Here is a 119,484-nt window from a genome sequence, read left to right on the forward strand (position 1 = left end):
TAATTAGCAAAAATAATAATCGTTTTCAGAATTAATAAGCACTCATTCTGTGATGGAAAATCGTTTCGAGAAACACCTGTAGATAGTGCTTTTACAGAAAACGTATTTTCAACCCAGGCTCATTCTGAAAACGTTACCCATTTTTGGAGAGCGCCAAATATGTTCCAGGAGGTACGTTTTTTGCAGTTTTTGTTCTCAAGTAAATTCACCAGAGGCCGCTGTCAACTGACTGACTAATTGATTGACTGAGGGATCGACTGACCGACCCTCCTCCTTCCCTAAACCCAAACCATTAGTGTTTTAAAATGCACCGATTGACCAGCGATCACCCACTTCCCTTGACCAAACCGACAATGTTTAAGAAAAAACCTAGAAAGAGAAAAGCTCACTGACTTTACCACATTTTGAGATTTTACCACATTCTCACCCTGTTATTAACTTGTTTATTTAATTTTTTGGCTTTTGTTTTTTTCTTACCCGCTTTCTGGAACCGTTCCTCGCCGGACTCAAACCCTGTTGTCACGGTCAACTCTTTTCTGCAACTGAAGTCCCCCAACGTAGGCTAAGCTAACTGCTAGCTAACTGGACAAACTGGTAACAACGGGAATCTTGTAAGAATGAAAAGGAAAGGCATCAACACTGCCCTTTAGCGTTTGCTTTAAAGACGAAATGCAGCCATATGTTACTACATAATTCATGATCTTCAGAAACGTATGTAAGGCAACATTTTCAAAATGAACCTATGTTTCTACATTTACCAAAAAGCTGAAAACTAGGCATCTTTAACTACATACATTATCTTAAATATAAAGAATTTAGTTCTATTGATTTAATTAAAAAACAGGTAAATTGTATACTAAACTAAATATACAAAAACTAAATAAAAATGTTTTTGCAATACAAGAACTAAACTAAAACTAACAAAACGAATTAAAAACTACCTAAAAATACAGGTGAGTTGAAATTAGAGCAAGCTTCAAAATAGTATTAAAATAGAAAACAATTTAAAAATGCAAAACTTTAATAACTCTTTTTTTGTGTGTGTGAAAAGTGCACTGTAATAAATTCCCAGAATTTCACAACATGTTTCTGTAATTTTTCACAGTAAATTACATTAGTGTCACTTTACAGGATTTAAGTGTTACATTTTACGTATTCAGAATTTTGTTGTAAAATTAAGGCTGGCATCATGATTACAGCAAATTACCATAAAAATTGCTATTTGTTTTGCACGTTATACTATTAATATTTTCTTTAACATAGAAATGAATGCACATTAACTTTTATGCTTGTACAGGCACTTTTTTGATATTTAAAAATATTTACAGAAATATTGTTATTATGAAGTACCTCACAATAATTTACTGTAAATTTACATACTGTATCTTACTGTAAAGTAATGCAATTATTAGCCAGTAATTTACTGTAAATTTAAGGTCAAATATTCTACAGGGTGGGCCATTTATATGGAGACACCTTAATAAACTTACTAGGAATTTCATAAGAAAGAACAATGGTGTGCTTGGCTTTAACGTAACTTTATTCTTTCATGAGTTTAATCACGAGTTAATTTACAAGGCTTCTCACATATACTAATGTGCCACAAACAGGATGTTATTATCACCAACCATTCCCATTTTATTAAGATGTATCCATATAAATGGCCCACCCTGTACAGCGTGAAGGGTGAGTAAATAATGACAGAATTTGGCTGAACTGTCTCTTTAGAAATCAGAAAGAGCTTTATTGCCAGGTATGTTCACACATACGAGGAATTTGTTTTCGTGACAGAGCTTCTACAGTGCAACAGGATAACAGAGACAGGACAAAAAACAGATAATAAATATATATTTTTTAAATTAATGTTTAATAGTAAGAACCGATATTAAACCACATTTTCATATATTTATACACATTTTCCTTATTTAAGTTCCCAGAAGAGCACAACAAGAGACATTCTTGACATATTTCTGGACATGAATCAGGGCGACACCTGTTTCTCCGTGGTGATATTAGCCGTGTGAAAAGTTCAAATGTGTTTTTAATAAATCCATTACGCACTGCTGCAACAATACAATCAACTGCTGCTTTAGACAGAGATAACACAAGGGTTAATCTTCTGTGTTTGTCATATACCCCCCTCCTCCTTCATACCCCTGTTTACCCTCCCCTTGTTCACACAGTTAATGTTTAATTTTCCTTGTGACGATGCCTATAAACGGATTGATCGAGCTGGCTCTCCTCTGCAGTGCTCAAACCATCAGTGCTCCAGCAACAAACACCTGAGGGACCCAGGACACAGACATGGGGTGCTCCAAAGCAAGTTTGGTTCTGCGCTGGCTGTTGCTTCACAGAAACTACATTATTATCTTCAGTGTTCCTCTGCTCATTTTGCCCCTGCCGTTGGTGCTCCCGACTCCAGTAAGTAGAGAGGGATTATTTAATTTAAATGTGAAGCAAACTCTTTGAATGTCTGATATAAAGTCTTTCTGTGTTGTTTGGATGGTCTGAAAATGTACTCTCAAATCTTAACATTTTAAAGAAAAATGATAAAAGATGGATGATAACTGAAGTGTGGAAGGCTGAAGTGTGTATTTACTCAGCTTGCAGAGGTCACCATCATGTCACAAATAATGAAAAGGAAGCCCTGTGGCTCACAGTTAGACAGAGCTGACAGATCTTCAGCTGGAAAAATAATCCAGGAATATTTTCTGTTTTAAGCAACCACTAGTTAGGAATACTTTGATATTTTGATCACTAAACTCATATTGAGGGACTTTATTAAGCAAAGCAATCCATCATACTCTTATTGAAATGTTTTGGTTTATTTTTTACAGACTGGAAGGGTTTGGAAAGTTAACTGTAAATAGTACTGTAAAGTACAATAAACTATACTATAAAGAATACTGTATCTTTTTTGACAGAAAAATGTTGAGGCTCTAAATAATCAGCATTATTAAGTCATTATAATAACTTAAGTAATATTTCAAGATGAACTCCTCTATATTGAATTATAATATTCAAATTCTGTCATCATTTACTCACGCTTGACTTGTTCTGAATCGGTTGAGTTTCTTCTTTTAAACACAAATTTTTCCTACTATGCAGGTCCATGGTAACAGGTTTCTTGCATTCTTCAAAATATCTTCTTTTGTGTTCAACAGAATAAAACAAAAAACAAAAAAAACTGTTTTGAAACAAGTTGACATTTCAGTTTTGGGTGAACTGTCCCTTTAATGGACTCATTATCCAGAAAATATGCTTCAACACGAGTCACAGATGGGATATAAACTTTTATAAGCTTTTTAATAAACCTTTTTATAATCTGACAATTATCGTTAGGCTCTATAACATTTTACATTTTGCTCCATAATGAAAACAAAACTTTGATGATAATAAAACAGCATTTAAATATCATCTTATTAAAACATATTTAACACTTTATTTTGATGGTCAATTTGAGTATTAGTATTTTAGTGACAGTATTAGACTGTCTGCTTAATATCTGCTGACACTGCTTCATCAACAAACATTTAACTGATTATAAAAAACTTTGCAAGTACATGTCAGCTTACACTGACCTTAACCCTAACCCCAACCTAACAATCTAATGAGAATTAGTTTGCATCTACATGTCATATAACAAACGGACCATCAAAATAAAGTGTGACCAAACATATTACTTTGACTTCCAGAGTGATGAATATATTTATGTTATATATTATATAACATTTTAGACACAAAAATCTGGACTACACATAAATTAGGTCTTGTAGATGTAATGATATTTACATTACTTCAGAAAATATTTTCAATGAATTATACTCTAAATCTTACTTTTTTGGCCATAAAAATATTGACAATTGTTACCAAACCACATATTTAAGCTTGCTTATGAGAAGTCTCTAAAAGTCCAATAAACCTTTCAGTTTCAATTAAACTGGTTTTACTAAGTCTTTACAGGGTTAAACGCATTACACAGCCTTTTCTAGTGATAAAACCCCTCCATAAAATAAAAACATCCATAAAAGTAAATGCACTCAAAATTGTTTATAGTCGTTGATGGTCAAGGGTTACTTTTATCAGCATTTTTTCAAGTGATAGATGAAGATCTGCAAGAGATACATCGGTGACACCTTCACCAGATGCAAGAATCGATTTCATTTACACACAATAATCCTACAGCAATGTGTCCTACTGCTACTATAGTTCTTTTGAAACTGACGACCGCTCTGTTTTTCAGGAGGCAAGATGTGGTTTTGCCATCATTCTGATGGCTCTGTTCTGGTGTACGGAGTGTATGCCGCTGGCCATCACTGCCCTGCTGCCCGTTGTCCTCTTCCCTATGATGGGCATCATGGAGTCTGGAAAGGTACAGTTCATCTCTGAGTCTACACCGTAAAACTTGCACTCCACTACACTCCACTGTACACTGTACACAGGAAGCAATTGTGTGGATGCTGGGTTCTACACAATTGCTTCATGTTGTCCCAACACAAATTGATTAAATTAACTTGTTTTTTTTGTTTTTTTTTACAAATTTAAATGGATTGAACATAAAACAAACAAGTTGTTCCAAAAAAACCTCAAGAATTGTGTTGATTCAACTCATTTTAAAGAAGTAGTTTGAACAAGTAGCAAAAAGGATTTTTTCAAGAGTTCACACTTAGCTCATGATTAATTATAAGCTACTTTGGCATGATGTCCCTGGAGAGAGCCCTGAGCTTATAAGATCCTTGAGCCTGGGGCTCCCTCCCGTTGCAAGGTGAGAGGGGAGTTTGAGTTCAGGTATATCTTGAGAACTCCCCTGCTGTAGTAACTAATGAACAGATAGTGATTGCTCTTAAGAGATAACTACTTACTATGACCATGTCTATGGTGCCGATTTGGATTAGTCAATTAACTTAAGTTGCATGTTTTTGGACGGTGGGAGGAAACCGGGGAACCTGGAGGAAACCCATGTGAGCATGAGGAGAAATGCAAACTCTGCACAGAAACGTCTGCTGGTTTGGTAAAGCCTGGAACCAGAGACCTTCTTGCTGTGAGGCATTAGTGCTAAGCACTGGGCCACCGTGTCACCCATCTAGGAAGAAGGAGGAGTAGGGGTGGAAGGGGGGATTCTTCAAAACGAAGATAGCGGTGGTACTTAACCCAGGGTATTTGTAGTAGTTTAGGAGTCATCTGATTGGTGCATTGAGAATTGGATAATGCGGATCCAGCCTCTAGCAATCATAAGCACGTGATCCTCTCGAAATTAGTTCATAAATAAACTTCACTTAGTGTATGATCTTTTTATTTTTGGTGAAATATTTATACAGTCTTAAAATTGTAAAATTACGGAAATATACTTTAAGAATTAACTAAATGTTACTAAAAATGAAGGATATTTAAATAATTTGAGAAAAAATGTCATAAATAACATAGATTAATTAAAATTCTTCACAGAGGCAATAGATTTTCTAAAACAGTGATCCTAAAAAAATCAGCCTGAATTTACATTGTCATATTTACTTTTTACTGTAAAATACAATATTTCTTTATAAAGCTGACCAAAGTGCTGTACATATGAGTAGAAAATAAGAAAATAAAAGGTAAAAACTGGTAAACAAAGATCAGATTAATCAGTAAATACACTAATAGAACCTACAATCAAGTATTAAAAAAACTTTTTAAATGTTAATATTGTAAATGTCTTAAAATAATGTAAAATATTTTAAAACTTTATTAACCCTTTATCTCAATCATCTTGATGATAATAAAGCCAGAAGTTAAACAAAGCAAAACATTATTTTAATTAAACATTTATTTGTGAAATTTGACAACTTTTTTTTGTAACATTGATTTAATCCTTAAAGTATAAAGATAAAGAAGTTTAAGATTTGCTCATTATTTTTAGGTGTAAAAATGATTCAGCAAAAAAAAAATTACATGTTACATGTTTTGGACATTAAATACTCAACATTTAACATACATTATATGAACATACATTCATTGGATTTCAAGGTAATGTTTTCAGGGTAAGTTGTTACAAGCAATTTAAATGAGCGGAGTTTAAACAAACAAATTAAGCGTTACTAAATTTCATTTGTTTGTTTGAATTCAGCCCATAAAATGGTTGGCAACAAATTACCTTAAAATTTATTTGTAAATCCAATTAATTATTCTTTTCAGTGTCAAAGTAATGTTACCTAAGACTAGTGAGTGACAAACTGTATTGTCCAAAAACACAACAACAAAAAACACGCTGAAATTACATAAGAGTTACGATTGACCACATGCCCTGAGATGTTTCCCTTCATCAGCATGAGATCTGTTTGAACAAGCATTATCTCTAATGATAGAAGAACTTTATGGGCCATAAAAGTGTTTTTTATGAACACCTTGAAACCTATCACCAGACTGATTGTAATCTAACTTTACATGAGATATCCTTCAGTCTTTAAAGAGAACTCACTGATTTCAGACACTAAGGCTAATACTTCTGTCAATAAAGAAACAGAACCAATGCACACTGCGCTGTTTACTTTGTCCCACAATGCAGTGCTCTCAACTTGATTTCCTTTTGATGCATTTTTTTTGTGGATTTGCAACAATGAGTCACACACAATGTCATTACAAAGTTCACGCACACACACAGCAAGGACACAAACACATAGCTCAGACACACACACACACACACACACACATACAAATGTAGCGCAGACATACACACACACACATAGCTCAGACACGCAGACACACACACACAGAGAGAGAGAGAGAGAGAGAGAGAGAGAGAGAGAGAGAGACAGCGCGTTAAGCTTTGCACTCGTTTTGCACGCATATGTGACATGATACTGGTAATCTTCACTGCTGTATGGATATCTGTTATGTTAATGTACAAAATAAACCTGATTTAACGTCCACAAACCGGGATTGAAGCGTCTTCCTTTATAATTATTCTGACACGCAGCTGTGCTGATTAAGTGCATCTGAAGTGAATCGCTGTAATTTATTACACACGTGCACTGTTTTAAAACATTTTAAACATGTAAAACTCACTCTTGATCACGTTTGATGATGATTAATGATCCTAGCGAACTGAACACACCTTTTATTCCCGGCTGCTTTGCGCTCGTCCTCTCTTGTTGATACGATTATACACGTGACTACCGTACATGTTAATGCGCGTAGCTGTCAATCAATATTGGTGGGCAGGGGGACCGTACTCCTACGTAAAGTTGCGGTCGATCTGAAAACCGCTCCAATTGGTCCACAGTTTTTATGTTGTTAAATTTGAAAAAAAATGTGTGTGTGTTGATTTCACCCAAATATGACAGTTAATACACTATACTTACACACATTTCTGTCCAAACAGCTTGAAAAGTAGATTTTTCACCATAGGTGCCCTTTAAGACAATAACACTGGCTATTGATCCCACTTTTTATATGACTGCTTGCCACAAAACTAAACAATTAGACACAAAACATTCATCTGAGCTGTAATTAATGTTGACAGAAACAAAAACAGCTGTAAGTAGTCAATAGCCCACTTATTATTATTATTATTCAGTCACAAAACGCAGCCAAACAGTCAAAAATATTGACAATAAAGATCATTTTAAAAAAAATGGATATAAATGTTAACACTGAAACAAAGAGTTCAAATACCTTTAAAAAATCTATCTATCGAATTAAATCAGGAAGCATTTTCTAGACATATTCGCATGTCTCATATTACTAAATGTCTACAAAAAAAATTCAGTTTTCAGGAAAAATTCTAAATTAAGTCATTTTTTTCTGTAAAACAAACAAATTAATCTGCCAATGAGATAAGTAAGGCGATGCAGTGGTGCAGTAGGTAGTGCTATCACCTCACAGCAAGATGGTCGCCGATTTGAACCTCGGCTGGGTCAGTTGGCGTTTCTGTGTGGAGTTTGCATGTTCTCCCTGTGTTCGTGTGGGTTTCTTCCAGGTGCTCCGGCTTCCCCCATAGTCCAAACACATGCGGTACAGGTGAATTGGGTAAGCTAAATTGTCCGTAGTGTATGAGTGTGTATGGATGTTTCCCAGAGATGGGTTGCAGCTGGAAAGGCATCCGCAGCGTAAAACATGTGCTGGATAAGTTGGCGATTTATTCCGCTGTGGCAACCCCGGATTAATAAAGGGACTAAGCCGAAAAGAAAATGACTGAATGAATGAGATAAGTAAAATAATCTTATTTAAAACCAAAAAAAATATTCTTTTATTTACCGTAGTTGGCAGATTGAGTTTTTTAATGAAAAAAAAAAAATCACACAATTTTGACTGAAAGTCTGTCTAAAAATGTTTGTTGGTTTAAGAATTTTTAGATATTTGGACTAGGAACAAGGCAAAAACTAGAAGAGAGAAAATCATTTTTGCAGTGTATTTACCAACTGTCGATGATCATTAGTACATGGCAGTGTAAGAAGTTGTAGACAGCAATTACATTATTTAACTAATAGGTGGCGACAACCATCAAAAATATGCCACTGAATAATTCTTTAAAAATGATTCATCAAGCAATGAAACATGAAGTTTTATGAGTAAATAACTGAAAGATTTATTGAAAATTAGACTAAAATTAATTTGAATTGGATGAATTATAATGTTAGATTTCTACATTTAACATTATCATCAACTGTAGTAGTGACAGTAAATATTTCACAGTACTGAATATTTTACAAATTTATTTTTATTCAGCCGATTATTTCTACATTTTATTTTTTATAAAATTTCAGGTTCTTAATTCTGTTTGTTAAAACCAAAAGTGTCTTGCAGTACTGTTTTTGTAATAAATTAAAAAGCAGATTAGATTTGTCTCCTCCCCTGTTTGGCTGATCCAAAAAATGGTCCAATCCGTGCCTCAAAAACCATCATGTGATCTAAACCATGAGATTTATGATCCGTTACACCACTATATTTTACATTTTGCAAAAATGAAGGCAAATTATATTTCCAATGAGTTGAAAAATTAGATGATAATACAAAAATAACTGAAAATGAGATGGAAATAAAAAGTCTCTCCCCTGAATAATTTTACAAATGTATACGGAACATTCTCCCAACAAACATTTAGTTTCTCAAATCTTTTACTCTGCTTTGTAAATTTTGGATTTCTATAGGGAACTTGCACTTGCTCAAAATCTTGAGCATTATCACACAATATTGCATTACTTTGAGAAATACACTTTAAAATAGTTTGCATTCTCTATACACTAGGATAACATTGTACAGTTCTGAATGTGCTTCACACAGGTGGGTGAGCTTGACAAACCATCTGTAGGAAACACACTCTTTCTTCTTCCTCTCCCTATCCACCAAAAACTTTCCTACAAACAAAAGACTTAATAATAATAACAACAACAATTAAAAAAAAACTGCTAAATTTGTCATTTGACATTGCTCTCTGGTGATTTGAAGTCCTTCTTTTATCCTTACTTTGGATAAAAGCATCTGCTACTGTAAATGAACACATATAAAAGTAAAATGCATATTAAACTCAACCCATGTTAACCAGATCTGAAAATGACGTTAAGTGTGTAACTGTGTTTTAGGTATGTGTGCAGTACTTAAAGGACACCAATATGCTGTTTATTGGGGGTCTGCTGGTGGCCATAGCTGTTGAACACTGGAATCTCCATAAACGCATTGCCCTGAGTGTCCTCCTAGTCGTTGGAGTACGGCCTGCTCTGTGAGACCAAACACAACAAAAACTAATTTTCTTTTTTTGCCACTTTCACTCACCAGTACTGGGTTATTTTTTTTTCTGTCTGTCTTCTCCAGGCTGATGCTGGGCTTCATGATCGTGACAGCCTTCCTCTCCATGTGGATCAGCAATACAGCCACCACCGCCATGATGCTGCCTATTTCTCAAGCGGTTCTCGAACAGCTCAGCGCCACAGAAGCGGACTCTGATGAGAAAGAGCTGAGGGCAGGCCAGGTTAACCAAGCATTTGAGTTAACTGAGGTCAACATCAAGCAACCTTTGGACAACGCCCAAGGAGAGAAACCCAACAGTATGTTAAACACTTGTACTCTTTTACAGTTTTAGTGTATTGTTGAGTATCGAATAATGTCCTTGTCACATAATATTGTTTGGGTACTGAAGCATCTCTAATATCCATTAGTTTGTCACTGGAGTCCACCGTTGATATTAATGGACCAGTCTTAACATTTACACTCCCATCTGTTGTTCAGTTGTGTCACAGTACATTATTTTGGCAGGTTAAGAGTGAGGAATTGTTGACTTAACTTTGTCTAGTTCTACAATCCAAACGTTTTGCTATTCAGATCAATAGACCAATCTTAAAGCAGCATGTCATTTCGGCATATTGAATATTTAGTGAGGCTTTGCTGTGGTACTGTTTTGGTACTAAAACCTCTCTAAAACCCAATAGTTTGCCACTAGAGGCCACCATTGTCCAATCAGATTGATGGAATAATCTTAAAACTCACACCCCATCACTTTATCATTGGTCTACAGCAGTGTTTCTCAACCACGTTCCTAGAGGACCATCAACACTGCATGTTTTAGATGTCTCCTTTCTCTGTCACACCCATCACAGGTCTTTCAGTCTCTGCTAATGAGCTAATGATCTGAATCAGGTGCGGATGGTTAAAGAGATATGGCAGATGTACAGAGCTGGTGGTCCACCAGGAACGTGGTTGATGGCACGTCAATTTGGCACTAGAACTTTAAAGACTGCTAAAAGTATATTGTATATTCATTGAGATATTGTTTACTTAATTTTGTTAGGGTCTAGAAATGTTTCTAAAATTTGCCACTAGAGGCCACCATTGGCCAATCAGATTAACAGCATGCAATTTTGACAATTTGAAGTCATTTTAGCACTTTGAAGAACTAGAACTTTTGAAGATTGTTAAGACTATATTGCACATCTAATGAGATATTGTTTACTAAATGTTTGAAATGGTTCTAAACTTCAACCGTTTGCCACTAGAGGCCAGCATTTGCCAATCAGATTAATGGGCCAATCTTAACCATAGACCGTGATCTTAACATTAACACCCCACCTGTTGACAGATAACGCAGATGTGGAGGAAGGGATCAACGCTCTTTCTGAACGCAGGAGAAAAGCGCGTGAAGCCAAGTACCTTCGTCTCTTTAAAGGAATGAGTTTATCTGTGTGTTACTCCGCCAGCATTGGAGGAACTGCCACCCTGACGGGCACCACACCAAATCTAATTCTCAAGGGCCAGATGGATGAGTAGGTTTCTGTCTCTAATCAACATGTTCTAAATATACTATAAAATATAAGATTGATTAAATACAGATAAGAAAATAAAACTTATTAAAACCGAAATAGTTGGACATAAAACATAATAGAATAAGGATAAACATAATAACATTTTATTTATTTATTTATTCGGTCAAACTTTATTTTGATGGTCCATTTGTTGAATATAAGTTACATTGCATCTTCATGCCAATTAATTCTCATTAGGTTATTAGTAGACTGTTAAGTTGTAGTTAGGGTTAGTTTAAGTTGGCACGTACTTGCAAAGTTTCTTATAGTCAGTTATAGTCTACTAATACTCAAATGGACCATCAAAATAAAGTGTTACTATTCATTTATTTATTTATTATGATGTCTCTCACATATTTTATGTTGTTTTTTATAGGATTTTTCCAGACAACAACGATGTAATCAACTTTGCCAGCTGGTTCGGTTTTGCCTTTCCTAACATGGTACTGATGCTTGTGCTGTCTTGGCTTTGGCTGCAGTGCATGTACTTAGGCTTTAAGTAAGTAACTTGCATACTTTACATTAAATGCAGTCAGTTTATTTTTTAGCAAATGGTTCTTACCATTTTTCATTGTTATTTCCAACACAATTAATCCCCAATACTGGCTATAGGTTTATTGTGGTTTATATAGTCATTATTTACTCACCCTGCACCTGTTCCAAACCTGTATTTTGGAAATGTTGGAAACTGGAAGCCATTGACTTCCATAGTGTTTTAAATAAATTAAATTATATTTGGCTCCTGTTAAAGTCATTGTCTCCTAGAACTTTCCCTAAATAATTCTATATTAACTATAAAATATTATATGACTATTTTAATTGGTTTAAATTGACTTGCTAACATAACTAAAACTGAAATAATAAATAGATACATCAAATAACAATTTTAAGATTTGGCTCAAGCTTTTGTATTTTTATAACAAATGATCCATGGCAATATGCAAAAGACAACAATGCTAATAATTACTCATGTAGAACTGAAGTCATGTTGGGCACCTTATAAGTTAAAGTTGGATAGACACCTAATAAAAAAGGCTGATGAAATGTTGTGTGATGAAATGTCGAAATACATTTTATATACTTGATACTGTAAAACCTTTGAGTAGTCTGAGTTTTCACGCATGATGTTTTCTTTCTCAGCTTTAAACAGTCATTTGGCTGCGGCACAAAGAACGAGGGAGACAAAGATGCGTACAAAGTGATGAAGAATGAATATAAGAAGCTGGGGCCGATGTCTTTCGCTGAGGGGGCAGTGCTAGTCATCTTTATTTTTCTGGTAATCCTCTGGTTCACTAGAGAACCAGGCTTCATGCCAGGCTGGGCAACTGAGCTCTTCAACAAAAACGGACAGTGAGTACAAGCTTCATTCTAAAATTTACAGGGAAAGTTCACCCAATAATAAAAATGGACTCGCCATTTTCACATTCTCAAGTGGTTGGAAATCTTCATGAGTTTGTTTTCTCTATTAGAAGAATTATGGAAACCAATAGCCATTAACTTTTTAACAAACAGTTTTGGGTTTATTGGACATCTTGACTAATACAATGCTAAATTTGGGATGTCAATGAAAATCTAATAGACGTTTAAGAACTACCAAAAACTAGACTAATCATCAAACAGACTGATCACCCAGCAAAACAAGATTTACTTACTTAGAATTTTTGTTTTGTTTCAAGTCCAAATATCTAAAAATTGTTGCATTGTCTAGAAAAAATAGATATCTATTGTATTGTTTTCAGAAGTAATAAGTCCAAATGTAAACGTTAGTAATTAGTATCAATTGTTTGCCAGTGGACTAAGTAAAATGTTCTATTTCAAACACAAAAACAAGATTATTTTGCATAATTTTAAAAACTATTTTAAGTTAATGAAACAAATTTAAGTAAATTGAACATAAAACAATCGTTTCCCCAAAAAAATCTGCAGGATTGTGTTGTGCAGAAACTCATTTTAAATAAGTAGACCTGCAACAATACAAACCGCAACAATATTTTTGAGTGCCCTTCTGGCATATTATTTTGCCTGTTTTATAGAAAAACTCACTTAATATTGATATTATTTCTGAAAACAATACAAAAGTATTAATTTGTCTATAAAATGCTTCTTGATTTACACATTTTTAGATATTTGGACTAGAAACAAGATAAAAAGACTTTAGGAAAAGTAGACAGACTTCATGTGAAGTCTTTCATTCCTCTGTATTTGATTTAGCCTATTTTTAAACGTCTATTAAATTTTCACCGACATCCCAATTTTAGCCTGGTTTTAGCCAAGACATCCATGTTTAAAATTATTATTATTATTATTATTATTATTATTATTATTATTATTATTATTATTAATAGACTATTAGATGTGTATTAAACGTCTTTTAAATAGAAAAAATACTTGCTGGGATCAATAGTGGAAAAAAATACTATGGAAGTCAATAGCCACGGTTTTTACCACACTCTTCAAAATATCGCCAACAGTGGAAAGAAGCGCATTTGAGTTTAGAAGGATGAGTGAATGATAACAGAATTAGTCATGGGCCGGTAATAGATTCTGATGGTGTGATAACCTTGGATAAAAATATCACAGTTTCATGATATTTTTTGATTACTCCTCCAAAATATATTCTTTGTAAATGTCTGGGCAAAAACAACTTTCCCTCCATTGATTTAGGGGTTCCTTTTCTGCTGAAGATATTGTTGCCCTAAAAAACTAAAAATAGTTGTGAAAAAAATATAAAACCCTCCCCAAAAAACTTACATATACTGTACCTTAGGAACGATATAACAGAAAACTTTGGCGGTTTTAAAACCTTGACTTTTTCAAACCACGGTAAACCTTAAAACCGGTTATCGTCCCATGCGTAAACAGAATGTACATTTTTGAGTTAACACTCATTTTTTTTAAGACAAAAAGCTCAATTGTTTGTATATGAAACTCTTCGTCTCTGTACAGATTTGTCACAGATGGGACTGTGGCCATTTTCATGTCCACCCTGTTCTTTGTCATTCCGTCTCGAGTGGACTTTTTATGCTCCATCAAATATGAAGAACGTGATGAGGAAGCTGTAGGAGAAGAGCAGGATGGTAAGCTTGTTCTGGATTTGAAGAGAATGTTGCGTAAAACTCAGTGTTTAACCTGATAATCTGAACCATCTGTTATACGTAGAAGTTGAGAAAGAGAAGAAGAGGAAACTAAAGGGAACCCCGACGCTCCTTAACTGGAAGGTGGTTCACGAGCGCATGCCCTGGAATATAGTGCTGCTCCTGGGGGGAGGATTCGCTTTGGCAAGCGGGAGTGAGGTAACAATCGCACGCTGTAACAAAATGCTTGCTTCCACACAATTAATTTGTGTAGGAACAACATGAAGTTGAAAATTAACATTAGTTTTTAAAAATTTAATTAAATTGTTTCAGCTCATTTTAAATAAGTAGTTTTAACCAACAGAAAACATTTTTTGAGTGCCTATAACAAACTATTAAAAATGATCTGAGGTCTAAAACTGAACCAGAATAATATTGCTCATAAATATTTAAAATGATTTATTTAAATCAATATTTACGTTGAATATGTTGTTTTTATATTATTGACTATGTCATATGTTATAAAGGGTCAAAAACCAAACTTGATTGAGGCTAGTGGGCCGAAGGTAAATATAGTTGCCATTGGTAATTTCCTAATTTTTAATAATATTTAAAAATAACTAGAGAACATTGCTTTATATTAACTAATACAAATTGTTTTTTTTTTACATTTTATAATGAAGTAATTACAGTAAAAACAAAAAACAATCTCATTTATAAAAGAATGGAGTCACACTAGTTTTTGCCTTGATTTGCTCACCAAATGTCTTCAGCATAGTCCTCTATCCGTCGAGATATTTACATATAAAAAAAAAAATCTGATTTTTTTTACATTTAATTCAGACATTTATTTCAGTTTGTAGCTCAGCAATAAAAGAAACACAAAAAAAATTACGTCAAATTAGAAATGACGATCTCTTTTAAAAGGCATCCACCCCAACCCTCTCCATCATTCTCACTCTCTTCTCAGATGGGATGGTGAGCCAAATCAAAGGTTACAATTGGCCAACTTTGGCCCACGGGTTCTACTTTGGGCATCTCTGGTTCATGTACTCATTGTGCATTGTGGTGCCATTATAAGACCTTGATTTCTGACAAGGATTGATATTAAAAATTTAGCGCACACACAAGATATGACTAGCAGCTCATTGCCAGTTTTACATGATGAATCTAGATGATATGTCCTATAAATGTTCTACAAATGTCTGTAAAACTGTAGTTAAATATTTCCCATAATCCAATTTGAAAGTGTAAATAAAGTGCAAATAAATGGAAAACACCCCTAACCCACAAACTCTGGGAAACTGTATTATTAATTGTTAATGAAGCACTATTTCAACCCCATGTTTTTTTTTATTATTATTTGTAATGTAAATGATTGTAGTAATGAATGTAGTTTATGTGCATATATCATGTTATTAGATACAAAGATGATCAGACTCAATTGAGAACTGCAGTTTTTAGGGTTTATGCACTTGGTGTTCAGTCCAGTGTTTTTTATGATTCTTAAAAGTAGGTGTCTTGAAATATAGTATATGAGGAAAAAAAGGCAATTCAGTACAGCCATTGTATAATAATCAAGATAGTTTTTGATCAAGTAATTTCAGCATTGGTAAACATAAAAGACTTATTTACAGTAAAATACATATTTATTCAACCTTTCCAAACTATTTATTCCACTAACTTTAAACTTTTCACAAGTTGTGCGTATCTAGATTTTTAATATAAATATTGGTCACACTCCAATTCTCGCTCTTCTTAAACTATTAACTATAACTATTGCCTCAAATTCCTAATTTGCTGATTATTAATAGTTATTAAGCTAACTATGCGTATTACTAGTATTATGTAGGATTAAGGATGTAGAATATGATTATGCAGAATATGTACTTTAATAAACAGCCAGTATCATAAAAATAGGCAGGTAATAAGCTACTAGTGAGAATTGGTACTTAAACTAAAGTGTTACCATAATTTGTTTTCCAACTGTTTTTGTTAACCAAAGAAACATGCAGTTTTGGAATTAATAAAAAAAAAAGTTGACACTCCTTATTTCTGTTGATAATCACACCTAAAAGAAGCAGACTGTTTTATCATTACAGCAAAAGTACAATAAAAATGTAAATAGGCACCTACATGAGTAGTGTCCAGCAGATATTTTCATAAACACTGAGGGGCCTTGAGGTCAATCATGTTAATAAGAAGAGTGTCCTAATGTTGTGATGTGTGTGTTCAGGAGTCTGGTCTGTCAGTGTGGCTCGGTCAGAGTCTGTCTCCGCTGAAGAGCATCCCACCGTTTGCCATCTCTATGATCCTGTGTCTGCTAGTGGGCACCTTCACTGAGTGCTCAAGCAACACCGCTACCACCACACTCTTCCTGCCCATCCTTGCCTCCATGGTGAGCTAACAGCACTGAGTTAACTTCAACAATGAACTACACTTTCATGAAGTAATTTAGGTCCTACTTTATATTTAGTGGCCTTAAAGTACACGAGACCGAAACCAACCATGCTGATTTTGTTAGCTCGCTTTGCAAGACTTGTGGTGAACAATTCATCTCAGCATGTCATTTAGGAAAAAAAAACAAAAAAACATTGCCCTTGTAATCTAAAATTGAAATCTGAAAATGCACTTTGTTAAATTGTCAGATTACTTTGGTCTGTGGTAATGGGTGTGGTTAACATACTTAACCACGCCCCTCCAACTGTTAGTTTTGACAGAAATGGTGAGGAGGAGGTGTCTGTTAGGTTTTAAAAAAAAACTCTCCCAAAACCCTTTTCCTAATCTTTCTGAATGAAATACCTACTTTACTACATCCAGTCAGCTCGCTGTAAAAAAAAAAAACATGCCCACTTCTCATTTAATATATCATTTGTATACAATATGTTATCTTTTTTCACAATGCTAAATAAAAAATTTGTGACAGCTTCCAGTACATGCAGACTTCAACTACTATGCACATCAAAATAGAAATGCGATGTCCTTGTGTTTTGTGTTTGTAATAAATAACAGAACACTTCTGGTGCTTCTGATGTGGGATCATAAAAGTGGGAGGGAATTTTACAGCACTGAACTCACTCTCTCTGTTTGCAGGCCACCACCATCGGTCTCCATCCGCTGTATGTGATGCTGCCCTGCACCATCAGCGCGTCACTGGCATTCATGCTTCCGGTGGCCACTCCACCAAACGCCATCGCCTTCTCTTATGGCAACCTCAAAGTCTTGGACATGGTATGGATGAATACATTTCATGAGGTTTTCCAATCATACACAGTGTTTATGCTGGACATGAGAAGTCTGATGTGAAACTTTTCAAATAATTATAATATTGATGAATCTTAGACATGAGAAATTACCCATAGAGTAAATGGCCATGATATACAGGTACACAAGGCAAAATTCTTGTTTGTTTCTTACTTGAAACTGATGCCGATGATTATACCATTGAGGGATACAGTATGTTACGGTACGGGTCGATACGGGTCACCTTTATCAGGCTTGCGTTTTCACTGCCAAAAGGGTACCAATGACAGAAAAATTCAGTCGACGTCATTCTCGCTCACGGAAATGTGCTTTATACACAAATACTTTTGTATAAATGTTCATTACTAACATTTCTAAGAACATGATTTGATTATATCTGCAGATCAATGATAGGTTGAAATAGCCTACTGTAACGTCTGCGATTATATGAAATAAATAACTGCTACATGAACACATACAGACCCTTAGAGTCTCCCATATGTTGCCAATTACAGAAAAACTACACACAGCATACATTTAGTCCTTATTTTGGTTCAAACACAACACTCAACATATAGCTGTCAGTGCAAACCTCTTATCTGTGTCTTTAATCTTCAGCAGCACATGTAGCCTCTTGTTAGAAAGTAATTCCATCATTCCAAGTTCATAATAGTTCAAAAAGTGATGATAATAGTTAAACATGGCAGTTTGTTCATCTTTTAGGTTGCTGAAAGAATTATTTGCTCCTTTGTTTTTTCACGCGTCACTCAGGCATCTGTCCGTTTCTGAAAGAATCTCGTGTCAGAAGCACTTCAATAATCATGCGCCCGTTATTATCTTGAGCTCAAGAAGTTCATTATTTCAAATATAGATGCGCGGCCAGCGCAAGCGAGAAAGCGAAACCGCTCACGCTTTAGATGGCCTTGTAAACAACTACGGGGCACAGGGTAGATTCTACTCTTCTTCTTGGCTTTATGGCCGTTCATCAAGATCACGACAAGGTTTGTTTGAGCTCGGGTCGACCATGGCTCATTATTATATGTATATATTATTACTGTGTAATGTCTCGGCTGTGTTTTTAAAAATGGCGTTTTCTTTGTTTTCATTCTCCTGCTTGTCCAAGAGCAAGTGACGTATCTCTGTAAACCAATAGCGTTCAGCTGTGTGTCTTGCTCCACCTTTTGGTACACTTTTGTTGTGCTAGGTACCCTTCCGAAAGGGTAGCCAAAAAGTGGTATGGTACAGTTCGCTTTTAGGTACCTTTTGACAGTGGAAACTGCCATAAAAGCGTACCAAACCGCATCGCATTGTACCACTTAGTGGAAATTGGCCAATAGACACCATCCACACTACTTAGACATGTGTTCTGTGTGCTTGCTTATCAATAGAAAAACAGAGGAAATGAACTAGAGATGATTTCCTCAAAGTAGTTGGAACATCTGAGCCACACGTGTCCATTTCATTATTGCCAAGTACCAGTTATAATTGGTGTTGGAATTTCAGTTTTTTTTTTTTTTTTTTTATTCTGAAAGAAACTCATAACAAAACATTCATTCAAACTAGTTTGTCAGTTTTACTATAAAAGGTTAGTTCACCCAAAAATGAAAACTCTGTTATTAACTACTCACCCTCATGTTGTTCCAACCCCCTAAGACCTTCTTTCACCTTAAAACTTAAAAGTTCCATGCGACTGGCATAAACTCAATTTAGCCGAGTTGTCAAACTTGTACATCTAGGCACCATTTCTTTGACATTTGACATCTTTGACATTTGTATCTGATGGTTGCATTTAGCCCTCTAGTGGCAATTAAATCCAAATTCTCAAAGTGTTATCTTTCGTACACATCACATCTGGTTGGATGGTTACATACAGTTTAGCAACAGAACAGAAGTTCAAATATTTCAACATCCAAAGCTCAAAGTAGATCTAGTTCTTTCTGCATTCGCATATAATCGAGACTCCACACAGCTCCAATGATGTTCTACAGAGAAAATAAATGAGTTCTGATCCCTTGCTTGTTTTTTGTTGGACGGCTCTTGTTTTGATGCCTGTTTTACATCATGACAAACTGTAACCGATCAACTGCATCTGTTGCTGTGGTGTGATTTGGCCTCAAGTGGAAACCTGATAACAAAGTACAAGTTAGAGACACTTTATGGTAAATTTAGTAAATAATTGTGTTTTCTTTTTGTCTGAAGGCAAAGGCGGGCTTTATTCTCAACATCATTGGGATCCTGTGCATCAACCTCGGCATCAACACATGGGGAATGGCAATGTTCAAGCTAGACACCTTTCCCTCATGGGCCAACAACACACTTGTAAACATCACGGGTACACCATGAACATCTACATCTTGGGTTTTGTGAGAAGACTGAAAGGAAAGAGTGGGGATGGAATGCTTATATATACAAATATATATTTATAAATATTTATACCACCATTAACAGTATGCAGTGTATACACGTCCATTCCATTCATTTGAAGCCCACTGGAGCAAAAGCTCAGCTTTCTTAAACATATTCACAGTATTTTTCCAAGCACTATGTGAAGTGTCTGTTAAAGACGCATCGATTTCCATAGAGTGTTTGTGATTCTGTACCATTGCTGTCTTCTTTACTCAAGTTAGAGTACTTTTGTACTTGTGAGTTGGCTCAATGTGGCACTTGCTGAAATCTGAGCCACGTTCAGGTTCATTCAGAGCCTTTTTTCCCACCCTTTGTGGCTTCTGATTTCATAAGTTGGTTTTCTGGTCTTCCATTTGTGCTGGTTCACGAAAATTTTATTAATTTATAGGTCTGGAATAGACCTTTTTATATTTTGGATCCCTTTTTGGATCACCCTATTTAATATATTTTAATACACAGGTGAATCAATTAAATTTGTATTGTTTAGTAGCACAATTCAGTTTTTTTGTGTTTAATAATTAGCGGAACACTCGTAATGTAACATTTTTCATGATGTTCATTTAAACTAAATAAAACTAATTTTGTGCAAACTTGTGTGAAATTTCATTCACAGCACTTACAGAAACAATATTGCTCATAACTGATATCTGAAATGTCCTTTACATTAAGACAAAATTGCAACTTGAAGGTAAATCTTGTGAAAAACTGCATTTTACATTTGATTTTTTAGTTATTTGTTTTAATCTATTGTTCAGTAGTTTGGGGATCAGATTGTGCTTATTTGATAACTCTTTGAATATACACTCAAATTAGTCATGCTCAAGTTTATATCATTAATGGTTTGTAACCTTTTGATCTGAAATTATTTGGTTTTTAAATCCATGTTTTCAGATTCCTTCAAATCAATATAAATCGGTTACAATCGAATACTATTAGATTTCATCATTTAAGAGATAACTGTTATTATTACATAAATACTTTTGTTATTTGTTTACGTTTAACTAACAAATATTAATCTCAAAGTTTATTAGCTCAATTATGTTAAAAGTATGTAATCCAAATATGAGAAATCTGAAAACAGAAATCTCATTTGTTAAGTATTGTTTGGAGTATACTCAACTATTAAGGGTGAGGCATCGTTTTCCAACAAGGTATTAAAGTTTGAGGACAAACTTTATAGTGGCTTGATAAAGCCTGTTGGAAGTCATTTATTTAGCTTGAAAAAGTATTAAGTTGGCTAAAGTCAACATAATTAAAAAGCATATCATATATATAATAAAGAACACTAAGAAATCCTGGTTGCCTTAAATTCTTAAGCTAAATCAAATTAACCTTATGAGTCTATTGAACTTTTGCTAAACAGACTTAAAACAGCTTGAGTAACTTATAATATTAGGTTAGAACATGATTAACTTAGTTTAATAAGTTACAATGATCTAAAAACATGCTGTCGGGACTAATTAATCATATATTTTTTACAGAGCATGAATTAGCAAGTTGTTGGCAAGATTCTATGATGAATTAGCATGATTTTAGCATGAATTAGCATGTTGTTAGCTTGATTCTATAGCATGAATCTATTGTTCAGTAGTTTGGGGTCAGATTGTGCTTATTTGATAACTCTTTTAGTTGATTCTTTGATAACACAATTCAAAAAAGTTTTATTTGGCTAACTTTGTTTCTTGCAGAATAACATTCTTTTCTGAAAAATCAATTAACTACGTACCTAAAACTACGCACTCTAAGAAATAAATCAGTATAATACCTAACAAAAGGCAGTTTTACCATAACTATTCTAAAATGAAAGTAAAAGACAAAAAGGTGTTGGAGCCGGTCCCATAATGCACTTTGAAAACAATAATAAACAGAAAAATTAATCAAGAACCTATGAATTAAGAGTCACAGACATTTTTTTACAGTGTGGAAAGGCAGTGTATAAAAATAAATGGCTATGGGAAATAAATAGACAATTTCAATCATTTTCAAAAATTCAACATATACATTTATTTCTCTTTTATTCCAGACTGGTGTTTGAACAATCCAAAACATAGGTTTCATTTTCACCCCCTCGTAATCATTTACAGTAAATCACAATCATAAATAAAGCTGTTACATATCTGACTAGAAACATTTGTCCATGATTTTTTTTACACGCTCTTATCCATTTCCACAAGAACAAGGTTTTATTGAAATCATTCTCCTAAATGCATGTTTTGCACTATGAAAACAAGGATCATAGATACAACACATCCTGAATCTAACCTCAGCTATGTGCACTAAACAGGCGTGATAAAGGCCTGGATCACTGGAATGTGTGAGAAAGGGAATGAAAGATGGAGAGATGAGGAGAAACGCCATCTCTAAACTACTGAAAACTGATATTCCTTTCCTTTTTGTTTAGTTTTTTTTAGAAAAACATCAGGAGCCAGTCGTTTGAAATGTCAAGGCTTGTAATGTGTGCCATGTTCCCTTTTCAGTAAACGTTTTTTCCATCTACTCAACCTCTGGTTCACAGCATGAATTATGTATAATAATCGGGAACTTCACGCAGACCTTTTGAATGCAAAAATAACCGTAGATCCGTGAAGGATTTGCACCACGAACGCTGCTTGATTAGTTTTTTTGCTTATTTTTTTGTTTTGTTTTGTTTTATTCCACACAAATAATCGACATCTCAAAAGTAAGCGAGTTTGTTCACGTATCAAAATATATCTAATCAACACAAATCTATCAATTAAGTCAAGGTCTCACCATAAAATCATCTCCTATTTAGGATGAAAAGTTCACAAGTATGAAATTTGATGTAGCTTATTCTGACAGGGAAAGAAATACTCAACATCCACAATATATAACGGTCTTATCTGCATCATCTCTTTCTCTCTCTCTCACACACACACACGCACACGCACACGCACACACACACAATCATTAAATCAAATCTCACTCACATACACACACCACACTCACACAATGAATAGTAAAACCTAAGTACCATTCACATTACAGTGCTTTGCCCATACAAACTATGGGACGTGTTAGCTCATAATTGGGGTACGCTTCAAAATAAATGCTTGTATTCGTGTTTTTTGCTGACGTGAATGGCAGTGTGTGAAATCAGGATAGGATATGTGTGCATGTCGGACAAGACCTTATGGTGTGACTCTCTCTAGATCTCCGAAACAGGAATGACGCACTGCAGCCGCTCGTCTGACACTGATTGAAGAGGGCGTGGCTGCTGGACGTAGATATTGTGATTGGTTCTTAGGTCTGTCAGTCAAACTCTGCCTTAGTCCCTCCCACTGCTGTCCTAAGGGCCTCCGCTGTACGAATAATCAGCTTTGTTGTGCATGACCAGCTTGTTGTCCACAAAGTAGAAGCTGTCGGACTGCGTCTCGTAAGGATGCAGGATCATCTCACGAACTGAAACACAGAGAAAACCCATTGGAGAGCTAAAAGATGCACCGATGCAATGATACAATACAGTTGAAGACAGAATTATTAGCTTTTTTTTATTATTATTTTATATTTTTCCCAATTTGTCACATTTCTAAACATAATAGTTTTAATAACTGATTTCATTACTTTGATGACAGTAAATAATATATTACTAGATATTGTTCAAGATACTAGTATTCAACGTAAAGTGCAATTTAAAGAGTTTACTAGCTTAATTAGGTTAACTAGGCAAGTTAGGGTAATTAGGCAAGTCACAGTTTAATGATGGTTTGTTCTGTAAAAAAAAAAAAAAAAACATTGCTTAAGGTGGCTAATAATATTCAAATTAAAAAACTGCTTTTATTCTAGCTGAAATTAAACAAGACTTTCTCTAGAAGAAAAAAAATATTATAGGAAATACTGGAAAAATGTACTTAATCTATTTAATATCACCTAAGAAATATTAGTAAAAGAATAAATGTTGCATAGGAGGATGAATAATTTTGCCCTCGACTATATACAATGTATTATGTAATAATAATTAGGGCAGGATGATATGACTGATAAGGTTAATCCACCTAAAAACTTAATTGAATATTTTACCTTGATTTTGGTTATTGAATGATTATTTTAATTTCAATTATTTATTTACTTATTTTTTCCCTCTCTCTCATAAGTTTTCATTTGTGAATATACTCTCAAACAAAATGAAACAAGATAAAGTTTATCATTAATTGTTTGCAACCTTTTGATTTTGAAAATATTGTGAGATTCCTTAGAATCAAACTAAATGTGTTAAAATCGAACACTATTAGATTTAATCATTTAACAGGTATGAAAATTGTACAAATATATTTAGCTACAAAAAAGCCTAAATTAGGAAGCATTTAAAACACATTGGATTAATTGATATTATTAATATTATGTAAAATATATGTTAACATAAAATATTAAATGTTACAGTTTAACTAACAAATATTAAAATCACAAAGTTTATTAGCTCAGTTATGTATTTGTATGTAATCCAAATACAAGAAATCAGATTACAGTAATCTTAAACATACAGAAATATTAAAGGTGAGGCATCGTTTTCTAATGAAAGAGCACATTTCTAATCTTTATGGTATTAAAACAAGAAAATAACAACAACAAAAAAAAAAAAAATGCAAACAAATCAAATTTCCATGTCAAAGGTGAAAAATAACCAGCACCTCTTGCAAGAAAATTTATATCTAAAATTATATCAGTTATAGTTTAAGAATTTTGGTCTGGGTATCAGTTCAATTAATCTCCTGCCCCTAATTATAATTATGAAGCTGCTAAGAAATTATTTTGAAGAGAATTATTTTATAAGAGAATAATGACATGATACTTATTTCTTGTCAGGGTCTATTAAAATACAATAAAGTGTTTTTAAATGGTTCGTCATTTTGTTCTTAGTCTTAAGTCTTTTATCAAAAACTCTTTCGTTTTCTCATAATATACATTTCAAACTTCTCTAAAAGGTTTACAACGATTTGTTTGAAGATTAATTTTTTCTACACTCCTCCTTTCTGAAAGCCTGCTCTGCTCTGATTGGTCTGATGAATCAATCTGCCTACTTCTTTCAGCACATGTCAGAATTTAAATGGCCAATTTACCGGATTCACTCCAAATGCAAAGAAAATACCCACATTGCATCACTCGCTCTAGGTTGCTCAAGCTTTATTTTTTGAACTTGTGCAAAAGGTATGATTGAGGTGAATTCAACACTTTTGTTGCAAACACATTGCACACTACAAATCATTAGCACTGCCCAGCACAAATTTGCCTCTATTGGTGTAAAGGCCTCGTAGGCAGTGGGCCGACATACAGTATAGAGCATTTCAATGTAATGTCATTGGTCCATGAACATTTCCTGCTTGTTGTTAAATTATTTCCTAACTGTAACAAGAGGGAATTCAATCATAACTTAACGTTTAAACGGCTATTATCACATTATTTATCAATATGTGGACATTTTTGGATTCTCAGAGGCTATTGAAGAAATTAAAAATGTATTTGAAATTAAAATGTAAAACAGGAAATACGTTAGGGGCATTGTTATTGTTTACATCCCTCAAAATGGTCTATAACACCATTGTGCTTCAGGTGTGCCAAGTTTAAATCCCAGCTCATGGATCTTTCCAATCTCATTCCCCTCTTTCTCCAATCCTGTCTACATACTGTCCAAGCCAAAGCCAAAAATAGATGTTAAAAAAAGAAATTTGCCTCTATTCTTACATTTGCATTGACTTTGCATGTAACCTACACATGCAAATACTTAATTTTGCATTAAGTGTGAAGCCAGCATGATCATACAGTATCTGCTAAGGAATATTCCATCTCTCAATGACTGAAAACTTTGCAGACCGACTGTACTTTCTATTGGGTTAATCTTACTATATCAATTTAAGCCCACCTCTGATGACGACATTTTAGAAGTAGAAGTTTAGAAGAGTAATTTTCCTTGTAATTTTTCCTTAAATTTTTAACAGTGTAATAGATTTATGTACTGTATGCACTACTGTCTCACAGATAAGTTGATGATGGGTGATTCCAACATTCCCATACCAAATGAAATGCTACTCTGAGAGATTAGGAGAACTAGCAAGGATCATACTTCTACTATTACATTTAGTTGTTTGTTCTGCACTTAGTTTTCAGGGCATATTATTCACAGACTATATCAGCCTGCTATAACGTTAGGCTGTGCGTTAAAGCATGGAAAAACACAAGCATTAACGGCATTATCATGATGGACTCGTTCAGTAGAGAACTTGAGTTTGTGACTTACACTTTTCATTGAAAAAAAAGCTTCTTATGTCCACCTTTATTATTGCTGCCATCCTCACTAGTGTGTCACACCCACATACCTTATTCTTACACAGGAAATTCCCCTGCACAGTTTTGGCAACGTTACATCTGAACGCAGCTATAGCCTCTCACATGACAGCAAGGAGAGGCACAGCCAATCACAAAATTCGTATGTGTTCGGGAGCGGTACAAGGAGCAGAGAATGTAATTTAACCCTTTCTGCATGTCTAGGTTAATAGTAACAGCGTGACTTTTTTAATAGTGAATTAAATTATTGGTGAGGACATTTCAATAGTTGGTGGATATTGGTGTGGACACGGCCCCTCCAGTCTATGCTAAGTCTACACCCCTGGATAAAAGTAAAGATTCTCTGAACATGCTCAATCATTTCATTCAGCTAGAATAAAACAGGAAAAGGTGATTTACGTGACTTGAATGTGCCATGATTGTTGACGCCATATGGCTGGTCTAATAGCACCAAAATGTTTTTTCACCATGTTTTCTCAGGCCCGGCATCATGGCGAGGCACTGAGCATCTGTTTAACACAAAGTGCTGAGCACCGTTTTTTAAATGCTCCAACAGTTAGACAACCACTCACAGATGAGCTTTTTCTGGAAGAGGCTACAATTAACATTGAAGTCACATTGAGTTCACCAAAAAAAACTGGAGAATACAAGACTGGAAAACAGCTCCTAGTCTGATCAGTTTTATTTCTGCTGCGGATGTTATGTTAGAATTTAATATAAACAGCACGAAAGTATGGATCCATCCTGCTTTCTATCAACGGTTCCTGCTGCTGTTGGTTTAAAGGTGTTTGGAGAGATTTTCTTGGCACAGTTTGGGCCCTTTAATACCAACCGAGTATAATTGAAAAACCACAGTCTACCTGTATTTGGTGACTTCCGGCAGGATAACACTGCATGTCACAAAGCTTAAATCATCTCAAAGTGTTCTTGAAGCTTTGCATGATTACAGATGAACTACAGAAGACATAAGGAATGTTTTGACAAGTTTTTTGGTTTATTTTCTAGACTTCAAACCACTTAGGACCACAACTAGGTCATTGGAGGATGAGAAAGCTTTCAGTTTTCATCTAAAATACCTTAATTTGTGTTCTGAAGATGAACAATGGTTTCGATTGGAAGAACACAGGGGTGAATGATTAATAACTGAATCTACAATTTGGGTGAACTAACCCTTTAAGGCAGTTCTGAAGGTAAAATATGTCTGCATTTCACAATATTATTTTGGTTTAAATGAATACAGCCTTGGTGACCATAAACAGTAAACTGCTCAGGTTCGAGAGATTGCAGATTAACACGTTTAAACATAGTAACAATCTTTGCAGCACTTACTGAGATCCTCAGAGAGCGGGGGAAACTCGTAGATGTGCTCACAGGTATTCTTGCTGCTCGGGATGCAGAAACCAAACTCAAAGTCGAAGCTCTTCAGCAGCTGCTCCCGGAAATAATGCCGCTCGATCATCCGGAAGTTATTGATGGGGATGTCGCCGACTGTGAATTCAACACTGAAGATACAGAAACAAGGTGGACAAGATTCAGTTGCAGAACTGTGTTATAAATTCCAGTAATGCCAATTCCTTGATGCGTTACGAGAGCGCCATTCATTATTTATAATGAGAAGTTACTGCATCTACCTCTGAACGCTGACGCCCTTTAGCTTCATTCAGCAGGTTTAATTCAGTGAAATGATTTATGCTTGCTTTGTTTTGATTATTATATCTGACCTGAATGAGCATGCTGTTGTACTGGAATATGAGAAGGGTCTACTAATGAAAATCAGCTGGCTGTCCTTTCGTGTTTGTTTTCTTAATGCGCAATCTTGGCAAGAGAGGACAATATGAGAGGACGGGAGTATAGCGATCCTCTCATTATGCTTATATTCAGTCATATTCTGCATAGATTTTAATCAGCTCCTAATTTTTAATACAGTTTTGAAAGCCTCTTCTGCTCAACAAGACTGCCTTAACTTATTGCAAAAATAGTAATATCTTTAAAAGTATTATGATGGTGTAATGACCAGGCGCACAGTGCAAACAGACAACTGCATTAAGGGTATTTTTTTAGAGTTGATATTTGTATTAGTTTTGGTGTATGGGTTGATTTGTTATCAATAAGTTATTATATTAGTTATTATAAGCTGGTTTATGTGGTTTAATACTGACCCTTTTTTTTCTCCATTTATTTGCCAGGAAAACAAAAGAGGATGTAAGGTCACCCTATAATACATTCATTCATATATGTAAAATGATTATTATCTTTACATCTACAATGATTATAACAGTAAACTGTACTTACGTGGCTCCTACTTGACGTAGCCGTAAGAAAGCTGGTGTGAACTGATATCGTACAAACCGTCCAGCGTTTGGATCAACATCTCTTTTATCCCCTCTATCTGAAGATGAAAAAAGACAAACATGACAAAAATCAGATTCAAATTTTTTATGTGTTTGTCTTTATGTACAGTACCTGACAAAAGTCTTGTCGGCAATCCCAGTTGTAAGAGCAACCATTAATAACTTGACTTCTAGTTGATCATTTGGAACAGTGGCAGAAGGTAGATTTTTCCCGATGAATCATCTGTTGAACTACATCCCGATCATCACAAATACCGCAGAAGACCTGTTGGAACCCACATGGACCCAAGATTCTCATAGATATCAGTCAAGTTTGGTAAAGGAAAGATGATGGTTTGGGGTTACATTCAGTATGGGGACAAGCGAGAGATCTGCAGAGTGGATAGCAACATCAACAGCCTGAGGTATCAAGACATTTGTGCAGCCCATTTCATTACTAACCACAGGAGAGGGCAAATTCTTTAGCAGGATGGCTCCTTCTCATACTTCAGCCTCCGCATAAAAAGTTCCCGAAACAAAAAAATTGAAGATGCTTCTGGATTGGCCAGCCCAGTCACCAGACATGAACATTATTGAGCATGTCTGGGGTAAGATGGAGAAGGCACTGAAGATGATTCCAAATAATAAGCCTGTCATATAAGCCACTTCTGAAACCAAATGATCAACCAGAAGTTATTATTTGTTGTTTTTAAAACTTGGCTAGGCGACAAAACTTTTGACAGGTAGTGCATTTGCCTTGTTCATTATTACATACAATTTGATGACCATGCAACCATCTGTACCTCTGAAAATACAGTCAAGTAAAAATACTCCCGCTTGTTTTACATACTAAACTGAAACTACAATTTAGACTGATAAAAACATAGACTCTTATTATTTTACACATTTTAAAAAGTGCATACCAGAATAGATTTCATTTTGACATAATTTGATCTATTACACTGCATTATTTCACCCAAAATTTGACATTTCTATTTACATATTATTATTTGAAACACTAAATCAGACACTTCAGTTAAATTACATTTGATGTCTAGACTTTAACCAACATCAAAAGTCAAAGGGCCGGAATGCAAGTACATAAAAGCCTGTGCTAGTAAACACTGTTTGCCGTTTTGGCATATCACATTCTCTCTGCTGATTAATAATTGATTTTATCTGTAACCTCACACTGAAACTCCTCTTAAAATATCAAATGATGAAGACTGTATGTTTTCAAAATATGTCTACTTGGTTTACTCAACATGACTGTTCACCGGCTCAAAACATACACTACATACACTACTACACACATTGGGTTCACATACTGTACACTATAATAACACTGTTGATAACTGTATATACAGCTAAGAAAGAGCAATAGAAATAGTTTACCATGGGTCAAATCTAATCAATTACCTTCATAAAAATGTTTAATTATAAATACAAAAACAGCTTTTTCAGTTAAAAAAAAAAGGTACAAAAAACAACAATACACATCAATACAGACCATTTTACGCGAGAGAGATACAAATCTATGTTATAAATTATGCAGGTAATCAATCTAGTTGACACATGGTAAACTACACCTCTCTAGCAGTTCTGCAAAATACTGATGGCATTTCTTCCAAACAGAAAAGAAAAAAATAAAATGTTGTGATTTATATAGCATTAAAAGGAAAACTGGTCTAAAAAATTACTTCACTGACAGCACAACACTGTGGCTGTTTCCGAAATCACAAACTACTTTAGTAGGCACTACATTTGAATTTACTACACGACCTATACAGTACATGTTCTATATAGTTGCGTCACTTCATTCCCATTCATGAATTCTCTCGCTTGGCATCATGGTATAGTGTAGCGTCCATTGAATGTGCACTTCAGAATCTTGTCAGTAGTAGGTCATTCAGGTACCTTCCGCATACTGTTTTTTTTTCAAACAACTCTGCTCGCATAATGTTTTTAACACATTATATAGTAAAAAGCATGTAATTTCAGATGCAGCCAGTACCAATGTTTTATCTTTAGAAAAGTTCGGAAAGTATATTTGGCGGAGTAAACCTGATTTTCAAACCACATTCATTCATTCACCTTCAGCTTAGTCCCTGATTTATCAGAGCTCACCTAACCCCAAAAATAGGAAACATTTCTCATGTTAAACAATTTACATTTTGAGGGTGAAGACAAATGCTCTACATGACAATATTTTTTGTTTGTATTCTGGAAGAAATGCTTTATGGAATAAAACAAATATTAACATTTTACTCAAACGAATACTTGATTAATGCAGAGAAAATAATTTTCCCTTTCATAGCAGCATATCAAACAATTATGAATGTAAAATTGCTGTATAATGAGTCCAGATGACTGTGTACGTGTAGATAGAGCTGCTGGAGGTGCAATGAAGTGGAGTGAGGGTCCTCACCTGTGGATGGTGGTTTGGTGATCTCGAACAGGACTGTTCCCGTCTCCATATCCCTGATCTTGAACCGCGTGAAGTCAATATTGTACAAATTGTCTTCTGGACTACACAGATAGTCTGCAGAGAGAAAAAAAAAGATAAGTTACCACATTTATTTTTATTTAAATATGCAGCCGATTATGATGCCAGTTAAAGCTGGTATCTTCACTGTTTAGTGTTACAAAGCTAAAAAAAAACAAAAAAAAAACATGCAATCATACATCATTATTATTATTATTAATATTAATAATATATTTATATTTTTTGCAGTGTAATTGTAAGGAATCAATAAAAAATTACATTTAATAACAACAATGACAAAAATGATATCGTTAATATTAACAACAACAACAACACAGTATAATTGCATAAAAATGTAAATTATTAAAATGAATTAATTTACAGCTTTAACATGCAATTATACATTATAAAATAATGTAATAAATAAATTACAGCACTTAACAAAATCGTACAATATTATTATAAATTAGAAGTCTTAGTTTTGTAGTGTAATAGTATGAAATAAATGCATTAGATTTAACTCTTATCCATCAACTGTAAAACATGAAGTAGCAAATTTAGTTTTAAAAGCCACAAATGTTTTTCCCCAACTACCCCTGACACAAAAACATTATTGGCCCGAATCCTGACCACTGGTGTAAATGTTTTTATGAGTTTCATCTTAAACGTTCTTTAAATGTAAAGCCACAACATTCAGCTCTCATCTGGATAGATGTCCTCAATGTACCCGCTGGCTGCCTGGAGCTCAGACACCCGCATACGCTACAGTGCATGCCAGAGTGTGTGTGGTCACATGATGTGGGTTTTCAGCAGTATAGTGTGGATGGAGAGTTGATCAGAAATGTTAGGTGAATCACCAGTGTGGACGTGGATCGCTTTCATTCAGAAACGGCATTTAAACCAAAACACTTTAGTGTAAACTGAGACTTAAGCAGGTTGCACACCAGAAGCACCGCTCGGCGGCTTGCAGTATAGCGCCACGCATCACCATACATTAAAGGAATTCTAAACATAGGTTTCTATCAGGGTACACACACCGGCACCGCAAGTCGGCGGCTGTCGGCGTAGGTGCCAATGATAATAAAACACAACAGTTACTGTAAAGTTGGGTTTAGGTTTGGGGTAGGTGCAGATGTTAATAAAACAACAGGTCACTGTGAGGTTTAGTTTAGGATTAGGTGTAGAGATTAATAAAACACATCAGGCTACTGTGAGGTTTATTTAGGGTTTGGGTAGGTGTAGATGTTAATAAAACACAACAGGTCACTGAGGTTTAGTTTAGGTTTAGGGTAGGTGTAAACAATAATAAAACACAACAGGTTACTTGGGTTTAGTTTAGGGTTGGAGTAGACGCAGATGTTAATAAAACAACATGTTACTGGGAGGTTTAGTTTAGGTTTAGGGTAGGTGTAGATGTTAATAAAACACAAAAGTTACTGTAAAGTTGGGTTTAGGTTTGGGGTAGGTGCAGATGTTAACAAAACACAACAGGTTACTGAGGTTTAGTTTAGGGTTGGGGTAGATGTAAATAATTATAAAACAACAGGGGTCCGTTCTTCGTACATCGCTTAAATGATTTAAGATGATTTGGCAGATCCTGGATCTTTTAATCTTGATAACTGATCTCTGGCTAATTTGGTTCTTCAAACAAGCTCGCAAATCAGATTAAAATGTCTGGATAAACTGATCTGAGATCGCTGCGTGTGTTGTGAAGGACAGATTTACCGATCCTTGAAATCATGATCAGCAATGCAACGATTGGCTGACGGCACAGAAGCTTAATGAAATCATCTGATTAATCTACAATTAGTCATGTGAGCAAAAGTAAATGGTTTGTTAAATATGACACGCAATAACTTTCAACATTTGTTGTAGGCTGCAGGCTTTACACTTTCATGTGTCAAGAGTATTCATCATGTATTTCAATGCATATCAATGTATTTAGTTCTACATTTAGAGAAGATTTTTTTTATTATAGTAGCCTAGGCCTACTCAAGTTTTTTTTTTAATAGGCATAAGGAATAACTGCATAAATTAATTTTGCACCAAAAAAGCATTTTGATATTGGTAAATGTGTTAGCAACTTTTTTGAAGCATCAAATCACTGGTATATTAACGATCAAAACACGTGCATGACTGCATAAAAAAAATAATAATAATAATTTAAGTCGAATATTGTGCATGTACGCGTTTGTATCTGCAAAGTTTATCAATAAATTTTCTCTTTAAACCACCAGGTGGCAGTCTTTGTACCTTATTTCGGAGTGCAGGAGTGTTTTATTAATATATATTTTTAACTTTTAACCACAGCCTTTCCACCTACAGTCCAAGATATGTGGTACAGGTGAATTGGGTAGACTAAATTGTCCATAGTGTATGTGTGTGAATGAGTGTGTATGGGTTTCCAAGTGATGGGTTGTGGCTGGAAGGGCATCCGCTCTGTAAAACATATGCTGGATAAGTTGGCGGTTCATTCCGCTGTGGCGATCCCAGATTAATAAAGAGACTAAGCCGAAAAGAAAATGAATGAATGAATGAATGACAACAAGTCTCAGATGATTTTTGAAGAGCTAAACGATCCTGGATCATGTCAAATCGTCAATATCCAAATCCAGCTAACTGAGTAATCCACATACGAAGAACGGACCCCAGGTCACTGAGGTTTAATATAGGGTTGGGGTTGGGGTTGGTGTAAACAATAATAAAACACAACAGGTCACTGAGGTTTAGTTTAGGGTTGGGGTAGGTGAAGAGATTTATAAAACACAACCGGTTACTGTGAGGTTTCGTTTAGGTTAGGTGTAGATGTTAATAAAACACAACAACTACTGTAAAGTTGGGTTTAGGTTTGGGGTAGGTGCAGGTGTTAATAAAACACAACAGGTTACTACGAGTTTGGGTTTAGGGTTAAGGTAGGTGAAGAGATAAATAAAATATCTGGGGGGTATTCCAGAAAGCTGGGTTAACTTACCATCTGCTAAAACCTGACCTCTCGGTTGATTAACCCAAAACCTGCTTCCCGCGAGTATGTTGGTTCCAAAACAGCTGGTATGAGTTAGTTAAATCAACCTCCTGAAGATAACTGCGGGTTAATGCGCGCGCACGGCGCATACCTGAAGGCATTTTCAGTAGATCGAATTCACCATAGAAAGTCACGGTGAGAAAAAAGGGCAAAGAACTTAAGAGGCGGAGCTGGAGGTTTTAAAACACAGATTACACATCTGCATCAACGAAAGAATTATAAGTAAGAAATAGATAAGAAAAGAAAAAATAAATGATAAGAAAATTCATTAGTTCATTAAATTACACATGCCACCCTCCCTTTTATTGTAATGAAAATTTTAACTTCTCTTTAACATCCTTTTTAGGTATGTTATGTAACCATTCATGCATTTAATTGTATTATACACCATTTAGCCTCAACATAGTGATGAGGTGGGGTCATCACTTATGAGCTAGTAAGTGGAAGCAGTATTGGGTTTTATAGTTGAAACACCAATAGCATTTGGAAACCCTGAAAAAAAGTCATTAAAAATGTATAAAGTGTGTGTGTGCTTGAATAGATGTATACATATGAACGACATCCTACATCTTAAAATATGGTTTATGGCCAAGGAACTGTACAAAAGTGTATAAAACAGTTCAGTGCCAGGCAAACTGTACAGATGGTCCTATTGCCACATTGTACAGTTGCATAAAATGCCCTTACGCGAATACAAAGAGCTGCACTGAATGTTTTCTATGTTAAGCGCAGACCCGCGGCTTGTCACGTTTGATTTCAAAAGGTTTGTTAAATAAATTAAAGATTCTTTTGAAAAACGGCAACGTTCATTCAAATAAACATTTGGTTATGAAAAGAACTATGCACTTACAGCTCTCTCACAATGAAAAAAAACTTGTATATCTGTGCTTCTACGTCCATAAATATTCTCATCAAAAGAGCACGCAATGCTCAGTAAACTCTCTGAAACAGACAAACTCTGGAACATAGCAACTTACTCCCTGAAGATAACCTGCTCCGGAGAAGGTTATCTTTGGAGAGTTAGTTGCTATGGCTACTTAACATACCCGATTTTGGAACCAAAGCTTAGGTTATGTACATACTTACTCTCAAACTTACCTGGGTATGTGACATAACCTGCTTTCTGGAATACCCCCCAGGTTTCTTTGAGGTTGGGTTAAGGGTTGGGGAAGGTGCAGATGTTAAATAAACACAACAGTTAATGTGAGGTTTAGTTTAGGTTTGGGGTAGGTGCAGATGTTAATAAAACACTAAAGGTTTCTGTGAGGTTAGGTTTAGGGTAGGTGCAGATGTTAATAAAACTCAATAGGTTACTGTGTGATCAGGTTTAGGGTTAGGATAGGTGTAGACCAGGGGTCATAAACCCTGTTTCTGGAAATCTACCTTGCTGCAGAATTCATGTCCATCCCTGATCAAATACACCTGAACCAATTAATTAGGACCTGAAGCAGCACTTAATAATTGCAGACAGGTGTGTTTGGTCAGTGTTGCATTTTAAATCTGCAGGAAGGTATCTCTCCAGGAACAGGGTTGGTGACATTGGGTTAGACATTTATAAAACACAATAGGTTGGACTCCCTGTAGTGTACAAGACATTAAGTAAATGAATGAAAGTAGTTTTGTACAGATCACTTGGATCTGGCCAGCCCATTTGGAGCTGGTTAAGACCTCCATTTATACCCTTCTCAACTATTTGAATTTCTGTAGATTAGATTCTGGCCAATTTACTGGAAAACAACACTCGTAGTACATTGAGCCTTTCGTAGTTCTTGAAAAGAGATTTCTTCAAAACTAAATATATCCTTTTAGAGTACGTTTTGTACATTTTTAGATATTTTTTTATGGCATTCAAAAAGCCACATTCAAAAAGTGAAAAAGCAAAAAAGGACCCCTTTAATAAGCAACAGCAGTAAAGATCCATCCATTACACCAGGAAAACATTTACCATTAGGACACACAAATACACACTGTGCTCTAGTAATCCACAGACGTGACCATGCCAATTAGTGTTTGCCACTCGGCAGGTAGTGGATTGTGGGTCTGTTTTGCAGGACAGATGGGAAATCTGACTCATTCTTGGCCAGTTCATTAGAGATGCCAGAACGACTGTTCCTGTGGGATGGTTTTTGACAAATAAATTAGACCCTGCTTCGACAAACAGAGGCCACATTAAAACACAGGATTCGGTCATCGCCCTTATGTTTTACACAAATCTAAGCTGATAAATTACAGAGCTGTTATTCAGACTCTCCTGTTCAGAGGCTCAAATAAGCGTCAGAGTATTTATAGCTGAATTAAGCTGCATCTTGAATAAATTGCTAAATAAACGCCATCTAGATGGAGAGGAAAGTCTGAAAGGGAACAAACCTCCATCCGTACCATAAAACCTCGCCGGAATAAACAATAGCACTAATAAAAGCATCACATCAGGGCTTACACAACAGCAGCATTTCACTTGCAAATGAGCTCTCTATTAAAATGCACAGTTGTTGCCACTTAATATTCAGGGTTTTTTGTGTCTGATTTCCTGAGCAGACATTGTGGGGAGTGAACTGTGACATTAGGCCTGGATAATGTTAGCTTGGTATCAAAATGAAGCTGTTTTTAGATGTGGTTGTAATTGTGTCTCACACTGCGATAACATCATCGCGTGGAAAAAAATCCTCTTTAAAACTACTGATAGCTGTTTACTGAAGACTCACGGTGATGTAGTGTGTTATTTGTTACAGGGACGCTATGAGGAAAACCACTTACAGGCTGAAATTCATGTTAAGGTAAACAACAATGCAAAAACTGTTAGACCTGTTGACTATGCTTTTGAATAATTTTATAAAATTATATTTTAAATCAATTATTTTATTAAGATCTAATATACAGTATGTACACATGTAGTACAGACCAGACTCTCTAGTTTTCTTTTGCGATAAAAATGATAATTCCCAGAAATTTGCAAACAATTCTGCAATTAAAATAAATAAATAAATAAATAAATAAATAAATAAATAAATAAATAAATAAATAAATAAATATATATATATATATATATATATATATATATATATATATATATATATATATATATATATATATATATATATATATATAAAAATTTATAATAAATATAAAACATATCTATAAAAAAAATTACACATAATATACTTTGCTCAGGACATCCGTAACACGCCTAAAGCACGTATATACGCAAAACTCAATGGCAGGGAAGCGTTTTCTCTCGTTAACTGCAGGAAAAAAAAGTTAAACAAAATCATTTAGCAATTTTACGCCTCTATTTTACGCACATCATAATACCAGCAATACATGTAAGGCACAAATAATGTCCTTCAATTTCTCACACTCTCTTTTGCAGTCTGAAGCACGTCAAACACACAAAATTTGCGTCCAAGGAAAATCTTTGCATTGACTTCACATGTAAATCATTCATGCTTCATCTACTCATTACTATTGTCCGCTTTCAATGTCTATAAGTCATGTAAAACAATTAACTGCAAACTGAAATAAATCATTTGATTGTATAGTTTTGAATTGGATGTTTTATTAGATTTACATTTTTTGCGATTATTTTGATTTTAATTAAGAATTTTGCAGGACCGCAAAAATTTGTGGCTTTTTGTTGATTTTCCATTGGATTCAGCAATTGCGGAATCCTGAAAAAACTAGGGGGTCTGATAGACAGAATGTTAAAAACTTTAAATTGAATGTTAAATTAAAACACGAAGATTTTTTTTTTTATGAATTTAACTTAATTCTTGCCTATAACGCCCTATTCACATGGAGTGTTAGCATCAATACTTCTGATTCACTTTGAATGGGTGACATCAAGCATTGCTGAACTTAACTGTGGATCTATCGAGACAGTCCTCGCTGCAACTTGATGACGCAGTTGACCAGGTACACCTCCTAACTTAAACAAGGGTTGACGCTGAAGCACCCTGTGAATTGGGTGCTAGATATTCAGATCCTTACTCGAAATCTAATTAGAGTATTTTTGGATATTATTATTATTTTTTTTTTTTTTTTTTTATTATTATTACTACTATTATTGTTGTTATTATTATAATTAATAACATTAAATTAATATCAATACATTAATAAATAAAAAGCCAAGCATGTTAATTTTCATTCATTCACCTTTTTTCATTTTGGATGAAACCTGCAGTTAAAAAGTTAAAGTAATACAATGTTATTCAGAGGTATTTAATAATTTATTAATATTATTATTTGTTTTTTTACAAAATATCATTCTAGATTTTGAATCCTGCTTACCCTCTCATTTTTGTTCACTGTAAAAAATATATATATGCATGATTCCACATAATGCACTCATTTTGTCCCAACACATTAAGCTAACTTTTATCGATCAAGTTAACTTACATTTCAACAGCTTAAAAACAATTAAGTTGTCCCAAAAAAAAACAAAAAAACAAAAAAAGCTGTTTTAGCTCAGTTTTAAGTAGTTTAAACAAGCAGCAAATTCATTTTTAAGTGTGCATTTAATAAAAATCAATAAATCAATACAATACGACAAGAGCAAATCTTCTGGAAAAAAACATTTACTTTAAATACCTATAATACGGTAATTGAGCAAATTGAATGCATTTATGAGATGTCTGCATATTAAAATTCCATAAAATGCATATGCTTGCATAACAAGAGATATTCACAAAAAATTTAAAAATCTATAAAAAAATAAATAAATAAACAGAACTATGAAAATTGAGTTCAGCAACCCAAGCCAAACTAGGCATGGGCCAGTATAAGATTCTGATGCTATGATAACCTTGGATAATATCAAGGTTTCACTGTATCAAGGTATTGTGATTACTGCTCTAAAATAAGTTCTTTTTAAATGTCTGGTTATAAAAAACAAAACCTTTTTCGCCCTTTGAACACAAATTTTAAACAAAATTTTAAGAAATGTTAAATATTTAGAGGAGTAAACATGTCCGGCTAAATAATTAAAAATTAATCATTGACTTCTGCTGACTTCATTAGTTTCAACAACACTGATTTCTTTACAACTTGAAAAGCCATCTTTGAATATATTTTCTGCTGGAGATATTGTTGTCCTAAGACAACAAAACATGAAAATAAAAACATACAAAAAAAAAAATCTTACATATACCGTAGAAATGGTATAAGACATTTTTTTTTTGTTTTGAAAACCTTGACTTTTACAAACCGCGGTATACCTTGAAACAGGATACCATCAAAGCCAAACAGTCCATTTTTCTAAAAAATATAGTCCACAATCAAGTGCAATCTACAGTTGTAGGCGTCCAGTATCCAAGTATTTTCAACGCCGTATCCCTGCTGAATAAAAAGCCCATAATACAGTCTCCAGAGAGTCACATGCCTAAATTCAGCTCCTCCTCTCTGAACAGTGAACATGTGCTCTTCTAGGAGCCCGGGGCCCAGATTAGGCCCTAAGCAGCTTAAGGCGTCTCAGCATGGCAGGCTGGATTGGGACGCGCTCAGGAGATTTAAAGGAAAGGCAGGTTGTGTGCTTCTGTCTGTAGCACCGCAATGTGATGTAACTGCAACTGGCCAAACACAGGCCTCAGATATACACTTCCGCTTTCAAAACCCATTTTATAATGCTATTGCTGACCTGCAAATGACTAAACGTAATGCTGAATGACCCATAATGCAAAAACAACCCTCTTTGAAGGATTTGAGATGCTCCAATGGGACAGTAAAATAATGTTAAATGAAGCCAATCAATTACATGAATATTTGAATATTGAACATTAATATTTAAATGTTTAATAAACAAACTAATATGAACAACAAGTATTAACTAATGTCAGCAAGGATAAAAAACATTTTTTACCCACCCATAGTCAGTCCCAAATCTAAACCCAAATTAACTTTTTTCTTCTCCTGGTCAAAGGAAGATATTTTGAAAGATTCTGATAAGCAGAAAAATCACTTTGCAGAAAAAGTCTTTGATGAATAAATTAATCTGTGGGAAAAATGAAATGACCCTCTGTTTCTTAGAATATTCAATGTGTAGTATGGACATGTTTGTGTTAAAGCATCCCATGATTTTAGAAATGTTCAAAAAAAGGGATAGTAGTATGTCAGTGGCTACTGTATGTTTCCATCCACCTATCTTAATGCGCATTGTGGAATATTACATAAAGAATGTTTAATGGAAATGCAAAGATTTTGAAAATATAAATTAAAATACACTACCGCTCTAAAAGTTTTTTATTATTATTATTAATTTTATTTATTAATTTCAATAAAACTATTCTGTTCATCAAGGCAGCATTTAAGTGTAAAAAAGGGTATTTGTTAAATATTTATTGATATTTATTTATTATTGTATGTAGTTTCAAATGAAATGATTACTTCAGTCATAATAATAATAATAATAATAATAGATTAATATCAGAGTGATTTCTGAAGGACCATGTGACTCTGAAGACTAGAGTAATGAAGCTGAAAATTCATCAGATTCACTGGAATAAATTATTAAATTATAAACTATTTTTGAACAGTTATTTTATAGTGCAATAACATTTCACAATTTTACAATTTGTACTGTATTTTTGATTAAATAAATGCAGCCTTGGTGAGCAGGAGAAGCTTATTTTAAAACATTTCAGAATCCTACTGAGCCCAAACTTTTGACCGGTAGTGTATGCGGTGTATAATGTGCATAACGGTGTATGATAATCTTTTTTCTGGTCAGAAAAAAATTTATTAAAAAATAATAATAATAATAAAAAAAATTCACAAACACATTTACCAAATAAATTGCAGCATGTGTATCAAAAAGAGTCATTAACAACATTGTAAAACATCTGAAATGCCAAGCAAAGTCCACCCTCAGAGTGGTTCTCACAGGTATTATTAGGTTGGTTCAACTTCATGCGGCACCAAAAGAATCGACTGCCGCCTGACAAAAGGAAGGCATTCTGGTTCGACAATTTGTCCAACTTAACCGGTGCTACAGCCACCTTGCAATCACTTATGCATACAAAAAAGCAGGAGATTAGGCCATCTAAATGTGCTCTTGTATACAAATATTTTGGAAAAATATTAATTTTTGCTTAACCTTTCCACTTGTTAAGTCGTGACATATCGGTGACGAATGGAATACTGTTTCCGGGTCCAAGCCGCTACTCATTTGAATTGAGAAAATATTAGTTCATGACCATTTTTTAGTCATATCTCACACTTTAAAGTGAATTTTATTAAAAACAATCATGGTGTACATAACGGTCTCTGGGTTTGCTGCACCACAAATACCAAAATTTCTACAATTTATAAAAAATTTAATCACTTTCTTTTCATTACGGTGGCGCAGTAGGTAGCGCTGTCACCTCACAGAAAGTTTAACACTTGTTCGAGCCCCGGCTGGGTCAGTTGGCATTTTAACTGCAAACCTTGTCTTAAAACAGCTTATATTGAATCCAATCTGCCAAAGCGACTGGTTGTCACTGACCATTTAGCTCCACCCACAAATCAACATAGTTATAAATAATAATCAGAAAAATTTAACAAAAATCTGTGCATGGCTTGTGTGTGAGCTCTATTTTTAATTAACCTCAGCATTGCTTTAGTAAGTTGGTCCTTTGTAAACAAATCTGAAGAAAAAAAAAATGAATTGAACCACCAAGGCATTTTCAAAAAGTCCAATCCAAAATAGCATGCTGTGTGATTATTAAATTAAACAGTAATGCCTCAACACACAGATGTGTGTATTTGTTTTTATCTCACTATTGTTGTTTATCATTGCAGACAGTTTAATATTAACGGAGTATATAACATTTTTGTATAAAACATTGACATTCTAGATGACAGCAGCATTTATTTATGACTGATATTGTTGTCAGAGGTTTCAGAGCACTGAAAGTTTTAATGTGCAGACTATTACAAGTTGCAACTGTTAGACAATAATTTTTATGTAAAAATCTTGATAACTTAAGTGGAATGGTGACACGGGGGCAGTACGGTAGCAATAGAGTCACAGCAAGAAGGTCACTGGTTCAAGTCTCGGCTGAGTCAGTTGGCATTTCTGTGTGGAGTTTGCATGGTCTCCCGGTGTTAGTGTGGGTTTCCTCCAGGTGCCCTGGTTCGTCCTACAGTCTAAAGACATGTGCTATAGGTGAATTTAATAAACTAAATTGGACATAGTTTATGTGTGTTAATGAGAAAGTATGGGTGTTTCCCAGAACTGGGTTGCAGTTGGAAAGACATCCGCTATGTAAAAAACGTGCTGCATAAGTTGGCAGTTCATTCCGCTGTGGTGACCCCTGATAAATAAAGAGACTAAGCCAAAGGAAAATAAATGACTGAACATAAGAGGTGCTCAGAACAACATATACTGTATATATTAGGGGTGGGGGATATGGCAAATTTCATATACTGTTTGTCGATACAAGTCCTCTCATATGCCCAAAATATTATGTCATGATATTAGTACATTTTCTGCAAATTCAAATCAATTAATAGTTCACATACATTGACCACATGGAAATCACTTTTCTTTTAAGTTGAAAATCTACTCATCCTTATGTGATCATATTTCTCACTTTATTTAGGACTTCAGGGCAAATGGCAATATTGTTTATCTACCCATCTTTCTGTCTCACTACAATCCAACCAACTCTTCAAGATCTCAACTAAGGGCACCTGGTACTACCTAGAATATTAAAGTCGAGTAAAGGAGGTAGAGCCTTCTCATTTATGGCTCCTAAACCCTGAAATGGCCTTCCTGATAATGTCCGAGGCTCAGACACACTCTCTCAGTTCAAAACTAGATTAAAGACCTATCTGTTTAGTAAAGCATACACTCAATGCATCACGTAACGATATAATGCATGAATGTGCTCCACACAGGTTGACAACCACCTGCAGGACACACTCCTCCTTAATACAACACATTGTGTTAGAAACGCTCATATGCTTTACATGCTTGTTTCTATGTTTGTTTATATAACTGCTATTTTTATTTATAACACTCCATTTTTGCATCTCATTTATATACACTATTAACAGCAGCTACGCTAATTATTTATTTTCTTTATTCTCAATTTCCACCTGGGGATACTCATTCTGAGGTCCCTAGAGACAATGCAGCATCATTGATGCGATCCAAGACTTGTGAAGAGATTATCCCAAGGTGTCCATAATCCTGGACCAGGACGTATCCCGAGCTAATGCAGTGGTCCTCATGGAGTGTATTAGGCTAAGGCCCAATCCCAATTCTACCCCTTAACTTGCACAGTCACTTGAAGGGGTAGGGGGTTTGCAATTCTCTTTAGCTTGAAGACGTAGGGCTAAGGGGAAGGGGTAGACACCCCTTCAAACAGAGATTTTTTAGGACGACACTTGAAACCACGGGGTAAGAACATTTTCCCAAATACACCAGTCACAATAGCAGCATAGCTGCACCTATAATCCATAATAATAACTCCTGTATAGCAGTCCCACAACATCCCGACACTTGAATACCCTGTCACAAAAGTCTAGTGGCTGGGAATGAGCTTTTTGCTGTAAAATGTGTCTGCTGTAATGTTAATGTTTACATAGATGAATAAGGCCACTGTGTAAATGCACAGCATAGTTACGATCTTATTGCCACATTAGATCGTTATAAAAACATAATATATACCTTCAGTGATTTCTTGAAGATAAATACAAAAATTAAACACAAATGGAATAACTACAGTAGTCGTGATAGTCTGACCTCATGTGAAGCAAGAGATCACGATGACATGATGACATGGTGCAGGTGCTGTAGTGGTGTCGCATGTCCTATGGGTAAATTTTGAAGCCCTGTTTTAAGGGCCAAAGGGGAAGGGGTAGGGGTACAAAAATAGAATTGGGATTGGGCCTACTTCCTGAGAGACCACCATGACAAACGAGTCCCAGCATTGATCCTGTGGGCCAGCCTGACCTCCCGCCGGTGCCCTACTCACACCTGGAGCTTCTCCACGATAGACATCCAGCTTCTCCAGCCTCCGGCGTCTAGACTGCAGCTCCACACAGGCAGTTTGGCCAGAAGAATAATGGTTGGCCCCAAAAGAGCCTAGTTTCTCAAGGGTTTTTTTCCCCCTTCACTTTGTCTATTGGTAATTTTTTTTTTTTTTTACCTCGCCACTGTCACCGCTGGCTTGCTTGGATCGGGACTTGTGAAGCTGCGCTTTAGTGGATCTGCTCTACTGTGTTTGAACTTTCAGCAGTGAAATTTAAACCACAATGAACTAAAATGAACTTCAACACTGAAATCTAGACTTTACTAGAACTATGTTAAGCTGCTGTGACATGATCTATATTGTGAAAAGCGCTATATAAATAAACAAACATGAATTAAAATGCTTCGAGAATGTAGAAATGTATATTAAACCTAAAACACTTCAAAAATGTAAACACTGTACTTTCAAGATTGCAACTTTCTAACAATGCTGTTGTTCATGTTTCTGTCTGCATCCCTGTGAAGTCTTGTAATTTTGCGTTCTTGTAAATAATGAAAAGGAATTACTGTAAACAATGTATTTTACGACACCATGATAAAGTTCAAGCAAAATATAAAACAAACTTCTTATATTCTCGGTAATAGTCACTTTGAACTCTCACCTACTGTACATCATACTGCACAGCCCTAATACACTACATCTATAAATTCTAAATCAATTAAAAAACCCTGCAGTGAGCATAGTCGCTCTAAACACAAGCTGATATAGTTTCATTCACTGAGAAAGCTTTACAATAACCGACTGACTTTACACCTATTAAATAATCTGTGCAGAGAATGACAGTGATAGTAATGAGGATTATCTCTTTGATATAATTCCTCAATATCCGCTACATAACTACCAACACCTTTGGAGCTACACATTAATTTAACACTGACTGCTGTTCACTGACCACAAATGAAGCTTTGTAGAAAATCACCTCTCCAACCCATCACTCCATCTGGCCATTGCTCTATGCCAGGTTTTTGTCTGACAGATATAGGGAGAGGGATGGAGTGTGTGTGAGAGTGTGTGTAGGAACGCGTGCAGCAGTACATTAATAAGAGGTGGCCTGTAATCCGATCTCGGCATGCCGCCCAGAACAGTGAGGTAATGCCCAGAGTAGCAGGTGTGTGTCTGTGAGTCGGGAATGAGCCGATGTCACACTAACATGCCTTTAGGATGGGCAGTAGAAGCGGAGTATGCTGAAATATTCAATGATTCTTCCCATTTACTCTTCTCTGTAGACAGCATTTTATTTAGGCATGCCCACATTAAGCTGTGATGCTTCTGCACCCAGTGATAGTTTGAATCCAACATGCAACACTGAATCTAATGGCTCATTTCTACTGAGAGGTACGGTTTAGTGAAGTACGTTACCTATTGATTTACATTTCTACTGTCAGATGAACTAGAATAGCAAACTTTACTGTACTGCTTTTTTGACACCCTTTCGTATGGGTAAAGCATGTACAACAGTATGGTAGGAGCTAGACTCACTGTAGAATGCTGATTGGTTTACAAAGAATTGTCACTTGCACATGCAACAAGCCAGGAAAACAACAACATGGTAAGCATCATTTTTTAATACACTGCCAAAACACAACACCGTAATAATGATGATGATGATGATGATATGCAAGAATGAACCCTGGTCAACCTGAGCTCATCATCATCATATATTTATTTAATGTCATGTCAGCAACAATGGTTATTTTCATAGCACAAAACATTTCATTAATAAATAAACTATTAAAGCGACGCAGTGGCGCAGTGGGTAGCACGTTCGCCTCACAGCAAGAAGGTCGTTGGGTCAAACCTCAGGTGGGTCAGTTAACATTTATGTTTGGAGTTTGCATGTTCTCCCTGTGTTCGCATGGGTTTCCCCCACAAGTCCAAAGACATGTGGTACAGGTGAATTGGGTATGCTAAAATTGACCGTATTGTATGAGTGAGTGTGTTAGAATGTTTCCCAATGATGGGTTGCAGCTGGAAGGTCATGTGCTGGATAAGTTGGTGGTTCATTCCGCTGTGGCGACTCCAGATTAATAAAGTGATTAAGCCATTAAGAAAATGAATGATTTACTATAAAATACGGTGGCCGAGAGAGCCTAACACGCTGCAATTTAAGAAAGCACATGCAATTGCAAAAAACACCAGTAAATAAAGAAACGATCTTCAGTAATTTGAAAGCACACTTGTTGCAAATTGGTCACAACACAAACAACTGAAGAAACGCGCAGCAAATTGGTCACAACACAAACAACTGAAGAAACGCGCTGCGAATTGGTCACAACACAAACAATTGAAGAAACGTGCGACAAATCGGTCACAACACAAACAATTGAAGAAACGTGCAGCAAATCGGTCACAACACAAACAATTGAAGAAACGCGCAGCAAATCGGTCACAACACAAACAATTGAAGAAACGTGCAGCAAATTGGTCAACAAACAATTGAAGAAACGCGCAGCAAATTGGTCACAACACAAACAATTGTTTCTTGAATTGTTTGTGTTGACCAATTTGCAGCGCGTTTCTTGAATTGTTTGTGTTGTGACCAATTTGCAGCGCGTTTCTTCAGTTGTTTGTGTTGTGACCAATTTGCTGCGCGTTTCTTCAGTTGTTTGTGTTGTGACCAATTTGCAACAGGTGTGCTGTCACATTGCTGTCTTTATTTGCTGGTGTTTTTTGTAATTGCATGTGCTTTCTTAAATTCCAGCGCGTTAAGCTCTCTCTGCCACTGTAATTAAAAACCACTAACAAATGAATACATTAATTACATAAGACATTTTATGTTAATAGACCTGAGCTCAAACAAAGCTTGATCAGAAGAACAGAATCTGCTTCTTGTTTTTATTGTCATTTACATGGATATTCATGTCACATCTTAAGATGTGGAAAAAAACTCAAGGGGTGCAGAATCTTTGCTCAATTTGTGCACATTTATCAATCATCTAAATATTAAATAACAAACTTGAGTGCAAAAAATGACCCACTATATGAACGGCCCATACACACAGCTTTCTTTTTCTGGCATACACCATGCCTCCCAAAAGATATTGTTTATATTTGAAATGCTAGCCTGATCAGGGTGACCCATACTGAACAGTACTGTGCCGACCAGTGAAAATGAGAAATAACATGCACCTAATGTGAATGCTATTAAATGGCATCTATTGTGCCCCTTTTGTGAGATTGAGTCCAGAATGGCTCTGTAATATTTTAGCTTAACATATCTCTCTGTTCATTCATTATACCATGCTTTAAATACCCATTTTTGAGTCATGGCAAATTTAAGTCTCTTTAAAACAAACAGACAAACAAATAAAAATAAATTCTCAAAAGCACAACAAACCCAGTTTTGAAAAAAATGTTTTTTTTTGTTAAAACGGTTAAACAACACCATAAAACAAAACGCAAATAAAATGAAAACAAAATAAGATACAAAACACACATATAAAACAAAGCCTGAAAACACAAAAAAGGCAAACTAAAAACAACCAAATTGAAAAAAAAAAAAAAACAACAACAACAAAAAAAAAAAAAAAGCAAGCAAACAAAAAATTTAAAATAAATAAGTTAAATAAATTCTGGGAAGCATGGTGGCTCAGTGGTTAGCACTTTCGTCTCACAGCAAGAAGGTCGCTGGTTCGAATACCAGCTTGAAAATAGAGAGTAAGGCCCTGTTTACACCCAGTTAAATGTGACCTAATTCCAATTTTTTGCTCATATGTGACACAGATCGGATCGGTTCTATGACCATGTAAAAATACACATGCATTCGGATATTCAGAGATCAGTTTTAGGCCTTCTTCATATGTGGAAGTATATCAAATATAAATCGGATATGTGACAATGCGACTCATGTAAACAGGCAGATTGGATTTATTGAGGCATTCCGTTTTGTACGTAATTAAACTTGCGATATTGTGGTACTTCTCTGTGGTTTTAATGACGTTGAAAGAAGTGCGCCGACGCAGTAAACGACAACAACAACAACAACAGAGGAAACATGGAGGAAAGTGGTCAGTTGCCACAATTTGCTCCCACCAGACCTGAGATCTCTCTCGTACCCATAAATATGCGCAAGATGTGATGACGGCTCCTTCCCTCCTCCTCCGTCTCAAAATCATTTAAGTTGGGTGAACTACGCATATTTCGCAGAGCTAAAAGCAAGACAATTTCTTCCATCGTGGCTAGTGTGGCGCAGATGCTAGAACCCGCCTTTACATATGTGCGACGTCATAAATTGTATGGCAAGTGTAAACACATTAATCGGATATAGGTCACAATTTAAAAAAAAACAAGTATATGGACAGGCAAAAAAAATCTGATAAAGGCAACAAATTGGAATTGGGCATCAAGACCTGACAATGTAAACAAGGTCTAAGAGACTAAATAGAGACCAAGCTGAAGGAAAATGAATGAATGAATGAATGAATAAATTATCAAAACCACAGAGTTATAAAAACAACAAGTAAACAATTAAACAAAAAAACGAACAAAATAAAATACAAAACAATGCCTAAAAACACAAAGGCAAACCAATAAACAGCATATTGTTCAAAAAAACTAAAACAAAACATCAAAACAAAACAAATATAATGCAAAAACAATATATATAAAAAAAAAAGATTTTGAATACATACTGGACCATAGAACACAAACATAAATACAGATGTGCATGAAAGCGGAGTCATCATGAGAACATCAGTACTTTTCTGACCTTTAGGTGCAACATAACTGACTGTTTTAAATGTGCTTTGGGTATATTCATTACCATACCAACGGCCTGCCACAAAAATAACCAGCAGACGTTTATAATTTAACGAGCCATAAACCAAAAAAAGGCTTGCTAACCATATAGCCTATCACCAGCAAAAGAAACCACCACAAGGTCCGAAAACAACAAAACAATTGAGCACCCACACAGTACCACAAACACAACTACACATTGAATGTTTTTCAAATGAACCTCTAAAATAAGCAGCTAAAAATAAATCTACTTTAATATCAAAACAACCAGCAATCACTGACATTTCGAGTGACTATAGATCAGCGACTCTCAAATAAAGATCATGACCCTAAAATAGGTCACTGTCCTGTTCCACCAGGGTCAAAATCACCGATCTATACGATCTGAACGTGACCAGAATACTTTTAACTCTGTAAGCCTGTGAGATCTTTAACTCTTCTGCAGTTTTGCAATGCATGCACAAGAACAGGATGTAAAAAACCTCAAAAAAGTACTCAATGTTCTTATCATGCAGCACACATGCACATTATAGGGCGGAGAGAGAACCTGATAGAGGTCAGACAACTGCACACACGTCCGGTAGGTTTAGGCTCAGCTTCATAAACGCCCAGCTTAGAAACTCGCTCTATGGTCAGCACAGGGATGACCGTCGTGCCGTTGGCCGTTTTTAACATGACCCTGGATCCTAGTGCATTAGCATCAAGCAATGCCAGGGTGAGAGAATAGTGTGCTCGCAGCATCCTACTACTTGAACAAGTGCTGAGCAAGAACAGAAAACATGAGTCAAGTAAACGGAGGCAACAGGAAGTGAACAAACGCACAACAAACACTCTCTGTCTTCGCATGTTCTTTAGCATCGCGGCTCAAACTGAACAAATCTGTCTCATTAAATAACTGTTCTCTGATCACAGACTCTGGCGCTGTACATAAATATGTAAATATATGTAAATGATTCATGTGATTAGTTGGTTTCTGCTCAACCCTACTGCTTCTACTGCTGAATTTGTTTCCATGTCTTGAGGACAAATTTGGCCAAAATTAACAAAGTATATACAGTCAAAATTATTAGCCCTCTTGAATTATTATTTAGCTTGGGAGGGGCGTTCAGTATCCATAACTTCTAACATAAATACATAGTGATTAATTGTATTAAATAATTTTTACAATAAAGTCTATGTGGGTACTATTTTACATTTGATTATTACATTTCTGTACCTGAATTCGGTTTTAAAAAACAAAGCACGTTAGTATTAATAAAGCACATTAATATTTTTGCTATATTGTTTTCAAATATGTTTGCAAATGTAATTTTGCTTATATTTTATGCTATTATTCTCTCTACAAAATCATGTCAACTAATCTAATTTAATGAATTCTATTCTAGCTATTGAAGTTGTGAAATTTTAGTCATATTGCATTATATATTGAATAAAAACTAAAAATTGCAATGTCAGATTTTTCCAATATCATGATTCATGTAGCCTTATTTACTATCTACAAGTTGTTGTTTTTTTATTTATCACCAAAAGTTTATGTGATTTAGTATTTTTTAAATGTATTTATCAAGTCAGAGTACATTTTAATCCAATTATTCGCACATCCTTTAAGCAAAGTAAGAAAAAAAAAACAAGGTGGCTTACAAAATCTGAACACACCGTTTCTACTGTATAAAGTATTTCAAATTGTAGTGTAGGTGATGGTTTTAGGATGAGTGTCTTCCTTTCTGCTAAAAAACAACCTATTCTAAATTACTTTTGATAATTATGTGCACGCAGAGTAGGAAAAGGAAGAATATATTAGAGTCAAGTTAGGAACTGATACTGGAGTGGAAAGGAATGGATTTTGTCCATGTATTACAACACAAACCCATTCCAAAGAATCCACTTTCATCCATTCAACATCAGATGTGGAGAAAATCCGTGCACTTTTATTTTGAACCCACTATCACTAAAAGCATCTTCTTAAGGATGAGTACCATCTACACTTGCAGGAAAAGAATGAGGAGAGCACTGAACTCAAAGTGTCCTAATGCAGATTTTCAAGAAAGTGCTCCGGGGACACCTGTATAGAAAAAAAGCATCTGTATTCACCAATACAGTTATGATAAGCTGTATCCATCAATCTACAGCATATCTACCCAAATTCAGTATCCGTTCATCTATCTCTTTACTATAAAATTCAATCTCTCTCTTTACTTTAAAATCCAATACAACTCATTTTATCTTTTTTAATAATGAAAAAAATCCTGTTTTGTTGCATATTTATAAGTTATTGTAAGTTATAAGCGTCAGTGTCAGAGCATGAAGATCAAGTCAGATGTAAAAGCGATTATCGTTGTGGTTACAGTTAGATAAAAATCAGCTCCGAACATTAGAAGGTATGCCAAAAACTCAACTTCGTCTTTGTCTTGTATTGATGGAATTAATAAATAACATTTAGCTTAGGGGATCCATTCAGTATCCAGAAATTCACACAAGATTACATTTTTCCTTTTCAATTAAAATTTTTTATGTTTGCAACTAGTTTTAGACGAGAAACCTTTGGATACTTTAAAATTCAAAAATCTACAATACATATACATTATTTTTATAAGCTCATCAAATGTTTGCTGTTTTAGTTGTTCTTAAATGTTTACAAAAAAAAAAATCAGAGTTCATTTTAATTCAAATATTATTTGTGAATCATTTGCACTAAAATAAACTGGCAATAGATTTTTCACCAATTAAGTCCAATTCAGGCTATTTAAAAAAGGCTAATGTCAAGGTGCAAACATCTTAGTCTCTATTTCAGCAGTGAAAATGCAGAATAACGCAAATCCTACAAACTGCACTATTTTTTATTTCTGAATAAATAAATAAATGTCTAATAAATGTCTTTGAACTATTCAGGTGAGCCATTGATTCAGTGAATGATCTGCTTAAATTAATGATACAGAGTCATTCAATCATTGAGACTTGTGTCACTCATAAGATTTATGCAATGCTAATTGTTGTGTTAATGTATTCATGCCACCACTGAGCAACATTAACTAATATTTCCCAAGAGAAATTATATTTTCATTAACTCTTTTTACATTTTCTTTTATATACAGTTGAAGTCAGAATTATTAGCCCCCCTTTGAATTAGTTTTTTTAAATATTTCCCAAATGATGTTTAACAGAGCAAGGAAATTTTTACAGTATGTCTGATAATATTTTTTCCTCTGGTGAAAGTCTTTTGTTTTATTTCGGCTAGAATAAAAGCAGATTTAAATTTTTTTAAAAACATTTTAAGGACAAAAGCCCTTTAAGCAATTTATTTTTTTCGATAGTCTATAGAACAAACCATCGTTATACAATAACTTGCCTAACCACCCTAACCTGCCAAGTTAACCTAATTAACCTAGTTAAGCCTTTAAATGCCATAAGCTGTATAGATGTGTCTTGAAAAATATCTAGTCAAATATTATTTACTGTCATCATGGCAAAGATAAAATAAATCAGTTATCAGAAATTAGTTATTAAAACTATTGTTAAGAAATGTGTTTGAAAAACTGATGCACTATAGGCTCACCTTTGGGTCGGTATAGCCAATAGCATAAGAGCATCAACTGGCAAGGCAGGTATAAAAATAGTAAGAACTCATCTGTCAAATTTGGATAAACTGGCACATGCAACATGCAAACACACAGCACATAAAAAGAACTTCATTTATAGCACCTCTCTGTGATGCAAAAATTATCACCAGAACAACAATATTTTTTTCAATATATTATGCAGCACTATACTTATAATTATGCACCAACATTTCATTCGAAACCAAAAATAATGTTCAGATGTCAATAGGTAGTCATTTATTGTCAAAAATGATTAAACATTACAAAAGCTATCCATTAGGGGGATTGGATTGACCCCCTCCTGACACTATGCTAAGGACACTAGGTTGCAAAAGAGTGATGTACATTTTTAGCGCATTAAGCTTAGCAGATTAGCCATCTGGAACTTACGAGCAGAAATAGTCACTAGAATAAGACAGAGGAAATGTCAAAGGACCAGGAGATGCTGTCAAGTCAGACATGCTTAATAAAACTTACAAAACTGGTTGGATTGGTTATAGGTTGCATACTGTATGGTTGGTTAGTTATTGGACTCAAAACAACATGGCAACATCAGTGAAAAAAAAATATTAATAGTTAGACAGGAAACCATTGGATGTTGATTGAATGGAAACAATCAAATCTGTTATTTCAAATCTGCAGCCAATTGTTGGGGAAGGGGGAAAAGCATGCATGGATGAATCATTCAATAATACCAATTATATGCATTTAAAATAGATGATGCATTTAATGTTAACTTTAAGCTGAGTTTCAGTAGTCATGTCAAAGCAGTTTAAATCAGCATAGTATCATCTCAAAAACATTGCAAGAATTAGATGCTTTGTTTCCATTGAAGGCTTATAGAAACTTCTTAGTAGGCTTGGGCGGTACTACTGTAATATCAATTTCAATACTGTTATACCGTCATAACAAACAATGCACTCATATAGGAGACAAGTATTAAATATTATTTAATTAATGGCTAAAATACGTATGCGTGATTGTCATCACGGGACACTGTGGAGAAGAGAGAGCGAGCTGAGGTAGGATAGCGAGTCGCGCACCAAGTGACCTGGTCTCGAAAAAGAACACAACCTCTGCAGTTTGGCAGTATTTCAAGTTTTGGCAGTATTTCAACCATATTTCATGGTAAATATGAAGTAGAGGTCTGCATTCCCGCTGCTGTACCACCAGATTTCTTGCGGTGTGGGAATAAATTTCAAATAAAGCGCAGGAACAGTCGGTAGTATGGTTTGATTTAAACTGAAGCGAGCAGTCTAACAATATCGCTCCTGAGCGAGTGAGCAAGCGCGAATACGCGTGGATGCATTTTATGCGTGTGTGTGTGTGTGTGTGTGAGAATGAGAGAGAGCGTGATGCTGTGTGTCGCTTGTTTGGTGCCATCTATGTGTGTGTATATGTGTGTGAATGAGAGAGAGAGCGTGATGCTGTGCGTCGCTGGCTTGGTGCAGTCTATGTGTGTGTGTGTGTGTGTGTATGAATGAGAGAGAGCGTGGTGCTGTGTGTGTGTTTTTATACAGACAGCTTGTTATTGGTTGTCTGGACTCTGTATCATCTAGCTGGGTTTTTTTTGGTTTTGCTCTTCTGTTCATCATCTTTTTTATTAAATTATTTTTTTATTATGCACGGTAATACCATATACCGAGGTACAATAGGGAGGAGGTTTGATGGTATCAAAATTTAAATACCGCCCAAGCTTATTTCTTCGTTCATGCTTTTATCACCAGCAGGGTGGATTACTGTAACGGCCAGTTGCAGCTCTGACCAGGATTCTGAGCAGAACCAAAAAAATCAGAGCACATCACACCTGTCCTCAGGTCTTTACACTGGCTCCCAGTTACATTCAGAATAGATTTTAAAGTATTATTACTTGTCTATAAATCACTAAATTGCCTAGGACTTCAATAAATTATAAATATGCTCACTGAATACAAACCTAACAGATTACTCAGATCTTTAGGATCAACTAAATTAGAAATTTTAAGAGTTCAAAGCAGGGTAAATCTGCCTTCAGCTACTGTGCCCCCTGCTGCTGGAATCAGCTTTCAGAAATGATAAGATATGCTCCAACATTAGGCACATTCAAATCAAGGCTTAAAATGCATCAACTGTGCTTTTACTGAATGAGCACTGTGCTACTTCCGACAGATCTCACTATTATGTCTCTCTTATATTTTCTTTTCCTTTAAAACATGTTATAAACACATTTTAGTCTGTTTTTTTTAAAGTTTTTTTTCCCCCTGTTGTTTTTATTTTCTTATACTTGTCTCTTTTATCTCTGTTTATGTAAAGCATAATTACCATTGTGTATGAATTGTGCTATATAAATGAATTTGCCTTGCCTAAACAAAATAGATTTACACAGACAAAAGAAAAAACTCTTCAATTTAAAAGACTAATTTGAATACTTTGGAGCAAACTGGTTCGTATAAAATACATTAACGAATCTTTAGGCTACTGAAAAATAAACCGAATATAAAATATGATCCTTGCATAATGATCACAGCTAAATAAGCTAAGCGCTCACTTTATTTATAAACTATAAATAAAAAATGCAAAAAAATTTAGGTAATGGAACATTATGTAAAAAAAAAAACTAAAGACTACATATAAAAGCTCATCAGAGCTGAACATCTGTGGTCACCGCACACGTGTTGGTTTACAGCTTCTGTAAAGATCAGACAGCCTATACAGATCACACAATCTCAATAAACATTTCATGTAAATGTATAAATATTTCGATAAGTATAGTTAATGGAATATTTATAACAATATGATCTTGGGGGTGATGCAGTGGCGCAGTAGGTAGAGCTGTCGCCTCACGGCAAGAAGGTCGCTGGTTCAAGCCTCGGCTGGGTCAGTTGGCGTTTCTGTGTGGAGTTTGCATGTTCTCCCTGCGTTCGTGTGGGTTTCCTCTGGGTGCTCCGGTTTCCCCAGAGTCCAAAGACGTGGTACAGGTGAATTGGGTAGGCTAAATTGTCCGTAGTGTATGAGTGTGTGTGGATGTTTGCCAGAGATGGGTTGCGGCTGGAAGGGCATCCGCTGCGTAAAACAAAATGCTGGATAAGTTGGCAGTTCATTCCAGATGGCGACCCCAGATTAATAAAGGGACTAAGCCGACAAGAAAATGAATATATGAAAGTTGCCAATGCAATTGGTGACAACAGACCTGCCACAGAGCTGTTCCATTAAACGCAGGTCACAGTTTTACAAGTTAAGTGAGAGGTAAACAAGGTCTGGAAGTAATTTGATGAAAAAACTAGTGAGGAAAAACAAGGTGGCTTTCAAAATCAGAAGTGTCATTTTGCACATCATTTCTACTACAGTGTAGTTGATGATTTTAGGATGAGCGTCTTCCTTTTTGCTACAGATCAACCTGGTATGAATTACTTTTAATTATTGTTTGCACCAAGCTGGAAAAGGAAGAAGATATTAGAGTTAAATTAGGGATAGATACTAGAAAGGAAAATGATTTTGTCCATGTATTACAACACAAAGCCCAAAGTATCCACTTTCATCCATTCAACATCAGATGTGGAGAAAATCCGTGCACTTTTATTTTGAGCCCACTATCACTAAAAGCACCTTCTTAAGGATGAGTACCATCTACACTTGCAGAAAAAGAATGAGGAGAGCACTGAACTCAAAGTGTCCTAATGCAGGTTTTCAAGAATCCAAAAGTGCACATGGATGAAAACATTTGGATGATGTATCTGTATCCAATCTACAGCATACCTACCCAAATTCAGTATCGGTCCATCTCTCTAACTATTATAGATATAATTCCAGTATCCATCCATCTCTGTTCAACTGAATTCATTCCGTCTATTAATTCATCTACAATACCTATAGACACTCTCTATAGATCATCCATCCATACACAGCATCTATACATCCAGCCTGATCTCACGAGAAAACATAAGTATTTTACGTTTTGTCAGTTCAGTCGTACAAAAATGTACGATTTTAAGGAGGCGTGGCACCTAACCCCAACCATCATTGGGGGATGAGCAAATCGTACAAAAATGTACGAATTAGATCGTATGAATTAGCCACTAAATCAAAAGTTATGGATTGCCATGAGATTGTGTTGATACATCCATCATCCTCTTATATAGTACAGTAGGCACAGTATATATAGTGCCTATCTATATTCTCATGTATCATATCCTATCCATATCATATGCATCATCCCTGTCCATCTGCATTGTCAATCTATTCATTCATCGCTTTCTATACAGTACGTCCATGCATTTATCAATATCTATGTACAGGATCAACCAAACCATTGCTATCCCTATAGAGCAGGGGTAACCAACCCTGTTCCTGGAGATCGACCTTCCTGCAGATTTCAGTTGCAACCCATATCAAACACACCTGCCTTTAATTATCAAGTGCTGTTCAGGTCCTAATTAATTGGTTCAGGTGTGTTTGATCAGGGTTGGAGCTGAACTTTGCAGGAAGGTCGATCTCCAATCATACCCACATTCAGAATACGGATCTGCCCCCAATCCATCCAAGGAATCAATCAATCCATCCATCCATTTAGTGCATACAACAGTATTTAGATTAAGTATATATACAATATCTATCTATAGTATCCATCCATCCCTATAACTGGGAAGCAGGGACGTTTCTCCAAACAAACAACAGCTTGCTGCAAAATTGTGGCTGGGTAAGCCTGCTCAGACACTTCCAATGAACGGTCATCACATTATAAACCCGACATGTTTAAGATCTATTTATTTATTTATTTTAATGATCTTCACTGCCTGATTTATCTACAATATAAAGTGGGCCTCAGATTGGACAAGAAGCACTGCATTAAATACATTGTTCCATGCCACGTCTTATAAATATGAACATTTATTTTACCACAGTGTATTCAAGGGATTTTCTGTGCTTGTCTGCTTCTCCTGACCACACGTGTTTAAATAGCCTTTCATCTCGTTTTAGGCTTGAAGAAATAAATTAATGCTTAAGTCTATCTAATAAATTACATTACTGATGCTGTTAAAGGAACGATTTAAAATTATGAAGGAGGTTCAGTGGAAGTGATCATGGACACAGTCAAAATGTATGTTCCAAAAGACATGGTTCCCATACATACTGTGGAAAATAAATATTTATGTTAAATCTTCACGGTTTACAATGACAGGATCTGTCCTCTTACCTTTTTGTTATCACTGATTGCACAGGTTAACCCTAATGTGAAAGTTGCCAGAAGATTTTATGATTTAAATCATAAATCAGATTTTTTTAAGCCATATGGCCCAGCTAGTATCTACTCATTGATTTCTATGCAGCGTCTATTTATTCATACCCATTTGTGTCTTTCTGTCCCCATCCATACAGTACATTCATTGAAATCTACAGATCAATCTACAGAATCAGTCCATGCATTTTCCCTTTCAATCATATTTAACTTATTCTCCGCATACATTTGAATCATTTTGGCTCGAGACTTCCGGTCTCATTCACTTCCATTCATTTTTAGACGTTATAAACAGCTCGTTTGCTGCTGGGTGTTGCAAACTGATATTTTCTTATTATATTTTTCTGCTTTGTCTGTACTGTCATGCAAACACTTGTTTGTAGAGTAAGTAGTTTGACCGTTTTCCGTCGTTTATTATTTCCAGTCATTTCTCCCATAGGCAGCTGAATCGGAAGTTCTAAAACAATCGCAAAAACAAGCGCACTTCCGCATTGAAGAATAAGGTCAATAGCATCCATCATCCAACACCATCCATTCATCTTTTCTTAGTATCGGTCCATCCATTCCTCTCCATCTACAGTATATCCATCCCTATACGTACAATATCTATCCATAAATCCATCATCTAAAATAAACCCCTCTATATAGTATCTATCCAACCAGCTCTATCATTCCTATCAATCATCTGAATTAATCTCTCTTTGCAGTATCTTACATTGCAATGTAATGTGTATTTATATAGTGCATTTATCATGTATGGCCATACACCCAAAGCGCTTCACCACAAAGAAGTGGGGGGGGGGGGGTACTTCACACCACCACTAGTTAGCAGCATCCACTTGGATGATGCAACTGCAGCCACAGGACAACGGCGCCAGTGCACTCACTACACACCAGGTGGAGTGGAGAGACAGTGATAGTCAATTCAGTGGAGGGGGATGATTGGGAGATCATGATGGGTAATTTGGAGGAAATATGGCTAGGACACAGGGGCTACACCCTTCCTCTTTTACAAGAAGTACCAGGGATTTTTAATAACCACAGAAAATCAGGACCTCGGTTTAACAACTCATCCGAAAGCCAGCGCTCACTGACAGTATAGTGTCCCCTTCACTATACTGGGGTATTAGGACTCACACAGAACACAGGTTGAGTGCCCCCTGCTGGTCTTACTAACACCACTTACAACAGTGACCGAGTTTTCCAATGTGGTCTCCCATCCAGGTACTGACCAGGCCTGCCCTGCTTATCTTTAGTGAGTAACCGGTCTTGAGCTGCAGGGTGATATGGAAGGATCTTTCTTTCATTCATAGCCATACAACCATTAAGCCTGTAGTTGCAGTTCACAATGAAAAGATGATGGGGTTTAACTCGCACGTCTGGGGTTTTTCTTTAGCAGAGATTGCAGTATGCGGATCTGAGACTAAACATATATATATATATTATATAATTTTTCATTTTCAAGGTTTAAAGTTAAATTTAGACTGTGTATTTTCCTCAATTTGGCGCAGAGAAATAGGTCAAGGGTATTTTCTCAAAAAGAGCTGTGATTCATTTGTTAAGTTAAAGAATGTTGTATTAAAACAGTGCCTAAATTAGTCAAGATATGATTCAAGTTAACTCATTTCTTTTTTCTCACTTACATTTTATCAGAACCACAGAATTCACTCGAGACTCATTACTATTAGAACTAGGTTGAAATATGAGCCAGGAACAGAATAGGAAGTGAAATGGACACCATCCTCTTGTGGGCTACTATAACATGCCCTTCACCCAGTATTAGTTAAAGGTGCTGTACGTTTCTAACTCCTCTAAAGCATTAAAAAAAAAAAAAAACAATTGCAGATACAGTAACATTACACTAAAAATGCTGGGTTCCACACAAATCCTTCATGATGTCCCAACCTAATCGATCAAGTTAAAATATTTGTTTTTACAAATTTAAGTGGATTGATAAGTTGTCCCAAAAAAAATAAGAATTGTGTTGTTTTAACTAATTTTAAATAAATTTGAACAAGCAGCAGAAGTAAGTTAAGAAACATACTATGTGAACATACTTGCTTATCTGAAAAACTATGCTCAAGTCAGTTATTCACCTTTGAAAATGTGCTTTGTGTTGGAAGTTTTTGTATTTGCTTTTGTCTGTACAACTTTGCCCACTGCCAGTTTACCCAATTATAAGGGGCAAATGAGACGCAGATTCAGAGTTAAAAAAAATTCACGAGTTGTGTAAGGCGCAACATCAAGCATGCTCACTCTTGTGTCATCAATCTGGCAACCCACATTTGCGTCCAATTAGGGTGAAAAAAAACCCTCTCCAATATTTTGAATTTGTAATGCAAGGCCTAGTTCAACCACTAAACAGGCGATCTTTATGGTTTTAATGACAATCAACTGAATGGAGAATCAAAGCAAACTACCCAAAAATACCTAAAAATATTTGTAGTGCAGACCAAGAACTAAATTAATAAGTTACTGTCTTGATCCTGCATTGCACATTTAAAACAGTTATGCACAGCAAAGATATTTATAACAAATAAAAAAAACAATTAGCTAATCTAGCATCTCATGTCAGTTAAAAAGCTTCTTTCACAGACTGTATAAAAAATTTATCTTTGCAGTGATAGGACATTAATATGGGAATTTAAAAATGCCCAAAATTCCTAGTCAAAACTGCAACAGAACACAAAAAGTCTAGTAGGATAAGTGTTTATATGCTAAACATACTAGAGCTGCATAATATTGAATACATCCAAGATTGCAATATTTGGTTATTCTGCAATATATATATATATATATATAAAATTGCAGAATAACCAAATATTGCAATCTTGGATTTATATATATAGCGATAAGAATCCAATTTTAACAGATGACTTAAATATCTGTATTTGGAAAGAATTCATAATTTTAGATTGGTTTAAATGATTATGTGGGGGAGTGCTACAAGCATAGATAAATACAATAAAGAAAAGGATACAAATGTGTTTTCCCATGACACACTAACAGTTTTTAGGTATACAGTAATAAAAAAAATAATAATGTGAAATAATACTGTGTAGTCTACTTTGTATAAATAATGATAATAATTGATCGTTATTAAAAGTTACAAGTGGTACAATTTCTTATGCAAAAATGCATTTCAAATCCTCATACAGTCACAGGCAACTTATAAACTATGATCCAGACTCAGCATTGCATATGTTCGTAATGTGTCTATTGTGAATGATCACATTGCGATATTGATGCTGTAACAATATACTGTGCAACCCTGAAACATACAATGAGTGATGGAATGACACTGGCGACAAAATTTAGCATAATGCCAAAAATCAAGCCACATTATAACTACAACTAGATATTAAAGTTTGAGGACAAACTTTATGGTGGCTTGAAAAGCAGAGTCTGAATTAGCATGTTACTAGCATGAATTAGCAAGTAACTAGCATGATTCTAACATAAATTAGCATGTAACTAGCATGATTCTAGCATGAATTAGCATGTTACTAGCATGTTTCTAGCATGAATTAGCATGATTCTAGCATGAATTAGCATGTTATTAGCATGTTTCTAGCATGAGTTAGCATGTTACTAGCATGTTTCTAGCATGAATTAGCATGTTACTAGCATGATTCTAGCATGAATTAGCATGTTACTAGCATGTTTCTAGCATGAATTAGCATGTTACTAGCATGTTATTAGCATGATTCTAGCATGAATTAGCATGTTTCTAACATGAATTAGCATGTTATTAGCATGATTCTAGCATGAATGAGCATGTTACTAGCATGATTCTAGCATGAATTAGCATGTTACTAGCATGTTTCTAGCACGAATTAGCATGTTACTAGCATGTTTCTAGCATGATTTAGGATGTTATTAGCATGATTCTAGCATGAATTAGCATGTTTCTAGCATGAATTAGCATGTTATTAGCATGATTCTAACATGAATTAGCATGTTACTAGCATGAATTAGCATGTTTCTAGCATGAATTAGCAGGTTACTAGCATGATTCTAGCATGAATTAACATGTTTCTAGCATGATTCTAGCATGAATAAGCATGTTATTAGCATGATTCTAGCATGAATTAGCATGTTACTAGCATGATTCTAGCATGAATTAGCATGTTACTAGCATGTTTCTAGCATGAATTAGCATGTTACTAGCATGATTCTAGCATGAATTAGCATGTTACTAGCATGTTTCTAGCATTAATTAGCATGTTACTAGCATGTTTCTAGCATAAATTAGCATGTTATTAGCATGATTCTAGCATGAATTAGCATGTTACTAGCATGATTCTAGCATGAATTAGCATGTTACTAGCATGTTTCTAGCATGAATTAGCATGTTACTAGCATGATTCTAGCATGAATTAGCATGTTACTAGCATGATTCTAGCATGTATTAGCATTTTACTAGCATGTTTCTAGCATGAATTAGCATGTTACTAGCATGATTCTAGCATGGATTAGCATGTTACTAGCATGTTTCTAGCATGAATTAGCATGTTACTAGCATGTTTCTAGCATGAATTAGCATGTTACTAGCATGATTCTAGCATGAATTACCATGTTACTAGCATGTTTCTAGCATGAATTAGCATGTTACTAGCATGATTCTAGCATGAATTAGCATGTTACTAGCATGATTCTAGCATGAATTAGCATGTTATTAGCATGTTTCTAGCATGAATTAGCATGTTGTTAGCATGATTCTAGCATGAATTAGCATGTTTCTAGCATGAATTAGCATGTAACTAGCATGATTCTAGCATTAATTAGCATGTTACTAGCATGATTCTAGCATGAGTCAGCTTGTTTCTAGCATGAATTAGCATGTTGTTAGCATGATTCTAGCATGAATTAGCATGTTACTAGCATGACTAGCATGTCACTATCGTGTTGCTAGCACCTTTCTAGCAAGATTAGCATGTCAGTAAGATGTTAAAACTGTTAGCATGTGTTAGAATAGCTAGTCACAGTCTCTGGGACAGTTGCTAGGGTGCTGAAATTGGTTGCTAGGGAGTGGCTAGTAAGTTTAAAGGTAATCAGTGATTGGCTGCTGGCTAGACTGAGTTGAATGAGGCCAGACTCTAGTCTGTAGGACAGTCTGATGCAGAGTTATGAGCTCACAAAGGTTGATCCAATGTTAAGTAAATGGGAGTCTTTTACAATGGAAGTCTATGGGACAGTTGCTAGGGTGCTGTAAGTGGTTGCTAGGGAGTGGCTAGTAAGTTAAAAAGTCATCAGTTATTGGCTGCTGGCTAGACTGAGTTAAATGAGTCCAGTTACAAGTCTGTAGGACAGTCTGATGCAGAGTTATGAGCTCACAAAGTTTGACCCAATGTTAAGTCAATGGGACTTTTGGGTTTTTTCTGGGTCGTTTTTCGGAAAACCCAAGGTCGGATCAGTTAGAAAAGATATAGCAACCCGAGTCAGACCAGTTTGAAGGTTTGACGAAAGTTTGAAGTATGTAGCTTGAAAGGCCTAGGAGGAGATACACTTAGAAATTAGTCTCAGAAGAATAAGAAGAAGAAGAAGAAGAAGAAGAAGAAGAAGAAGAAGAAGAATAACTAGATATTAAAGTTTGAGGACAAACTTTATGGTGGCTTGAAAAGCCGAGTCTGAATTAGCATGTTACTAGCCTGAATTAGCAAGTAACTAGCATGATTCTAACATAAATTAGCATGTAACTAGCATGATTCTAGCATGAATTAGCATGTTACTAGCATGTTTCTAGCATGAATTAGCATGATTCTAACATGAATTAGCATGTTACTAGCATGTTTCTAGCATGAGTTAGCATGTTACTAGCATGTTTTTAGCATGAATTAGCATGTTACTAGCATGATTCTAGCATGAATTAGCATGTTACTAGCATGTTTCTAGCATGAATTAGCATGTTACTAGCATGTTTCTAGCATGATTTAGCATTTTATTAGCATGCTTCTAGCATGAAATAGCATGTTTCTAGCATGAATTAGCATGTTATTAGCATGATTCTAGCATGAATTAGCATGTTACTAGCATGATTCTAGCATGAATTAGCCTGTTACTAGCATGATTTTAGCATGAATTAGCATGTTACTAGCATGATTCTAGCATGAATAAGCATGTTACTAGCATGATTCTAGCATGAATTAGCATGTTATTAGCATGATTCTAGCATGTTACTAGCATGATTCTAGCATGAATTAGCATGTTACTAGCATGATTCTAGCATGGATTAGCATGTAACTAGCATGATTCTAGCATGGATTAGCATGTTACTAGCATGTTTCTAGCATGAATTAGCATGTTACTAGCATGATTCTAGCATGAATTAGCATATTACTAGCATGATTCTAGCATGAATTAGCATGTTACTAGCATAATTCTAGCATGGATTAGCATGTTACTAGCATGATTCTAGCATGGATTAGCATGTAACTAGCATGATTCTAGCATGAATTAGCATGTTACTAGCATGTTTCTAGCATGAATTAGCATGTTACTAGCATGATTCTAGCATGAATTAGCATGTTATTAGCATGCTTCTAGCATGAAATAGCATGTTTCTAGCATGAATTAGCATGTTACTAGCATGATTCTAGCATGAATTAGCATATTACTAGCATGATTCTAGCATGAATTAGCATGTTACTAGCATAATTCTAGCATGGATTAGCATGTAACTAGCATGATTCTAGCATGAATTAGCATGTTACTAGCATGTTTCTAGCATGAATTAGCATGTTACTAGCATGATTCTAGCATGAATTAGCATATTACTAGCATGATTCTAGCATGAATTAGCATGTTACTAGCATGTTTCTAGCATGATCTAGCATGTTACTAGCATGTTTCTAGCATGAATTAGCATGTTACAAGCATGATTCTAGCATGAATTAGCATGTTACTAGCATGATTCTAGCATGAATTAGCATGTTATTAGCATGATTCTAGCATGAATTAGCACGTTACTAGCATGATTCTAGCATGAATTAGCATGTTACTAGCATGATTCTAGCATGAATTAGCATGTTACTAGCATGTTTCTAACATGAATTAGCATGTTACTAGCATGATTCTAGCATGAATTAGCATGTTACTAGCATGTTTCTAGCATGAATTAGCATGTTACTAGCATGATTCTAGCATGAATTAGCATATTACTAGCATGATTCTAGCATGAATTAGCATGTTACTAGCATGTTTCTAGCATGATCTAGCATGTTACTAGCATGATTCTAGCATGTTACTAGCATGATTCTAGCATGAATTAGCATGTTACTAGCATGTTTCTAGCATGGATTAGCATGTTACTAGCATGATACTAGCATGAATTAGCATGTTACTAGCATGTTTCTAGCATGAATTAGCATGTAACTAGCATGATTCTAGCATTAATTAGCATGTAACTAGCATGTTACTAGCATGTTTCTAGCATGATCTAGCATGTTACTAGCATGATTCTAGCATGAATTAGCATGTTACTAGCATGTTTCTAGCATGAATTAGCATGTTACTAGCATGATTCTAGCATGAATTAGCATGTTACTAGCATGATTCTAGCATGAATTAGCATGTTATTAGCATGATTCTAGCATGAATTAGCATGTTACTACCATGATTCTAGCATGAATTAGCATGTTACTAGCATGATTCTAGCATGGATTAGCATGTTACTAGCATGATTCTAGCATGAATTAGCATGTTTCTAGCATGAATTAGCATGTAACTAGCATGATTCTAGCATTAATTAGCATGTAACTAGCATGTTACTAGCATGATTCTAGCATGAATCAGCTTGTTTCTAGCATGAATTAGCATGTTGTTAGCATGATTCTAGCATGAATTAGCATGTTACTAGCATGACTAGCATGTCACTATCGTGTTGCTAGCACCTTTCTAGCAAGATTAGCATGTCAGTAGGAAGTTTAAACTGTTAGCATGTGTTAGAAAAGCTAGTCACAGTCTCTGGGACAGTTGCTAGGGTGCTGAAATTGGTTGCTAGGGAGTGGCTAGTAAGTTTAAAGGTAATCAGTGATTGGCTGCTGGCTAGACTGAGTTGAATGAGGCCAGACTCTAGTCTGTAGGACAGTCTGATGCAGAGTTCTGAGCTCACAAAGGTTGATCCAATGTTAAGTAAATGGGAGTCTTTTACAATGGAAGTCTATGGGACAGTTGCTAGGGTGCTGTAAGTGGTTGCTAGGGAGTGGCTAGTAAGTTAAAAAGTCATCAGTTATTGGCTGCTGGCTAGACTGAGTTAAATGAGTCCAGTTAGAAGTCTGTAGGACAGTCTGATGCAGAGTTATGAGCTCACAAAGTTTGACCCAATGTTAAGTCAATGGGACTTTTGGGATTTTTCTGGGTTGTTTTTCGGAAAACCCAAGGTCGGATCAGTTAGAAAAGATATAGCAACCCGAGTCAGACCAGTTCGAAGGTTTGACGAAAGTTTGAAGTATGTAGCTTGAAAGGCCTAGGAGGAGATACACTTAGAAATTAGTCTCAGAAGAAGAAGAAGAAGAAGAAGAAGAAGAAGAATAATAAGTTTAAGATAGATAACAATATGCTGGCTTTTCAAGCCACCATAATAACTAGATATTAAAGTTTGAGGACAAACTTTATGGTGGCTTGAAAAGCCGAGTCTGAATTAGCATGTTACTAGCATGAATTAGCAAGTAACTAGCATGATTCTGACATAAATTAGCATGTAACTAGCATGATTCTAGCATGAATTAGCATGTTACTAGCATGTTTCTAGTTTGAATTAGCATGATTCTAGCATGAATTAGCATGTTACTAGCATGTGTCTAGCATGAGTTAGCATGTTACTAGCATGTTTCTAGCATGAATTAGCATGTTACTAGCATGATTCTAGCATGAATTAGCATGTTTCTAGCATGAATTAGCATGTTACTAGCATGTTATTAGCATGATTCTAGCATGAATTAGCATGTTTCTAGCATGAATTAGCATGTTTCTAGCATGAATTAGCATGTTACTAGCATGATTCTAGCATGAATTAGCATGTTACTAGCATGATTCTAGCATGAATTAGCATGTTATTAGCATGATTCTAGCATGAATTAGCATGTTACTAGCATGATTCTAGCATGAATTAGCATGTTACTAGCATGATTCTAGCATGGATTAGCATGTAACTAGCGTGATTCTAGCATGAATTAGCATGTTACTAGCATGATTCTAGCATGAATTAGCATGTTACTAGCATGATTCTAGCATGAATTAGCATGTTACTAGCATGTTTCTAGCATGAATTAGCATTTTACTAGCATGTTATTAGCATGATTCTAGCATGAATTAGCATGTTTCTAGCATGAATTAGCATGTTATTAGCATGATTCTAGCATGAATTAGCATGTTACTAGCATGATTCTAGCATGTTACTAGCATGATTCTAGCACGAATTAGCATGTTACTAGCATGTTTCTAGCACGAATTAGCATGTTACTAGCATGTTTCTAGCATGATTTAGCATGTTATTAGCATGATTCTAGCATGAATTAGCATGTTTCTAGCATGAATTAGCATGTTACTAGCATGTTTCTAGCATGAATTAGCATGTTACTAGCATGTTTCTAGCATTAATTAGCATGTTATTAGCATGTTTCTAGCATGAATTAGCATGTTTCTAGCATGAATTAGCATGTTACTAGCATGAATTAGCATGATTCTAGCATGAATTAGCATGTTTCTAGCATGAATTAGCATGTTACTAGCATGATTCTAGCATGAATTAGCATGTTACTAGCATGATTCTAGCATGAATTAGCATGTTATTAGCATGATTCTAGCATGAATTAGCATGTTACTAGCATGATTCTAGCATGAATTAGCATGTTACTAGCATGATTCTAGCATGAATTAGCATGTTACTAGCATGATTCTAGCATGGATTAGCATGTAACTAGCATGATTCTAGCATGAATTAGCATGTTACTAGCATGTTTCTAGCATGAATTAGCATGTTACTAGCATGTTTCTAGCATTAATTAGCATGTTATTAGCATGTTTCTAGCATGAATTAGCATGTTTCTAGCATGAATTAGCATGTTATTAGCATGATTCTAGCATGAATTAGCATGTTACTAGCATGATTCTAGCATGAATTAGCATGTTACTAGCATGTTTCTAGCATGAATTAGCATGTTACTAGCATGATTCTAGCATGAATTAGCATTTTACTAGCATGATTCTAGCATGGATTAGCATGTTACTAGCATGTTTCTAGCATGAATTAGCATGTTACTAGCATGTTTCTAGCATGGATTAGCATGTTACTAGCATGTTTCTAGCATGAATTAGCATGTTACTAGCATGATTCTAGCATGAATTAGCATGTTACTAGCATGATTCTAGCATGAATTAGCATGTTACTAGCATGTTACTAGCATGTTTCTAGCATGAATTAGCATGTTACTAGCATGATTCTAGCATGAATTAGCATGTTACTAGCATGATTCTAGCATGAATTAGCATGTTATTAGCATGATTCTAGCATGAATTAGCATGTTACTAGCATGATTCTAGCATGTTACTAGCATGTTTCTAGCATGAATTAGCATGTTATTAGCATGTTTCTAGCATGAATTAGCATGTTGTTAGCATGATTCTAGCATGAATTACCATGTTTCTAGCATGAATTAGCATGTAACTAGCATGATTCTAGCATGAATTAGCATGTAACTAGCATGTTACTAGCATGATTCTAGCATGAATCAGCTTGTTTCTAGGATGAATTAGCATGTTGTTAGCATGATTCTAGCATGAATTAGCATGTTACTAGCATGACTAGCATGTCACTATCGTGTTGCTAGCACCTTTCTAGCAAGATTAGCATGTCAGTAGGATGTTAAAACTGTTAGCGTGTGTTAGAATAGCTAGTCACAGTCTCTGGGACAGTTGCTAGGGTGCTGAAATTGGTTGCTAGGGAGTGGCTAGTAAGTTTAAAGGTAATCAGTGATTGGCTGCTGGCTAGACTGAGTTGAATGAGGCCAGACTCTAGTCTGTAGGACAGTCTGATGCAGAGTTATGAGCTCACAAAGGTTGATCCAATGTTAAGTAAATGGGAGTCTTTTACAATGGAAGTCTATGGGACAGTTGCTAGGGTGCTGTAAGTGGTTGCTAGGGAGTGGCTAGTAAGTTAAAAAGTCATCAGTTATTGGCTGCTGGCTAGACTGAGTTAAATGAGTCCAGTTAGAAGTCTGTAGGACAGTCTGATGCAGAGTTATAAGCTCACAAAGTTTGACCCAATGTTAAGTCAATGGGACTTTTGGGTTTTTTCTGGGTCGTTTTTCGGAAAACCCAAGGTCGGATCAGTTAGAAAAGATATAGCAACCCGAGTCAGACCAGTTTGAAGGTTTGACGAAAGTTTGAAGTATGTAGCTTGAAAGGCCTAGGAGGAGATACACTTAGAAATTAGTCTCAGAAGAATAAGAAGAAGAAGAAGAAGAAGAAGAAGAAGAAGAATAATAATAAGTTTAAGATAGATAACAGTATGCTGGCTTTTCAAGCCACCATAATAAGTTTAAGATAGATAACAATATGCTGGCTTTTCAAGCCACCATAATAACAATGATAAAAGCAAACTAGATATTAAAGTTGAGGACAAACTTTATGGTGGCTTGAAAAGCCGAGTCTGAATTAGCATGTTACTAGCATGAATTAGCAAGTAACTAGCATGATTCTAACATAAATTAGCATGTAACTAGCATGATTCTAGCATGAATTAGCACGTTACTAGCATGTTTCTAGCATGAATTAGCATGATTCTAGCATGAATTAGCATGTTACTAGCATGTTTCTAGCATGAGTTAGCATGTTACTAGCATGTTTCTAGCATGAATTAGCATGTTACTAGCATGTTTCTAGCATGAATTAGCATGTTACTAGCATGATTTAGCATGTTATTAGCATGATTCTAGCATGAATTAGCATGTTTCTAGCATGAATTAGCATGTTATTAGCATGATTCTAGCATGAATTAGCATGTTACTAGCATGATTCTAGCATGAATTAGCATGTTACTAGCATGATTCTATTATGAATTAGCATGTTACTAGCATGATTCTAGCATGGATTAGCATGTAACTAGCATGATTCTAGCATGAATTAGCATGTTACTAGCATGTTTCTAGCATGAATTAGCATGTTATTAGCATGATTCTAGCATGAATTAACATGTTACTAGCATGATTCTACCATGAATTAGCATGTTACTAGCATGTTTCTAGCATGAATTAGCATGTTACTAGCATTATTCTAGCATGAATTAGCATGTTACTAGCATGTTTCTAGCATGAATTAGCATGTTACTAGCATGTTTCTAGTATGAATTAGCATGTTATTAGCATGATTCTAGCATGAATTAGCATGTTACTAGCATGATTCTAGCATGGATTAGCATGTTACTAGCATGTTTCTAGCATGAATTAGCATGTTACTAGCATGATTCTAGCATGAATTAGCATGTTATTAGCATGATTCTAGCATGAATTAGCATGTTACTAGCAAGATTCTAGCATGAATTAGCATGTAACTAGCATGATTCTAGCATGAATTAGCATGTTACTAGCATGATTCTAGCATGAATTAGCATGTTACTAGCATGATTCTAGCATGAATTAGCATGTTACTAGCATGATTCTTGCATGAATTAGCATGTTACTAGCATGTTTCTAGCATAAATTAGCATGTTACTAGCATGTTTCTAGCATGAATTAGCATGTTACTAGCATGATTCTAGCATGAATTAGCATGGTACTAGCATGAATTAGCATGTTATTAGCATGATTCTAGCATGAATTAGCATGTTACTAGCATGATTCTAGCATGAATTAGCATGATTCTAGCATGAATTAGCATGTTACTAGCATGATTTTAGCATGAATTAGCATGTTACTAGCATGAATTAGCATGTTACTAGCATGATTCTAGCATGAATTAGCATGTTTACTAGCATGATTCTAGCATAAATTAGCATGTTATGAGTATGATTCTAGCATGAATTAGCATGTTACTAGCATGATTCTAGCATGAATTAGCATGTTACTAGCATGTTTCTAGCATGAATTAGCATGTTACTAGCATGATTCTAGCATGAATTAGCATGTTACTAGCATGTCTCTAGCATGAATTAGCATGTTACTAGCATGTCTCTAGCATGAATTAGCATGTTATTAGCATGAATTAGCATGTTTCTAGCATGAATTAGCATGATTCTAACATGAATTAGCATGTTACTAGCATGTTTCTAGCATGTTACTAGCATGATTCTAGCATGTTACTAGCATGTTTCTAGCATGAATTAGCATGTTACTAGCATGTTTCTAGCATGAATTAGCATATTGTTAGCATGATTCTAGCATGAATTAGCATGTTTCTAGCATGAATTAGCATGTAACTAGCATGATTCTAGCATTTATTAGCATGTAACTAGCATGTTACTAGCATGATTCTAGCATGAATCAGCTTGTTTCTAGCATGAATTAGCATGTTGTTGGCATGATTCTAGCATGAATTAGCATGTTACTAGCATGACTAGCATGTCACTATCGTGTTGCTAGCACCTTTCTAGCAAGATTAGCATGTCAGTAGGATGTTAAAACTGTTAGCGTGTGTTAGAATAGCTAGTCACAGTCTCTGGGACAGTTGCTAGGGTGCTGAAATTGGTTGCTAGGGAGTGGCTAGTAAGTTTAAAGGTAATCAGTGATTGGCTGTTGGCTAGACTGAGTTGAATGAGGCCAGACTCTAGTCTGTAGGACAGTCTGATGCAGAGTTCTGAGCTCACAAAGGTTGATCCAATGTTAAGTAAATGGGAGTCTTTTACAATGGAAGTCTATGGGACAGTTGCTAGGGTGCTGTAAGTGGTTGCTAGGGAGTGGCTAGTAAGTTAAAAAGTCATCAGTTATTGGCTGCTGGCTAGACTGAGTTAAATGAGTCCAGTTAGAAGTCTGTAGGACAGTCGGATGCAGAGTTATGAGCTCACAAAGTTTGACCCAATGTTAAGTCAATGGGACTTTTGGGATTTTTCTGGGTCGTTTTTCGGAAAACCCAAGGTCGGATCAGTTAGAAAAGATATAGCAACCCGAGTCAGACCAGTTTGAAGGTTTGACGAAAGTTTGAAGTATGTAGCTTGAAAGGCCTAGGAGGAGATACACTTAGAAATTAGTCTCAGAAGAATAAGAAGAAGAAGAAGAAGAAGAAGAAGAAGAAGAAGAAGAAGAATAATAATAAGTTTAAGATAGACAACAGTATGCTGGCTTTTCAAGCCACCATAATAAACACATTCAAGGATTCTGATTAATTTCATAATATATCTGTCTCTGAAAGCATTTCTTCCTATAACTCCATCTCGAAAGCAGGAAACACACTCTTAATCATAAAGTGAGAAAGAGGGGCCTCACCTTCAACCCACAGACACCGTTTCCATGGTAAAACTCTCAACATATTCCTCAATTACAGAGACAGCACTGCATTATCTGAAACTGCTAATAAATGGTCACTCTGTCAATTGCTTTCTGATGATGCCACATTATCAGCTCAGATATAAATAGTAAAGTTAATGAAGTTGAGTTAAAACTGATAGTTGTTTGTAATTATAAGTGCTAACTTATGCTTTAAAGGTTATTTATGAAATTCTGATTGTCAAATAAGCTCCATGAAAATCAATTCAATTCATGTTTGTTTCTATAGGGCGTTTACAATGTAGATTGCATCAAAGCAGCTTAACATAAAAGCTCTAGTAAATTAAAACGGTGTCAGTCCAGTTTTTGGAGTTCAGATCAAGGAGATCAAGTTAAGATCAATTTAGTTTAGTTCAGTGTGGTTTCAAACACTGAAGAGCAAATCCATCAATGCACAGCTCCACAAGTCTAAAACCAAGCAAGCAGAGGAACAAAACTTCAACAAATGACAAAAGTGAAGGGAAAAAAAAACCTTGAGAAACCAGGCTCAGTTGGGCAAAACCAAATGTAAACGTAAACATGGGTGGAATAATGTTATCATCACTAAATGTAGTCGATGTAAATATGTAATAAAGAAAAACATACTTATTATTTTATACATTTTATTAAAGTAGTAATGAAAAATTTTTCCGATCTCAAAGAAAATACTATTTTACATAGTGTCAGAAAAGTGGCTAATTCGTACGAATTCATAGTTTAATCTGTATAAAAAAATATGATTTTTAAAGAGAGGTGTTCCACTAAACCCCCACCCCTAACCCTACCCTGCATAAAGGGAGGAGGCCATGCAAAGTAGCCACAAAATAAAAATAAAAAGTTACAAATTGCTGTGAGATTGCATTGATCAGAATAAGATACTCAACTTTGTTATTTTTAATTGAGACAACCGAGTAAAAGCTAGGGCTGCACGATAATGCGATATTTTATGTTTCTGCGATAAATATTGCGATATGAATACAGTTTTACAGTTTTAATAGCTCTGTTTGTATTCAGGTACAGAGATTGAAAAATCACAAGGCAGGAAATGCGTTTCATACTTTGCTTTGTCTTGTTTGTAGTCCTAAAAAGAATTCTTAGAGCAAGGGAAAATATTGTTTTGTTTTCACCTTCAGGAGAAATAAGTCAAAATTAACAGTTTTTTGCTTAAAGCAGTCAAAATAAATGTATATGAGCAATTCCATGCAAATGTCAACTTTGCCATGAAAAAAAAATGTTTTCGCCAAAACATCAAAACTGTTTCTACTTTTGTGTAAGCAAGTTTTTTAACAGTGCTTTAAAAATACTCAAAAATTTACCTGTTAATGTTTTCAAACTATTATATTCGATTTACCAAAATCACACAAGTGGCAATTTCACATCTGTCACATCCATAACGGAGAGGTGTCATCCATAATGGAGCTTTTTCCTCATAAATGCAAAAAATGTCAAACAAATAAAATCAATCGTGTTTGTTCTATAGTGAGCCGACTCTTATCCTTTTGATGAGCATTGTTTATTTTGGGTTGTGAAGTTTAATTCACAGAATTTCTACAAATTATGCTGTATATTGAAAAATTTAATTTTTTCGTCACATCCATAACGCATGTTCATTTCCCTCATTTTAAATGTAGAAAAAGTTTACAGATTGATATTTTTCTGCTGTCATAACTCTGTGGTTGGTTGTTTTGTAAAATATAAACAGATGTTTTGATATAAATGTTAATGAATACTTTTAATGTGAATTTATGTTTTGAGATTTTACTGCAAAGGTCACATCCATAACGCTGGAATTGCTCATATAAAATTCAGTATAAATAATTAAATATAATTTATCTTTGTTACACATTCAAACATCAGTTTTTTTTAGCCCAAATGTTTTAACTCTCTTGAAATGCTGAGTCACAGGCCTTAAAATGCATGTAAATTATATACTTTCACTCTATTATGGTTGAACTCATCAGTGACTCTACAAATCACATGTGTTCTGTAGCTCCTGGTCAACTAGACTTCAGACTCAACATTTTATATGTTGCGATGTGACTATTGTGGATGTGCACATTGCGATACTGATGCAGAAATTATATATTGTCCAGCCCTAGTAAAACCTAAAGATTTAAAATGACAATTAATTCGTAATTAGGGCTGGACGATTCTAAAATTAAAGAGTTTAATAATAAACCACAATAATTATTTAATACGAATGACTGGATTTTGTTGTCAAAAGCATAGAGTTTAGTACCAATCTGAAATTTTAAAAACGTTCATTTCCCACTAACATTTGGGCGCTGTTAAGCACATTGCCACACCACCATCAGTTCACCACTCTTCACAGATACAGGGACACTGGAGCATTTCAAAGTCACGTCAATTAGCTAGTCTGTCTATGAGCTGATACACAAGCAATCTACTGATGGATCCACTGATCTATACGGCTTTGAATTGCTTCATGTCAGTGTTTCCATATTTGCACTTGGTGAATAGAGGTGAAGAGCGGTAAACCAATGACCTTCATGGTCAATCACAGTCATTTCTGTTGAGCACATGAACACAATGGCCAATCATCTGTGTTTAAGAACGTGCTCATCAGTCCTCAAATGTTAGCAGGAAATGGATGTAGGGTTGTCACGATACCATAAATTTAGGCCACAATACTATACCAGCTTAAGTATCACTATACCAAGTACAGTAGTATCGCGATACTGTATTAATTCATAACTCAAATCTATGAAATAAAGCAAATTGTCACAAATACTATATGTTATAATACATAAATGTAATTCATAATTCCCGTTTTTGAAAACATTTGTACAGATATTTTGTATCTGTAAATTTCCATTTCTCTTTGTATTGTATGTTTTATTAGTATATACTGTGACTCTTCTGTTGTTCCTGCAATAATAATAAATAATTAAATAAATCATTGACCACACCATATGCTCTGTCATGACTACAGAAAACTACGACCCATCTGAATCGACGGTTCTGTTTTCAACTCGGCCCCACCTGTGCTCGGCTAATCTCACTGACCAGCAGCTGCGGCTGTGGCTCAACTCGATTGCATATAAATTGAAAGTATCGCGCGTGGAAAGTGAAGAATCAGCATTGAGAGACACAAAAACGATCGCGCACGTGAGCTGTGAGAAATAACCCACGAGACGGTCTATCGGGCCCACAAGAGATGTGCACACGCGATGGTTTACAACAAACTCACTGGCTCCCGTTTCATCGAATCTAGGTTAAGTTCTGTGCGCAATTATACTTTTGCAGTTCACTGTGCGCGTAAACATCCCCGGTGCGCTCGGTTCTTTTTGGCATAGATTTGGCGTCATGCTAATCAGTCAATTCGCTCACTTATGCTCCATCTTTCCATTATAGTCAACGTTATCATAGGCTACAAATGTTATATACGAAAGGAGTGAAGATATCAGTGTTTTCCGCCATAGCTTATTTATTTAATTAATGGCTCAATAATCATTAACTCATCTGAACTATTGTAAAACCGTTAAAGACGATACTACCGTTTACAAACTACAGTGGCACTGCCAGTATTTTGGAGCCATAGTATCACGGTGCTACGGAAGTACCGGTAAACTGTGCAACCCTAAATTGATGTTTTAAAATTTCAGTACTGATTAGTAGCAAAGTCGATACTTCTGACAACACTAATAACTACTGTTACAATGAAAATAGTGAAATGTATAATATTATAATTATTTTGTTAAGAAAAGATATTTTGAAGCCTGAAAGCCTGTTTTCATTGCATTTGCATCTTGAGAAACAAAAAGGAGGACGATACTTCAGCACGTTAAAATTCTAGTAACCAAAGCTGAGGTTACAGTCGCTTAATGAGTCAGCGTCATCTACTGAAGGAAAAATATGTCTTGCATATTGTGAGTTTGAGTGGGCAGCGTGTTTCAAAAGCCCAACAGGACATCTTATCAAGTCAGAGACTGCAAACAGGTGAAATTATGTAACTGCTTTGAGCAAATAAACATGTTGGTTGAGTGGGCTAAAAACAAGCATCATCGGCACGTGGGCACATTTTTTTTTTAGGGCACATTAAAAACTTTCCACTCAGCAAAAACAAGGTCCAATTATTATTATTTTTCATTTTGATGTGCCTTTAAGTTAATTGCTTTTTTTTACTTTAAAAGTTCATTTTAAGTTCTAAATAATTCATCAACTCATGTTTTTTTTTTTCAAAAACACTTACACACTGCCTTCGAATGTTCATCTCTCATCCAACACTTTGGTTTGGGTTTGATTTTTTTTTTTTTTTTTTGCATCCGTAGCCAGGGATTTGACAGGTGGTTTAACAATTTACAGACACCATGGCATTGTTTTTTAAATTTGGGTAATTGCAGATCATACAGTAGTATGACATTTTCTTTAAAGATTTCATAAAGACTTTTGTATTATAGTATAATTATAATAATAATAATAATAATAATAATAATAATAATAATAATAATAAAACATTATAGTGATAGAAAATTAAATGCCTTAAAATATTTACAGAAAATTACATATTATAATATAAGTATTTACATTATATTCTAATTAATTTTTTTAATAAATTTAACATTTTAAAAATCATATATTACATTTTGCATAACTTATGTTGAACTTCTGACAGGGCAAGTAAAAAACTGAATGTGTTTTGTGTTTTGCCATACATTTCAAAAATGATTTATTTTGATTCTCCCCCCAAAATGATTATTAAAATTTAAAATGTCTTGATAAATTATCTTATGCATTTTTATTATAACACATAATACATGTATCTTAAAATATGTTTAAGTAACTTTAAAAGCCTGCATTCATACAAATTGTGCTTAACTATCATGTCCATAACTGGAGTCTAGTCCTTTTATTTATACGGAAGGAAAAGACAATGAATTTGCATATAACTGTTATTAACAGAAAATAAGAGGCCTGTCAATAGAAAGATACATTCCTGGGAAGAGTACATACATTTGTGAATTGGTGTGAAAGCATAAATCTTTTGACAAACACTATATAAGAATAAATAAATAAATTAACACTGTTGGAAACATTGAGGTCTAGACTAAAATGACGCCGAGAACAGCCATAAATGAGAGAGAGCTGTGCATTCCGACCAATAGGAGCTCCAAAAGATGTTTTCTGTTTATGAATACTTTAAATAACCAAAATATAAAATATATACAAGCAAAGGTCAAATAAAGGTTTCAAATAACATTGCTATAGGCATTTTTTAAAAGTTAAAGTGTCTTAACATATAAACTAAATCAACAGACTACTGTATAGTGATAATCACAACTTTACAAACTGTGATTTAAAACAAAAGTAGTATTTTTGAAAATTCAACAATAAAACAGTACAAGGCTGTGTAATAAATGTGTTTAATGAGGAAACCAATCCTATGGAGCATTGCTAAACATGACTGAGGTTATGTTTATCAACTTGTATATCAAGTTAATAGTTGTATCTATAGTAACATTATATTTCAAGTTTATTGCAAAATTTTAAATGTACTGTATAAAGTAATAGTTGATAGAGAACTTTAGAGAGATTTACTTGATTACATGATTCGCAGTGCTTCATGGGAGTGCTTTTGTTTGAACCATCCCTTAAGGCAGTGGTTCTCAATTCCAGCCTTCGGGGCCCCCACCCTGTGCATTTTGTATTTCTCTCTTATTTAAGGTTGTTGCTAGATTAGATACGATTGTGCCTGTAAGTTAAGGAGAATTATTTATTAAATTTCACATTTTTTGTATTTATTAACATCTACCCTTAACCTAAACCCAACCAAATCACAGTTATGTAAAAATAGTAGTTGTACCAAGAATTATTAAAATTAACCCCCCAAAAAATAATTTTATTAACACCTACCCCCACCCCAACCCTAAACCCAACCATCACAGTACACTGTAAAAATTGTAATTATTGTTATACTGTGTTAGAAAAACGATGCTATATTGATGTGCATATCCACAACTGTATCCTATATAGACTTTACCCTTATTGGATCTCTCTGTTAATGAGTTGATCTAAATCAGGTGCATTAAGGAAGACATACAAACCAGAATTGAGAGAACCACTGCTGTAAAGTGACAAACAAATTCAACAAGAAGCATATATGATTCATTATCATCCTCAATCATCCGCCTTTATTAATTATTGCTTTAAATCTATTTCCGGATGCAGTAAGCATGAAGAATGAATCTTTTCTTTCCTGAACCCAAATGCCAATTCTTAATAGATGCTCTCTTCACAACTGATACTTTACTTATGATACATATTAGTGATGTCAAAATTTCTGACTTGATTTAAAAATTTAAAAAATTGTGCAGGTTCTTAAACACAGCTGATTGGCCATGGTTCACATGCTCAACAGATATAACTGATTTGCTAAAATGATCAGCGCTGCAAGCACTTAAACCATAGGTGGAAACTAATTTGCAGTATGCAGTATGCAAATTTGATACCCAGTGGTTGATCTTGGTATTGCAGGCCTGCCTGGTTCAAAACACATGCAAGTGCAGGTCGCCAGATCGATGACACCAACAGGAGCGAGCCTGACTATAGAGCCTAAAGGCTGATTTAAGTTGTGTTCTAAATAAAAGCAACTGCAGACGATAACATTAATATTTTCCATATCAAAAGGAGTTTTTGTTCTAACCAACACCTGAAATTTATATATTAGAAATGGCTTTTATTTCTTGCAGCTGAACAACAGAAAACTGACAATGATCAAGTACACCTCTTGTGCTTTAGTCAGTGTTAAATTGTAATAATGTGAGTTTGAACATAACATTTATTGCCATACTACTGAACGCAGCAGCATATAGTTCTCCTCAGATCTTGAAAATAAAAACAGTTTGAAATTGAACTTTAGAACTGTGAATCACTCAGTGATTCAGCATGTACATTTAATAATGTTAAAGAGGTTTAATGCGTACCTTACCATTTCGTTGGAGTGCAGTAAGTGCACTATTCTGTGCTTCTGAATGGCTGTATATAAATTTCTGTCGTGTTTCGTTTGGTGTAAACAGCCCAATTCCTTATCACTGTGCATCTCGTAACGTAGTGTTGTTAACCTGCTCACCTAATGTTTACATTAGAAATATCTATATTATTTGCAAATTAACCACCTCATGTGGAACTCTGAATCTGCGTCTCATTTCGCAGTCTGCTACTGTCCACCTGAGGTCGCATTTCGGTCACGCATACTTTGAGAGCTTTTCTAAATGAATGAATCAAAGACGCAGTTTTCCACCAAGGCAACAACGAACAAGACAAACAGGTGACCGCGAACCTAAGGTTGCATATACGGTATTCAGTTTCTAAATGTTTTAGTTCAAATTTTTGTTAGAATTTTTTTTGCACGGTAATACTGTATATCGAAGTAAAATAGGGAGAAGGTTTGACGGTATGAAAATTTGGATACCGCCCAAGCCTATTTACAGTAATGACCGTCTTTGTGGCTGGCTCATGTAATTTATCCAGAAACAGCAATATTGGATTCCAACATTAGATTGGTAACAGTTCCTTTCATATGCGCATCTTCTCCATTAATTGTCTTATCCATGACTTCTGACACTGAAATATACAATGTGTGGCGTGCAGGTTCAAAAGTGTGTCTGAGATGATGAGTGTGTGACTGAGAGCCCTGAATTATGCCGTTTTTTTGGCAGGTGTGTTTGTAAGTCCATGTTTTTTTTTCCACTTCAAAGAGCGCAAAGTTTCTGTGACTTCTTCCCTGCTCGCTGACGCTGCCATGTTGTTTTTGTGTTTCTATAGCAAATGCAGGGGGGAACTATGGGAACCCAGACGGGAGCGTCACATGTTAGGGTGAAAACCGATTTTCATTCTAACAAATCGATATACAAACTTTACACTCTAATTAATCGATAAAATCGATTTATCACCCAGCTCTACTCACAAAAAAAATTAACATGGCCTGAAAAAGAAAAACCAAGGTCAACTAGAGTTTGCGTGAATTCTGTTATACTGTGCTGTGAAAAGTGGTGAAATAAAGCAAGTTGATTAGACATTGATAAAGCACGGGATTGCTTCATATTTCCATTTCCATACTGAGAGGTTGTTGTGATCTTCTATTGGTCTCACACATTCACATGATGCAATTTTGCGTATCAGAGTTCACCATACTTGAACTTTGCAATTTCAAAGCAAAGTACGCAACATACGAAATTTGTCACACAAGCCTGCATTTCCGGTCTGCTGCATTCACAAGCATATGAAAGAAAGTCTATTGCGTCTTTGCAGCTTAATAAGCTTTTTCATTCTTCTAGTACAAGTAAAAGAGTTTAAATTGTCTTCACAGGGATATACTGATAGTAAACAGTTCACACTGCAAAACACCATAAAACAGCGGTGAGAAATCCACAGTTAAGAAAGCATCTGATTATATTGATAGTTTTGATTATTTGTACAAGCTCTGCAATTCACAGACATCGTGTTGACAGATGAGGCCTTTTAATAATAGTTTAATCATACATAACTATATAGGTAAACCGAGTATATGGCTAGGTGAGAGTGAGAATATAGTTTGAATTAATCCTTTTCTTTGAAAGACACACTGATTACACATTACAAGTTTTCATTTCACATGTTATGAGTGAAACATCAAATGCTCTTTATTTTCCAAGCAAAATCATCTTGAGTGCTTCAGCTAAATTAAAAAAGAAAATCTGTCTAGAATCTTTCACATATGAAAAATCCTGGATTGTTTAAGGCAAACTTTGTGTAAAATATGAACAAACCCATTAATAGGCTGAACTTGGGTTAAACCTATCCAGTTTTACAGACTGGGCTCAGGTTAAGCCAGGACTGGGCCTTAGTTATTTAAGCTTTTTTTTTTATCCTTAAAGCACATTAGTGGTGAGCATCTTGAGAAAACAATTGCACAAAACAATTTTAAGACGCGGTATCTTTAGTAAAAGGCAGCTCAAACATAGCATTAGTCTGAGACCAGCTTTAAGCTTAATCTTTGAAACTGGGGTTTAACTTAAAATGTAAACAATTGGTTGAGTTTCTCCATATTATACCTAGAATTGGATTGAAACAACCTAAATTTTAAAGTCTTTTAAAGTTTTAAACATTTTACAACAAAAAAAAAACATTGTCCAGATGCACCAAAAAGACAAAGAATTCTGACAGATTAAAGTCCAAAAACTACAAATCCTGTATAAAATTGCTAGGAAATTTCTAAAAATAAACAAATAAATAACATATCCTCCAAACTTCTAACGCATTTGTGAGAGGTCAGAATTGCATGCAACCCAATCATAAAGGTTGATGGGATGTGGATGTTGTATAAGCCATCAGACGGGCATTTAAAAACACTAATGGAGGGCTTATTGGCCACCTGTTACCTAACCATGCTTAGGACTTCAAGGCTGAACAATTCGAGGAGGTTAATTATAGTTGATCCTTAGGAAATGACACTTCCCATGCCATACATTTCTTCCAATGTGCAAAGTCACCTATTTACTATTGAGTTCAGTTTAACCAAAACAGGGTCATATAAACCTTAATAAAGCCCTTTGATGGGTGAGCAACACTGCCACACAGTACTGCAATATTTATATACAAACGGCCCGAAATGTTAAAGGTTTATGCAAATATGTCATTAAAAACGAAGTGCTTTCTTGTTTAAGAAACCAAGCGTTCTACAATGGCTACAATATGGCGTATATAGCATAGTCAAGTGTTCATAAACAAGAGCATCTGTGATTACTCAGTCTGCGTTGATTCAAAGCGCAACCTATTCAATAGCCTTGCGACAATGTACGATGGTTGGCGAAATATTCCGATCCACTCGATCACTTACTTTCGGTGATCTTCTGCAATCCCAGCACATCCTCCGGGCTGATGGTTTTGTTGGCGAGCAGTTCCTCCTCTGTGGTTACAGGGACCCCGACGTCTGTCGTGTTGCAGCCCTTCTTGACTTTCATGGCCTCGGTTGAATCCGGCTTGGAGTTCGCCTTGCTGCTGCGGATGCTGTGGCGGTTCTTGCCGTTGCCGGTCTCTCCGTTGCTGCTGCTGCAACTACCGGGATTAACGCCGCCGGACTTCTTAGAGCTCTCATCAAATGTTTGCTGTTTTAGTTGTTCTTAAATGTTTACAAAAAAAAAAATCAGAGTTCATTTTAATTCAAATATTATTTGTGAATCATTTGCACTAAAATAAACTGGCAATAGATTTTTCACCAATTAAGTCCAATTCAGGCTATTTAAAAAAGGCTAATGTCAAGGTGCAAACATCTTAGTCTCTATTTCAGCAGTGAAAATGCAGAATAACGCAAATCCTACAAACTGCACTATTTTTTATTTCTGAATAAATAAATAAATGTCTAATAAATGTCTTTGAACTATTCAGGTGAGCCATTGATTCAGTGAATGATCTGCTTAAATTAATGATACAGAGTCATTCAATCATTGAGACTTGTGTCACTCATAAGATTTATGCAATGCTAATTGTTGTGTTAATGTATTCATGCCACCACTGAGCAACATTAACTAATATTTCCCAAGAGAAATTATATTTTCATTAACTCTTTTTACATTTTCTTTTATATACAGTTGAAGTCAGAATTATTAGCCCCCCTTTGAATTAGTTTTTTTAAATATTTCCCAAATGATGTTTAACAGAGCAAGGAAATTTTTACAGTATGTCTGATAATATTTTTTCCTCTGGTGAAAGTCTTTTGTTTTATTTCGGCTAGAATAAAAGCAGATTTAAATTTTTTTAAAAACATTTTAAGGACAAAAGCCCTTTAAGCAATTTATTTTTTTCGATAGTCTATAGAACAAACCATCGTTATAATAACTTGCCTAACCACCCTAACCTGCCAAGTTAACCTAATTAACCTAGTTAAGCCTTTAAATGCCATAAGCTGTATAGATGTGTCTTGAAAAATATCTAGTCAAATATTATTTACTGTCATCATGGCAAAGATAAAATAAATCAGTTATCAGAAATTAGTTATTAAAACTATTGTTAAGAAATGTGTTTGAAAAACTGATGCACTATAGGCTCACCTTTGGGTCGGTATAGCCAATAGCATAAGAGCATCAACTGGCAAGGCAGGTATAAAAATAGTAAGAACTCATCTGTCAAATTTGGATAAACTGGCACATGCAACATGCAAACACACAGCACATAAAAAGAACTTCATTTATAGCACCTCTCTGTGATGCAAAAATTATCACCAGAACAACAATATTTTTTTCAATATATTATGCAGCACTATACTTATAATTATGCACCAACATTTCATTCGAAACCAAAAATAATGTTCAGATGTCAATAGGTAGTCATTTATGTCAAAAATGATTAAACATTACAAAAGCTATCCATTAGGGGGATTGGATTGACCCCCTCCTGACACTATGCTAAGGACACTAGGTTGCAAAAGAGTGATGTACATTTTTAGCGCATTAAGCTTAGCAGATTAGCCATCTGGAACTTACGAGCAGAAATAGTCACTAGAATAAGACAGAGGAAATGTCAAAGGACCAGGAGATGCTGTCAAGTCAGACATGCTTAATAAAACTTACAAAACTGGTTGGATTGGTTATAGGTTGCATACTGTATGGTTGGTTAGTTATTGGACTCAAAACAACATGGCAACATCAGTGAAAAAAAAATATTAATAGTTAGACAGGAAACCATTGGATGTTGATTGAATGAAACAATCAAATCTGTTATTTCAAATCTGCAGCCAATTGTTGGGGAAGGGGGAAAAGCATGCATGGATGAATCATTCAATAATACCAATTATATGCATTTAAAATAGATGATGCATTTAATGTTAACTTTAAGCTGAGTTTCAGTAGTCATGTCAAAGCAGTTTAAATCAGCATAGTATCATCTCAAAAACATTGCAAGAATTAGATGCTTTGTTTCCATTGAAGGCTTATAGAAACTTCTTAGTAGGCTTGGGCGGTACTACTGTAATATCAATTTCAATACTGTTATACCGTCATAACAAACAATGCACTCATATAGGAGACAAGTATTAAATTATTTAATTAATGGCTAAAATACGTATGCGTGATTGTCATCACGGGACACTGTGGAGAAGAGAGAGCGAGCTGAGGTAGGATAGCGAGTCGCGCACCAAGTGACCTGGTCTCGAAAAAGAACACAACCTCTGCAGTTTGGCAGTATTTCAAGTTTTGGCAGTATTTCAACCATATTTCATGGTAAATATGAAGTAGAGGTCTGCATTCCCGCTGCTACCACCAGATTTCTTGCGGTGTGGGAATAAATTTCAAATAAAGCGCAGGAACAGTCGGTAGTATGGTTTGATTTAAACTGAAGCGAGCAGTCTAACAATATCGCTCCTGAGCGAGTGAGCAAGCGCGAATACGTGGATGCATTTTATGCGTGTGTGTGTGTGTGTGTGAGAATGAGAGAGAGCGTGATGCTGTGTGTCGCTTGTTTGGTGCCATCTATGTGTGTGTATATGTGTGTGAATGAGAGAGAGAGCGTGATGCTGTGCGTCGCTGGCTTGGTGCAGTCTATGTGTGTGTGTGTGTGTGTGTATGAATGAGAGAGCGTGGTGCTGTGTGTGTGTTTTTACAGACAGCTTGTTATTGGTTGTCTGGACTCTGTATCATCTAGCTGGGTTTTTTTTTTGGTTTCTCTTCTGTTCATCATCTTTTTTATTAAATTATTTTTTATTATGCACGGTAATACCATATACCGAGGTACAATAGGGAGGAGGTTTGATGGTATCAAAATTTAAATACCGCCCAAGCTTATTTCTTCGTTCATGCTTTTATCACCAGCAGGGTGGATTACTGTAACGGCCAGTTGCAGCTCTGACCAGGATTCTGAGCAGAACCAAAAAAATCAGAGCACATCACACCTGTCCTCAGGTCTTTACACTGGCTCCCAGTTACATTCAGAATAGATTTTAAAGTATTATTACTTGTCTATAAATCACTAAATTGCCTAGGACTTCAATAAATTATAAATATGCTCACTGAATACAAACCTAACAGATTACTCAGATCTTTAGGATCAACTAAATTAGAAATTTTAAGAGTTCAAAGCAGGGTAAATCTGCCTTCAGCTACTGTGCCCCCTGCTGCTGGAATCAGCTTTCAGAAATGATAAGATATGCTCCAACATTAGGCACATTCAAATCAAGGCTTAAAATGCATCAACTGTGCTTTTACTGAATGAGCACTGTGCTACTTCCGACAGATCTCACTATTATGTCTCTCTTATATTTTCTTTTCCTTTAAAACATGTTATAAACACATTTTAGTCTGTTTTTTTTTAAGTTTTTTTTCCCCCTGTTGTTTTTATTTTCTTATACTTGTCTCTTTTATCTCTGTTTATGTAAAGCATAATTACCATTGTGTATGAATTGTGCTATATAAATGAATTTGCCTTGCCTAAACAAAATAGATTTACACAGACAAAAGAAAAAACTCTTCAATTTAAAAGACTAATTTGAATACTTTGGAGCAAACTGGTTCGTATAAAATACATTAACGAATCTTTAGGCTACTGAAAAATAAACCGAATATAAAATATGATCCTTGCATAATGATCACAGCTAAATAAGCTAAGCGCTCACTTTATTTATAAACTATAAATAAAAATGCAAAAAAATTTAGGTAATGGAACATTATGTAAAAAAAAAACTAAAGGACTACATATAAAAGCTCATCAGAGCTGAACATCTGTGGTCACCGCACACGTGTTGGTTTACAGCTTCTGTAAAGATCAGACAGCCTATACAGATCACACAATCTCAATAAACATGTCATGTAAATGTATAAATATTTCGATAAGTATAGTTAATGGAATATTTATAACAATATGATCTTGGGGGTGATGCAGTGGCGCAGTAGGTAGAGCTGTCGCCTCACGGCAAGAAGGTCGCTGGTTCAAGCCTCGGCTGGGTCAGTTGGCGTTTCTGTGTGGAGTTTGCATGTTCTCCCTGCGTTCGTGTGGGTTTCCTCTGGGTGCTCCGGTTTCCCCCAGAGTCCAAAGACGTGGTACAGGTGAATTGGGTAGGCTAAATTGTCCGTAGTGTATGAGTGTGTGTGGATGTTTGCCAGAGATGGGTTGCGGCTGGAAGGGCATCCGCTGCGTAAAACAAAATGCTGGATAAGTTGGCAGTTCATTCCACTGTGGCGATTCCCAGATTAATAAAGGGACTAAGCCGACAAGAAAATGAATATATGAAAGTTGCCAATGCAATTGGTGACAACAGACCTGCCACAGAGCTGTTCCATTAAACGCAGGTCACAGTTTTACAAGTTAAGTGAGAGGTAACAAGGTCTGGAAGTAATTTGATGAAAAAACTAGTGAGGAAAAACAAGGTGGCTTTCAAAATCAGAAGTGTCATTTTGCACATCATTTCTACTACAGTGTAGTTGATGATTTTAGGATGAGCGTCTTCCTTTTTGCTACAGATCAACCTGGTATGAATTACTTTTAATTATTGTTTGCACCAAGCTGGAAAAGGAAGAAGATATTAGAGTTAAATTAGGGATAGATACTAGAAAGGAAAATGATTTTGTCCATGTATTACAACACAAAGCCCAAAGTATCCACTTTCATCCATTCAACATCAGATGTGGAGAAAATCCGTGCACTTTTATTTTGAGCCCACTATCACTAAAAGCACCTTCTTAAGGATGAGTACCATCTACACTTGCAGAAAAGAATGAGGAGAGCACTGAACTCAAAGTGTCCTAATGCAGGTTTTCAAGAATCCAAAAGTGCACATGGATGAAAACATTTGGATGATGTATCTGTATCCAATCTACAGCATACCTACCCAAAATTCAGTATCGGTCCATCTCTCTAACTATTATAGATATAATTCCAGTATCCATCCATCTCTGTTCAACTGAATTCATTCCGTCTATTAATTCATCTACAATACCTATAGACACTCTCTATAGATCATCCATCCATACACAGCATCTATACATCCAGCCTGATCTCACGAGAAAACATAAGTATTTTACGTTTTGTCAGTTCAGTCGTACAAAAATGTACGATTTTAAGGAGGCGTGGCACCTAACCCCAACCATCATTGGGGGATGAGCAAATCGTACAAAAATGTACGAATTAGATCGTATGAATTAGCCACTAAATCAAAAGTTATGGATTGCCATGAGATTGTGTTGATACATCCATCATCCTCTTTCCAATATTAATCTAGAGTACAGTATATATAGTGCCTATCTATATTCTCATGTATCATATCCTATCCATATCATATGCATCATCCCTGTCCATCTGCATTGTCAATCTATTCATTCATCGCTTTCTATACAGTACGTCCATGCATTTATCAATATCTATGTACAGGATCAACCAAACCATTGCTATCCCTATAGAGCAGGGGTAACCAACCCTGTTCCTGGAGATCGACCTTCCTGCAGATTTCAGTTGCAACCCATATCAAACACACCTGCCTTTAATTATCAAGTGCTGTTCAGGTCCTAATTAATTGGTTCAGGTGTGTTTGATCAGGGTTGGAGCTGAACTTTGCAGGAAGGTCGATCTCCAATCATACCCACATTCAGAATACGGATCTGCCCCCAATCCATCCAAGGAATCAATCAATCCATCCATCCATTTAGTGCATACAACAGTATTTAGATTAAGTATATATACAATATCTATCTATAGTATCCATCCATCCCTATAACTGGGAAGCAGGGACGTTTCTCCAAACAAACAACAGCTTGCTGCAAAATTGTGGCTGGGTAAGCCTGCTCAGACACTTCCAATGAACGGTCATCACATTATAACCCGACATGTTTAAGATCTATTTATTTATTTATTTTAATGATCTTCACTGCCTGATTTATCTACAATATAAAGTGGGCCTCAGATTGGACAAGAAGCACTGCATTAATACATTGTTCCATGCCACGTCTTATAAATATGAAAATTTATTTACACAGTGTATTCAAGGGATTTTCTGTGCTTGTCTGCTTCTCCTGACCACACGTGTTTAAATAGCCTTTCATCTCGTTTTAGGCTTGAAGAAATAAATTAATGCTTAAGTCTATCTAATAAATTACATTACTGATGCTGTTAAAGGAACGATTTAAAATTATGAAGGAGGTTCAGTGGAAGTGATCATGGACACAGTCAAAATGTATGTTCCAAAAGACATGGTTCCCATACATACTGTGGAAAATAAATATTTATGTTAAATCTTCACGGTTTACAATGACAGGATCTGTCCTCTTACCTTTTTGTTATCACTGATTGCACAGGTTAACCCTAATGTGAAAGTTGCCAGAAGATTTTATGATTTAAATCATAAATCAGATTTTTTAAGCCATATGGCCCAGCTAGTATCTACTCATTGATTTCTATGCAGCGTCTATTTATTCATACCCATTTGTGTCTTTCTGTCCCCATCCATACAGTACATTCATTGAAATCTACAGATCAATCTACAGAATCAGTCCATGCATTTTCCCCTTTCAATCATATTTAACTTATTCTCCGCATACATTTGAATCATTTTGGCTCGAGACTTCCGGTCTCATTCACTTCCATTCATTTTTAGACGTTATAAACAGCTCGTTTGCTGCTGGGTGTTGCAAACTGATATTTTCTTATTATATTTTTCTGCTTTGTCTGTACTGTCATGCAAACACTTGTTTGTAGAGTAAGTAGTTTGACCGTTTTCCGTCATTTATTATTTCCAGTCATTTCTCCCATAGGCAGCTGAATCGGAAGTTCTAAAACATCGCAAAACAAGCGCACTTCCGCATTGAAGAATAAGGTCAATAGCATCCATCATCCAACACCATCCATTCATCTTTTCTTAGTATCGGTCCATCCATTCCTCTCCATCTACAGTATATCCATCCCTATACGTACAATATCTATCCATAAATCCATCATCTAAAATAAACCCCTCTATATAGTATCTATCCAACCAGCTCTATCATTCCTATCAATCATCTGAATTAATCTCTCTTTGCAGTATCTTACATTGCAATGTAATGTGTATTTATATAGTGCATTTATCATGTATGGCCATACACCCAAAGCGCTTCACCACAAAGAAGTGGGGGGGGGGGGTACTTCACACCACCACTAGTTAGCAGCATCCACTTGGATGATGCAACTGCAGCCACAGGACAACGGCGCCAGTGCACTCACTACACACCAGGTGGAGTGGAGAGACAGTGATAGTCAATTCAGTGGAGGGGGATGATTGGGAGATCATGATGGGTAATTTGGAGGAAATATGGCTAGGACACAGGGGCTACACCCTTCCTCTTTTACAAGAAGTACCAGGGATTTTAATAACCACAGAAAATCAGGACCTCGGTTTAACAACTCATCCGAAAGCCAGCGCTCACTGACAGTATAGTGTCCCCTTCACTATACTGGGGTATTAGGACTCACACAGAACACAGGTTGAGTGCCCCCTGCTGGTCTTACTAACACCACTTACAACAGTGACCGAGTTTTCAAATGTGGTCTCCCATCCAGGTACTGACCAGGCCTGCCCTGCTTATCTTTAGTGAGTAACCGGTCTTGAGCTGCAGGGTGATATGGAAGGATCTTTCTTTCATTCATAGCCATACAACCATTAAGCCTGTAGTTGCAGTTCACAATGAAAAGATGATGGGGTTTAACTCGCACGTCTGGGGTTTTTCTTTAGCAGAGATTGCAGTATGCGGATCTGAGACTAAACATATATATATATATATATATATTATATAATTTTTCATTTTCAAGGTTTAAAGTTAAATTTAGACTGTGTATTTTCCTCAATTTGGCGCAGAGAAATAGGTCAAGGGTATTTTCTCAAAAAGAGCTGTGATTCATTTGTTAAGTTAAAGAATGTTGTATTAAAACAGTGCCTAAATTAGTCAAGATATGATTCAAGTTAACTCATTTCTTTTTCTCACTTACATTTTTATCAGAACCACAGAATTCACTCGAGACTCATTACTATTAGAACTAGGTTGAAATATGAGCCAGGAACAGAATAGGAAGTGAAATGGACACCATCCTCTTGTGGGCTACTATAACATGCCCTTCACCCAGTATTAGTTAAAGGTGCTGTACGTTTCTAACTCCTCTAAAGCATTAAAAAAAAAAAAAAAAAAAAATTGCAGATACAGTAACATTACACTAAAATGCTGGGTTCCACACAAATCCTTCATGATGTCCCAACCTAATCGATCAAGTTAAAATATTTGTTTTTACAAATTTAAGTGGATTGATAAGTTGTCCCAAAAAAAATAAGAATTGTGTTGTTTTAACTAATTTTAAATAAATTTGAACAAGCAGCAGAAGTAAGTTAAGAAACATACTATGTGAACATACTTGCTTATCTGAAAAACTATGCTCAAGTCAGTTATTCACCTTTGAAAATGTGCTTTGTGTTGGAAGTTTTTGTATTTGCTTTTGTCTGTACAACTTTGCCCACTGCCAGTTTACCCAATTATAAGGGGCAAATGAGACGCAGATTCAGAGTTAAAAAAATTCACGAGTTGTGTAAGGCGCAACATCAAGCATGCTCACTCTTGTGTCATCAATCTGGCAACCCACATTTGCGTCCAATTAGGGTGAAAAAAAACCCTCTCCAATATTTTGAATTTGTAATGCAAGGCCTAGTTCAACCACTAAACAGGCGATCTTTATGGTTTTAATGACAATCAACTGAATGGAGAATCAAAGCAAACTACCCAAAAATACCTAAAAATATTTGTAGTGCAGACCAAGAACTAAATTAATAAGTTACTGTCTTGATCCTGCATTGCACATTTAAAACAGTTATGCACAGCAAAGATATTTATAACAAATAAAAAAAACAATTAGCTAATCTAGCATCTCATGTCAGTTAAAAAGCTTCTTTCACAGACTGTATAAAAAATTTATCTTTGCAGTGATAGGACATTAATATGGGAATTTAAAAATGCCCAAAATTCCTAGTCAAAACTGCAACAGAACACAAAAAGTCTAGTAGGATAGTGTTTATATGCTAAACATACTAGAGCTGCATAATATTGAATACATCCAAGATTGCAATATTTGGTTATTCTGCAATATATATATATATATATATATTGCAGAATAACCAAATATTGCAATCTTGGATTTATATATATAGCGATAAGAATCCAATTTTAACAGATGACTTAAATATCTGTATTTGGAAAGAATTCATAATTTTAGATTGGTTTAAATGATTATGTGGGGGAGTGCTACAAGCATAGATAAATACAATAAAGAAAAGGATACAAATGTGTTTTCCCATGACACACTAACAGTTTTTAGGTATACAGTAATAAAAAAAATAATAATGTGAAATAATACTGTGTAGTCTACTTTGTATAAATAATGATAATAATTGATCGTTATTAAAAGTACAAGTGGTACAATTTCTTATGCAAAAAATGCATTTCAAATCCTCATACAGTCACAGGCAACTTATAAACTATGATCCAGACTCAGCATTGCATATGTTCGTAATGTGTCTATTGTGAATGATCACATTGCGATATTGATGCTGTAACAATATACTGTGCAACCCTGAAACATACAATGAGTGATGGAATGACACTGGCGACAAAATTTAGCATAATGCCAAAAATCAAGCCACATTATAACTACAACTAGATATTAAAGTTTGAGGACAAACTTATGGTGGCTTGAAAAGCAGAGTCTGAATTAGCATGTTACTAGCATGAATTAGCAAGTAACTAGCATGATTCTAACATAAATTAGCATGTAACTAGCATGATTCTAGCATGAATTAGCATGTTACTAGCATGTTTCTAGCATGAATTAGCATGATTCTAGCATGAATTAGCATGTTATTAGCATGTTTCTAGCATGAGTTAGCATGTTACTAGCATGTTTCTAGCATGAATTAGCATGTTACTAGCATGATTCTAGCATGAATTAGCATGTTACTAGCATGTTTCTAGCATGAATTAGCATGTTACTAGCATGTTATTAGCATGATTCTAGCATGAATTAGCATGTTTCTAACATGAATTAGCATGTTATTAGCATGATTTCTAGCATGAATGAGCATGTTACTAGCATGATTCTAGCATGAATTAGCATGTTACTAGCATGTTTCTAGCACGAATTAGCATGTTACTAGCATGTTTCTAGCATGATTTAGGATGTTATTAGCATGATTCTAGCATGAATTAGCATGTTTTCTAGCATGAATTAGCATGTTATTAGCATGATTCTAACATGAATTAGCATGTTACTAGCATGAATTAGCATGTTTCTAGCATGAATTAGCAGGTTACTAGCATGATTCTAGCATGAATTAACATGTTTCTAGCATGATTCTAGCATGAATAAGCATGTTATTAGCATGATTCTAGCATGAATTAGCATGTTACTAGCATGATTCTAGCATGAATTAGCATGTTACTAGCATGTTTCTAGCATGAATTAGCATGTTACTAGCATGATTCTAGCATGAATTAGCATGTTACTAGCATGTTTCTAGCATTAATTAGCATGTTACTAGCATGTTTCTAGCATAAATTAGCATGTTATTAGCATGATTCTAGCATGAATTAGCATGTTACTAGCATGATTCTAGCATGAATTAGCATGTTACTAGCATGTTTCTAGCATGAATTAGCATGTTACTAGCATGATTCTAGCATGAATTAGCATGTTACTAGCATGATTCTAGCATGTATTAGCATTTTACTAGCATGTTTCTAGCATGAATTAGCATGTTACTAGCATGATTCTAGCATGGATTAGCATGTTACTAGCATGTTTCTAGCATGAATTAGCATGTTACTAGCATGTTTCTAGCATGAATTAGCATGTTACTAGCATGATTCTAGCATGAATTACCATGTTACTAGCATGTTTCTAGGCATGAATTAGCATGTTACTAGCATGATTCTAGCATGAATTAGCATGTTACTAGCATGATTCTAGCATGAATTAGCATGTTATTAGCATGTTTCTAGCATGAATTAGCATGTTGTTAGCATGATTCTAGCATGAATTAGCATGTTTCTAGCATGAATTAGCATGTAACTAGCATGATTCTAGCATTAATTAGCATGTTACTAGCATGATTCTAGCATGAGTCAGCTTGTTTCTAGCATGAATTAGCATGTTGTTAGCATGATTCTAGCATGAATTAGCATGTTACTAGCATGACTAGCATGTCACTATCGTGTTGCTAGCACCTTTCTAGCAAGATTAGCATGTCAGTAAGATGTTAAAACTGTTAGCATGTGTTAGAATAGCTAGTCACAGTCTCTGGGACAGTTGCTAGGGTGCTGAAATTGGTTGCTAGGGAGTGGCTAGTAAGTTTTAAAGGTAATCAGTGATTGGCTGCTGGCTAGACTGAGTTGAATGAGGCCAGACTCTAGTCTGTAGGACAGTCTGATGCAGAGTTATGAGCTCACAAAGGTTGATCCATGTTAAGTAAATGGGAGTCTTTTACAATGGAAGTCTATGGGACAGTTGCTAGGGTGCTGTAAGTGGTTGCTAGGGAGTGGCTAGTAAGTTAAAAAGTCATCAGTTATTGGCTGCTGGCTAGACTGAGTTAAATGAGTCCAGTTACAAGTCTGTAGGACAGTCTGATGCAGAGTTATGAGCTCACAAAGTTTGACCCAATGTTAAGTCAATGGGACTTTTGGGTTTTTTCTGGGTCGTTTTTCGGAAAACCCAAGGTCGGATCAGTTAGAAAAGATATAGCAACCCGAGTCAGACCAGTTTGAAGGTTTGACGAAAGTTTGAAGTATGTAGCTTGAAAGGCCTAGGAGGAGATACACTTAGAAATTAGTCTCAGAAGAATAAGAAGAAGAAGAAGAAGAAGAAGAAGAAGAAGAAGAAGAATAACTAGATATTAAAGTTTGAGGACAAACTTTATGGTGGCTTGAAAAGCCGAGTCTGAATTAGCATGTTACTAGCCTGAATTAGCAAGTAACTAGCATGATTCTAACATAAATTAGCATGTAACTAGCATGATTCTAGCATGAATTAGCATGTTACTAGCATGTTTCTAGCATGAATTAGCATGATTCTAACATGAATTAGCATGTTACTAGCATGTTTCTAGCATGAGTTAGCATGTTACTAGCATGTTTTTAGCATGAATTAGCATGTTACTAGCATGATTCTAGCATGAATTAGCATGTTACTAGCATGTTTCTAGCATGAATTAGCATGTTACTAGCATGTTTCTAGCATGATTTAGCATTTTATTAGCATGCTTCTAGCATGAAATAGCATGTTTCTAGCATGAATTAGCATGTTATTAGCATGATTCTAGCATGAATTAGCATGTTACTAGCATGATTCTAGCATGAATTAGCCTGTTACTAGCATGATTTTAGCATGAATTAGCATGTTACTAGCATGATTCTAGCATGAATAAGCATGTTACTAGCATGATTCTAGCATGAATTAGCATGTTATTAGCATGATTCTAGCATGTTACTAGCATGATTCTAGCATGAATTAGCATGTTACTAGCATGATTCTAGCATGGATTAGCATGTAACTAGCATGATTCTAGCATGGATTAGCATGTTACTAGCATGTTTCTAGCATGAATTAGCATGTTACTAGCATGATTCTAGCATGAATTAGCATATTACTAGCATGATTCTAGCATGAATTAGCATGTTACTAGCATAATTCTAGCATGGATTAGCATGTTACTAGCATGATTCTAGCATGGATTAGCATGTAACTAGCATGATTCTAGCATGAATTAGCATGTACTAGCATGTTTCTAGCATGAATTAGCATGTTACTAGCATGATTCTAGCATGAATTAGCATGTTATTAGCATGCTTCTAGCATGAAATAGCATGTTTTCTAGCATGAATTAGCATGTTACTAGCATGATTCTAGCATGAATTAGCATATTACTAGCATGATTCTAGCATGAATTAGCATGTTACTAGCATAATTCTAGCATGGATTAGCATGTAACTAGCATGATTCTAGCATGAATTAGCATGTTACTAGCATGTTTCTAGCATGAATTAGCATGTTACTAGCATGATTCTAGCATGAATTAGCATATTACTAGCATGATTCTAGCATGAATTAGCATGTTACTAGCATGTTTCTAGCATGATCTAGCATGTTACTAGCATGTTTCTAGCATGAATTAGCATGTTACAAGCATGATTCTAGCATGAATTAGCATGTTACTAGCATGATTCTAGCATGAATTAGCATGTTATTAGCATGATTCTAGCATGATTAGCATGTTACTAGCATGATTCTAGCATGAATTAGCATGTTACTAGCATGATTCTAGCATGAATTAGCATGTTACTAGCATGTTTCTAACATGAATTAGCATGATACTAGCATGATTCTAGCATGAATTAGCATGTTACTAGCATGTTTCTAGCATGAATTAGCATGTTACTAGCATGATTCTAGCATGAATTAGCATATTACTAGCATGATTCTAGCATGAATTAGCATGTTACTAGCATGTTTCTAGCATGATCTAGCATGTTACTAGCATGATTCTAGCATGTTACTAGCATGATTCTAGCATGAATTAGCATGTTACTAGCATGTTTCTAGCATGGATTAGCATGTTACTAGCATGATACTAGCATGAATTAGCATGTTACTAGCATGTTTCTAGCATGAATTAGCATGTAACTAGCATGATTCTAGCATTAATTAGCATGTAACTAGCATGTTACTAGCATGTTTCTAGCATGATCTAGCATGTTACTAGCATGATTCTAGCATGAATTAGCATGTTACTAGCATGTTTCTAGCATGAATTAGCATGTTACTAGCATGATTCTAGCATGAATTAGCATGTTACTAGCATGATTCTAGCATGAATTAGCATGTTATTAGCATGATTCTAGCATGAATTAGCATGTTACTACCATGATTCTAGCATGAATAGCATGTTACTAGCATGATTCTAGCATGGATTAGCATGTTACTAGCATGATTCTAGCATGAATTAGCATGTTTCTAGCATGAATTAGCATGTAACTAGCATGATTCTAGCATTAATTAGCATGTAACTAGCATGTTACTAGCATGATTCTAGCATGAATCAGCTTGTTTCTAGCATGAATTAGCATGTTGTTAGCATGATTCTAGCATGAATTAGCATGTTACTAGCATGACTAGCATGTCACTATCGTGTTGCTAGCACCTTTCTAGCAAGATTAGCATGTCAGTAGGAAGTTTAAACTGTTAGCATGTGTTAGAAAGCTAGTCACAGTCTCTTGGGACAGTTGCTAGGGTGCTGAAATTGGTTGCTAGGGAGTGGCTAGTAAGTTTAAAGGTAATCAGTGATTGGCTGCTGGCTAGACTGAGTTGAATGAGGCCAGACTCTAGTCTGTAGGACAGTCTGATGCAGAGTTTCTGAGCTCACAAAGGTTGATCCAATGTTAAGTAAATGGGAGTCTTTTACAATGGAAGTCTATGGGACAGTTGCTAGGGTGCTGTAAGTGGTTGCTAGGGAGTGGCTAGTAAGTTAAAAAGTCATCAGTTATGGCTGCTGGCTAGACTGAGTTAAATGAGTCCAGTTAGAAGTCTGTAGGACAGTCTGATGCAGAGTTATGAGCTCACAAAGTTTGACCCAATGTTAAGTCAATGGGACTTTTGGGATTTTTCTGGGTTGTTTTTCGGAAACCCAAGGTCGGATCAGTTAGAAAAGATATAGCAACCCGAGTCAGACCAGGTTCGAAGGTTTGACGAAAGTTTGAAGTATGTAGCTTGAAAGGCCTAGGAGGAGATACACTTAGAAATTAGTCTCAGAAGAAGAGAAGAAGAAGAAGAAGAAGAAGAATAATAAGTTTAAGATAGATAACAATATGCTGGCTTTTCAAGCCACCATAAAACTAGATATTAAAGTTTGAGGACAAACTTTATGGTGGCTTGAAAAGCCGAGTCTGAATTAGCATGTTACTAGCATGAATTAGCAAGTAACTAGCATGATTCTGACATAAATAGCATGTAACTAGCATGATTCTAGCATGAATTAGCATGTTACTAGCATGTTTTCTAGTTTGAATTAGCTGATTCTAGCATGAATTAGCATGTTACTAGCATGTGTCTAGCATGAGTTAGCATGTTACTAGCATGTTTCTAGCATGAATTAGCATGTTACTAGCATGATTCTAGCATGAATTAGCATGTTTCTAGCATGAATTAGCATGTTACTAGCATGTTATTAGCATGATTCTAGCATGAATTAGCATGTTTCTAGCATGAATTAGCATGTTTCTAGCATGAATTAGCATGTTACTAGCATGATTCTAGCATGAATTAGCATGTTACTAGCATGATTCTAGCATGAATTAGCATGTTATTAGCATGATTCTAGCATGAATTAGCATGTTACTAGCATGATTCTAGCATGAATTAGCATGTTACTAGCATGATTCTAGCATGGATTAGCATGTAACTAGCGTGATTCTAGCATGAATTAGCATGTTACTAGCATGATTCTAGCATGAATTAGCATGTTACTAGCATGATTCTAGCATGAATTAGCATGTTACTAGCATGTTTCTAGCATGAATTAGCATTTTACTAGCATGTTATTAGCATGATTCTAGCATGAATTAGCATGTTTCTAGCATGAATTAGCATGTTATTAGCATGATTCTAGCATGAATTAGCATGTTACTAGCATGATTCTAGCATGTTACTAGCATGATTCTAGCACGAATTAGCATGTTACTAGCATGTTTCTAGCACGAATTAGCATGTTACTAGCATGTTTCTAGCATGATTTAGCATGTTATTAGCTTGATTCTAGCATGAATTAGCATGTTTCTAGCATGAATTAGCATGTTACTAGCATGTTTCTAGCATGAATTAGCATGTTACTAGCATGTTTCTAGCATTAATTAGCATGTTATTAGCATGTTTCTAGCATGAATTAGCATGTTTCTAGCATGAATTAGCATGTTACTAGCATGAATTAGCATGATTCTAGCATGAATTAGCATGTTTCTAGCATGAATTAGCATGTTACTAGCATGATTCTAGCATGAATTAGCATGTTACTAGCATGATTCTAGCATGAATTAGCATGTTATTAGCATGATTCTAGCAATGAATTAGCATGTTACTAGCATGATTCTAGCATGAATTAGCATGTTTACTAGCATGATTCTAGCATGAATTAGCATGTTACTAGCATGATTCTAGCATGGATTAGCATGTAACTAGCATGATTCTAGCATGAATTAGCATGTTACTAGCATGTTTCTAGCATGAATTAGCATGTTACTAGCATGTTTCTAGCATTAATTAGCATGTTATTAGCATGTTTCTAGCATGAATTAGCATGTTTCTAGCATGAATTAGCATGTTATTAGCATGATTCTAGCATGAATTAGCATGTTACTAGCATGATTCTAGCATGAATTAGCATGTTACTAGCATGTTTTCTAGCATGAATTAGCATGTTACTAGCATGATTCTAGCATGAATTAGCATTTTACTAGCATGATTCTAGCATGGATTAGCATGTTACTAGCATGTTTCTAGCATGAATTAGCATGTTACTAGCATGTTTCTAGCATGGATTAGCATGTTACTAGCATGTTTCTAGCATGAATTAGCATGTTACTAGCATGATTCTAGCATGAATTAGCATGTTACTAGCATGATTCTAGCATGAATTAGCATGTTACTAGCATGTTACTAGCATGTTTCTAGCATGAATTAGCATGTTACTAGCATGATTCTAGCATGAATTAGCATGTTACTAGCATGATTCTAGCATGAATTAGCATGTTATTAGCATGATTCTAGCATGAATTAGCATGTTACTAGCATGATTCTAGCATGTTACTAGCATGTTTCTAGCATGAATTAGCATGTTATTAGCATGTTTCTAGCATGAATTAGCATGTTGTTAGCATGATTCTAGCATGAATTACCATGTTTCTAGCATGAATTAGCATGTAACTAGCATGATTCTAGCATGAATTAGCATGTAACTAGCATGTTACTAGCATGATTCTAGCATGAATCAGCTTGTTTCTAGGATGAATTAGCATGTTGTTAGCATGATTCTAGCATGAATTAGCATGTTACTAGCATGACTAGCATGTCACTATCGTGTTGCTAGCACCTTTCTAGCAAGATTAGCATGTCAGTAGGATGTTAAAACTGTTAGCGTGTGTTAGAATAGCTAGTCACAGTCTCTGGGACAGTTGCTAGGGTGCTGAAATTGGTTGCTAGGGAGTGGCTAGTAAGTTTAAAGGTAATCAGTGATTGGCTGCTGGCTAGACTGAGTTGAATGAGGCCAGACTCTAGTCTGTAGGACAGTCTGATGCAGAGTTATGAGCTCACAAAGGTTGATCCAATGTTAAGTAAATGGGAGTCTTTTACAATGGAAGTCTATGGGACAGTTGCTAGGGTGCTGTAAGTGGTTGCTAGGGAGTGGCTAGTAAGTTAAAAAGTCATCAGTTATTGGCTGCTGGCTAGACTGAGTTAAATGAGTCCAGTTAGAAGTCTGTAGGACAGTCTGATGCAGAGTTATAAGCTCACAAAGTTTGACCCAATGTTAAGTCAATGGGACTTTTGGGTTTTTTCTGGGTCGTTTTTCGGAAAACCCAAGGTCGGGTCAGTTAGAAAAGATATAGCAACCCGAGTCAGACCAGTTTGAAGGTTTGACGAAAGTTTGAAGTATGTAGCTTGAAAGGCCTAGGAGGAGATACACTTAGAAATTAGTCTCAGAAGAATAAGAAGAAGAAGAAGAGAAGAAGAAGAAGAAGAATAATAATAAGTTTAAGATAGATAACAGTATGCTGGCTTTTCAAGCCACCATAATAAGTTTAAGATAGATAACAATATGCTGGCTTTTCAAGCCACCATAATAACAATGATAAAAGCAAACTAGATATTAAAGTTTGAGGACAAACTTTATGGTGGCTTGAAAAGCCGAGTCTGAATTAGCATGTTACTAGCATGAATTAGCAAGTAACTAGCATGATTCTAACATAAATTAGCATGTAACTAGCATGATTCTAGCATGAATTAGCACGTTACTAAGCATGTTTCTAGCATGAATTAGCATGATTCTAGCATGAATTAGCATGTTACTAGCATGTTTCTAGCATGAGTTAGCATGTTACTAGCATGTTTCTAGCATGAATTAGCATGTTACTAGCATGTTTCTAGCATGAATTAGCATGTTACTAGCATGATTTAGCATGTTATTAGCATGATTCTAGCATGAATTAGCATGTTTCTAGCATGAATTAGCATGTTATTAGCATGATTCTAGCATGAATTAGCATGTTACTAGCATGATTCTAGCATGAATTAGCATGTTACTAGCATGATTCTATTATGAATTAGCATGTTACTAGCATGATTCTAGCATGGATTAGCATGTAACTAGCATGATTCTAGCATGAATTAGCATGTTACTAGCATGTTTCTAGCATGAATTAGCATGTTATTAGCATGATTCTAGCATGAATTAACATGTTACTAGCATGATTCTACCATGAATTAGCATGTTACTAGCATGTTTCTAGCATGAATTAGCATGTTACTAGGCATTATTCTAGCATGAATTAGCATGTTACTAGCATGTTTCTAGCATGAATTAGCATGTTACTAGCATGTTTCTAGTATGAATTAGCATGTTATTAGCATGATTCTAGCATGAATTAGCATGTTACTAGCATGATTCTAGCATGGATTAGCATGTTACTAGCATGTTTCTAGCATGAATTAGCATGTTACTAGCATGATTCTAGCATGAATTAGCATGTTATTAGCATGATTCTAGCATGAATTAGCATGTTACTAGCAAGATTCTAGCATGAATTAGCATGTAACTAGCATGATTCTAGCATGAATTAGCATGTTACTAGCATGATTCTAGCATGAATTAGCATGTTACTAGCATGATTCTAGCATGAATTAGCATGTTACTAGCATGATTCTTGCATGAATTAGCATGTTACTAGCATGTTTCTAGCATAAATTAGCATGTTACTAGCATGTTTCTAGCATGAATTAGCATGTTACTAGCATGATTCTAGCATGAATTAGCATGGTACTAGCATGAATTAGCATGTTATTAGCATGATTCTAGCATGAATTAGCATGTTACTAGCATGATTCTAGCATGAATTAGCATGATTCTAGCATGAATTAGCATGTTACTAGCATGATTTTAGCATGAATTAGCATGTTACTAGCATGAATTAGCATGTTACTAGCATGATTCTAGCATGAATTAGCATGTTACTAGCATGATTCTAGCATAAATTAGCATGTTATGAGTATGATTCTAGCATGAATTAGCATGTTACTAGCATGATTCTAGCATGAATTAGCATGTTACTAGCATGTTTCTAGCATGAATTAGCATGTTACTAGCATGATTCTAGCATGAATTAGCATGTTACTAGCATGTCTCTAGCATGAATTAGCATGTTACTAGCATGTCTCTAGCATGAATTAGCATGTTATTAGCATGAATTAGCATGTTTCTAGCATGAATTAGCATGATTCTAACATGAATTAGCATGTTACTAGCATGTTTCTAGCATGTTACTAGCATGATTCTAGCATGTTACTAGCATGTTTCTAGCATGAATTAGCATGTTACTAGCATGTTTCTAGCATGAATTAGCATATTGTTAGCATGATTCTAGCATGAATTAGCATGTTTCTAGCATGAATTAGCATGTAACTAGCATGATTCTAGCATTTATTAGCATGTAACTAGCATGTTACTAGCATGATTCTAGCATGAATCAGCTTGTTTCTAGCATGAATTAGCATGTTGTTGGCATGATTCTAGCATGAATTAGCATGTTACTAGCATGACTAGCATGTCACTATCGTGTTGCTAGCACCTTTCTAGCAAGATTAGCATGTCAGTAGGATGTTAAAACTGTTAGCGTGTGTTAGAATAGCTAGTCACAGTCTCTGGGACAGTTGCTAGGGTGCTGAAATTGGTTGCTAGGGAGTGGCTAGTAAGTTTAAAGGTAATCAGTGATTGGCTGTTGGCTAGACTGAGTTGAATGAGGCCAGACTCTAGTCTGTAGGACAGTCTGATGCAGAGTTCTGAGCTCACAAAGGTTGATCCAATGTTAAGTAAATGGGAGTCTTTTACAATGGAAGTCTATGGGACAGTTGCTAGGGTGCTGTAAGTGGTTGCTAGGAGTGGCTAGTAAGTTAAAAAGTCATCAGTTATTGGCTGCTGGCTAGACTGAGTTAAATGAGTCCAGTTAGAAGTCTGTAGGACAGTCGGATGCAGAGTTATGAGCTCACAAAGTTTGACCCAATGTTAAGTCAATGGGACTTTTGGGATTTTTCTGGGTCGTTTTTCGGAAAACCCAAGGTCGGATCAGTTAGAAAAGATATAGCAACCCGAGTCAGACCAGTTTGAAGGTTTGACGAAAGTTTGAAGTATGTAGCTTGAAAGGCCTAGGAGGAGATACACTTAGAAATTAGTCTCAGAAGAATAAGAAGAAGAAGAAGAAGAAGAAGAAGAAGAAGAAGAAGAATAATAATAAGTTTAAGATAGACAACAGTATGCTGGCTTTTCAAGCCACCATAATAAACACATTCAAGGATTCTGATTAATTTCATAATATATCTGTCTCTGAAAGCATTTCTTCCTATAACTCCATCTCGAAAGCAGGAAACACACTCTTAATCATAAAGTGAGAAAGAGGGGCCTCACCTTCAACCCACAGACACCGTTTCCATGGTAAAACTCTCAACATATTCCTCAATTACAGAGACAGCACTGCATTATCTGAAACTGCTAATAAATGGTCACTCTGTCAATTGCTTTCTGATGATGCCACATTATCAGCTCAGATATAAATAGTAAAGTTAATGAAGTTGAGTTAAAACTGATAGTTGTTTGTAATTATAAGTGCTAACTTATGCTTTAAAGGTTATTTATGAAATTCTGATTGTCAAATAAGCTCCATGAAAATCAATTCAATTCATGTTTGTTTCTATAGGGCGTTTACAATGTAGATTGCATCAAAGCAGCTTAACATAAAAGCTCTAGTAAATTAAAACGGTGTCAGTCCAGTTTTTGGAGTTCAGATCAAGGAGATCAAGTTAAGATCAATTTAGTTTAGTTCAGTGTGGTTTCAAACACTGAAGAGCAAATCCATCAATGCACAGCTCCACAAGTCTAAAACCAAGCAAGCAGAGGAACAAAACTTCAACAAATGACAAAAGTGAAGGGAAAAAAAAACCTTGAGAAACCAGGCTCAGTTGGGCAAAACCAAATGTAAACGTAAACATGGGTGGAATAATGTTATCATCACTAAATGTAGTCGATGTAAATATGTAATAAAGAAAAACATACTTATTATTTTATACATTTTATTAAAGTAGTAATGAAAAATTTTTCCGATCTCAAAGAAAATACTATTTTACATAGTGTCAGAAAAGTGGCTAATTCGTACGAATTCATAGTTTAATCTGTATAAAAAAATATGATTTTTAAAGAGAGGTGTTCCACTAAACCCCCACCCCTAACCCTACCCTGCATAAAGGGAGGAGGCCATGCAAAGTAGCCACAAAATAAAAATAAAAAGTTACAAATTGCTGTGAGATTGCATTGATCAGAATAAGATACTCAACTTTGTTATTTTTAATTGAGACAACCGAGTAAAAGCTAGGGCTGCACGATAATGCGATATTTTATGTTTCTGCGATAAATATTGCGATATGAATACAGTTTTACAGTTTTAATAGCTCTGTTTGTATTCAGGTACAGAGATTGAAAAATCACAAGGCAGGAAATGCGTTTCATACTTTGCTTTGTCTTGTTTGTAGTCCTAAAAAGAATTCTTAGAGCAAGGGAAAATATTGTTTTGTTTTCACCTTCAGGAGAAATAAGTCAAAATTAACAGTTTTTTGCTTAAAGCAGTCAAAATAAATGTATATGAGCAATTCCATGCAAATGTCAACTTTGCCATGAAAAAAAAATGTTTTCGCCAAAACATCAAAACTGTTTCTACTTTTGTGTAAGCAAGTTTTTTAACAGTGCTTTAAAAATACTCAAAAATTTACCTGTTAATGTTTTCAAACTATTATATTCGATTTACCAAAATCACACAAGTGGCAATTTCACATCTGTCACATCCATAACGGAGAGGTGTCATCCATAATGGAGCTTTTTCCTCATAAATGCAAAAAATGTCAAACAAAATAAAATCAATCGTGTTTGTTCTATAGTGAGCCGACTCTTATCCTTTTGATGAGCATTGTTTATTTTGGGTTGTGAAGTTTAATTCACAGAATTTCTACAAATTATGCTGTATATTGAAAAATTTAATTTTTTCGTCACATCCATAACGCATGTTCATTTCCCTCATTTTAAATGTAGAAAAAGTTTACAGATTGATATTTTTCTGCTGTCATAACTCTGTGGTTGGTTGTTTTGTAAATATAAACAGATGTTTTGATATAAATGTTAATGAATACTTTTAATGTGAATTTATGTTTTGAGATTTTACTGCAAAGGTCACATCCATAACGCTGGAATTGCTCATATAAAATTCAGTATAAATAATTAAATATAATTTATCTTTGTTACACATTCAAACATCAGTTTTTTTTAGCCCAAATGTTTTAAACTCTCTTGAAATGCTGAGTCACAGGCCTTAAAATGCATGTAAATTATATACTTTCACTCTATTATGGTTGAACTCATCAGTGACTCTACAAATCACATGTGTTCTGTAGCTCCTGGTCAACTAGACTTCAGACTCAACATTTTATATGTTGCGATGTGACTATTGTGGATGTGCACATTGCGATACTGATGCAGAAATTATATATTGTCCAGCCCTAGTAAAACCTAAAGATTTAAAATGACAATTAATTCGTAATTAGGGCTGGACGATTCTAAAATTAAAGAGTTTAATAATAAACCACAATAATTATTTTAAATACGAATGACTGGATTTTTGTTGTCAAAAGCATAGAGTTTAGTACCAATCTGAAATTTTAAAAACGTTCATTTCCCACTAACATTTGGGCGCTGTTAAGCACATTGCCACACCACCATCAGTTCACCACTCTTCACAGATACAGGGACACTGGAGCATTTCAAAGTCACGTCAATTAGCTAGTCTGTCTATGAGCTGATACACAAGCAATCTACTGATGGATCCACTGATCTATACGGCTTTGAATTGCTTCATGTCAGTGTTTCCATATTTGCACTTGGTGAATAGAGGTGAAGAGCGGTAAACCAATGACCTTCATGGTCAATCACAGTCATTTCTGTTGAGCACATGAACACAATGGCCAATCATCTGTGTTTAAGAACGTGCTCATCAGTCCTCAAATGTTAGCAGGAAATGGATGTAGGGTTGTCACGATACCATAAATTTAGGCCACAATACTATACCAGCTTAAGTATCACTATACCAAGTACAGTAGTATCGCGATACTGTATTAATTCATAACTCAAATCTATGAAATAAAGCAAATTGTCACAAATACTATATGTTATAATACATAAATGTAATTCATAATTCCCGTTTTTGAAAACATTTGTACAGATATTTTGTATCTGTAAATTTCCATTTCTCTTTGTATTGTATGTTTTATTAGTATATACTGTGACTCTTCTGTTGTTCCTGCAATAATAATAAATAATTAAATAAATCATTGACCACACCATATGCTCTGTCATGACTACAGAAAACTACGACCCATCTGAATCGACGGTTCTGTTTTCAACTCGGCCCCACCTGTGCTCGGCTAATCTCACTGACCAGCAGCTGCGGCTGTGGCTCAACTCGATTGCATATAAATTGAAAGTATCGCGCGTGGAAAGTGAAGAATCAGCATTGAGAGACACAAAAACGATCGCGCACGTGAGCTGTGAGAAATAACCCACGAGACGGTCTATCGGGCCCACAAGAGATGTGCACACGCGATGGTTTACAACAAACTCACTGGCTCCCGTTTCATCGAATCTAGGTTAAGTTCTGTGCGCAATTATACTTTTGCAGTTCACTGTGCGCGTAAACATCCCCGGTGCGCTCGGTTCTTTTTGGCATAGATTTGGCGTCATGCTAATCAGTCAATTCGCTCACTTATGCTCCATCTTTCCATTATAGTCAACGTTATCATAGGCTACAAATGTTATATACGAAAGGAGTGAAGATATCAGTGTTTTCCGCCATAGCTTATTTTATTTAATTAATGGCTCAATAATCATTAACTCATCTGAACTATTGTAAAACCGTTAAAGACGATACTACCGTTTACAAACTACAGTGGCACTGCCAGTATTTTGGAGCCATAGTATCACGGTGCTACGGAAGTACCGGTAAACTGTGCAACCCTAAATTGATGTTTTAAAATTTCAGTACTGATTAGTAGCAAAGTCGATACTTCTGACAACACTAATAACTACTGTTACAATGAAAATAGTGAAATGTATAATATTATAATTATTTTGTTAAGAAAATATATTTTGAAGCCTGAAAGCCTGTTTTCATTGCATTTGCATCTTGAGAAACAAAAAGGAGGACGATACTTCAGCACGTTAAAATTCTAGTAACCAAAGCTGAGGTTACAGTCGCTTAATGAGTCAGCGTCATCTACTGAAGGAAAAATATGTCTTGCATATTGTGAGTTTGAGTGGGCAGCGTGTTTCAAAAGCCCAACAGGACATCTTATCAAGTCAGAGACTGCAAACAGGTGAAATTATGTAACTGCTTTGAGCAAATAAACATGTTGGTTGAGTGGGCTAAAAACAAGCATCATCGGCACGTGGGCACATTTTTTTTTAGGGCACATTAAAAACTTTCCACTCAGCAAAAACAAGGTCCAATTATTATTATTTTTCATTTTGATGTGCCTTTAAGTTAATTGCTTTTTTTTACTTTAAAAGTTCATTTTAAGTTCTAAATAATTCATCAACTCATGTTTTTTTTTTCAAAAACACTTACACACTGCCTTCGAAATGTTCATCTCTCATCCAACACTTTGGTTTGGGTTTGATTTTTTTTTTTTTTTTTTGCATCCGTAGCCAGGGATTTGACAGGTGGTTTAACAATTTACAGACACCATGGCATTGTTTTTTTAAATTTGGGTAATTGCAGATCATACAGTAGTATGACATTTTCTTTAAAGATTTCATAAAGACTTTTGTATTATAGTATAATTATAATAATAATAATAATAATAATAATAATAATAATAATAATAATAAAACATTATAGTGATAGAAAATTAAATGCCTTAAAATATTTACAGAAAATTACATATTATAATATAAGTATTTACATTATATTCTAATTAATTTTTTTAATAAATTTAACATTTTAAAAATCATATATTACATTTTGCATAACTTATGTTGAAACTTCTGACAGGGCAAGTAAAAAAACTGAATGTGTTTTGTGTTTTGCCATACATTTCAAAAATGATTTATTTTGATTCTCCCCCCAAAATGATTATTAAAATTTAAAATGTCTTGATAAATTATCTTATGCATTTTTATTATAACACATAATACATGTATCTTAAAATATGTTTAAGTAACTTTAAAAGCCTGCATTCATACAAATTGTGCTTAACTATCATGTCCATAACTGGAGTCTAGTCCTTTTATTTATACGGAAGGAAAAGACAATGAATTTGCATAATAACTGTTATTAACAGAAAATAAAGAGGCCTGTCAATAGAAAGATACATTCCTGGGAAGAGTACATACATTTGTGAATTGGTGTGAAAGCATAAATCTTTTGACAAACACTATATAAGAATAAATAAATAAATTAACACTGTTGGAAACATTGAGGTCTAGACTAAAATGACGCCGAGAACAGCCATAAATGAGAGAGCAGCTGTGCATTCCGACCAATAGGAGCTCCAAAAGAATGTTTTCTGTTTATGAATACTTTAAATAACCAAAATATAAAATATATACAAGCAAAGGTCAAATAAAGGTTTCAAATAACATTGCTATAGGCATTTTTTAAAAGTTAAAGTGTCTTAACATATAAACTAAATCAACAGACTACTGTATAGTGATAATCACAACTTTACAAACTGTGATTTAAAACAAAAGTAGTATTTTTGAAAATTCAACAATAAAACAGTACAAGGCTGTGTAATAAATGTGTTTAATGAGGAAACCAATCCTATGGAGCATTGCTAAACATGACTGAGGTTATGTTTATCAACTTGTATATCAAGTTAATAGTTGTATCTATAGTAACATTATATTTCAAGTTTATTGCAAAATTTTAAATGTACTGTATAAAGTAATAGTTGATAGAGAACTTTAGAGAGATTTACTTGATTACATGATTCGCAGTGCTTCATGGGAGTGCTTTTGTTTGAACCATCCCTTAAGGCAGTGGTTCTCAATTCCAGCCTTCGGGGCCCCCACCCTGTGCATTTTGTATTTCTCTCTTATTTAAGGTTGTTGCTAGATTAGATACGATTGTGCCTGTAAGTTAAGGAGAATTATTTATTAAATTTCACATTTTTTGTATTTTATTAACATCTACCCTTAACCTAAACCCAACCAAATCACAGTTATGTAAAAATAGTAGTTGTACCAAGAATTATTAAAATTAACCCCCCAAAAAATAATTTTATTAACACCTACCCCCACCCCAACCCTAAACCCAACCATCACAGTACACTGTAAAAATTGTAATTATTGTTATACTGTGTTAGAAAAACGATGCTATATTGATGTGCATATCCACAACTGTATCCTATATAGACTTTACCCTTATTTGGATCTCTCTGTTAATGAGTTGATCTAAATCAGGTGCATTAAGGAAGACATACAAACCAGAATTGAGAGAACCACTGCTGTAAAGTGACAAAACAAATTCAACAAGAAGCATATATGATTCATTATCATCCTCAATCATCCCGCCTTTATTAATTATTGCTTTAAATCTATTTCCGTATGCAGTAAGCATGAAGAATGAATCTTTTCTTTCCTGAACCCAAATGCCATTCTTAATAGATGCTCTCTTCACAACTGATACTTTACTTATGATACATATTAGTGATGTCAAAATTTCTGACTTGATTTAAAAATTTAAAAAATTGTGCAGGTTCTTAAACACAGCTGATTGGCCATGGTTCACATGCTCAACAGATATAACTGATTTGCTAAAATGATCAGCGCTGCAAGCACTTAAACCATAGGTGGAAACTAATTTGCAGTATGCAGTATGCAAATTTGATACCCAGTGGTTGATCTTGGTATTGCAGGCCTGCCTGGTTCAAAACACATGCAAGTGCAGGTCGCCAGATCGATGACACCAACAGGAGCGAGCCTGACTATAGAGCCTAAAGGCTGATTTAAGTTGTGTTCTAAATAAAAGCAACTGCAGACGATAACATTAATATTTTCCATATCAAAAGGAGTTTTTGTTCTAACCAACACCTGAAATTTATATATTAGAAATGGCTTTTATTTCTTGCAGCTGAACAACAGAAAACTGACAATGATCAAGTACACCTCTTGTGCTTTAGTCAGTGTTAAATTGTAATAATGTGAGTTTGAACATAACATTTATTGCCATACTACTGAACGCAGCAGCATATAGTTCTCCTCAGATCTTGAAAATAAAATAAACAGTTTGAAATTGAACTTTAGAACTGTGAATCACTCAGTGATTCAGCATGTACATTTAATAATGTTAAAGAGGTTTAATGCGTACCTTACCATTTCGTTGGAGTGCAGTAAGTGCACTATTCTGTGCTTCTGAATGGCTGTATATAAATTTCTGTCGTGTTTCGTTTGGTGTAAACAGCCCAATTCCTTATCACTGTGCATCTCGTAACGTAGTGTTGTTAACCTGCTCACCTAATGTTTACATTAGAAATATCTATATTATTTGCAAATTAACCACCTCATGTGGAACTCTGAATCTGCGTCTCATTTCGCAGTCTGCTACTGTCCACCTGAGGTCGCATTTCGGTCACGCATACTTTGAGAGCTTTTCTAAATGAATGAATCAAAGACGCAGTTTTCCACCAAGGCAACAACGAACAAGACAAACAGGTGACCGCGAACCTAAGGTTGCATATACGGTATTCAGTTTCTAAATGTTTTAGTTCAAATTTTTGTTAGAATTTTTTTTATGCACGGTAATACTGTATATCGAAGTAAAATAGGGAGAAGGTTTGACGGTATGAAAATTTGGATACCGCCCAAGCCTATTTACAGTAATGACCGTCTTTGTGGCTGGCTCATGTAATTTATCCAGAAACAGCAATATTGGATTCCAACATTAGATTGGTAACAGTTCCTTTCATATGCGCATCTTCTCCATTAATTGTCTTATCCATGACTTCTGACACTGAAATATACAATGTGTGGCGTGCAGGTTCAAAAGTGTGTCTGAGATGATGAGTGTGTGACTGAGAGCCCTGAATTATGCCGTTTTTTTGGCAGGTGTGTTTGTAAGTCCATGTTTTTTTTTCCACTTCAAAGAGCGCAAAGTTTCTGTGACTTCTTCCCTGCTCGCTGACGCTGCCATGTTGTTTTTGTGTTTCTATAGCAAATGCAGGGGGGAACTATGGGAACCCAGACGGGAGCGTCACATGTTAGGGTGAAAACCGATTTTCATTCTAACAAATCGATATACAAACTTTACACTCTAATTAATCGATAAAAATCGATTTATCACCCAGCTCTACTCACAAAAAAAAATTAACATGGCCTGAAAAAGAAAAACCAAGGTCAACTAGAGTTTGCGTGAATTCTGTTATACTGTGCTGTGAAAAGTGGTGAAATAAAGCAAGTTGATTAGACATTGATAAAGCACGGGATTGCTTCATATTTCCATTTTCCATACTGAGAGGTTGTTGTGATCTTCTATTGGTCTCACACATTCACATGATGCAATTTTGCGTATCAGAGTTCACCATACTTGAACTTTGCAATTTCAAAGCAAAGTACGCAACATACGAAATTTGTCACACAAGCCTGCATTTCCGGTCTGCTGCATTCACAAGCATATGAAAGAAAGTCTATTGCGTCTTTGCAGCTTAATAAGCTTTTTCATTCTTCTAGTACAAGTAAAAGAGTTTAAATTGTCTTCACAGGGATATACTGATAGTAAACAGTTCACACTGCAAAACACCATAAAACAGCGGTGAGAAATCCACAGTTAAGAAAGCATCTGATTATATTGATAGTTTGATTATTTGTACAAGCTCTGCAATTCACAGACATCGTGTTGACAGATGAGGCCTTTTAATAATAGTTTAATCATACATAACTATATAGGTAAACCGAGTATATGGCTAGGTGAGAGTGAGAATATAGTTTGAATTAATCCTTTTCTTTGAAAGACACACTGATTACACATTACAAGTTTTCATTTCACATGTTATGAGTGAAACATCAAATGCTCTTTATTTTCCAAGCAAAATCATCTTGAGTGCTTCAGCTAAATTAAAAAAGAAAATCTGTCTAGAATCTTTCACATATGAAAAATCCTGGATTGTTTAAGGCAAACTTTGTGTAAAATATGAACAAACCCATTAATAGGCTGAACTTGGGTTAAACCTATCCAGTTTTACAGACTGGGCTCAGGTTAAGCCAGGACTGGGCCTTAGTTATTTAAGCTTTTTTTTTTATCCTTAAAAGCACATTAGTGGTGAGCATCTTGAGAAAACAATTGCACAAAACAATTTTAAGACGCGGTATCTTTAGTAAAAGGCAGCTCAAACATAGCATTAGTCTGAGACCAGCTTTAAGCTTAATCTTTGAAACTGGGGTTTAACTTAAAATGTAAACAATTGGTTGAGTTTCTCCATATTATACCTAGAATTGGATTGAAACAACCTAAATTTTAAAGTCTTTTTAAAGTTTTAAACATTTTACAACAAAAAAAAAACACATTGTCCAGATGCACCAAAAAGACAAAGAATTCTGACAGATTAAAGTCCAAAAACTACAAATCCTGTATAAAATTGCTAGGAAATTTCTAAAAATAAACAAATAAATAACATATAATCCAAACTTCTAACGCATTTGTGAGAGGTCAGAATTGCATGCAACCCAATCATAAAGGTTGATGGGATGTGGATGTTGTATAAGCCATCAGACGGGCATTTAAAAACACTAATGGAGGGCTTATTGGCCACCTGTTACCTAACCATGCTTAGGACTTCAAGGCTGAACAATTCGAGGAGGTTAATTATAGTTGATCCTTAGGAAATGACACTTCCCATGCCATACATTTCTTCCAATGTGCAAAGTCACCTATTTACTATTGAGTTCAGTTTAACCAAAACAGGGTCATATAAACCTAATAATAAAGCCCTTTGATGGGTGAGCAACACTGCCACACAGTACTGCAATATTTATATACAAACGGCCCGAAATGTTAAAGGTTTATGCAAATATGTCATTAAAAACGAAGTGCTTTCTTGTTTAAGAAACCAAGCGTTCTACAATGGCTACAATATGGCGTATATAGCATAGTCAAGTGTTCATAAACAAGAGCATCTGTGATTACTCAGTCTGCGTTGATTCAAAGCGCAACCTATTCAATAGCCTTGCGACAATGTACGATGGTTGGCGAAATATTCCGATCCACTCGATCACTTACTTTCGGTGATCTTCTGCAATCCCAGCACATCCTCCGGGCTGATGGTTTTGTTGGCGAGCAGTTCCTCCTCTGTGGTTACAGGGACCCCGACGTCTGTCGTGTTGCAGCCCTTCTTGACTTTCATGGCCTCGGTTGAATCCGGCTTGGAGTTCGCCTTGCTGCTGCGGATGCTGTGGCGGTTCTTGCCGTTGCCGGTCTCTCCGTTGCTGCTGCTGCAACTACCGGGATTAACGCCGCCGGACTTCTTAGAGCTCGATGGGTCCTGGCTGTTGCCTGTGCTGGTACAAGAATAGCTCATTATCCGTTCCTCCTCCTCCACCCCCCTACTCCCCCGGTCTAGCAAAGACACAAAACAGTCACCCTCCCGCACCCGAAGGGCTGAGCAGGTCGCCCGCTTAGAGGTATTTAAATCCTCCTGTTCTCCGCTCGGTCCGAGTCTCTCTCGCACTCCTGATCGGGGATGGACCACTGCTCGTCTGAGGGGGTCGCTTGCAGTTCGCTGGCGCACGGACACAACATAGATCCTCATTGATTGATATAAAAAGACTGTTTTGTGTGCAGTAAATTGTCTTCATGAGGAAATCAAATATGATTTTGAGTCTGAACTAAATTGGTGATTCTAGAACATAATTTGCGCCAATATCTGTTTGATGTTGTTCCCCTCTTTGTTGTGTGGAACAGTCCGAGTTGATTCGTGAATTAAGTGAACGTGAATTCAACTCACAAAACAAATACATACAAAAATCAAGGAAATGGGAGAAATTGTCATGTTGAAATGATTAATTATGCAATATTAAAGTGATGACCATATGTACATTAAGTTTTTTGCTGTTATATTTAATCGGTTGCTTCTCTTGATTCCAAATTCATGTTTATAATTGGTGTGAAAAGGTCCACACAAGTCTGGAGTAGATTCAAATTGAATTTACTCCTAGCGTTCACACGCAATTTGGAATCATTTACGGCAAACTCTGGTGCGCTTTCTACTGTGTGAACACTACCATCCAAACTGGGTTTGTTTTTGTTCTGATATGTAAACACGACCAAAAACATCCAAACCAAAAACTTGGTGTGTATTCATAAAATGTGACCTCGTATATTAAAAGAATGTTCTGCTTTTTCTTTTAGGAGCTACATTGCCATTGCTTTTTTGAAAGTTCTCAGCTAATAAAAGCTAATAAAATCATATGAACTTGCATTGCATTGTTTTGGATATTTAGTAAGATCTGAGCCAACAATAATGTCAAATGGCTTTATGTCTATGCACATTTTTATGTACAGTCTTGAAAATTGACATTGTGACAATAAGCTAACAAGGACTATTTTTTTTCTGCCTAAAATAACCAAAAAGAAAAAACCTATATAGAAGTATGAACCATTGAACCATTTTGTGTTCCCCAAAGAACACAGCATGAAGAGTTCTTAAAAGAGCAACGTTTTGATTTTTTTCCAAATGTAAATCCTTTAACGTTATCCACCTTTTTCATGATGTAACTTTTGTTAAACGTCTGAAGAATCAGCCAAAGTTTTTCTCAGCACTTTCAAAAACTCGATGAAATGACTTAACTCCACATATCATTCAAGCAACAAACATTTATTTTTAAATGTATAACAAGTAACTTTCAACAGACCAGACCATTACCCCAAGATCTTCATTATCACCTAAGCAATATTATTATCTGCTAAAGGTTTATTATGCAACATACACTGTTAAAAACATAAGCTCGTCTTTGACATTACACATACACCTTTTCATTGGACAAGTTCCTTTATCATTTTCGAATTTTATATTTCTTTCCAGTGGAAAAAAAGGGTTCTTCATGTTATAAATAAGCCTAGTTTTTTTTCCTTTTGGAGCCATTACCTTTAAGTGTGCTGCACTAATCAAAAATGGTAATTATCTGAAAACACTAAGTGAAAATACTGTATGTTAAAGTGATTTCCATTAATCTGACAAATACAAAACCTGTATTTACCCATAGAAACATTGCAGTAAACACAGCCAGCATAGGGATTAGATGTGAAAAGAGGTGGGAATTATTACACTTTAAACCGTGTAAAATCCTGAGACGTGAGGATTTAGCCATGTCACATTCAAATACCAAGTGTGTTATACTGATGTCTGAAAATCAGAATTTACAGCTCATTCAGCCACAAAAAAAGCAGCCTTATTATTTAAAATGATGTTTTATTTGAATGAACTTTTTTCTTAATGGAGTCTCATGTGCATGTTAAAAGGATGGTTCACCCAAAAATGAAAGTTGTCATTATTTATTCATTACAAACCTTTATAAATTTATTTCTTCCATTGAACACAAAAGAATATATTTTGAAGAATGTTGTAAACCAGTAGCCACTAATATCTATAGTATTTTTTAAATTTTGTTACACTTTCAACAATGATCAGTTAGTTATGATTACGTAAATACCATTAGTTATAAAGAGTGAGTTTGACTTGAGTTTAACAGATCTGTTAAGTTGACCTAATTTAATATTTTTAATTGTGCACATAATTAATTTACCTAATTTTAAGGCAATGTTTTTTAAAAACAAAGTCGACTAATTGCTTTAAAAGCTATTGGTTTACTCACTTCTTTTTAAATAAAATAAATCAACTAATCGCTATTTCGTCGGCGCCAGTGGTGTAGTAGTTAGTGTGTCGACACATGCACTCCGGTGCTCACAGCGACCCGAGTTCGATTTCCGCCTCGTGGTCCTATGCCTCTCTCTGCTCCCCATGCTTTCCTGTCAATACTCTCTACTGTCCTATACAATAAAGGTTAAACCCCCTAAAAAATAATTATATAAAAAAAAAACTAATCACTAATTTGTGTATTTTTATTTTCAGTATATTCTTTAAATTCTGTATATTTTTGTGTGTTTAATAAAAAAATGAATATCAGAAGGGTTTGGAACCACGGTGGTTTTTCATTTTTGGGTGAACTATCCTTTTCTGTGTTTTCTTGTGGATCCCTCAACCTTTAAAAGTGAACCACATTTCAGTCAGTCCACAAGAGGACGCCAAAAGACAGTAAAAACAACCTATTTGTGAAGAATCTGACTCGCAGTGGTAAACAAACAATACTTAGGCCTATTAATAAAAATATAATAATAATAGAAATCAGAAAATGAGATGCTGACTTCTGATCAGTCGCCATGAAGAAAACTAAATCAAGCAATTGAATAAATACAACTGCCAGTGCTTGTAATTTCAAAGTTTTGATGTTGTGTCACCAATTTATAGAATAATAAATAGATATTTTTTAATTAAATGTCATATTTTTCAATGCTCTGCTTTCACGGAACTCTCATTTGAGCCATAAAGTTTTGACAAAGTGTTTTTTTTACATCTGTACAAAACTAAGTCAGAAACAAACGTATGTAACTTAAAGAACAGAGAGGCATTTATATATAAAACGTGTATGTTCATACAGAAGTGAATTAAGAAATGTATGACAGAGAGAGTGTATGTTTGTATAAGAGGACACACACTCATTTCATCTCACAGCTCTGCTGAGTCGACTCGTCTCTTTGTCATTACGTTGCGGCTGCTCTCATCAGCACAAATCCACACACACACACAAACACACACACACACATGCAGACATTTTACACACACAACTACATTTGACACACACACAGAGCGAGAGGTTAAGAGATACACGCGTCACACAGCACACATTCAGTAGGCTAAAATATGTGCTGACTGCAGTCTATGCTCAACCATTGTTTCACGATGAGACCTGGGCCCGAGGTTACAAGTTGTATTTACATTTTACAAGTAAATAATATTTCAGCCTTTCAAAAGTTTACCTGTAACATAGTTATTTTTAACAACATCTGAAACATACTAGAAGTTTGGGTGTCCAAAGTTTTTTTTATTGTCAATCCTAAACCATTTTACAGTGATTGCTGAAGCTGCGGAAATGTTTAGTGTTTATAGACTTTTTTAGGCCTGCCGAATTGTAGGTTTGTCCTTCCTTTGACATACAGTGCCTATCGAAAATCCTCAAACCCTGTCGAAACCTATACTTTTACTCACATTACAGCCTGCTTTCAAAAATAAAATATCTATAAATATAGATAGGTTGGCACAGGTTAAGAGAAAGCTACTAAAAAAATCTAAGCCTTAATTCTAAGGTTATTTAGAATTTGATTTGATTTCAGGGTGTATGACACAAAAAGTAATTATTTAAAAAGGGTAAGAGGATTTTCTATAGGCACTGTAAGCTGTAATGCCACCCAGTTCTTAGTCATTTAAATGATGTTTTGATTTGCTTTATCACTTTGGCATTGCCATGTTTTGCCATTTATGGGACAGAAAAACAATCTGTGTTGCTGAATAATTCAGATATAATCTAGAAAACACGTCAACAGCAACTTAAATATCACACTTTTACACTGTATATTAATTGTTGTACAAAGACTACTGAAGTACATTTTTCATAAAATTTATATTTTAGTTCACTGCATCAGAGTTTAATGTTCAATGTGTTATTTGTCTTTTTTGTTTTGATAATTTATAAGTAAAACAGTTTCAACATCACATTTTTTCTACAGTGTGTCTAAAAATTATGATAAAAAGCCAAACAACAACATTACAGTTGAAGTCAGAGTTATTAAACCCACTGAATTATTAGCCCCGTTTATTTTTTTCCCCGATTTCTGTTTAACGGAGAGAATTTTTTAATACATTTCTAAATATAAGTTTTAATAACTCATTTCTAATGACTGATTTATTTGATCTTTGTCATGATGACAGTAAATAATATTTTACAAGATATTTTTTAAGACACTTCTATACAGCTTAAAGTGACATTTAAAGGCTTAACTAGGTTAATTAGGTTAACTAGGCAGGTTAGGGTAATTAGGCAAGTTATTGTATAATGATGGTTTGTTTTGTAGACAGTTGAAAAAATATATAGCCCAAAGGGGCTAATAATTTAATAAAAAATTTTAAAACTGCTTTTATTTAGCCGAAATTAAACAAATAAGACTTTCTCCAGAAGAAAAAATATTATCAGACATATTGTGAAAATTTTCTTGCTCTGTTAAACATATTTTGGGAAATATTTAAAAAAGAAAAAACAATTCAAAAGGGGGCTAATAATTCTGACTTCAACTGTATATTCTACACTGTAAAAACTATTAACAGTTTGACTGAGTTTTCTGAGTTTTGAACTAGACTAGATTTCTGCTCCAACTGTTCACTCTACAGTTAAACAACATTACTTTCATTGACATTTTTTTTAATAAAACAAATAGTTTTAAACTACAAAAAGCAAACAAACAATGAAACTAACATGTTAAACGATATTTTAAGCATCAAAGCCATGAAAGTCCCAAGCTACAGACAACTGTAAATCAATGGACTAGATGTCTTACAGTGTATTTAATGCTGATTTGAATACAATTTTAAGAATGTTTTTTGTAATAAAAAATAAATAATGTTTAATATGTTCTCAAAACATCACCTCTAAACATTTACTAATAAAATGTGATGTACATGACGATTTAATGGACTGATTTTACAATTTGCTGAGTAAAATATTCTTAATTTTAAAATATACAAAAATATTCTCTACACTTTTCAGTGCACTTAATAAACACTATAGTGGAAAGTCAAACTTCACTGTAGATTTCTTTATTCATTCATTCATTTTCCTTCGGCTTAGTCCCTTGTTATATATTTCTTTAATATGAGGTAATTAATAATTATGACTATGTTCTCAGTGAATCACAACTGAGATTAGCAACTAAAACGTTTATGTTTGTGATCTGCACAATGATTTAATGGACTGATGTTGTAAGAAACAATTAAGAAAATGTGAAACTGTCCATTCTTTTGCGATTAGATGTGAAATTAACTTGCAATTTCTGAGTACTTTTGTCAGTTTGTTTAGTTTTTTACTTTAGTTTAAATGCCTCATATTCTCAACGCGTCACCTCTAAACAGATGAATTTTGAAGAAGTCTAATTGTACATTAAATTGTGATTTTATTTGGACTAATGTTGCCATGCATTAAACAAAAAAATGTGTCTTTACAGTAAAATAATACGATTAATAATTCATGAATATATATATATATATATTTGTATTTTAATTATAACCTATTATTTTAGGTTAATTATGTTTTATCTTAATTAAACTTGAAATTATACAAGCTGTTTTAAGTCAGATTAATGTAACTTAAGCTAAAGTTAATTTGATTCAACTCAAAAATGTAAGGCAAACATGTCAACTTTTTTACAGTGTTGCCATTCCATTGGAATTAGCATCAAGATTTACTAGCCATTTATAAGTAAAACCACTTTTCATTTGAAAAATAACAAAATGAAAGCCATGGAATGTAAAAATATGGTTTTAATGTGTTTCAGAGTCAGTCATATTGCAAATACCATTGCTAAACTCTATTTTAAATCATTTTTTGTCTAATTTGTATAAATGTGAGCTAAAAATCATTGATTTGCACGGCTACAGTGTGAAAGTGAAGTGGTCCGGCTGCAGTGGGTTTTTCATTATGAAGAGCGTGAAGAGAGGAGGAAAGAAAGGACTTGAGCTCAGGTCAGAAACAAAAGGCCCCGAAAGCAAACTGCTGACAGAGTCCAGCCGTCAGTATAAAAGCCCCTCGGATGCCGGAGCAGGAGACCGCGTGGTGGATCCAGATCATTCAGTTGGGTAAGTCTGGTCAAACCTGTGCTTCTGACCACTTTACACACTCCAGAGTGAGCATTA

General features: G+C 35.1%; 2 protein-coding genes across 3 annotated transcripts; one reads left to right on the forward strand and one right to left on the reverse strand.

The window, feature by feature from the left end:
- The first annotated feature begins 2,236 nt into the window (after positions 1-2,236).
- On the forward strand, positions 2,237-20,583 carry slc13a2 (solute carrier family 13 member 2). Of its 2 annotated transcripts, none has more exons than XM_056446446.1 (12): positions 2,237-2,421; positions 4,244-4,372; positions 9,558-9,694; positions 9,787-10,019; positions 11,048-11,231; positions 11,647-11,769; positions 12,411-12,620; positions 14,217-14,347; positions 14,430-14,563; positions 16,581-16,742; positions 17,438-17,575; positions 19,787-20,583. In XM_056446446.1, exons 1-12 carry the CDS (start codon positions 2,305-2,307, stop codon positions 19,928-19,930), a joined length of 1,842 nt encoding a protein of 613 aa, XP_056302421.1. In that variant the 5' UTR covers positions 2,237-2,304; the 3' UTR covers positions 19,931-20,583. The 2 variants fall into 2 exon arrangements, with proteins under 2 accessions (XP_056302421.1, XP_056302423.1); XM_056446448.1 differs by having other exon boundaries at positions 14,433-14,563.
- Positions 20,584-21,972: 1,389 nt separating this feature from the next.
- On the reverse strand, positions 21,973-82,227 carry unc119b (unc-119 homolog b (C. elegans)). The gene is made up of 5 exons (XM_056447105.1): positions 81,980-82,227; positions 31,049-31,162; positions 28,583-28,679; positions 27,620-27,792; positions 21,973-23,413 (listed from the first exon to the last, which is right to left on the reverse strand). The coding sequence occupies exons 1-5, from the start codon at positions 82,101-82,103 to the stop codon at positions 23,301-23,303; spliced, it is 621 nt and encodes a 206-aa protein (XP_056303080.1). The 5' UTR covers positions 82,104-82,227; the 3' UTR covers positions 21,973-23,300.
- Between the last annotated feature and the right edge of the window lie 37,257 nt (positions 82,228-119,484).

This window comes from Danio aesculapii, chromosome 21, assembly GCF_903798145.1.
Source record: "Danio aesculapii chromosome 21, fDanAes4.1, whole genome shotgun sequence".
Lineage (NCBI taxonomy): Eukaryota > Metazoa > Chordata > Actinopteri > Cypriniformes > Danionidae > Danio > Danio aesculapii.

Bases quoted from the DNA above. Each gene is read 5' to 3' on its own strand.
- slc13a2 (XM_056446446.1), top strand. From the start codon at position 2,305: ATGGGGTGCTCCAAAGCAAGTTTGGTTCTGCGCTGGCTGTTGCTTCAC. The intron at 14,348-14,429 runs GTAAGCTTGTTC...TGTTATACGTAG, and splicing joins TGTAGGAGAAGAGCAGGATG to AAGTTGAGAAAGAGAAGAAG. The intron at 17,576-19,786 runs GTATGGATGAAT...TTTTGTCTGAAG, and splicing joins ACCTCAAAGTCTTGGACATG to GCAAAGGCGGGCTTTATTCT.
- unc119b (XM_056447105.1), bottom strand. From the start codon at position 82,103: ATGAAAGTCAAGAAGGGCTGCAACACGACAGACGTCGGGGTCCCTGTA. The intron at 31,163-81,979 runs GTAAGTGATCGA...TTCTCTCTGCAG, and splicing joins ATTGCAGAAGATCACCGAAA to ACTATCTGTGTAGTCCAGAA. The intron at 28,680-31,048 runs GTGAGGACCCTC...TTTCATCTTCAG, and splicing joins CACCAAACCACCATCCACAG to ATAGAGGGGATAAAAGAGAT.